The sequence below is a fragment of the Ochlerotatus camptorhynchus genome, unplaced genomic scaffold, assembly GCF_037179485.1.
Source record: "Ochlerotatus camptorhynchus isolate MF236.1 unplaced genomic scaffold, CSIRO-AGI_Acam_v1.1 ptg000142l, whole genome shotgun sequence".
In the NCBI taxonomy this organism is placed as follows: domain Eukaryota; kingdom Metazoa; phylum Arthropoda; class Insecta; order Diptera; family Culicidae; genus Ochlerotatus; species Ochlerotatus camptorhynchus.
Window position 1 is genome coordinate 447703 of NW_027040632.1, and position 144179 is coordinate 591881.

The 144179-nt window shown below is 41.3% G+C and overlaps 1 protein-coding gene across 3 annotated transcripts; it reads right to left on the reverse strand.

Moving 5' to 3' along the window:
• Positions 1-8042: 8042 nt before the first annotated feature.
• Positions 8043-100497, reverse strand: Nt5b (5' nucleotidase B). Of its 3 annotated transcripts, XM_065221458.1 has the most exons (7): positions 100150-100497; positions 93011-93287; positions 15477-15764; positions 15137-15410; positions 14367-15068; positions 14077-14307; positions 8043-9212 (listed from the first exon to the last, which is right to left on the reverse strand). In XM_065221458.1, exons 2-7 carry the CDS (start codon positions 93118-93120, stop codon positions 9015-9017), a joined length of 1803 nt encoding a protein of 600 aa, XP_065077530.1. In that variant the 5' UTR covers positions 93121-93287; positions 100150-100497; the 3' UTR covers positions 8043-9014. The 3 variants fall into 3 exon arrangements, with proteins under 3 accessions (XP_065077530.1, XP_065077528.1, XP_065077529.1); XM_065221456.1 differs by lacking the exons at positions 93011-93287; positions 100150-100497 and adding an exon at positions 68091-68845; XM_065221457.1 differs by lacking the exons at positions 93011-93287; positions 100150-100497 and adding an exon at positions 34136-35114.
• Positions 100498-144179: the final 43682 nt, after the last annotated feature.

A 144179-nucleotide genomic window follows, 5' to 3' on the forward strand; every position in this document is an offset into this window, starting at 1 on the left:
TTGAGTTTGGTAATGTACTGGTGTTTTATATTTTTCCTGTATAGTAGACACCCACAACTACAAAAGCTGAGCACGTTCCTTAGAGACCTTCTCGTTTTAGAGTTACCTCTATGGCCCTAGAGCTGTGCACGTTGGCCCCCCGGTCTGACAAGGAGTTGCAACGATTGGAAACTCGGATCATGGAACTGCAAATCGCTCGGCTTCCCGGACTGCGATAGGTTAATCTATGACGAACTTCAACTACGCAACTTCGAAGTCGTAGCACTGCAGGAATTTTGCTGGACGGGACAAAAGGTATGGAAAAGCGGGCATCTTTCTACCAGAGCTGTGGCACCACCAACGAGCTGGGAACCGGCTTTGTAGTGCTGGATAAGATGCGTCAACGCGTGATTGGTTGGCTGCCGATCAACGCAAGGATGTGCAAGTTGAGAATTAAAGGCCGTTTCTTCAACTACAGCATCATCAACGTGCACTGCCCACACGAAGGGAAACCCGACGACGAAAAAGAAGCGTTTTATGCGCAGCTGGAGCAGGTGTACGGCGGCTGTTCGCAACGGGACGTCAAAATCGTTATCGGCGACATGAACGCTCAGGTAGGACGGGAGGCAATGTATAGACCGGCAATCGGGCCAAACAGCCTGCATGCCGTATTGTAGTCCGAAGTACCTTTTTCCCCCGCAAGGATATCCACAAAGCCACCTGGAGATCACCTGGCCAACACACAGAAAACCAAATCGATCACGTTCTAATCGACGGGAAATTCTTCTCCGACATTATCAACGTCCGCACGTACCGCAGTGGGAACATAGATTCGGACCACTATTTAGTTGCAGTATGCATGCGCTCAAACCTTGAATAACACCCGTCGAAGTCGAACGCCGCGACCCAACATTGAGCAATTACGGGACGCCGGAGTTGCCCGGGATTACGCGCAGCAGCTGGAAGTTGCACTACCCACTGAAGAGCAGTTTGGCGTAGCTACTCTTGAAGATGGCGTTCTGCCATAGGTAGTACTGCTGCAGCGGCACTAGGTACTGCGATCCCGGACCGAACTAATGACTGGTTTGACGGCGAATGCAGCACGGGCGTGAATGCTGCAACACCGCACGAGTTTGAATGTGGAACGATACAGACAAGCGCGGAACAGACAAAACAACTCAGAGATCGCGAGGCGATGGAAAATCTGTACCGTGTAAACGACACACGGAAGTTTTACGAGAAGCTAAATAGTCCGCGCAATGACTACGTGCCGCAAGGCGATATGTTCCAAGGATTTGGACGGTAACCTTCTCACGAACGAGTGTGAGGTGATTGAGAGGTGGAAGCAGTACTATGACGAGCCCCTCAACGGTGAAACAGCAGAAAACGAAGGTGGCATGGCAATAGACCTTGGAGCACGCGCAGAAGACGACAGGCTACCGGCCCCTGATCTTCAAGAAGTTGAGGAGGAGATCGGTGGACTGAAGATTTGATCAACTACCAAGTGAGCTATTAGAATAAGGTGGTGAAGCACAGGCTAGAGCACTGCAATAGATAATTGCCAAGATTTGGGAGGAGGAGATATTACCGGAGGAATGGATGGAAGATGTCGTATGGCCAATCTACAAAAAGGGGGACAAGTTGGATGGCGGCAACTACCGCGCGATCACACTGCAGAGCGCCGCCTACAAAGTACTCTCCCAAATTCTATGCCGCCGCCTGTCACTCCATTTGCAAGAGCGTTCGTGGGACAATAACAGGCGGGATTCATGGGTGCTTGTGCACGGACCAAATTTTCGCGATTCGGCAGGTTCTGCAGAAATGCCGCGGATACAAATCCGCATACGACACAATCGATCGAGATCAGCTATGGGAGATTATGCACGAGTACGGGTTTCCGGATAAACTGACGCGATTGGTCAAGGCAACGATGGATCGAGTGATGTGCGTTGCTCGAGTGTCGGGGTCACTCTCGAATCCATTTGAATCTCGAAGGGGGTTACGCCAAGGTCATGGACTTTCGTGTCTGCTATTCAACATCGCGTTAGAAGGTGTGATCAGAAGAGCTGGGAAAGACACGAGTGGCACGATCTTCAGAAAGTTCATCCAGCTTCCTGGCTTCACCGATGACATTGACATCATGGCACGGAACTTTGAGACGATGGCGGAAACGTACATCAGACTGAAGGCTGAGGCTAGGCGGATTGGATTTACGATTGACGGTGACGAAATCGAAGCGGTCGACGAGTTCGAGTGATGTGGTGACCGCCGAAAATGATACCAGCAGAGAAATTCAAAGACGCATTATGGCAGGGAATCGTGCCTACTTTGGACCCCGGAGGACGCTCCGTTCGAATACAATTCACCGCCGCACGAAGTTGACTATCTACATCTATCTCGTAGAGGACCAACGCGCCCTTTGTGTTTTCGAACAGAAGGTGTTGCGTATCATCTACGGTGGATGACGGAACGTGGAGGAGGCGAATGAACCACGAACTGTACCAGCTGCTGGGAGAACCATCCATTGCAAAAATTGGGCGACTACGGTGGGCTGGACACGTCGTAAGAATGCCGCACAACGACCCAGTGAAAATGGTTCTCGAAAGCGACCCAACAAGACCCGGGTAAGCTGGATCGACCTGCGGACCCTTAGCAGACTACGAGGCTGGCGAAGTGTGGCCATAGATCGAGTAGAGTAGAGACGACTTCTTCGGACAGCAGAGGACAACAAGGCCTTAGCTTGATTGGTAAGGTAAGTATCATGAATAACCATTGAAAATTAAACATTGAAGATCAAATAAAATTATTAGCAAATGATAGTTTTGTTATTCAATTTTCACGGGACAAGATGGCACCCCCTTCGGGGCAAGATAGCCCTAGAACATAATCTGATTAATAATGTGTTTCGTTAAACAAAAAAAATACTTTTTCAGAAAATAATGGATTAGAATGAAAGTTAGAAAAGTTTTTATTTATATTTTGAATGATTTTTTTTAAATTTTGACAATCTTAATGCTACAACGAAATGAGCAGATAGGATCAGTCATGATCGCATGACGAACATCACCTTCTCTACATTCAGAGGAACTGAAACAACGCAAAGTGAATCTTCGGTCTCTGGAAGGCATAGGTTAGAATGTCTTTGCTGGCCTGTGCAGCTTTCAGAGTGCAGCAATATGTTTCTCCGGTCAACTCTGTAGCCTTCTCCTTCCGGCGCTTCGATATTTGCCTGTATTTTACACCTTCGGTAAAGTTTGGAGATCGCAGTAGGCTGCGGTTGAAAATAGACGTTTTAATTTTTCCTGTATGTTTGCTCTCCTCTAACTTAACGTTTTCCATAAAAGTGCTTTTAATAGTGTGTTGAACCTGAGTTCTAAATTGTGCACGAAGTTTGGAGTTGAGTTACGGAGGTCAAGAACAAGGAAACTGCTTTCAGGTTTCACAATGAATTCCCGTTTGCTGACCGAGCGGAACGAGCTACTGTAAATTGGCTACCGTGGCAGATGGACAAGCTTGTAAAAGAGAGCACGAATGCTACAAACAACCAGTACACTGCAGTGCTCAAGAACCCGAATTTCTCGCTTCTGAATCGCCACTAAAATCGAATTTCCAGAATGGTCCATTGAAACCGTGTAAGGCTGGTACTATTACTTAAAGAAGATTTGACGATGATTTGAGGACAGTATATGAAAACACTGCGAGGCAGGTACGTCATTATCAGCCTTAGTTTACCAAAACGATACCTGCTGCAAACCTTTCCCCACATCCAACATCCCAGTGATACTTTAACTATATGTTTTAAATTGTTGAAGATGCTTATTTCAAACAACAGACTAGAGTGTAATTTTTGACGTAGGACTACGTCTTTAATTTCTATACTGGGGTACACATTGTGAAAACCGAAAATGGAACATGAAACAAAATTATGAAAGATTTTGAACATTAATAGCTCAGCTGCCCCTGGATCAATTTCAATAATTTTATCACCAATCGATCAGAAAAATGTATACGCAATGCTTCCAATTGATCATTTCCAACAAGAAACTATTGAAAAAGTGGTAATGTCAAGCATTATCCAAAGTACAAATAAAAAGTGATAATTTGTTCACTGTTTTCATGAAATAAACGTTGTTCCCAAACGCAGTCGTCATAATCAAGCTGTCTAGCCTCAACTCATTTTCGCTTCGGACGCCGTGGTGAGCAGACAGCAGAAGCAGCAAAAGCAGTCGTCTGGCTCGCCATGAAGGTGTCAAACGTGTCTTCGGTCTGATCTACGAGGTGTGCTGAAGGTGTTCTTGGAAAATGAGATCCGTGATGCTGCCACCTACACTGAACACGCCAAGCGTAAGTGGCCATGGATGTGTCGTCTACGCTTTGAAGCGACAGACGAACTCTGTACAGTTTCGGAGGTTAAATCCTCACCAACTTTGGCAACAAAACGGTCCCTTTCTGGGCTTATAGAATTTATCTGCCAGTTGGTCCATATTCAGAACCACATACCCCCAACGACCACACAAAATGCTCTCCAGAGTAGTAATCTTGTAACCAAACTTGGAAGCAGGGGTGCAAGTGATTTTGATCGATTCTCTTCATCAAATTTCTCTTTGAAAAAAAAAAAATATTACAAATTTGGCACGCCTACAAATCAAAAACGGAAAGAGTTAAGATAATATATGATCGATCAATTAAAAGAACTAAATTTTCTTCACATTTGTTCCGTGCCCTAGCGGTCCTACGTCAAGCTCCCATTCGTGCCCATAGGCACAGACACAGACCCTTCTACTTTTATACGATAGATGAGGGGATGAATGTATAGAGTTGATAGTTCCTGTAGAGTACGGCAGTGTGTAAATTGTATTTAGAGAGTGGAAAGCGAGCAAGGACAACTTTTTAGGAAGGTACAAATCGGTTTGATCATCTCTCTTTACCAAACTCCCCCGTTGAAGAGGGATGGTGAGGGGTATTACCCCCCGCAACCACTGACAAAAAGAGATGATCACCGACACGCTCAAGTACCGACGATGTGTTTGGAACAGTTCTACCGATTTTTACCGCACTCAAGTTGTTATCTGAAGGAAGGCATCCAGTCGTAGGTTTGGAAATTGCAGCTATCGTTAGCTCTACCACGGTATGTGCTCCTGTCATCATCGACTCTCTATATAAACAATTTCACACTGCTGTACTCTAACGGAACTATCAACTAAAGGGTGTCCACGATGAAATTGCCACACACAAAATTGATTCGCAAAATTCGAGTTTTCATCCGATTGCCATCAAATTTTCAGGGATTGAGAAATAACTATTAAACTTCATTTTACCATTTTACTCGTATTTTATTTACAGTCCATACGCAAATGCCCGCACCTTGGCCTTAACCCCGGCCATAAGATTCTGCACAACCTGTGAATCAACCGTTTTTTGCATGTAAACCCATACTTTCTTCAGTTCCTCGACTGTCTTCACTACCTTAGGTCGTTTAAGAAGGTGCTGCTTCATAATCGCCCAGTACTTCTCGATGGGGCGGAGCTCCGGAGTGTTGGGAGGGTTGAACATTTTCGGCACGAAATTGACCTTATTGTCCGCATACCACTTCAGCACGTCCTTGGAGTAGTGGCATGAGGCCAAATCCGGCCAGAAGATTGTTGGGACGTTGTGGGCCTTCAGGAGAGGAAGCAGCCGCTTCTGGAGGCACTCTTTTATGTACACCTGTCCGTTCATCGTGTCCTGGGTCACGAAAGGTGCACTCCGCTTCCCGCACGTGCAGATGGCTTGCCAAACCAGGAATTTCTTCGCAAATTTGGACATCTTCTGAGTGCGGACATGCTCCGGAACGCTGAACTTATCCTTGGCCGTGAAAAACAGGTTGCCGGGGATCTGTTTGAAGTCGGCCTTCACATATGTTTCGTCGTCCATGATGCAGCATTCAACTTTCGTCAGCATGTTGAGGTACAACTTCCTGGCACGGGTTTTGGCGGACTTGTTCTGCTTCTCGTCGTGATTAGGGGCCTTTTGTACCTTGAACGTTCGAAGCCCAGCCTTAGTTTTGGCCTTCTGGACAAAACTTCGGCTTAGGTGCAGCTTCTTAGCCACATCCCTAACGGAGGCGTTCGGATTTCGGTTGAAGGCCCCAACTACGCGGTTGTGATTTTTGGTGTTGTACGGAATACTTTTTCCTTCACTTCTGAGCTTCCGATCGGTGGTCAACCGTTCCTCGAACCGCTTAATCACTCGCGACACCGTGGAATTCGCGATTCCCAACGTTTTAGCGATGGAACGATGCGAGAGATCCTTGTTCTCGTGATGAATGCGCAAGATTTTATCACGCACGAGCTGTTCTTTCGACTCCATTTCCGCGAGTTTTGATCACAGGACTTTAAAACTTGCAGGATGTAAATAATGCACTATGAACTAAATCCACCCAAATTTTCATTAAATTCTACCCAACGGTTAAAAAGTTAGAGCAATTTCATAGTGTGGCAATTTCATCGTGGACACCCTTTAATACTTTCGTCTCCTCATCTATCGTAAAAACTACCACTCTAGTAGTCTGTTATTTGAAATTAGTATCTTCAACTATCCCAGTGATATCTCGGGGAAGTGCAGAGGACTTCTCGGTTTCCTTCACAGCGAGTATTACGTCAACACATTCCTTCTTATTCACTATTTGACCTGCATTCGGACACGGCCCATGCTGGTATCGATGTGCGGTAAAAGAGGTGAGGAGAAAGGAAACTAGTGGACTCTTTCGTTCTCGCGTCTTCTTATGCAGCAACAGACGTGACGTCACGTCTGCTGTTGCATAAGAACACCGTCAGAATGAAAGAGTCCACTAGTTTCCTTTCTCCTCACCTCTTATACCCCACATCGTGCTGGTATTGCTAGATATTAGATCTCCACAATGAGGATGAATGTTAGTCCCAAACATCATCTGTTGGTTCTCTGTGATCAGGGGGCTGTCAAATGTCATTTTCAATGAAAGATCTCACGCGATATTTACAGAGATACTTCTGTCACTATCATTGAATGAGAAAACGATGAAAGAGATTTTCTTCAAAATCTCATCGAATTTTTTGTCATGACAGAACGTGACAGTGTGGTGATCATCGTAATTACTAGCTCATTTAATGCTATTAAAGTTACTTGTGATATTTACCAGCTCTGTCTGTGATGATGAGCTAATTGTAGCTTATCTGGCAATAACAGAGCAGCAACCGTGGGCGGTCAGACATGCTCATGCTCATGGTAAAGGTTGGATCATGGTAGGTGTGACCTTGAAGTCTTTCAGGGTGTTTTGCTTCTCTGAGCAAACCGGCTCCTCCCGCGAGGAACCAGACGAGTTGCGGCAGAACTGAGTATCTGGGGGCACCTCAACCTTCCACTTATCCGTAAGTCTCGCACAAGGGAAGATCAGCATCGGCGGAAAGTAGTATCCTGTTGCGGACATACAAATGCACGGTGTCGAAAGACACCACACTCTGCGGATGTTATGCATCCAACTTATCGCCTTCCCTATAGTGCCAAAACTTTTGATCTTTTGTTTGAACCTATACGGAATGAATAAGTTAATACTAAATAATAGCAATATTATATTTTCATATACCGTCATAACAGAAGAACTTGCCCTTCTCCATCACATCCTGCATAGTATCAAAATAACCATATACTGCAACTTGATTAGAGCCTTGGGCACGTGCTTCTGGGGATCGCAAGGATAGCTCCGGATGACGTTTCATAAATCCATAGAACCAGTCGTGCCCAGCTAATTTAGATTCCTTGTCGACTTGATGTTCTACCCCATTCGTTGGAATGCCAAGCTCCGGATCTCTCTCCGTAACTCCGTAGAACATTTTTTCAAATGTCAATTGTCACCTTACCGGTGAGAGAGAGAGTCACTTGACTCACAGAATAGGGGAGATTGATACTATGCGTACCGCATTCTCATACTAGAATCTGTGTTAGTCTATGGTGCTACTAAATCTGTCCCTTGGATTCTCAGTCTTTACATTGTATTTTTTTTAAATTTAACGAACCAACTAATAGGAAATTCTTTCGTTCTACTTCAAACAAAAAATGATCTACCTGCATAATATGCTCTAGTAGCGCTCTATTTACCGTACATTTCCGTCACTCTACGTATTTTTCGACTTCTGCTGAATTGAACTCAAATTATTTCGCTACCGCCGCATTGTTCAATTGTTTTCCTGTTCCACTACAATAATTGTGATTTTCTTTTCTCATTAAAGGCAATTCTTTTTCAATGTATCAACGTGTTTCTAGGTTATGTGTGGCAATTGTGTAGTGAGTTTCGTGTGTATGTGTTATTTTGGGTGACTATCATTCGCATAATGCAAGTTTGGCTTCCCGACTAACTAGTTCTTTCGTTCAGCGAAAAATAACATATCTTACATAGGTAAAATCTCATGCCACGACCAATTCTTACCAATAGCATTTTACTTTCTACGTATTAGTATAACTTTTACGGAAACACAACAAAAGCAGCCATTTCTATCAAACTAGCGAGCCTCACTATTCGTTATGCGTTTCCGCTACCAGCTTCGTGAGTTTCCTTAAATGACTCTGACGTTTGTACGCTCTTCCTGTTTATGTTTTTAGTAAAGTTCCAACTAATCTCTTATACAACTTATATAATTGATTTCAACGCCTATAACACACTCTCGCTCTTTCGAAAAAAAAAAATTCTGCTGATTTCTGAGGGGTTAAAAGCATAATCGGTTAAATAACTAGCAACAGGTGTATGTGGGTACTTGGGAAGGACTCTGCTTATTGCTTTCGGGAAGGTTTACACAATGTTAGGAAAAGTGGATTGCAAATTTGAGCAGTTATTTTTTGTGTATCTACAAATATAAAGAAAGCTCGCTTGTCCATGCAACCAAGCAGCAGCAATCTACCAAACTTACCTTAAATTCGTTTCGAAAGAGGGAATTTCAGAACCTAACCTATCCCACATGAACATGACAACACAGTTAGTATCTAGCAAGGGACAGCTGAAGAAAGCGTGTGTTTGCAAGAAAACTCTACTTTTGATCGGCTTCCTTGTCCGAACTGGCGGAGGCCCTAGCGGCCTGCTTCTTCTGATCGTCGCTGTCCTCGTCCGAGTAGTCCTCATCGTGCGTGTGTGTCACGGAACGGGGCGTCTCCGGGCGGGTATGCGGTACGGAAACGTTGCCAGTACCACTGATCGATAGCAGAATCAGTTCCTTTTCGGTGATGGCCTGCAAGCAGAAAAGAAAAAGACGAGCGGAAAAAAACGTGTTGAATTATCCGGATTTTCTTTTTTCGGTCGTACTCTGTCTAAACGGAACATCTGTAATGAGAGAAAAAGAGAGTAAGAAAGAAATAAAAGAAAAGAGAAAAGTGAGTAGTTTTGCTCCCATTCCTACTACTATTCCACTTAACCTAGGCAGATACGCACATTTAACGTCTGGGGAAAGGAGAATCTGCAATTCTTTCAGACAAAATCCACGTATCTGTCAATGGGTTAATACAATACAATAGAGGAACTGAAAGGTAATTACTCACTCCTCTGATTAAAGCTAATTTAGTGTGTTTATTCCAACTCGAACGTAGACCTGTAACGTTTTTTCAATGGCTAAAAATTGTTACATCATTTTCAAGCGAAAAAAAGGTAATGCTATTTTAGGATTAGGGTTAAAAATCACACCATACTGATAACTTCCAATTTAGAGTATAGCTGTCAAATTTAGCACGATAAAGAAAGGGCAAAAAGTTGATTGTGGAAAATTTCAGATGTTTCCAAAAACAATTTAAAAGTCCTTTAACACAAACTCTAAACGTTCAACGAAATATTCTCTTATTTATGTTTTCCACTATAGAATTTGTTATTTATTCCTCACTTAACATCATTCACTGCCAGACTGTTGAGTCGTTCGTTCGATTGCGTTGTTCCGTGTATTCTCGCGTTGAATAGAGACGCTCTCGCTGACCCAGCCATGGGTAAAAAATCGCGCGATGGCGAAAGGGGCGGCAATCCCAGGAAACGGTCTAGGTCTGAAGACAACAGTGACAGTGCCGCCCTTCTACGTGAAGGGCTTCCCTCCCGGACTACGGGAAAAAAATAACTTCTTCATCACGCAGGGCGTCCGGTGCACCATCCAGCTGTGCACGGAAGGATACGAACTGATGGTTCCGGCGTTCAAATATTACAAGGCGGTACAGACCATACTGGTCCAAGCACAGGTGGAGTACTTCTCCCACGGCATCGAGGCTGTTAAGCCGTTGAAGGTGGTCCTGCGCGGACTATACGGCATGGACACAGGCGTTCTCCTGGAAGAGCTGGTGGCTAATGGACTGAAGCCGGTCCAAATTCACAAGATGGCCCGCTACAACAAGGCCGTCAAGTACCGCGACCAGCTATTCCTGGTTCACCTTGAGAAGAACTCAACAACATTGATGGACCTCCAGGGCATCCGCGTCCTGTTCAACATAGTGGTGAAGTGGGAGCGGTACAAGCCGGTCAGCCGTGGAGTCACCCAATGCTCGAACTGCCTGCTGTTCGGGCATGGAACAAAGAATTGCCATATGGTCAGCCGCTGCATCAAGTGTGACAAACAACATCAAACGGTGCTGCTCACGAAGCTACAAGCAAGACCTGTCCGAAGCGCGCCGAGTACATCGAGATCCAGAAGAAAACATCGACGAGAAACCAGCCCGGCCGCAAGAAGGTGCCAGAAATTAATGATCAGAACTCAATCAACGATTGGCTGCTGCTCGTACCGCTGCTACTGCTACTCAAGCTCAAACTGCCGGAGCCCCCGCAAACTCAGGTCAACAGATGACTGTTGCTCCACAGCCGTAGGATCTCCCAACAGCCTCTAGGCTAAACTGGCGTCAGGATGGACCGTCCCTAGCGCAGCCTGAAATCAACGATGGTTCTTGGTTCACCGCAGCGGAACTAATGATCATCTTCCTTAAGATGCACGACATTGCCAACACCATCAAGAACGAACCCGACCAGCTCCAAGCTGTGGCTACCTTCATGCTCAGTTATGGATCGTGAGCTCATCAAAATCGCAAACTGGAACGCTTGCTAGCTCAAGAGTAAAATTATCGAGTTCATTGACTTCCTCAACGAACTAGCATCGACATCGCTATCATCACCGAAACTCACATGAAACCGGATATGAACTTATTTATTCCTGGATTCCGGCCCGTGAGGCTGGATCGGACAAGCTCTGGTGGTGGTGGAGTGGCCATCGCTACCAGGAACAACATCTGCTGCCGGCTGCTACCCAGTTTCCAGCTGAAAATGGTTGCAGCATGGGGAGTGGAAGTCTTCACGCCCGTCGGCCCCGTCATGATCATTGCGGCCTACTGCCCGAAACAAACAAACGCCAGGGCCATCCGCGGCAGAGGGATATTGTCAAGATAACACGACGCCGTACAAAATTCATCATCGCTGGCGACCTGAACGCCAAACATCTAGCTTGCTGCCCACCAGGAGCTGAGTTCTGACCACTATCCGGTTGTGGCCGAAGTGGGCTCATCCGTAAACCGATTCCAAGCTTCCCGGCGCAACTATCATCGTATCAGCTGGGATCAGTTCCAACACTGTGTCGACTTCACTGTCGATTACGGTGTCCTTCCGGAGACACCCGAAGACGTCCATCGAGGAGGCGATATCCCGGGCTAGGGAACAACACGTGCCAGTATCCACACAGCTGAGCAACACTCTGACCCATGACAGATCTACCAAAGACCTTATAGACTCCGTAACACCATTCGAAGGCAGTACCAACGCTCTGGTCTGCCTGTCCTTAAGACCCACTGTAATCGCCTAAAAAAAACCATCCAAGCCAGGATGGTGGACTATTGCATCACTAACCCCACTGGATCGTTACGGCGACCCAGTGGTTCATCTGATAACTCCTGAAGAGAAGGCTGCCGCGATAGGTCAACACTTCGTCAGCTCCCATAATTTCGGACAAAACATCGTCAGCCCTCACGAAGCTGAGGTTGCTGAAAACGCACCCAACCTCCATCAGATTCCTATTATTTTTTTCCGAGGAATTAGAGATTACGGCTGACGAACTGTTGGCCTATATTAAATCATCTAAAAACATGAAGGCCCCAGGTTTCGACAACATCCTGAATCTGGAACTCAAACACTTGAGTTCCAGATTCTACAACCATCTGGCACTGATTTTTAATCTGTGCCTCCGAATTGGCTACTTCCTCTCGTGCTGGAAGTCAGCTAAAGTCATACCTATCTGGAAACCTGGGAAGGATCCGTCCTCTCCTTCAAGTTATCGACCAGTCAGCCTTCTCTCAGGGTTATCAAAACTGTTCCAAAGAGCAGTCTACCACCGGCTCCTAACAGCTGCCTGTTTTCTCGAGGAACAGTTTGGTTTTCGGAAAGGTCGTTCGACCAGCTGACTCGAGTAACAAACATTCTCAGACGGAACTCTGTTTCGAAAACATCTGTTGGACGTTGAAAAAGCGTTCGACAATGTCTGGCATGATGGCCTGGTGTTCAAATAGCAGCAGTACGGTCTTCCACAATCTTCATAGTGAAGATAACAAATAACTATCTATGGGACAGGACGTTCCGAGTCTCTCTGGCATCACATCGGATGCTTTCAACATCGGTGCCGGGGTTCCACAAGGAAGCATCCTTGGAAGCTCTCCCTGATGGTGGATCGTTGTCTATGTTCGCAGATGACACATCCATCGTCTACAAGGGGAGGGTCATCGGAGCTCTGACTGCCAAACTTCAGAAAGACCTGGACGCCTTGTCTGAATATTTCAACAGCTGGAAGATCCGTATCAATGCGGCAAAGACCCAGGTCATCATCTTTCCACACTCTAAATCTCCCAGACTTGTTTCGTCGGTGAATAATAAGATGGTGGATTGATCGAAAGAGGTAGTCTACCTCGGTTTAACACTAGACAGCAAGCTGATTTGCAGGGAGCACGTTGACAAAACCAAAACCAAGTGTAACATCTTGATAAGATCACTGTATCCACTCATCAACAGGAGGTCTACTCTATCGCTCGAAAAAAAAACTTTCTGTCTACAAACAAATCATCCTTCCCGTAATCGACTACGGTATGCCAATCTGGGAGAGTTGCGCCAAATGCCATCACCTTACACTCCAAAGAATCCAGAACAAGGTCATTAGGATGGTCCTAAAATGTCCCCCGCGGACTAGAAATTCTGAGATCCACCTCCTGGCTGGAATTCAGACATTAGAAGAACGGTTCAGAGACACCTGTCTGAGATCAAATCATCAGATCATACGTGATCTAGCACGTTAGGTTAAGTTATACTCGTAGTTAGATAGGTTTTCACTTTATTTCAATTCAAACAAAACACACCCCCCAATAGGGGTATTCTGTAAACTAGTTTAAAAACGCAAATATTAAATTAGAATATCAAATTAAACAAAGATGAAGAGCCAGGTAGACTAACCAATTAAAATGTTAAATCAATGTACTATCATAATCAACAGAAATAAACATAATTTTTCTAACTAATACGCACTTAACACCTTACTGGACTCCGTACTTTGGTCTTCTGAAGAACCATCTCGTGGTTTCCAAAGTCCACATTCCGGTTCCAGATTCAAATTTAGTCAATCACCACAACAAGTGCTAGAATAAGTGTCATGAATTGACCATTTTTACGGATGTTCCGGATCATCCGGAGGACCACCCCAAGTCCACCAAATTCCGGTCCCAGATTAGAAATTCGTTCATATATCACCATCACATGTGATCTCAAATGAAATCGCGGAGCGCTAGGACGAGTTTCATGAATCGACCACTTTTGCGAATATTCCGGATCTTCCGAAGGACTGCCTTTTGGCTTATGGCTTGTCAACCAAAATTTGTCATTACAGATTTAATCGTATATGATGCCAAACCCAATCGTTCATGATGAAAATGTATGGCCTATATGACCTTCGCTTTTGAATTTTGCCTTGCCTAGACGTTGATGGTACCTCCTAGAAGGGACGAAGCAAGTTAGAACTCACAAGCTTACGTAGCTCGTTAGACTGCGGTACAGTCTCAAAACGACACACGCCGTGTAATCAATCCCAAGTGGTAAATACTTACACTAACTTCCTTGGAAACATCCTCGTTCGCGGCATTCTGCTCGGCGTTGGGTGTTCCTGGATTTCGGGACCGTGTCCTCTGGATCATCGGCGCGTCCAGTGTGAATCGCTGCTCGTGGGCAACGGTTGACTCGTGCGGCAGCAACATGGCCGGCGCTCGGAACATATACGAGAAGGGATAGTACATCAGGTTCAGGATGGTGGCCGCGTACAGATCGGCGTATCTGACGACCTGCAAGCAGAATTAATCGGTAAGGTTGAAGTATGAAAATGTTCGAGTCCCCAACAAACCTGACTGGAGAAGAACGTCTGCCGCGAGCCGGATCGGAACAGCGAACCCATCATACCGTAGGCCAGATCCATCTTGTGTGTCACGTCCCGAATGGCCGTCCGTACTGAAGAAATGTCCGGCTTCTCCTTGGCGCTGGAGTCCAAATTTTTGTACAAATCTCCTAGCTTCACGTCCAGTCGCTGCAGCTCGGCAAACAGCTGACACTTGTCGGTCCACACATGCAACTCCTGAACCAGCTCCGGAATGATCAGGAACGTACGCCAGCCGCGAATTTTCTTACTCTTCAGGATATCGCCGAAGATGTGATCTCCCACGTACAGGACGTCCTTTCCTTTGGCTCCGATCAGTTTGGTGAAGACATCGCAGGACCCACCGGAGTAGACCTGATTCACCTGCAGTGGTCCCATGTGAGTTCCGACGCGCAACGCACCGGTCGTGGTGTCCACCTGGCGCAGGATGGTTCCCTCACCGAAGAACAGGGGCTTCCGGGCATCCACCACAATCGTGTCGAAGTAGGTCTTCCAGTCCCGATGAGGTTCCTCCGGTTTCGCTCCGTGTGGGAAGTCGAACAGGAAGGTCATGATGCGGTCGGTGAATTTGTAGTCGCTGTTGGTCAGCAGGAATAGCTTCGCTCCCGATTCACGAATGCGGGACAGCACCATCGGTAGCCGTTCGTCCTTTTTGACGTATTCGTCGAGATTCTGGTCAAAAGATACAAGCAGTTTTTTGTTTGACGAAACATTGAGGTTATGACAGAGTTCAAACTAACCTCCAAAGTATTCTTCTTGAGGTCACCATAGATGTGTACCCAATCGACGGCTCCTCGCACGTCCTGGAAGATCGACCGGAAGGACATGAACAGTTCACCGTACTTGACTCCAGTGCGGTCCACCTGTTCGGCGTACTGCGGCGAGTTGGTGAAGAAATCCACCAAACAGGCCAACAGGTACGTCTCCGGCAGGTTGAACAACGTGTTCAGCACATACACGCGGCTCTCGTCCAGCTGGAGGAACTTGTTCGGGTACAGTTCGTACACCTGGGAACTGAAATCGATGGAAATGGAATATTTTCATGATATTGGGTTCATTCAAGACTCAAGAGGTACTGACTGTTTCAAGAACTCGAATCCATGCACGCAAACCAGGATGTTACCGTAGGCGTCCACCTTCAGCAGGTTTCCGTAGAGGCTGTCGAACCAGAGGCCGCGCACCGGGAACGATGGATCGTACTCGAACTGGAGGATTTCCACCGGGTAGCCCAGCGTCACCAGGCGTTCCTTGACCAGATTGAAGCCCAGCTGCTCGTACTGCGGCGATTTGTACTCGGCAATGGTGTAGTCCATGTCGAAGCCATAGAATTTGATGTTTTCCAAGTGGAGCGAACGGTTGACGAAGATTCTGTAAGCAGAGAAAAGGAAGTTTCGTTTTAGTCGCTATCGGTGGGATGTGGGATCTACGAATGCTACGAAGGATAACAAAACAAATGTTTTCTGTGCTAATCGTAGAATGATTTCTCCAGTTGATCGAATGTATACAAAATGAGTGCCCTACTGTAAGTTGACTGTCAATATAGTAAAATAACGTATTCAGATTCAATCAACATTCGATACTAAATAATTCACGCAAAAAAGCAAACAATAGAAGCTTTATTCTTGGAATGAGTTGCCTTTGAACTCAATTCGATTATTTAAATTCCAAAAAAATAACTAACATCTACCCATTCCCCAATAGACGACCCCTTCCGTCATTACAACACCCTAAACAGGGAAAGGGAGCAATTCTCCACCCTATCATTCAATCCCGAAATTGATTAGATCATCTTGGTACGCGCAGACGAGCTTCACTGTTGCCCCTGCCTCAACAAAACATAACGGAACGGAAGGGGACAAGTTGAACGGAGGGCAGATTGCCAAGATTCCATCACAAAAGAAGTGCCTCCGAGACATTGCTGTTCGTTAATATTGCATCGTAGCGAAGACGGCCTATCAAAGAAGATTGGCCACATAATCGCACCATCTACCGTTCAAAGGTAAAAGCTCCGAGTAAATTTGATAGCGAAGATTCCAAGCTCGAAAACCTTTCCACCACTCACAGAACTTCAGAATTTACTATGGAAAATTGATAAAATTTTCCAATATTAGGAAAGACTTGATTTAGCCAAATTTGAGTTTGGTCAGATTTTATACGAATTGGCATGAATATGTTTCTTGAATACTGACACAGTTGTCAGTCTTCTTGATATGCTGTCTTCGATCACAGTGTAGCATGCAACTTCTTTTTTATTCAGGAACCTAAACGGACGGACAACAATTTCATTCAATTTCGGCACACACGTGCTTTCGACAGTTTCATTGCCAACAACAACAAAAGACAGATTCCTCTTAAAATCAAAGGTATATATACTTGTAAGAATGTACCCGTACCAAAGATCCCTTTCTCTTCCGGCGGCTGCTGTGACGTGAGATAAGCTTTTCTCGTTTGACGCTTGACGAAAGAATTTTCCAATAATCTCTTAATCCGAAGGGGGAAAATGGTAAATGAACCTTTTTGAACGCCAAATGACCAATTAGAAAAATTCGACCTGCTCTAAATTGCATGAAACTTTCCATAATTGTTTGTTATAGGCAATCATTCACATTTTTGCTAAAATTCGGCCACTTTGGATGTTGTACAATTTTCAAAAAGGGCGTATTTGATTTTTTTGTTACGAAAGATTACGTCTTTCGGCAACATATTGGGGGTGCAATTTAAAAAAAAATCCAAAATCAACCGCCTTACGAAAAGTGGTTAGGTTTTGACCACTTATAACTCTGTCAATATTGGATGGATTTGAATTCTAAACAAGCCAATCGATTGGAAATTTTTCTAGGAATCTGATAAAATGAACATTTGATCAATTTTCAATAGGTCACTATTGAAAATTACACAAATGTCCAACTGTTGCATTTGTGATCAAAATTATCACCGATTGCCTACCGGAGATGAACTAGCCATAGACTAAAAATCTCCTTAATAAAGAATTAAAAAAAAACGATTGCCTGCAAAAAGCGCTCTCCCAAACACAGATTTTAAAATCGAATTCCATCCGGTCTGGCCGAACGGTGCTTATTCATGGTGGTGTTCGGTCGGTCGACATCAGAAAACGAGGCGAAAAAGTGCTTTCCCTAACACAGTCGCCGAATATTGATACCGAGCACGTAATTCTACGTCAAATCTACGGTCGTGTCTTGGATATAACCTCTTACTTTTTCAAAACATTGTAGCATGGAAGCGGCATTTCTGATCGACATTTTAAATAAAATTTTGCAATATCCAAAATGGCCGAATTTTAGCAAAAATCTGAATCATTGCCCACGAACAATTACGTTTCATACAAATCAGAGAAGGTTGATTCAAAACTGCTCAAAATCAGCTATCTTTCAAGATCAATATCACCTAAAATCACAGGCACCAATATCACAAGTTATCATCACCACGACCCGTAATTTTTGACCAGTATCAGCTGTGATTTTCGATTCCCAAAATCAACCAGCATGAATATCAACCACGATCTGTCTGTCTGTCTGTCTGTCTGTCTGTCTGTCTGTCTGTCTGTCTGTCTGTCTGTCTGTCTGTCTGTCTGTCTGTCTGTCTGTCTGTCTGTCTGTCTGTCTGTCTGTCTGTCTGTCTGTCTGTCTGTCTGTCTGTCTGTCTGTCTGTCTGTCTGTCTGTCTGTCTGTCTGTCTGTCTGTCTGTCTGTCTGTCTGTCTGTCTGTCTGTCTGTCTGTCTGTCTGTCTGTCTGTCTGTCTGTCTGTCTGTCTGTCTGTCTGTCTGTCTGTCTGTCTGTCTGTCTGTCTGTCTGTCTGTCTGTCTGTCTGTCTGTCTGTCTGTCTGTCTGTCTGTCTGTCTGTCTGTCTGTCTGTCTGTCTGTCTGTCTGTCTGTCTGTCTGTCTGTCTGTCTGTCTGTCTGTCTGTCTGTCTGTCTGTCTGTCTGTCTGTCTGTCTGTCTGTCTGTCTGTCTGTCTGTCTGTCTGTCTGTCTGTCTGTCTGTCTGTCTGTCTGTCTGTCTGTCTGTCTGTCTGTCTGTCTGTCTGTCTGTCTGTCTGTCTGTCTGTCTGTCTGTCTGTCTGTCTGTCTGTCTGTCTGTCTGTCTGTCTGTCTGTCTGTCTGTCTGTCTGTCTGTCTGTCTGTCTGTCTGTCTGTCTGTCTGTCTGTCTGTCTGTCTGTCTGTCTGTCTGTCTGTCTGTCTGTCTGTCTGTCTGTCTGTCTGTCTGTCTGTCTGTCTGTCTGTCTGTCTGTCTGTCTGTCTGTCTGTCTGTCTGTCTGTCTGTCTGTCTGTCTGTCTGTCTGTCTGTCTGTCTGTCTGTCTGTCTGTCTGTCTGTCTGTCTGTCTGTCTGTCTGTCTGTCTGTCTGTCTGTCTGTCTGTCTGTCTGTCTGTCTGTCTGTCTGTCTGTCTGTCTGTCTGTCTGTCTGTCTGTCTGTCTGTCTGTCTGTCTGTCTGTCTGTCTGTCTGTCTGTCTGTCTGTCTGTCTGTCTGTCTGTCTGTCTGTCTGTCTGTCTGTCTGTCTGTCTGTCTGTCTGTCTGTCTGTCTGTCTGTCTGTCTGTCTGTCTGTCTGTCTGTCTGTCTGTCTGTCTGTCTGTCTGTCTGTCTGTCTGTCTGTCTGTCTGTCTGTCTGTCTGTCTGTCTGTCTGTCTGTCTGTCTGTCTGTCTGTCTGTCTGTCTGTCTGTCTGTCTGTCTGTCTGTCTGTCTGTCTGTCTGTCTGTCTGTCTGTCTGTCTGTCTGTCTGTCTGTCTGTCTGTCTGTCTGTCTGTCTGTCTGTCTGACCCTAATATCTTGAAAACGCTAAAAATAGCATTGAATTTCCCTAGAAAGCCATAATAGCCAGCGTGCTGTTGTTATGGGTAGTCGCGTGTGGGACATTCAGAAATTCAAGTCAGCATTCCAGATGAAATTTATGTGATAGATTTCAACCCAAGATGGTTTCCACAAATCGAAGATGGCGGCCCAAAATCCAATATGGCGGCCTTCAAACAGCGTATATGCATCCAAACCCATGCAATATGGGTATCTACCGAATGGGCTGTGAAATCTACGAAAGAAGAAATAAATTTTCTATTTTAGTGTGTAAAATCTTATTTGCAGTACACTTTTTTTCTAGATAGTCCTTTCAAATACCTTCCATCTGCAGGAGAAAGATCGAAAATAGTTTGAATTGTTTCAAAATGGCGACGGATGTTGATTTTCCACTTCTACTCATCGAGCCCATTCCATAGATACTTATTTTGCATAGATTTAGATGCATATTCGCTGTCCGGAGGCCGACATATTGGATTCCAAAATGGCGGCGGATGTCGGTGTCGTGATTGGACCGAGGTTTCCAGCCTTAGTCACGGTTCCACGAATCCGCCGCTTCCTCTGTTGGTCCGCTAGTGCCGCTATCCCTTCTGCTGGTGGTCCTTTACGGGTCGTCCGCTCTCTCCACAATTCGTCACAAGACTGCCGTCAACGAGCTTAGGCACCTCATATTTAGACCTCTAGCTGTATCAAAATTCTCGACCTAATCAGATTCCGTATACATACGATCTATCATGCTTCACGCTCACTCGATTCTACTCATTTCTATTCCACGCTAACTCTATCTACTACATTCTTCTACTCTCCTTAATTGAGGATTTCTCCTACCCTCTCCGAGGAATTTCTTCTACCTTCTCGGAGGAATGTCTTCTACCCTCTCAGAGGAATTTCTTCTACCTTCTCGGAGGAATTTCTTCTACCCTCTCGGAGGAATATCTTCTACCCTCTCGGAGGAATGTCTTCTACCCTCTCATAAGTATTTCTTCTACCTTCTCGGAGGAATATCTTCTACCCTCTCGGGGAAATTTCTTCTACCCTCGGAGGAATTTCTTCTACCCTCTCAGAGGAATGTCTTCTACCCTCTCAGAGGAATTTCTTCTACCTTCTCGGAGGAATTTCTTCTACCCTCTCGGAGGAATGTCTTCTACCCTCTCAGAAGAATTTCTCCTACCTTCTCGGAGGAATGTCTTCTACCTTCTCAGCGGAATTTCTTCTATCCTCTCGGAGGAACGTCTTCTACCCTCTCAGAGGAATTTGTTCTACCTTGTCGGAGGAACTTCTTCTACCCTCTCAGAAGAATTTCTACTACCTTTTCGGAGGAATATCTTCTACCCTCTCGGGGAAATTTCTTCTACCCTCGGAGGAATTTCTTCTACCTTCTCAGCGGAATTTCTTCTATCCTCTCGGAGGAACGTCTTCTACCCTCTCAGAGGAATTTGTTCTACCTTGTCGGAGGAACTTCTTCTACCCTCTCAGAAGAATTTCTACTACCTTTTCGGAGGAATATCTTCTACCCTCTCGGGGAAATTTCTTCTACCCTCGGAGGAATTTCTTCTACCCTCTCAGAGGAATTTCTTCTACCTTGTCGGAGGAATTTCTTCTACCTTCTCTCGGAGGAATTTCTTCTACCATCTCTGAGAAATTTCTTCTACCCTCTCGGGGAAATTTCATCTACCCTCTCGGGGGGGGGGGGGATTTGAACTGCCCTCTCGGGGAGCGTCAGTAGCATCCTCGCAAGAAAGAGGATGGTTCTTACTTACAGAGTTGTGCCATTGTCGTGACTGGACCGAGGTTTCCAGCCTCGGTCACGTTTCCACAAATCTACCGCTCAGCTGGTGGTCCGATGTAGTAACCGGACCGAGGTTTCCAGCCTTAGTCACGGTTCCACGAATCTGCCGCTTCCTCTGTTGGTCCGCTAGTGCCGCTATCCCTTCTGCTGGTGGTTCTTTGCTGGTCGTCCGCTCTCTTCACAATTCGTCATAAGAATGCCGTCAACGAGCTTAGGCACCTCATATTTAGACCTTTAGCTTTATCAAAATTCTCGAACTAATCAGATTCACTTCAAATTCACAGGTACACTCAAACAAATTATCACATATCTAATGGATGAAATCCATGTTAATTTCTCATAGCTTGTGATCACAATCAGCAAATCCCACCACAAAATTCCATGAATATTATGAGGCCGATGAAATTCATTTGCAAAAGCACACAAATTTAATGGGATCGCATAAATCTTATGTGAAATTCAGATGAATTCCATTATTTTGATTATGGATGAAAATCATGTGCGTTTCGAATGGAAGCTACATGCAAACTGTTTTTCGGTGTAGCATTTCATCGTTTTCAATGTGCAAAACCATAGCTACCATCCGAAAGTTGTCGTCGTCATCGTCTTCTCTCTGCCAGGTTGCTTTTGAAAGCTTTTTAGGAATCATTTCACAAATAAAAGCTAAATCCCACCGCTCCTTGCCAGCAACAGAAAAGTCGCTCCAAACTGCTTGCTGTGCCGTGTTGACGTCGCGTGTATTAATCGCTTTAATTGGAGATCAGTGGATTTGGAGCGACTTGGCAGAGTGAGTGGAATGCTCGCTCTTATCTGCTGGATCAATATAGACTATATTTAAGCTAAAAAGGTTGATTACCCCAAGCCGAATAGAAATGGACTAGATATTTGGTTTCTGTTGAAAACGGGCCAACGGAGGAGGAGCTTTTAAAGTATGCTATAAGATAAGATCCTAATAATTTAAAACCCAATGTTTGGATACTTTTTAGTCCCTGAGATTAAGTTAGTAGAGCGATTCCACGCCAAATGACGAATCGGAAAAACTCGGCCTTCTACGATTTGCATGAAGCTTTGCATAATTGTTTGTTATGGACAATCATTCTCATTGTTGCTAAAATTTTGCTATTTATTTATTTTTTGATTTGTTTTGTTTTCCGTCGATCTTGTTTTCTGTGCTGAACATCAATGCTACCGACGCCAGGGAGGCAGCTCCCACACCTGGACCCTACCTATCGACCCACCAATCTGATAGCTGATAATCTTTACACTTTTTTTTCAAAATGAAGCACCCTAGTGTTTAGTACACTTGAGTGCAGATGGATGACAGAACGTGGAGGAGGCAAATGAGCCACGAATTGCATCAGCTGCTTGGAGAACCATCCGGCGTCCACACTGCAAAATTTGAGCTACTACGGTGGGCTGGGCACGTCGTAAGAATGCCGGACGACGACACAACATTAACAAGAAAAAGAGGTGCGCAGCGGGCAAGGAGGATCTACCAAGTAGAAGGCGACCTGCGGACCCCTTCGCAGACTACGAGGCTGGCGACATGTGGCCATGGATCGAGTAGAGTGGAGACGACTTCTTCGGACAGCAGAGGACAACAAGGCCTTAGCCTGATTGGTAGGGTAATTGTTTAGTACATTGAAGCAAATTTTTCATAGTTTCTACTATGAAGAAAACCGATAGCATTTTTCCAATTTTTAACTGATTATCGTTAGAATTAACTGATTATCGTTGGAATTGGTGAATGTTCGTCAGACGAAACTTCCTGATCAAGTCTAGAAAAACCGGAATTAACTTCCAGGAGAAGTTGCAGGACTCTTCCGGTGGAAAGACATGCTAATAAATGAATAAAGGAAATCAGAAGAAACTTCTGAAGAAAGTCAGAAGAAATCGGGGATATTAAAAAAAGTGGAGAAGTCAAATGACACTTCCTGGAGTAGTTAGATTTTACATCTGGGACAAGTTTACTTCCAGAGAAGTCGGAAGAAGCTTTTGGGAAGAATTCAATAGGTCTCCCAGGGTAAATCAAAATATTAAAATAAAATTGGGGTGCTTGTTATAACGAATTAAATACATAAAAATTTGAATTCAAAAATCTCCAAAATTCAAAAGCAAACACTTTTCTCTGCATTTTGATACTTCAACACAAAATTTTTTCATTGAGGATCATCGCTAAAATCGCTAAAATTGATTCCCATTATTTTGACGTAGGATTACGTCTTTCGGCAATATATTGGGGGTGCAATTTCAAAAACGCCAAAATCGACCGCGTTACGAAAAGTGGTCAGGATTTGAGCACTTATAACTCTGTCAATAGCGGATGGATATTAATTCTAAGCAAGGCAATCGATTGGAATGTCATCTACAAATAATTTAAAATTAAGACTTAATCAATTTTCAAAAGGTCACTATTGAAAATTGCAAGAATGTGCTACTGTTGCTATGATAATCGAAATTATCACCTATTGCCTGCGAAAAGCGCTTTCTCTAACACAGATTTCATAATTGAATTCCATCCGGTCTCACAAAACGGTGTTCATTCAATCACCGCCTGTGGTGAGTGATGGTGTTCTCCAGTACACAACGAAAGGCTCCCCGCAAGCAGCTAGCTAGCTTTGATAATGTACCCAGCAACAAACGGTCAAATGCGTCAAGTATTGAAGTGGTACATACAAATTCTCGCAATGACCGAATACCACAAGACCATGCCAATTGGCCAGAAACACTTAAAATTAAGGTAAGGTTTTCTCTAGGACCATAGAAAAATCAAAAAAACCTCGAATTTTCATCTATTAAATAAACTAAAAATTCAGAAAAAGAGACGTTTCCGTGATGGGAAAAGTGGTTTCCCTAACACAGTCGCCGAATATTGATACCGAGAACTGAGCATGCCAGATGGTACCTATCAGGTACTGGCTTCCAAGCTTCCAACCCATCGTTCTTTTCAGGACCACAAAAGACTGAAAAAAGAGTTCAAGTAAGAGCTTGTATCCAAGACATATCGTCCAGGACACCGACAACAGAACTCTCAAATTGCTTCCGAATTTCAACGTATCGAACTTTTTCACTGATAACGAGTTAAGAAATCAATTTATTATTTACTATACTTTTGCTGTGACATCAAAACTACCTTTCGTAATCCTACGTCGAATCTACGGTCGTGTCTTGGATACAACCTCTTACTTTTTTTGTCCATTAATTTATTTGATAAGGCTCAACCGAATTAACTTTAAAGAACCGAGGATTCTTGTTCACTATACAAAACATCTTAAAGCTATAGTCAAAAGGTAAAACACAATAAACACTGTATCTTCCGCTATCCAAAAAGCCTTCTCCATCAGAACGTGAGCCGCTTCCAGTGGTTTCATTGTATGGTAGATTCGCCAACGGGGAGCAGAGCGCTACCATTGCAGCAATGGACGCAAAACGTGGTCAGCACTCACACACTCATCACGAAACGGTTGCTTTCAAAAGTCGACGACGCATCGACCGAAAGAACTGCTGATGAAGACAATGAGGAGGACCACACAATAATGGTTGCTGCCGAGTGAACAGGCGATCGCTTAACATACATCGAGAGTGGCCTGCTTATGGCGACAGCCGAGTGAACACTGATTCCCATTCTGTGTATATGAAAAAGAGTAAAAGTTTAACCCCATTTTGTATAGAAAATACCATTTTATATTCACTTCAAGGCTCTGGGTTGAACCTTAACCCCCACTCCTTTGCTGCGCTAGTGGATCACATGAATGCTATGTGAAATTCACAAGGATATTTTCTACTAGTTGAGTGATCCACGCATTTGAAAATATTTATGGCAATAGTACTCCAGTTTTTGGCCCTAGAGCCTAAATCAAATTTGAAATATATTGTCTCGTCTTTACTTCCGTAGATATATGCCAAAATATATGTTCTAACTTTGTATTGAAATCAATTTTGTAAAGAACTGAGAAATTTAAGCCAACTAGGGCCAAAAATTGGCACCCTAAGGTACAATTAAAAATCCATCCCCATGAATACAAATTACAGGGTGAAAGGTAATTCCTAACAGTGTTTTGACGTAGGACTACGTCTGTCGGGAAGATACACTCTATGAAAACCGACAGATGAAATTATGAAAGATTTTGAACATTAATAACTCAGCTGCCCCTGGACCAATTTCAAAATTGTTTATCACCAATCGATCAGAAACATTTCTACGCATCGATAACAATGCTTTTGACTGTTGATTTTCAAATTGAAACTATTGAAAAAGTGGTAAATTTCAAGCATTGTCCAAAAGCTTCAAAATAACTAAAAATCCACCAATTACGTACATGCATATGCTGCTTCCCCAACACAGTCATCAGAGAATGGTTCCTAGATGAAACAAGTCAAAGTGACATTCGTCTCCGATCTTAGGGCGTGTTAGGGAGGATGCAATTGCGGAACATTTTGCTGCCAATTCAGAACCACACGCCCCCAACGACCACACAAAATGCTCTCCGTTTTTTCCTTGGATTTGTTTTCCGTGCTGAGCACCAATGCTACCCACATCTGAACCCTACCTATCGCCCCTTCAACTCATGAACCGGGGAGCAACGGCTCTGAGCGGCCTTCCCGAAGGAAGGCGTGATCAGAGATGTTATGCCTCAGAACATCCCAGTGGCGCCGCTTACGCTTACCTGAGTGAGGTAATTACGCTTACCACTACACCACCGGTGCCGCTGCTCTCTAGAGTTGTATTCCTGTAACCAAACTTGGAAGCAGGGGATACTCTATACAAATTCTATTCTAACTCTTTTTTGAAATGACTTTTAACTTTTCAGTGCCATGTTACGTTGGTGATAAGTTTTAACCTCCGAAACCATACAGAGTGCGTCCCTGTCGCTTCAGAGCGTAGACGACATCCATGGCCTTGACGGTTTTACGCTTGGCGTGTTCAGTACAGGTGACGGCATCACGGATCATAATTTCTAGGAACACCTTCAACACACCTCGGGTTTCAACGTAGATCAGACCAGAGATACGCTTGACACCACCACGTCGAGCCAGACGACGGATGGCAGGCCCTGGATGTTATCACGCCGAATTTCCCTATATCGACAAAGCTGCATCATCATGACTGTATGTAGCCAATGGGAAGCGAGAAAATATGGTACCAGCAGAGCTGGTTGTCTATATAACAGGTTGCTAACTGCGCTTTTGGCTTAGTTTCGATTCACCCGTTCAACGACAAACATCAAGCAACAATGACTGGTCGTGGCAAGGGAGACAAAGCTCTTGGAAAAGAAGGCGCCAAGCGTCATCGGAAGGTTCTGCGTGTTAACATCTAGGGTATTACCAAGCCTGCCATCCGTCGTCTGGCTCGACATGGTGGTGTCAAGCGTATTTCCGGTTACATCTTCGAAGAAACCTGAGGCGTACTTAAGGTGTTTCTAGAAAAATCCGTGATGCCGTCACGGCCATGGATGTCGTCTACACTCTGAAGCGAATGAACGCACTCTGTACGGTTTCGGGGGTTAAAACTTATCACCAACGTAACAAAACAAACCAAGTTCATTTCAGAAAAGAGATAGAATAGAATTTTTGACGTAGGACTACGTCTTTGATTTCTATATGGGGGTACACTTTGTGAAAACCGAAAATGGAACATGTAACAAATTAAGAAAGATTTTGAACGTTAATCACTCAGCTGCCCCTGGTCCAATTTCAATCATTTTATCACCAATCGATCAGAAATATAGCTACGTATCAATAACAATGCTTCCGAATGTTGATTTTCATCAAGAAACTATTGAAAAACTGGTAAATGTCCAGCATTGTCCAAAAGCGTTGAACTAACTAACAAATCCACCAATTACCTACATGCATATGCTGCTTCCCCAGCACAGTCGTCAGAGAGTAGTAAGTAGACGAAACAAGTCGAAGGGGCATTCGCCTCCGATCCTTGGGCGCCTTCGAATAGGAAGGATGGAATTGCGTAATATTTTGCACACTCATCGCCATACTCAGAACCACACGCTCCCAACGACCACACCACTGTGTGGTGGTGTTCGGTCGTCGAAATCAGTAGCAGCAGTGTAGCAGTGCTTTCGGCGTGTGGCGTTGAAAATTGTTCTCCAGTAACAACGAAAGGCTGCCTGCAAGCAGCGAGCTGCAGAGCCCTTATAAGCAACCATCAAAGGAGGAAAAAGCTGCACCGCTATGCTATGGATCGGAGTCAGTAGCTCTTCGTGAGTCGCTGCGGATCGGTCATCTATGCCAAGCGTGTCACCCTCGCTCCAAACGACATACAGCTCGACAGCCTCATCCGTGTTGAACACCCAGCTCAGAATTACTCAACCACCACTACAAAACGGTCCTTTTCAGGGCCACCTAAAATTTGTTAAAGAGTATTATTTGGACATTGGTCAAGGTCATCAGTTCCCGTAAGCAGCTAGCTATCAAGGATCAATCTGTCTATAAAAGGTGTGAAGTTGTAGGCCAGAATATATTGGTGCAATTAGTTTTTCCTCGGCTTTCAGTCCACACGATTCGTTTCTTTCGTTTAATCAATCGCCCTTGTAGTGACGTCGAAAAGATTGTTTCAATCGGCGCTTACATATGAAATTTGATGTGGATTGTAGAATTTTTTGTATGTTACCAAAATTTATGAATGGTTTGCCACTAAATGTTGAGATAATTTATCGATTATTGAATTATCACACTGTATACCATGAAAAAGCAGCCTGTTTGTGAGTTTTTGCCTTTTTTCAAGTAAGGAGTTATATAAAATACAAATTGCCAGCTGGTATTTCCCGGCGACTTAACAAATAAATAAAATCAAACAAAATCATCATGCAGAACTAGCTAGGATTTGTTTTAATTCATATTTCAAAAAATTGCTTTCGAGTGTTAAGACATCGTCTCCCGCAAAGTTTACATTTTTCCCTCTATTAACACATACATCAGGGCTAGATAGATCTCCACAAGATCTATAGAATCCACGCAATTTCAAAAAACCAAAATGCACAGCATTACGAAAAGAGGTCAGGTTTCGACCAATAGCAGATAAATTTTAATTCTAAACAAACCAAACAATTGGAAATTTATCTACCAATCTGCTAAAATGAACACTTAGTTAATTTTCAATAGGTCACTATTGAAAAATACCAAATGTCCAACTGTTGCAATGGTGATCAAAATTATCACCGAATGTCTGAAAACAGCGCATTCCCAAACACAGACTTAAAAATCGAATTCGATGCGGTCCCACTGAACAATGCTCATTCAATCACCGTAAGTGATGGTGTCCAGTCCAGCAGCAGCAGTAGTAGCAGCAGCAGCAGCAGTAGTAGTAGCAGCAGCAGCAGCAGCAGGAGTGCTTTCAACAACAACAACAACAATAACAACGAAAGGCTGCCTGCAAGCAGCGAGCTGCAGAGCTCATATGAGCAACCATAGGGAAGGAGGAAGAAGTCCCACCGCCCGCTAGGCTAGGATCGGAATCAGTAGCTCGTCGTGCTCAGCTCAGCATTACTCAACCATCACTACAAAACGGTCCTTTTCAGGACCACCATACATTTGTTAAGAGTATTATTACGACATTTGTCAAGGTCATCAGTTCCCGCAAGCAGCTAGCTATCAAGGCTCAACCTGGTCTCTATAGAAGTTGTGGAATTGTAGGCCCGAATGTATTGGTGAGATAATTCATCGTCCGACCATTTTCCAGAACACGCTGGTAGGAAGTGTTAAAAATCCATATAGAATTTGAGAGAATATTTTAAATAAATATATTATTTAATTCGCTTTGGGTGTATATTCAGTCCCCAGAAAGCCAATAAAATCAAATTTGTGAGAAAATTAGCTCTCACGAGTGCAATCTCTCGAAGTCCCTCCTTTTTTACATATTCTGCACAAACGATACTTTCCGTCCCGCCCCATTCATATAATTCGGAAGGAAATCCTGTGAGGGGTGAATTGAATACACTTTAATACCAAAATGCACAAAACTTAAAAATTCATAAATAACAAAAAAATCAAAATACACATTTTAAAGCGAGGGGGGCGACACATCTAAATCTCAAGTTTAGATGCTCAACAAATCTCACACTAGCGAATCAATCTTCGAAAAATCTTCTTTCATTTGTCGCATCAACTTGCATCGCTCATCATATTTTTGCAGGAAATCTTCAGAATCGTCATCAATCTTCTTTCTATCTACTCAGCGTGCGCGCAGCTAGCCACAGCAAAACACAATCTTTTTTGCATCGTAGATAGAGTCGTCCCCCTCGTTTTAAAGTAGGGCAGATGAATCGAAAATACTCAAGTTGACAGTCCCTTGGATTCTCTTCATCAACTTTCTCTTTGAAATAAATACTACAAATTTGATACGCTTACAAATAAAAAACGGAAAGAGTTAAGATAATTGATGATTGATCAATTAAAAGAACTAAATGTTCACATCCTACGTCAAGCTTCCGTTCGTGCCCCTAGGCACAGACCCTTCTACTTTTATATATAGTAACCAATGATTCACCCAGTTAATTTGCCACTAAATACATCAAAATGATACAAAAATCAAATAATTTGTTAGGGAAATAAATTATGTTCTGTTGTAGTCTTATCGGTGGGTTAAATTTATTCCGTTTCACTTTCATAAACTGAGAAACCCTCATCGTTGCATTCGCCTGCTGCGCGACATCTTCGAAATCGTCCGAACCATAATACATAGAGTATAGACTTAAGTACAGTGAGTACAAAAGAAGAGGAGCCAGTGTCGCTACTTGATAGCAAACTACTCATGATGGGAGGAGTCTGTGTACTTTACCGGCGTGTTCAAAAAGAAAGGCAATCAAAATTTCATTTGTCACATGCATGAGGCATGTAACAAAAAGTGTGTTGGTGAGTTCTTTGGCGGGAATGTTCCCGAAAGGTTCAGTATTTTGCCATAAGCAAATGCAAAACAAACAAATTTATTGACAGATTTGGGCAAATTTTCACCTGTTTCATACTACTGGTATGCTGGTCACAAATGCCGTGCCAAACTGATTTGCTGCGCAAGTGATATGTATAAACGCGAATAACCACGAGGTCCAGTGATTATAGCAAAGCTTGCCATAAAGAAACCATCACAGTTCAGGGCCACCACAACTTTCTACAAAAGAGTTGAATAATGAAATTCAATTAATTCCAAAATAATATCCGAAACAACAAACTAGAAAATCGAACAAAAATTTCGTAGTCCTACGTCAACAATGCGGTCGTGTCTTGTACACCACCCTCCAACTTTTTTTTTTAAGCAGTTGTAGTATCAAATGGGTTAATCACATACATGTCTGCATATTTTTCTTTTAGAGTGTGTTGAAATGTCAATACGGCATGCAAGTTTGTTTTGAATTTTCATTCATTTGATACTCGTGATAATCAGGGTTACTTCCACTCACTTGCTATAAAAAAATGATTTTCTGAATTTTGAAATCATTAGATGTTATCAGGGTTGCTTCCACTCACTTGCTATAAAACAATGTTTTTCGGAATTATGAAATCATTAGATGATATAATTATATGATGTACTTGTAAGTAACAAGAAGAGGTTGAAAGGCAAGTGTTTGACTCATAAAACCTGTCAATTTCGCTTTCAGAGCGCCACAATCAGCAATCTTATGATTGGCGAGCGTTCAATCTGAGTGAGCGCTCACGAATCGTTAATTCGCTGATTGTGACGCACTGAAAGCAATATTGACAGGTTTTATGTGTCAACCACATACTTCAAGACCTTTTCTTGTAACTTACAAGAACTAATTCTCATTGTAACCAGGGTTGCTTCCACTCACTTGCTATAAAAAAATATTTTTCGGAGTTATGCAATCATTAGATGTTATAATGATATGTTGTACTAGTAAGTAACAAGAAGAGGGTGTAAGGTATGTGTTCGACTCATAAAACCTGTCAATTTCGCTTTCAGAGCGTCACAATAAGCGATCTTATGATTCGTGAGCATTCACTCAGAGTGAGCGCTCACGAGTCGTAAAATCGCTGATTGTGACGCACTGAAAGCAATATTGACAGATTTAATGTGTCAAACATATACTTCATGACCTCTTCTTGTAACTTACAAGTACTAATTAGCATTATACTATTTCATGATTTCATAATTCCGAAAAACATTTTTTTATAGCAAGTGAGTGGAAGTAACCCTGATTGTAACATCTAATGTTTTCATATTTCGGTAAAACAATTTTTTATAGCAAGTGAGTGGAAGTAACCCTGGATGTTATAATGATATTTTGTACTTGTTAGATACAAGAAGATGTAGAAAGGCAAGTGTTTGACTCATAAAACCTGTCAAACTCGCTTTCAGATAGTCACAATCAGCGAATTTGACAGGTTTTATGTGTCAAACACTTGCCTTTCAACCTCTTCTTGTATCTAACAAGTACAAAATATCATTCAAACATCTAATGATTTTAAAATTCAGAAAATCATTTTTTTATAGCAAGTGAGTGGAAGTAACCCTGGATGTTATAATGATATTTTGCACTTGTTAGATACAAAAAGATGTAGAAATGCAAGTATTTGACACATAAAACCTGTCAAAGTCACAATCAGCGAATTTGACAGGTTTTATGTGTCAAACACTTGCCTTTCAACCTCTTCTTGTATGTAACAAGTACAAAATATCATTCAAACATCTAATGATTTCAAAATTCAGAAAATCATTTTTTTATAGCAAGTGAGTGGAAGCAAGCCTGGTGATAATCATGGACGCGAAAAGGGAACTCGTGATAAGCCGGTTTTTGAAGCATGATAGACCGTGTTCTATTTTGAAGACGCTGAATCCACTCGGAATAAACGAAAGATTCATCCGGTACAAGGAAACCGGTTCGTGGAAAATCCTTCCCAGACCAGGCCGAAAACGCAGTGTCAGGACTCCGGAAGTTATCAAACGGCGGAATTTTTGTAAGTCTGGGCGTAAGATGGCCAAAGAACTCGGAATGTCGCAGCCAACGATCAGGAGTATTTTGAAAGATGATCTCGGATTGAATGCTTACTAAAAACAGCGGGTGCAAAAGATAGCTAGAGTCGAAAGATGTCGGAAACTGCTCAAACGGCACGGTGATTGCGAAATTCTGTTTTCGGATGAGAAAATGTTCCTGCTACAGAATCACCACAACATTGTCTTGCTGATATTCCTCGTTCGTGACAAACTGGCTGTTCAAAGGTTCCAGAATGTTTCCAGGGTGATGGTTTGGGGATGGTTCTCCAAAACATTGAATGTTCCATTGCTGTTCATTGAACCTGGTGTTAAAATCAACAGTAAATATTACATCGATAATGCTTCCCTTAGTCCAAAAACATTAGAAGAATGCACCATACTGCTTCCAACAAGACTCTGCACCGTCCCATCAGGCAAAAGTTACACAGGCTTGGTGCGAGGCCAATTTCCCGGATTTCATTTCGTCGAAAGAGTGGCCTGCCTCCTCACCCGATTTGAATCCTCTCGACTTCTTGCATGGGGCTACATATTAGGCTAACTAGGGAATACCAAGGGACTAACCGTGGATAATTTTAAGCAACGTTTGGTGAAAATATGGGACGAAATGCCTCAAGATATCGTGCGTGCCAGCTGTAACGATTTTCAAAAACGGATGCGGCTCGTAATTAAAGGAAAGGGAGAAAGATTTGAATTGGACTAAGTTCAGACAAATGTTATAGATACACGAAACAGGAAATACACTGAACATTAAATTTCCCATCATCTTCTCATTTTTATGACCATATACTTTACTGACAGGAATAACCTTTCACCCTGTACAATAGAGTGATGCAAAATTTGAAATTTTCGCTCCACAATACTTAAACGATTCCAAATCGGATCCTGACTAACATCTCAAAATTTGAACCCATTTGGTGAGAAACTGAGATGGCACAAACCATTTGAAGTTTGTATGGGAATTACTATGGTAAAACCAAGATTTTTGTACATGTCTATCTAATAATTCACCATATCGATTTCCTTCAAAAGCTTTCAACTGTACTTGTAGTAAATTTTCCCTTTTTGATTAAATGCAAGGATCGAAAGTTATCAATGGTTCAATGCGCTGATGTCTTATGATCTTGCTCAAGCAACTGCTCAGCAGGCAACATTGGTGTTTCTGGGGCGTTGAATAGGACACAAAAATCATGGCTACTATGTCACACTGCAAAATACAGTGTTGCCTACAGAGCATCTGCTTGATAATGTCATAAGTTTACCAATCTCTTAAATAATTAATAACTTTTTCCTGTCTCGTTTAACATAGAAACGATCTTGAGCAAAGTTGTAGCTGAGAAAATTTTCTATAAGAATGGCTATCGAACTGTTTCGCAGCTCTATAAGGAAAAAGAATAGAAGGCAATGAACAAAAAGTCGAGATTTCCCATAGTAATTTACATGTAAATTTTAAATGGTTTGTGCGAAGTCTGTTTCTAACCAAATGAGTTGTAACTTTGGGAGGCTAATCAGGACCTGATTTGAAACTATTTAAGCACTGTGGAGCGAAAAAGTCAAATTTTGCATCAGTCTACTGTACAATGATAAGATTTTTAATAATCGTGCCAAAACATCGATGGCAAATAATCGTGATTAATCGAATGAAAATCGGACATCACTACTCGGATACTGGACGTTCAGCTTCTATATGACTTTGTTTTTCTATTCAACGAGCCATGGGATCTGCTTTATGGAGGAAAACGAATTCAAAGTGGCTGGATCTTACGACACATAAAATCGCATTTCTTGTGTAAAGATACGATCGATGGGTACAATTCCGAGCTATCCAAAGGGATTAACAAAATCCGTTTCAATAGCGAAAGAATTCCGTCGAGACGAGATCCATATAAGTGTTTACGAGCTGAATTGCATAGCGGATGAATAAAAGTCGCACTGAGCTACATTTTCTGAATCATTCATCGCATAAACCACAAAAAATCAATCCCCTCAATCTAACAATCTAAATTTTTACAGCCGCGCGACAGACAATCGAAGCATGCCACGGCAAGTCGGACGCGGGCAAACCGATAGATAATAAAGTTCCCATAAAATCCCAACCGAGCGCGGAGCAACAGCACACTTCGAACCGGAATCGGACAATGATGGTGAAGTAAAACGAACCGATTTTACGAGCTACACTTACTCGTGCGGTGCCGGAAGCCGATTGTGCAAGTACAGTGCGTCACCCTCGAAGCTGGAACAGGACGACGACGAGGACGAGCAGGACACTTCTGACAGTCCTCGCTTCTGGCGGGATGATTGCCCAAGTGGTGGTGGTGATCCATCGTTTGTCGCCGGCATCGTCACTTACTGCGATACTACTGGCTCGTTGATTGGTTTGTTTATTTATCGAGATTTGAATTCTTATCACTTTGTGCGGCGGCTACTTGGTTGCCGTTTATCACCGTTGTTGTTTGGATTCGCTAGTTTGATATGATGCGTCAGAATTTCTATTTTACATTGTCTGAAGCGAATTGAGAACTTCTTTTTTCAAGTGATATGAAATTCCAACCTGTGCTGTGCACAGGTTGCACAACTAAACCGTTCAAAAGCAATCCACGTGATGTTCTGATTCGCCTCCTCGCAAGTTTTACCGAACAAATCTCGAACGGATCGATATCAGACTCCCCGTGCTTTTGCTACACCAATTGCCTACATCCCCTATTCCCTGGAGCTCCGCCGCATAGTGCAGAAGAAATCCAATTCAAGTTATGCAATCATCACAACTCTTCCTTCCAACATCGAGGAAAATTCCCAACCATAAATTTCACGCCCTTTCACTTTCCTCTTCCGAGAAGCACTTAAAAACGCACAATCACACACAACAATCGAGCTTCCAACTCTGGCGGGGCTAGCTGACGTTCTCAGCACCAGGTCGATAGAGCGATGGGGTGGGCTGGGAAAAACCTTGACCTTAGCACAACAAGGAACGGCGGAGCGTAGTGGTTGGTCGGTGATGCACTTGACACAAACTCGCAGCAGCTACTCTCGGACAGAACAGCTGTTTGCCCTTCGCACGAACAAACGACAATAACATAGTCGGCGGCGGCCAACCCGACGGTTATCAATCTAAGCAGGCACTGACTGCAATGACTGGGATGTGATTTATATCCCCATAGAGCGCTCGCGTCTAGTTGGCACTGTCGCCGGAGGTAAACTGTCGGGTCCGTGTGCACTGGTGCCGTTTACCGCCCGAGATGGGCATCATCAACATCGTCAAATGGGGGAGAAAAAACGGTCATGTATGCAAAATATGTAGCTCCATGTTCGGCGGACGAGTTATGAATGGAGGCCACTCAGTGAATCGCATTATGTATTAATAATAATAAAAATAATGAACAGGAAAATTAGATTAATGATGGCACTGGAAGAAATTGGCGAGCGCAAAACCTAGCCACTTGAACGTTGTCGGGTTATTTTTCATCCGACGATTGGCGGAAAGTCTCTATAATAAAGAAATCAAATCAGTGCGGGATCTGTTTTTTCAACTATTTTACAGATAAACAAACATTTCTGTTGAAATGCAAATGAACATTAAAGAATAACTTCATTCATCCCAACGTGCTAGTAGCGAGGTCCGGTTGTCTGTGGAGTCATAATTTTCGGTTTCTGCTCTGGCAAAAATAAATCTCGGTTGTTATTGTACCTATACCTACCTAACATCAAAAAGGTTGGATGCAAATTGGACAGAAATTAATTGAGGCAATTAGCTATGTGTATCAAGCAGAAAAATTTCGATTTTAGGTGGTGATTCAGTTTCAACTGAACTGCAACAGCAGAGCGATTGAAAACTGATTACTGCTACTTCAAGCAGGAGGACGTTCTAAGTGAATATTGATCTCTTTTGTAAATTTTCTAATCTAACACCAACAAAGCCAGTTCATGAAAGCACCCTGGAAAACGATAGATATAGGGTAGAGAACTACTTCGGCCTAAGCGCCCATATTGGGCCTATCAAGCAGAAAACATCAAATAAATCCATGATTTAGGCGCTAACAGGTAAATTATGCTTTAGGTACGATACTTCAGTTCTAATCGAAGACAACAGACCAAGAAGACTGGCAACTCTTCCATTTTCTCATACGAACGCTATGAGACAGGTACAATCGCGTCATCTGCCGCTCAAAGGTAAATGCTTCGAACGAATTTGGTAGCAAAGATTACATCCTCAGAAGAATGGTTTGTGTGTTTGCTCATTTTTCTATGCATTGCGGCCACCTTTACTCAAGCGCAGCGCTATTGTATCTGTTGCTTGGATTCTGGCAAAGTTGCCAGTTTTCTTGATATGATGTCTTCGTTCAAATGCTACCGAACGAAGTCAGTAAGAACGCGTGATAAGAATGCTTTCTCAAAAACAAATGTAGGCCGAGTTAGGCGCCAAGAAGCAGTGGTATACTTTTAACAATATCTCAACAACTTGTTTCTCTTTATCAAATCTTACGGTACGTACGGAAAGGTAAATAAATTTAGAAACCATCAGTAATAATAACATTCCGGTTGGAGCTAAACTACGGTAGATTAAGAAAGACTAAGTGCGGTCGGAAATGGGGTACTTAACCCTACCTCCATCATTATCTATTTGGTATATGTTGCCCATCAGAAATGCGCAAAGTATGTCAAAACGGCCAGGCCTAATGTGCAGCATTTAAAGGGCAAGATGATTCAGAAAACATCGGGCCTGTTTAAATCGTGTACAGTATTTTTAGATTTTGAAGTAGCAGGAGAACGTTCTAACTGACTATTGACCTCCTTTGATAATTTTGGGAGGTTGAACTGCAACCATATCCAGCATTTTACGAGCGCTTATGGCCGCCACAATCTGGCTAAGTTTTTGGTACGGAACATATGATTTTACGTTTGGGTTGTGTCGTGTAAACGTTCAAATTTGATAATTTTTGGAGGTTGAACTGCAACCATATGTCATTTAAGGTGTCTTTTGAAATTTCCTGCTTTGAAATAGCAGGATGACTCTAGATCGCTTTACAACATTGTGGGAGTTTGAACTGCAACAGCAAGCCGTTTGAGGTGTCTATAGAAACTTGATGATTTTGGATGATTTTTTTTTGCGAAGGCTGCAAATATGTTGGAAGCATGCCAACGGCGCTAGAGAGTTTGGCCACGATACCGGGTTTGCTGCCCCACTGTGCAATGTGCATTAGACTGATGCAAAATTTGAAATTTTCGCTCCACAATTTTCAAACGGTTCCAAATTCGGTTCTGATTAGCATCCCAAAATTTGAACTCATTTAGTAAAATACTGACTTGGCACAAACCATTTGTAGTTTATATGCAAATTACTATGGGAAAACCAAGGAGCGGTCACTATACACACGTATTTTGCTACAACTTTTTTCTCAGTGTGCCTCACGTGTGCCGCAGCTGTGCCGGCAGTGCCGAGAGTATCATCAACATGATTTTTGACGTAGGATTACGTCTTTCGGCAACATATTGGGGGTGCAATTTCAAAAAAACCAATATGGACCGCGGGACGAAAATAGGTCAGGTTTTGACCACATATACCTCTGTCAATAGTAGATGAATTTTAATTCTAAACAAGCCAAAGAATTGGGAATTTATCTACCAATCTGCTAAATTGAACACTTTATTAATTTTCAATAGGTCACTATTGAAAAATACACAAATATCCAAATGTTGCAATGGTGATCAAAATTATCACCGAGTACTTGCAAACAGCGCATTCCCTAACACAGATTTAAAAATCGAATTTCATCCTGTCTCACTAAACGGTGCTCATTTAATCACCGTGTGTGGTGGTGTCTGGTCGACGGTGTTCGCAGCAGCAGCAGTAGTGCTTTCGGCGTGTGGCGTTGAACTTCGTTATCCAGTACACCACGAAAGGCATCCTGAAAGCAGCGAGCATCCATAGAAGGAAGAAGAAGCCGCACCGCGATCGAAATCAGTTTCCTCGTGAGAAGCTGTGGGTCATCAATGCCTAGCGCGTCAACCTTGCTCCAAACAATGAACAGATCACCACGGATGACGTTGAACACCTTAATAGCTCAGCATTACTCAACCATCACGACTAAACGGTCCTTTTCAGGACCACCACAAATTTGTTAAAGAGTATTATTTGGACATTTGTCAAGGTCATCAGTTCCCGCAACCAGCTAGCTATCAAGCTCAACCTGTTCATATAGATGGTGTGGAATTGTAGGCCTGATTGTATTGGTGAGATTAATCATATCGTCTGGCCATTTTCCAGAGACGGCGCTGTTCCGCTGGTAGGAAGTGATAAAAATCCACATATAGAATTTGAAAGAAGTGGGAATAATTCGCTTTAGGTGCATATTCAGGTAAAAAAGTGAACGACAAGTTAAATTAATTGGTCAGGGACAATCATTTGTTTTCCCGGAAAATACTTTTTAATATAAATGATTTTTCTTCATACAGTTTTACCTGCTTTACTACAAATCCCCAGAAAGCCAAAAAAAATTCAAATTTGTGAGAAAATTAGCTCTCACGAGCTCCATCTCTCAATTGCCATGTTTTTATGACACCCAATTTGTGATTTCCTTTCATAGATTACAAAATAGAGTGGGGTAGAGAACTACTTCGGTCTAATCGCCGATTTTGGGCCTATCGAGCAGAAAACTTCAAATAAATCCATGATTTCAGAGTTAACAAGTCAATTAGGCGTTTGGTACGATAATTTAGTTAATAAGCTACCGAATAAAGTCAATGAGAACGTGTGATATGAAGGTTTGCACCCATAATTCCCACAAACAAAAGAAGTTCTCCGAACGAATCATTTTTTTTCTTTATCCGATAGGCCGAAGTGAATTCATTGGCGTTTCAATGCGTAAGGCCGAGTTTAGAATCCGTAGGCCGAGTTTGGCGTCAAGAAGCAGTGTTAGACTTATAACAATATCTAAACAATTTGTTTCTCTATATCAAATCTTCAAATCATATAGGTAAATAAATTTGGAAGCCATCAGTAATAATAACATTCCGTTTGGTGCTAAACTGCGCTAGATTAAGAAAGATAAGGTTGTGCTTAAGAAGCCGGAAATGGGGTAGTTAACCCTATCTAACAGTACAAAACATGTCTGGTACCGCATTTAGGTTAACATTCTAAGTCCCTCCTTTTTTACATATTCTGCTCAAACGATACTTTCTGCCCCGCCCCATTCATACAATGCGGAAGGAAATCCTGTGAGGGGTGAGCTATTTTGAGTGCAGAATGTGTAAAGAAGGAGAGACTTCAGTTGTTAATCTAAATGCAGGTACCAGACATGTTTTGCACTGCACTGTTCTCTGTGAACAATTAACGGAAAACAAAATATGTGTAGTTTCCGATCGATGCCACCGCCAACAACAGCAGTGACATCTGATGGAACATGAAAGCAGAAGCTTGACAAAATAAGTAATCCGTTTTTCCCTCAGCTTTCATTCCGCTTTGCACGATTCGTTTTTTACTCAATCAACCTTGTAGTGACGTCAAAATGTTTGTTTCGATCGGAGCTTACATAGGATATTTAATATGGATTATAGAATTTTTTGTAGGGGAATTGGCTCTAATGTTGGCCTATGGATCTAAGATTGGGCCCATCGCTAAAAATCTGCTATTTATCAATTTTATTCAAATGAACGCGTCATTGGAACGGTACTAATGGATATTTTTGGTTGCTTTTGAAAATTTAGTCGCTTGCTGAATTTATGTATGAGCCAAAATTAGGGGCATAATTATTGAATTAGCACTCTTTATACCATGAAAAAGCAGCCTGTTTGTGATTTTTTGCCTGTTTTCAAGTAAGGAGTTATCATAAAAAAAAAAACAATTCGTGGGATGGTATTTCCCGGCGACTTTACAAATAAATAAATTTAAACAAAATCATCATGCAGAACTAGGATTTGTTTCACTTCATATTTCACAAAATTGCTTTCGAGTGTTATGACATCGTCTCCCGCAAAGCTTACATTTTGACATAGGATTACGTCTATCGGCAACATATTGAGGATGCAATTAAAAAAAAAACAATATCATCGACCATGTTACCAAAAGTGGTCAGGTTTTGACCACTTATAACTCTGTCAATAGTGGATGGATTTTAATACTAAACAAGCCAATCGATTGGTAATTTTTCTTCAAAGATGTTAAATTGAATACTTCATCAATTTTCAATAGGTCACTATTGAAAATTACACAAATGTCCAACTGTTGAAATGGTTATCAAAATTATCACCGATTGCCTGCAAAAAGTGGTTTCCCTAACATAGTCGCCAAATATTGATACCGAGCACGTAATCCTACGTCAAATCTACGGTCGAGTCTTGGATACAACCTCTTACTTTTTTTGTATAATGGTATGTTTGGCAACCCGGTTAATTTGACATTTCACAAGCAGTGGAATTCTATCCCAGATCCTAACTTTCGTGACTCTCGGTTCGTTGCTCCCAAATTCTATCGAAAAAGGACTACACTAAATAATAACCAACGGCCTCGACCACCGAATCGAAGCTTCGAGCTAGCACGTTCTCCAGGGGAGGCACTTCCAATTTCCGACAGGACAATAACTTCTACTGGATTGGAGTATAATGAGGACTCGGATGAACCACAAGTGACGGTGGTAAGTAGACGAAGCGAACGTGCATCATCAGACGAAACTGGTCCAGATGCTCTTCAGATTTTGATGAAGCCATCGACTCAGTCAAAGATGCGTCGCCAGCGTTCTAGTGGAAGTTTCAACCGGAATCAGACTTGGGTGGGGTTGATGATGTCTCTGGCGAAAAGCAGTGCCGGCCAGAGAACACTTGGAAAAGCTGATGCGCTGTCGATGGTAGGCAAGCAAACACCGATGAAGATTCTACCTCCGAACATGGTCCGAGTGATCATCGAAGGCAAATTCATCGAGGAACGAATCAAGGAAGTGCATGTCGGTTGGCTGGTCAACGAAGTGGTGAAGCGTTACGGAATCAAACATGGTAAACGACCACTGATAAAACTACTGGTGGCCTTTGTATGGACACCGATTCCCTTACGACCTTCTGTGCGACTCGAATTCCATAATCATTTCGTACCTCATAGAGTTCGAAACGCTGCGAAAAGTTGTTATTGCAAACATCGCGATATTGAAATGCTTACCGAACTGCTTCAAAACACCGGTCACGTTACACTTCGCCGGGACTTCTTCTCCACCAAGCCTATCATTATTCTATTTCAAGCGCTGGGTTACCAGGGTCGTGTCTGAAAGCTAAACCTATCATTCAACCAACTCACCGATGTCGACTTTCAGGAGCTCACCTTCAAGTCTCACAACTGACCAATCAACATCATACAATTCCACTTAACCTCCTTCGGCTGTGATTTCAGCTCCGTCCCGAAACGTCTTCAAACGTTCGCTTCACTTCCTCCTTCAGGGGCTCGCTCTACCCACTAACCAACTCACTAATCGCATTCCGAATCGGCATTATGACCAGTAGCAGTCCCTTCATAGTCATCTTTTCAATCAGCTTCCGGAACGATGCCACCGCCTTCCCTACTTCGATCAAACTGTTCTGAAACACCAAAGCCTTCCGCACCAGATCCTTGAACAGTTCGATCGTCTTGAGTGGAGGTTCTCCGATCTCGAAGTCTTCCGGTAGCGACTCCAGCACCAATCGGAAGAATTCCAGTATGACACTTAGATTACAGGAGTACTTGGAAACGGTCATCGCCTTGATGACCTCGCTCATCCTAGTGTTTTGAAAATATGTGCGCTGTGAGGAATCCATGGCAGAACTTCGCCGGGAATTCACGGTTGCAGTTATGAAATCAAAAATTGGATTGTGTCAAGAACAGTGATTAACATTTTGACACATGCGCAGAGCAGGCGCAGATATAGTACAGTGTTGCCAGTAACTTTAAATATCATGAAAATTTCTAATTATGGGTGCCAATGAAAGTGCCCAGGTGTGCCCATCTGTATTTTTGGCACACTGTGCGGAGTGACCAACCCCTTGGCTGAACCCGGGAATTGAGGGAAAAGAACTTAATTTTGGGTAGTTTTTCATCTCCGTGTAGAGTACAAGAATCATGGCTACTATGTCACACTGCAGAATACAGTGTTGCCGACAATACAGCTGCTTGATCATGCCATAAGATTATCAATCTGTTAAACGATTAATAACTATTTAATTTAACGTTTGGTTAAAAAGCGATCTTCTGCCAAGTTGAAGCTGAGAAAATTTCATAAAAGTAGCTATAGAACTATTTAACAGTACAATGTGTGGAAAAAGGCTAGAAGACAGTGAACAAAAAGTTTGGTTTTCCCACAGTAATTTCCATATGAACTTCAAATGGGTTGTGCCAAGTCAGTTTCTTACCAAATCAGTTTAAATTTTGGGAGACTAATTAGGACACGATTTGGAACCGTTTGAGCACTGGGGAGCGAAAAGGTCAAATTTTGCATCAGTCTAATATGCATGTTAGAGCAAATCATCAGTTTTCAATTAGGTTGTTCAGTTCTATCAATTCTGTTTCACATTTCTCGAAAAATGTGTGCAAGAGAGACGGGTAGAACTAAATACAGCCTACAATTTTACTGGAGACAGAAAGCCGGTATTCCATGCGGTATTGATACTTGTGCAACATTTCGGGATCCTTTTCATGATTTCAAGCTTCTCAAAATGTATGAGGCCCGAAAAAAGTCTTTACCACTCATTAAATTTCTATCAATGACCGATACTTACTGAATAAATACTTCTCAGTAGTTACTTCCACTTTCTATATTTATCCAACATTCACATGGTTTATAGTTTGAATGAATAAGCATTAGATTGAAGTAATCACATTTTATGAACGCATGAATAGAACTCAATATCAATCAGCAGAATCAAATGGAAAACTAGTCATACATGCTAGTTGAATAGCGTAGGTTCTGGGTGACAATTTGCCCTACCATAAGTGGTAAATAATATAAATTATTTTCAGTTATCTCAATTGAATTCAATCTGATAATGAATAGGTGGTCATTATCCGTACAATTATCTGCATAATTGAACCTGTAACGTGTTTGAAATGCTGCCATTTGTAATTTAAAATCAATCATAGAAATTCTTTCGCCAATCAGGCAATTGTCCACCACTCTTGCCTGATGTAATCTTCCAAAAATAGTCTGGATTAAAACTGACGGCTCGTCACTACACCTAAATGGACACGTACCAACGTACATGGCCGTTATGGATAGTGTTATTTACGACGCGTGAAGGACGGATATCACCATCCGGAGAAGAAGCGATTCACTGCCACGGCCAAAGATTAATAAATCTCCACCGAAAGTGAAAGATGACCGTAGAATTTGGAAGTGCTTTTCAAAAGGGTGTTTAGTGGAATATGCTAGTTTGATAGATTCCTTTGAGTGCCTGCCATTGGCATTGGTTGGCAACAAGCTGGCTTTAGGCCAATTTTAATAAAAAGAGATGGCACAACGAGCGGAGAAAGCTGAGCCGATCCGCTTAATTGACAACTTTTTCACAACGCAAAATGAGACTTCCGCCGCCAGCCACTCACTCGTTTTACGGTGTTTTGATTTATTTTTAGGCGCAAGATGTTTAGAGATAGAGGTAGAGCGTGTGTTTTTCTATGTAAAAGGCAATCGTGTTCTACAACACGGCGTACCAGTGACCGTGAGAAAGTGATTGGAATCCATTGGTCGACCTGTGGAGGGTTGGTTTGGTTTATTTTCGAACAATAAAGACACTAAAGCAATACTACAGTGAACAGTGGATGACTGCTTAACAAGCTTTGTATGGACATATAAGGCTGATAAAATTCAAACAGGTGCTTTATTAGAGTAAATGTCGTTAAGGGCCAAATGAAGTACATGAGTGCTAAATTTTGGCTAAAGGATGCTCCGAAACATGATGTATCATCATGACCCACCCCTCTGATTGCGGTGAATAGTACTGTATGGGTAAACAGACGTCGCCAATCATAGAAAATCTAGATCAAAAGAATACGGAAGAATTAAAGTAGGGTGTGGCGAGCTAAAAGCAAATAGAAAAACTCTCCCGCTTTTTCAGGATTTCGAAAATTTCTCATTCTTGAATCATGACTAAGGGCCTGTCCAAAAACTACGTATAAAGTTTAGGGGATTGGGGATGGGGATGGTTGTCAAATCTCTACGATCCATAAAAATTTTCATGTTTTGTTTTGTTTGAACGACTGTCTACGGGGCGGGGGCTCATAACCTCTCAAAAGCTGGCTACGTAGTTTGAGGACAGTCCTTTAAATCCTCTTTTGATGTCTACATTTCGAAAAGTTTTCAAGTTCTGTAAAATTTGAAATTTTGTTGACTTTCAGAATCATAGAATGGTTGATCTAATCGAAATAACTTCCCAGACAAAGTTGTAGAAAATTGGATTGCCTTTTCAGAAAAAAAAAATACACACTGAAAAAAAAATCACACATGTTCGTGAAAAATGCAAAAAAAAATACTGTTAGAAACATCAATAACAAAAAAACTGATTTTTGAGATTTTTAAACTTATGTTTATTAGAAAGCTTACCAAAAATGATGTGTCTAGACATCGAAATGAAAACAGTTTCCTTAAAATATAATGAATTTTGTGAAGCACAAGTCAAGAAATGTGGTGTTCTTGATTCAACCGCGTTTTTAGTATTATATCTATGAAAGTCACTTCCTCTTTCAATTAGATTACACAAATATCGAGGCAGCAAACCTTAAACTATTTTAAAAATGAACATAATAGTCAAATATACAATTCTTTGCTCCACCGACAACCATTGTAAGGCGTCTAGCATCAAAGTTGAGGAAGTGAATCTATTACATATCAAAATCAAACGCATTATTTTACTCTGCAAGCGCTGTAATCTCGATATTTGTAATTACATTGGCCAGAAATAAAATGAAAGGGCAAAAGTCTAGATGAGGAGAGATGATTGATTTGTATAGCTGTATTTTACTTGTTGCCGATGCAACTAAGGTTAGAATAAAAAACACTCCTTTTTAGCGTAGATTTCACTCGCTTTAAGCTGCAAATATTTATTATTTTAAGTAGATTTTAAGTAGGAATATCTATATTTAACTTACGTTTAGTGTTTAAGCAAATTTTAATAGTTTAAAGCAAGAAAATATAATAGTTTTATCGAATACAATGCAATTGAGATCCACGTTTCACAAAATATTTTCACCTTTTGATTTCATGTAATCTTCGACGAATGACAGTTGCGCTGACGGCTGTAGCGATGACAAGCAGCGGTAGGGCTACCAGATTCCTCGCTCGTCCGTCCGTTACGAGTTCAAGGGGACTGCGGATGGCTCGTAGCAGTACCAACATTCCCCGGCTCGTAAGGTTGAGTTTGGTCCTGTCCACTAGCTTCGACCTTACCATCTTCAGCTACCTCGATGACGGCGAGCTTCACTGCCGGACGTCGGATGACTCCCGCTTGCGTACGAACCAGGGCCTGTCTGGTAACACCATCTTTTCCACGAATAACCTCGACGATCTGACCTCGAATCCAGGTATTTCTCTTGTTCTCGTTGGCAACGAAAACCAAGTCACCCACTTCAATTGGTTTAGTGTCTGGGAACCATTTGGTTCGCCTGGCAATCGTTGGAAGGTATTCGCGCAACCATCTTTTCCAAAATCCTTCCAGAATGTGTTGTGCCAGGTTCCAGCTGCTGCGTAGACAATCGGTGGCCTTCGTAGGTTCCTTAGGCAGTTGCTTAACTCCATTTGAGCTACCCAAAAGAAAATCATTGGGTGTCAGCGCTTCTTGTCCGGCGTTGTCCAGCGAGATGTATGTCAAAGGTCTTGAGTTGATCATACTCTCGGCCTCTAGGATGATTGTCTCGAAGGTTTCATCGTCGGGTACTCTTGGTGCGGAGGCCATTGTTTCTATAGCGACCTTGACCGATCACACAAGTCGTTCCCACACCCCACCCATGTGGGGTGCGGCTGGAGGATTAAAATACCATTTGGTCGTGGTATTGGTGAAGGTTTCGGCGCACTGCTGGATTTGGTTTTGTAGCTCATTCGCGGCACCGCGGAAGTTGGTGCCGTTATCAGAGTATATCTCGGATGGGGCACCTCTTCTAGCAATGAATCTACGGATGCACATCTTGCAAGACATCGAAGACAAGCTATGTGCCACCTCCAAATGTATCGCTCGAGTTGTCAGGCACGTGAACAAGGCAACCCATCTCTTAGCGTGTTTGCGACCAACTTTGACTGTCACTGGCCCGAAGTAGTCCAGCCCGGTGTAGGTGAACGGACGAAGAAATGCTTCCAGCCTGGCCCACGGTAGTGGGCCCATCTTCGGCGAACCCAGCGCTGCATTGTAAACCTTGCACATCTGACATCTAGCGGCGACTTTGCGGACCAGGTTTCGTAGACCTGGAATGTAGACCAGTTGACGAAGCTCATTGACTACCGTCTCCTGGTTACGGTGGTGACATCGACGGTGGTAGAAATCTACGAAGAGAAAGGTTACTGGATGGTTCGGAGCTAGTATAACGGGATACTTAGCTTCGATCGGCAGGTTGGGGGCGGCGCCGATACGACCATCCATTCGCACCAATCCCTCTTCATCGATGAAAGCTGACAATTTATACAACGGGCTCGATACCGGCACCGCCCCCGAAGGCTTTGTAGAATGTCGACTCTGCAACACAGCTAACTCCTTAGGAAACGTCTCCAGCTGAACCATCTTCCACAGCTTCACTTCCGCTTTGCACAGAAGTTCTGAATTTATCGGTGTTTCCAACGACGTATCTTCGCTCATCACTCCTCCGAATTTGAGAACGTACGCTACAGTTTTCTGCAGCTTTTCCCATCTCGAAAAACGTTTCACATCGATCACAGGCTCTATTTTCACTCGTCGGTTAATGAGTACCGGGCGAAGTTCTTCTGCTGCATCTGTTCCTTTCCAATTTTGTTCTGGCCAAAACTCCTCTGGACCCCATAGGAACTGTGGTCCTCGATACCATGGATCTTCAGGATCAAAGCACGGCCCGTTGCCCCACTTCGTTGCCTTATCCGCTACATTCTGCATCGTTGGTACTTTCTTCCATTCGCTTGGGTTGGTCGATGTCAAAATCTCTCCAATTCTGCAAGCAACGTACGGTCGATACCTGCGGGAATCGGAGTTGATCCAATGAAGGACCGTCGATGAATCGGTCCAGTAGAACCGTTGATGAATAGGAAGCTGATGATTCTCCAAAATCGACTGTGCTAGCCGGGTTCCCAAGATGGCAGCTTGCAATTCGAGCCTTGGGATTGATAGTGTTTTGATTGGAGCGACCTTGGCTTTCGCTCCTATCAGTGCACAATGCGGCTGACCAGCATAGATAAAGCAAATATACACTACGCAGGCGTATGCAGTGCTGCTTCCGTCGACGAACGTGTGAAGTTGCAGTGGCTGGCAGTCTTCTGGAACAGCGTCTCCAAAATACGACCTTGGAATACGGACATCGTTCAGCTTTGGCAACAAGTTTATCCAACACTTCCAATCTCTGAAAATCCCGTCATCTATCAAGTCATCCCAGTCACAGTTGGCTCGCCACAAGTCTTGAATGATGATTTTCTCTTGAATCACGTACGTGGCGAGAAATCCAAGTGGGTCGTACAGACTCATAACCGTCTTCAAGATCTGGCGCTTCGTAGGACGAACTGAACCGTCTAACAAACCCTCCTCTGTACCAGGCATGTACGCGGAGAAGGTCAGTTCATCTGATTGTGGTAACCAGCGGATACCCAGGACAGATTCTGCAACGTTAGACTCCTCTGAATTCCACATCTTCTCCTTCGCAGCATTTCTTTCTCCAAGTCCTTCCAGTACTTCTCGGCAATTTGACATGAAGTTTCGAATTTCAAATCCCCCTTGGCCATGGACGTATCTGACTTCCTCGGCCAAACGAATGACCTTCTCCACGGTATCTCCGCTGTCCAGAAAATCGTCCACATAGTGGCTATTGATGATAGCTTCAGCAGCGTTCGGGAACTCTAGTGCATGCTCTTTCGCATTTAGATTTTTAATGTATTGGGCTGAGCATGGGGAACAGGCTGCTCCAAAAATCCCCACATTCATAACGTAAATGACGGGCTCTTCGGATGAGTCTTTTCTATACAGGAACATCTGCGACTTCTGGTCTCTCAACGCGATCTTGAACTGGTGATACATTTCTCGTATATCCCCCGTGACCGCGACGCGTCTCTGCCGGAATCGATACTGCACACTCGTTAGTGGCGTCAGCAAATCGGGACCCTTCAGCATCATTGAGTTAAACGATGTACCTTTGACTTGAGCGGCAGCATCCCATATCAACCGCAGCTTCTGTGGTTTCTTAGGATTAATTACCACTCCCAGCGGCAAGAACCATATTCGATCTTGATCATCGGAACACAGATCATCCTCCGTTGCAATACGCGCGTAGCCCTTTTCCAAATAGGCGTCCACCTGATCGTGGACTCGCTTAGCCAGTTCTGGAACCTTTTGAGTCTTCCGCTCCAAACTCTTCAGTCTGCTTACAGCCATAGGATAGCTGTTGGGGAAGTGGACCTCATCACATCTCCAAAGCAGGCCAGTTTCAAATCCACCTGGTACACGTCGAGTTGTTGATTCGAGAATTTGCCTGGCCCTTTTGTCTTCTGCCGATTCAAGCTCAGTAGTCAATGGAGTGACACCGAGACTGTCCGTCAGGAAGTACTGCTTTACCAAGTCATGCAACTGACGATCTTCAGTCATACGGCTGACGTGGAAAACTCCTCGGAAATCGTCTGGTTTGGTAGATGCTCCTCCGTAGACGCACCACCCTAATCTTGTCTTAGTGGCGATTGGTTGACCCCGTGCTCCTTCACGAATCTTCAGCGGAGTGGACAAGTAGAGGTTTTCCAGGCCGATCAGTAGCTGCGGACGAGCTTCATCGTATCCATCAATATTCAAACCTTTGAGGTACGGAAAGTTATTGATTAGTTCATCCGGGTTTTAATTTTTTTAAATGTGACCCCCAGTATAGAAATAAAAGACGTAGTTCTACGTCAAAAACGTTTACATAGTTAATGAACAGCCCCTAACTCTTTGCTGTTGTTTTGATGCTGCTCAATCTTCATTTGAACTTATTCACAACGAATTTTCTTTATCGGTTGTGAATACTTATTACGCGCGATTGTGTACCTATTCTAATGATTGCCATCATTTGATCTACAAACTTTGTGTACCAATTGTCCCTGTTCCATTTAAGACGCAAAAGATCCTTATTGTACCAGCTGTTCGAGTTTTTCAAAAAAAACAAAGTTTTGCTCAACTAGTTGATTAGTACACGTTTTCAAAGCGTTATTAAGAACAGCTGTAGATTCATCTAAGTTACCGGCCGCGAATGGAAAATCCACGCTCCGCTCAACAAGCTTCGAAACAGCTTGCTTGGAATATTTCCTCCAGCACTAATTTTACAAAATTATCGTTTTCGCTAAAATGGTTTAAGACATTAATCACTAACGTCTCATGATCGGTTATTTTCAAATCAGTATCCGTAACTGAACAAATGGCCCTCCCCTTGGCTAGTTTTTGCACCTTGCTGTTGGTGGGCGGGCTTAATTTCATGCTTTATAGCGGAGTGTTGGAGACGGTAGGTTTATGGTCGGCGTTGCTGGCTCATGCCGCGATAGAATGGCGACATGGGCAGGTGATGGGGATTACTAAGCTTCCCCTCTCTGATAAACCGCTGCATGAGAGAACCAAAGATCTAGTCTAGCAGTGATAGTATCACACTTGTTACTCCTTTTATTGAGAGCCGCGTCGTAGTACGCTTACGTATAGGCACTGACGTTGGGTGTGATACTGGCGGGTTTTGCCGCAAATCACTCTTATTTTATTTATTTTTTACGCAGATAGATTTATTTGGGTTTGCAAGGGAATTATACTATTGAAATATTTCAGAAAGTGCCCAACAGTGCTCCTTCTATTTGCGTGACAAGCTTTCATTGTTGTTTTCATTGAAGTATTACTCAGAAAACAATGTTAAACATCATTTTTGTACATGTTATTGTAACTAATCTTATATGTGCTTCATTTTGATTTGGGATAAGTGTTTGAACTATGGCTCGGGATTTCCACTGCGGTGTGCTTCTATTGTGACATACCCATATGTATTTTTGTGGGGCCACATAGTGGAAACGTGAGAGCGTAGTTGGAACATTTACCCTATACAATATACAATTTAAAATTAGCTTGGAAACTAACTTCAAAGTGAAGCATTTTAGTCACTTGAAGGTGTCATCTGGGACGAACAAAGATATAAGATAAGATATGTAAAAGCCAGAAGTACTTGAAACACGTTAAATTGTAATTTAAAAGCATGGGTTATGTAGGTAGATTAGAGATTTCAGTTATTTATTAAATAAACTTCAATTATAGAATTCAGAAAGTTAATTAACATAAGAGATAGGACGCGGGGGGTCCGCTTAGGGAGGCGACTAGCCTATGAAGTTGTATAATAAATCTTCCTATTTAGTGTATTTGTTAATTACAGACAATGTCAATAGCGAAAGTCATATCTTCAACCAGGCGCTTACGAACAAGTGAAATTTTAGGAAAGATGTGTTAAATATGTTGATAGGTTTGAAATAAGAATTAGGATTGTTGTGCTTTAGTTTTCGGTAAGGTATGATGTGTCAACAAAGCCCTTTTGAGCAAATTTTCAAACATCAAATTGATTGAGTGATTTATTGAAAGACATTGCGTTGCGAAAATTGACAAGTCATACACACTTAATTTTTTTCGCCGAGATTCCAACAGCCGAGTAGTTCTGCAATTTATATTGCTGAGACTCAGTAAAACAATTGCCGAGACTCAGCTAACAAATAACATTTTGCTGAGATATCAGCTAGCAAACAGATATTTTGCAGAGATATCAGCAAAAGTAAATGCCGAGGTAATCGGCTGTTGGAGATTTTACCGAGCTAGATTAAGTGTGTACATCTAACATAGTAGGAGTAGCAATGTCGCATAATCTTATCACAATTGCTGCAAATAGTGCTTGAGGGGCCAGCAGGGCTGAATACGGATCAAAACTAAGTCATCTATGCTTTTTTCTATTGTTTGGATCAAGTACAACTAATACTAATCTACCTTTATGTATGTTTTACTCCCTTTTAACCCATTATCTTTATGAATGGCGAATCATATGACGTGAGACACGTACAAGCTGGAACTCAAAGAATTACTTCGAACAGGATGTCAAACAAATTCAGGACCAATCCAAATGAGACCAGAAACCAACAAAGCATCGGGGAGTTATATATTCTGGGAGAGGTATTTGATAAATAATCAAAAAGTGGTAAGTTAAAATCAGAGCCAAGGATCATGAGAGGTAATTGTCAATAATTCATTAATTAGTAGAAATCTCGATAACTTTTGCAAGGGAGCGTATCGGCTTTTGTAGGCGGTGCGTTTGGTCGTCGATTTGGCTTAACTGGCACTATCATCAGATAGGGGAAATTTTCCTCTACCTGCTGGTGGCGTTGATAAGCGTGTGCGAGCTGCCGGTTGCGCCGGATCGACGATCGGATGCATTGTTTGCAGGAGCTGGTGCTTCCCTTTGAAAAAGTAATCGAGAAATAACCATATTATCCTGTAATTGATATTACTATTTTTATATATCAATGAAATTAGTCATGACAGAGTAACAGATGGGGAAGGACAATAGACACAAGTTGACACAATAAACAAGACAAGTGGGGGTTAATACACAAGACAAAATGACAAAATAAGTGACGACAGAAGACAAGACTGGGACAAAATCAACATTAAAAAAAAAAAAAAGAATGCGCAATTATATTATCAAAACTATTTGGATCAGCACAAAAACAACAGTGACCAAATGGGCACCATAGCCTAGGAACGTCTGTGTGTTGATTTAAAATAGAGGCTCATAGAAGCAAAATTTATCAATAAAAGGGGTCCAGTGTAGAGTTTTAGCAAGTTGCTGCCACTGGATCACTACAAAAAAAAAAAAAAAAAAAAGTATCCGTAACTGAACAAATGGAATCAAAATTGGAATAAACGTTATTATCACGCCAATTAATATTAAAATCACCAGCCAATATTATTTAATTTACTAGAATCAAGGAATGTCTCGAGCCAGTTCTCTAAAACTGCAACAAAACGCTGGTCACTAGAACTATGAGAATGATACAAAACACCATAATTACCAATCTTCATGCAACGTACAACTGTAACGCCCAAGAACCAGTTGCCATCCATAACTATACTGATCAAAAGCTTCAGTTTCTGCAATATGAGTTTCAGATAATAAAACTAAAAGAGGACGTTTTTCTTCAACAATCTGACGTAATGCTACGTAGTTTGTTGACAACCCCGCAATATTAAAATACAAAAAATTGAATTGATTAACATTCCTGGAACTTGGCTGCTATTTATTGAAACGCAAGCTGCTTTTCTTCTGATCAAAAAGTCTTTTATAGAGTAAACATTCCGAGCTAAATGCGGCATGGTTGACGGTCAAGTCCATTTTTCGTTCTTTATTCATTTTCAAACAATTTATACATTTGAATACAGTTGACTTACACTACGACGTTTTGTGTTGCACCTAGAGCATCTCTCAAAATTTTTGCAATCCATGCTCTTGTGCCCAAATTCTCCACATTTGAAGCATCTGAACACATTAATCGAGGGAACTATCGAGCATCGATCAAACCCTACATTTACTTTTTTCGCACATAACAAACATTTATACGTATCGACATCGACTTCAATTACAGCACTAAACTTGTTATAAGTGAAGCGTGGATTTTCAAACATGTTCATCTACTTTTACATCATTTATAGCGATGTCTTCATTTTGACTTTTTAAGTTGTCAATGAAGACATCGGAGGAATACTGATCGTTCATGCCCACTATTTCCAATCTTGGCACCGAAGTGGCAACAACAGCACTATATTTTCACCCAGATTGCTTTCAATACCACTTTTTACATCATTTAGATTAGCTCCTGTTGTACACTCAACAATAATAGAGCCATCTTTACCATTCCTAAAATGATTGATTTTGTGTGTTTTTTGATCTAACTGTGTTTTCAAAAACCTACGAGTATCTTCACAAGCTTGTTTGGACTCTTCTGGATTAATCACAATGACAGGACGGGTCTTACGATTACTCTGTTTGATTGATTGAAAAACATTATCATCATTATCACTATTACTAATTACTAATTGACGGTTTTTTGCGTCCGGTATTTTGGTCCGATTCCGACTGAATCGTCCTATTTGTTACAGGTAATTGTTTTTCCGCAGTAATTTGAAAAAAAAAATGAGTTTTTCATATTGTCCAATTTCTCACAAATTCAATTTTCAATACCATTTACATTTCGGCTAATGTCTACCCTTTCGCTCTTGAACGCGATGTCTATCTGAGCAGCAATGTGATCTCGCATGTCAGTGATCGAGTTCGAGAGTTGAAATACATTCTTCCTATCTTCCTCATCCTTTTGATGCGCGAGATCAGATTATTCTGCTCGTCGCAACTCTGATCTGATAGACAATTATCACACTTGAACAGAATCTTTTTTCTTTCCTGAAAAGAAAATCCAGTTTTCTACAATTTTTTTCTGAGACGTCATTTGATTAGATCAGCCGTTTTCGTGTTATGATTTATGGAAAAATATAGAATACGCCATTTTGAAAAATTCACGCCTAATCAAAATGACTGATTTTCAGCACAAACTTGGTTCATTGCCCCTAGCGAAGAACTATTCCAAGTTTCATGGAATTCCTAGGGGTAAAATATAAATCTCGTAATATTGCTATTTGACCTGGAACTGCTCAACTAGTTTGCCAAAAACCAACCACTTCAAAATTTCTGTGTGACCTTTTCCGACTAAGACTACGATTCACATGAACGTACCGGATTTACCTTCCCAACCCCGATGCGCTAACGACGTCGAGACATGCATACCTTCGTCAGGGCGTGGAACTGTTTCCTATAAAGACAAGCAGGCAGGGATTACATCAAAGCCCCTGGAAAGGAGTGAAATTTTCCACTTGAAGAAAGAGAAGAAATTTTCACCAACATGCTGCTACCCGTGTTAGTTACGGTGCAAACTTTGCGTGTTAATGCAAATGAGACACTAATCGTAAACTGCTTACCATTTAGACACGACACGATTAGATTCTTAGAAAGTTTCGTGCACCATCCTTGGATTAAGAGGAACTTGAGTTAAAATGTGTCAGTTAGCGTGAACAAAAAAAGGAACTAAGAAGGTGCCACGTGCCACCCTTTTGCTAGGTATAAATGTAATTAATCCCAATTGTGGAGCCGGCAACTAACTCTTCATTATTGTTCCCGTCGCCGTCACGCCAGATGCAGGCAGTAAAGTAGCCTCTGTAGCTACCTTGCCGTCCATAATCAAGTGAATCAACAGACGATAATTGGCAAGGGCATCTAGTTGGCCGGTTGTCGTTGACAGGTTGACGAAGCGCCGGCCTACGGCATCCTACGATCCCACGGTAAACAATACCGAAGTGCTAAGTACACATCGATGGCTGGCGATGGTGGCACGGCAAAAAAGGCGACACTCGGTTATTGATGGGAAGTGGATTAATGGACTGTTTAAAGCTACCGACTTTTGGGGAGTTGAAACGGATGAATTGCGATGTGCAGGCTCTGTTGCGATCCGCCGGGAAACCCCTGGGAGCGGCAGCGGCAAATTAATTTCGCCTGGCTGGTGTATCGGACCAGGCATGCTGTGATAGTATTTTTTTTTGGTGCGCAATCAATTTATTTTAAATTCATGCAAAATGAGCCAACAGTGTGCAAAATTATTGTAGGACTGGGGTAATCTAGCGGTTAGTGCTCGATTTCAGCTAAAACGAGTTATTCGCTGAACTGTCGTTATTCCAGCCACAACACAAACGATTGCAAAATTATATAATCTCACACGGACTGGTATGTGACACCATCAAGTTTACACCCACTGTTTTTACGCGGATACTTTTTTTTTCAAATTTTCATTTTCTGTAGTAAAGTTGGAAAACTTTTCGATTTGCTTGATTTTTTTTTTGATTTATTGACACCAGTTGCATCATGCTTGGTTTCATTTGAGTATCGGAAAAAAGTGAAATACGACCGCATAAAAAAGGGTTGATTGTAAAATTGTTTCCACTATCCCACCACATGCATGCAATTTTTGGTTCATGGGCCGCTGCGCGCACCGGAATAAAATAAAAAAGGAACGTGACCATGATGGATTTTTCCCCCTCAACTCCCACGCTGTTTCAGTAAGCGGGCAAGCAGCGTGTGTCGCTTGAACACGGAGCAATTAAAGTTTTTTTTTAGAAAAAAAATAAAAGTGCATGAACTATATTTGATGACACTGGGAAGATATTAGATGATGTAACGAATATTGTTGCCTTGTTATCGAGATAATGAAAATTCCATCGATAGGCTAAATTTATTTAGTTTATTTTTCGATATAGGGGAATGACTCTAATGTTGGCCTATTGATCTAAATCTCCTGTTCTACAATTTTTCGTAGAATAATGCGTCATCTGGACAATACAAATGGATATTTTTGGTTGCTAGTGAAACATTGGCAAAGTATGCTTTCCTTAGAAATTTTAGACATTAATAATTTAAAACATAATTTATCCATCGATGCAGCATGTCATGACATACATGTCAACTCTCTGCATTGTGTCATTTCTGCTTCACTTTTTCCCAATATGAATTTGACAGATAGGGGTGCTATGTTCACGAAAAAAGCGTAATCAACCTACCCAAATCGCACCAATGGAATCCACCGAAATTAACCCGTCAGAATATTCAAGCTGCCGGCTGATCAGATTTCATCTACGAATCTGACAGTCGTCGCCGTGACCAGCTGATTGATAAGAAACAAACAGCGCCCGCTCGAAAATGGTGTAGGTAAGCCAAAAATACGTTTTCCAAAATGGATTTTCAACTCTTGGCGAGCACCACAATCAATGAACGACGTAGGTGCCCGTATGAATTGGACATGACACGAGCAGAATCAGGCTTCAAAGGGTAAGAACAAATCTGAAGGCCGCCGAATCGGATCGGACAGGCGAAAAGCAACAGAACAATCGTTCTCGGCATGCCTCCGAGCGCTTATCATCCCACCGTCGTCCTCCGGTGAACGCTTGATTGAACTCGGTTATCAAGCCCAGTTGTAGCGGTGAACTTTGCCACGCACGTTCCAAAGCCAACTGAGATGCTATTGATGCTATGCTACTATGGTGACCGATAAGGACACGTAAACCACAAGGCAAGGCCTACTAACTATAAGACTGTAGGAGCGGAGCTTCTCGTTCCTTCAGATTAGAAGCAGCGTCAAACTGTCAAACAAAAATGAATGAGTATGTAATGTTACACGACGGGAACTAGACCAAGGTCGCCCCATGGGGAGCCGGCCGTCATGGAAATCTAATCCCAAACCGCAAAGCCACAAACATGCAACTTGATATGTATTTATTTAGCTACGTGCACTCATGGTTTGTTTGTTAGAGTTTGTGGACAGCGGAGCCATTTGTTGGCGTCCTTGGCAGTCTGCAAAGCTTTCGTAAAATTTTGGTTAATGGTCTACTATAGCTACAATGCTAACTTGAAAGTACCCATTAATGGGTCAAAAAGTGACTCAACTCATTATTGGGTTAAATTTATACCCATTTAATGAGTATCTGTTACCTATTAAATGCCAATAATGGGTAACAGTTACTCATTAAATGGGTATACATTTAAAAACCAATTAAGCAACTTTTCTTCAAAATGGGTATTTTTTACCCATTAATTTGAACTTTCAAGTTTTCGTGCAGTATTGGCACGTATTAATTGTAATTACGTATGAGAGTGGAGGTGTGTAATCGATAGCGCTGGCTGCTACACATTAAACAGCGGAAAGCGAAATATTTTCACCACCATCGTCCGTAAGTAACGGTATTGACTCTGCTGCTGACGGTTGCAGTTTTCAGTGTTTCTTTTAAAGGTGCCGAAAGGTGGTGATATCATTCGAAAACGTAGTTTTTGACCCAAGGCTTTGGAAAAATCTCTGCGGACCGATTTTAGTTCTGTTGATTTTTTTTTTAAATAATTGAGTGCTTTTGTAAATTAAATATTGTTTCAGCAAAAATACAATAATATTTTGAGATTGCAGAGGAATTTGTTGTGTTGATATGGTCAAATCAGCAAGATCACACTATCCTTCCAGACAAAAGGCGAAAAAGAAATTTTTTGACGTAGGATTACGTCTTTCGGCAACATATTGGGGGTGAAATTTAAAAAAAAAAACCAAAATCGAACGCGTTACGAAAAGTGGTCAGGTTTTAACCACTTATAACTCTGTTAATAGCGGATGGATTTTAATTCTAAACACGCCAATCGATTGGAAATTTTTCTACGAATCTTCCAAAAATTAACATTTTGTCAATTTTAAATAGGTCACTATTGAAAATTACACAAATGTCGAACTGTTGCAATGGTGATCAAAATTATGACCGATTGCCTGCAAAACAAGTGATTTCCCTAACACAGTCGCCGAATATTGATACCGAGCACGAATTCCAACGTCCAAGCTACGGTCGTGTCTTGGATACAACCTCTTACTTTTTTTTTGGATCGACCTTCTCCGATTTGTATGAAATTTTGCGTTATTATATAGTTGAAGATGCTAATTTCAAACAACAGACTAAAGTGATAATTTTTATACGATAGATGAGGAGATGAAAGTATAGAGTTGATAGTTCCGTTAGAGTACGGCAGTGTGAAAAATGCATATAGAGCGTAGAAAGGGAGCTAGGACAACTTTTAGGAAGGTACAAATCGGTTTGATCATCTCTCTTTACCAAACTTCCCCTTTGGAGAGGGATGGTGAGGGGTGTTCCCCCCCCCCCCCCCCGGTCCGCCACCACTGGCAAAAAGAGATGATTTCCGACTCGCTCAAGTACCGACGATTTTTACCGCACTCCAGTTGTTATTTGAAGGAAGGCATCCAGTCGTAGGTTTGCAAATTGCAGCTATTGTTACCACGGTATGTGCCCCTCACTCTAAACGGAACTATCAATTCTATACTTTCATCTCCTCATCTATCGTATAAAAATTACCAATTTAGTCTGTTATTTGAAATTAGCATCTTCAACTATATAAATCGTTGACTTCACCCAGAAGTAATACTAAACATGTAGTCAAAGTTTGTGTAATTGTTTGCTATGGGCAATGATTCACATTTTAGCAAAAAAAATCGACCATTTTGGTTCCTAATAAATTTTTAAAATAACAAATTTTTCAAAAAAATTATAGCACGGAAACTTGACTTGACAATGACTTGACTATCGCTTATTTCGTTCGTCAAATGCATCAGTCCATTTCATTTGAAGCAAAAACTTGTTTCAATTGATGTAATGAATGACTCGAAAAGTGCTTCCTTCATTTATTCCACTTTCACTTCAATTCGGGGCTCACTCACTTGACACGCGTCGAGTCGTAAGGCATCTACATTATCGCTATCCATTATCCGTTATTCAATCTATCATTGGATGTTATCCATATTCATATCCGGATAATTTTTTAACGGATAATATCCAAGTAAGATTTATCCTGATAGAATCCGTTTTAAAATTATCAGGTAGAAAAAATTGGATAGGGATAACATCCAGTATTTTTTACGGGGGCGACCCCGGCTTAGTAGTTATCATCCATACCTCTCACGCCTAAGTCACGAATGACCCCAGAGCGTTAAAGTGACTAAAATTTAAAAAAATATATTTTTCCATCCGGACGATGCGTAGATGCCGAAAATAAATATCCGACGCTATTTTTGAATCCAATATGGCGGCCATCAGGGTTCAGAAAAGTGTCAAATACCCTAAAATATGTGCATTTTCTGAACGGGGACGATGCGTAATCGATATCCGACGCCATTTTGGAATCCAATATGATGGCCATCAGGATTCAGAAAAAAAGTGTCGAGTACCCAAGATCTGGATATTTTCGGAACGGAGATGACACGTACATGCTGAAACTCGATATTCGACGCCATTTGTATGTAATTGACACTTCTTCTGAAATCGGAAACCACCATCTTGAATTTCAAGATGGCATCGGATATCGATTTCCAGACTCTAGATGTCACCCCGATGCAAAAAAATTCCCACACTGATCGGAATTTGATAGAATTTCACACATTTTCTGAACCAAAGCCACCATCTTAGATTTTAAAATGGCTTCGGACATCGATTTCGGGCCTCTTAGTAACGTATACTGATATTTCAAAAATACCCATATTGATGGGTCTTTGACAGTATTTCCCGCTTTTATGAAACCAGAAGTCACCATCTAGGATTTAAAGATGGCGTCTGGCATCGATTTTTGGTATCGAAGTGTCATCCCCGTTCCGAAAATACCCATATTTTATGGTATTTGACACTTTTCTGAAATCTTGGATTTAAAAATACCATCGGATATCGATTTACGCCTTCGAAGGTCACCTCGATTCCAAAAATACCCCTTATTGATGGGTATTTGACAGTATTTCCCACTTTTTCCTAAACCGGAAGCCACCATCTTTGGTTTTAAATGGCGTCGCTTATCGATTTTCGATGTCTATACGTTCTGAAGCTTCGATTCAATGCGAAAGTAAGTTCATTTGACAATGAAAGACGAAATTAACACGAGTCAAGCCAAAACAAATAGCATGAAAACTGATCGAAACTGGTTCTGTTGATGTTGAAGTGGATATGCGCGAAGAAAAGACAAAATGAATTTCAATCGACCACTTTGTCAAGCAGTTTTGGCGTGACTTTCTACCAGCGGTTTCACAAAACTGGACCAACTAATTTCTATTTTTTTTATGAAACGCACAAATGTTGGCTACTTTTCTCTTGGTTCTATAAGAAAAAATCTTAAAATAATGTTTTATTTCAAAGTTCGAGTGGTAGTAAACGTCATTTTAACTGCTCGAATGAAGTGTTTAATTGAAAGTGATGGTTGACAACTTGTCGTCGCTTGACGATTTTCGATTGAAAGCGACTTTGTTGGGCCCTGAGTAGAATGATTTATAGCGACTGTAACATGGTCACGACGCATGGTAGTCTAGTCGCATAGGAGTATTGAGCAAAAACCCAAAACATGTTGACTTCAAAAAAATATAACTCAAAATAAATATAACTTTTTATATGATGTGTAAAAAGCCAAAATTTTAAAGGAAAATATAAAACATATTGCGCCCTCTGTCTACAAACTATAAAAAACCATGAAAAAAAAAAACAAATACAATCATCGTGTTTCGATGCAAAATCCCGGTTTTTTAATACCATTATAAATTTCCTAAATTTTTAATTAGCTTTCATTTGAAAGTTTGCTCTTTGAAATCGGCTTTGGTTAAAAGTTATGAATTTTTGAAAAAAAATATTTTAGAAAAAAAAAATAGTTTTTTGGACCACCCAAACATGGAAATGGTCACCCTAATGACAAAAAAAAATGCGGGTCTAATATTATATTATGAAATTCTGAGAACCACTATATCGTTTTGCTATGGAATGGCTGCATATCTACATGTACACTACCAGTCATAAGGTGGAATCGCTTAGAAAAGTATTGCAACACTCATTTGAACATTGCATCACCCCCCCCCCCTCAAAGTTGAGCATCTGATTATCTGCAAAGATGCTGTCTTGAGCAAAGTTGTTCAGAAGGCCAAGGGCATCCGGAAGGTGGACAGTTTGGTTTGGAATTCTGACACTACGTGGCGCTAGTGCGCATGTAAAATTGAGTATTTTTGAAACTATTTTATCTCGTGATTCCGACCTGATAGAAAGTTCGAGTCTTGAGCAAAGATGTTAAGAAGACCAAGAGCGTCCGGAAGATGGTTATTATTGTTCGCAATTCTGTCACTATGTGTCGCTAGTGTGTAGGTAAAATTGAGCATTTTTGTATTTATTTTATCTCGTGATCCCGACCACCTAGAAAAATCGAGTCTTAAGCAAAGTTGTTCCGAAGACCATGACCGAGCGGATAGTGCTTAGTTCGTTTTGGACATATGTCACTACGTGGCGTTGGTGTGCATGCAAAAATGAAAAATGTACAGATCTGAGAAGTTTAAAATCACTTGATTTTTTTTCTTTAATAAAGAGACTTTCAGCCTTGGGCTGGTTCGTCTCAGTATCGCTTGAATATTAAATGAATCAGTCTTGAAAATTTTGAGATCACTTGAAAATAAAGTGAATCATACCTGAAAATTTTGGAAACCCTTAAATATGAAAGGAATCAGGCCTGAAAAGTATGCAATCACTTGAATATGAAGTGAACCAGGCATTAAAAGTTTGGAATCACTTGAAAACACAGTATTGCAATACTCAGTTGAATATTGTATCACCTTAAAAAGTTTAGCATGATGTTTGTGTAATTATACACCGTAAAATAAATGTGTCAAAGTGTTTGAAATTACGTCGGAAAGCACTGAATCACTTCACAAAAGTTCGAAATCACTTCGGAAAGTACTGAATCACGTCAAAGGTGCTCGGGATTATTTTATAAAATACTGAATAGCTCCAGGAAAGTAATGAATTATTTAAAAAAAAACTTGGAATCACTCAAGGCAAGTACTGAACCACTCCATGATAGTTTGGAACAACTTCATTAAGTACTGAATTACATTATAAATGTTTTCAATCATATCGGAACGTACTGATTCACTTCAGAAGAGCTTTGAATCACTTCGGAAAGTAATGAAACGATTCAACAAAGTTTTGAATCACTTCAGAAAGTACTGAATCTGTTTAAAAACGTTCGGAGTCACTTCGGAAAGTACTGGACAACTGCGGGAAAGATTGGAATTACTTCAGAATGATTCACATCGTCAAAAAATGGCCGCCACGTAGGCTATACATGCACTTCCACTTCGAATTTCCAATTACACTAATCTCGGAAATCGGTGCCCCATTTCACCAGAAATTGCTACTTCATGTATGCTGCAGTGCAGCAAACGTGGAGTAACAATTTGAACGTTGAACGTGTCGTAGAAGCTGATATTTGTGCACTTAATGTTTCAAAGTGGTTCCGAGAATAACGATGTCACAGCGATTCACCTTAAGAAAAGTTTGGAATCACTTCGGAATGTACGGAAATTCTTCAGAATTTTTGGAATCACTTTGGAAAGTATTTAATCATTCCATAAAATTTTGCTATCACTTCTTCCGCAAGTGAATCATTTAAGAAAATTTTGGAATCACTTCAGATAGTAAATGAATAATTTCAGAAAAGTCACTTCTTCCGCAAGTACTGAATAGGAAAGTACTGAATTACTTCAGAAAATTTGGAATCACTCCAGGAAAGTACTGAATCACTTCAGGATAGTTTGGAATAACTTCACAAAGTACTGAATCACTTTAGAAATGTTTTCAATCATTTTGGAAAGCACTGATTCACTTCAGAAGAGTATTGAATCACTTCGGAAAGTGTTGAATCTATTCAGAAAGTACTGAATGTCTTTAGAAATGTTCGGAGTCACTTCGGAAAGTACTGAACCACTTCGTGAAGGATTGGAATTACTTCAGAATTTACTGAAGTCACTTCCACAAGTACTGATTCACTTCGAATAGAAATGAATCACTTAAGAACAGTTTGGAATCACTTCTGAAAGTACTGAATTACTTTGTTATCACTTCCGCAAATACTGCATCACTTTTGAAAGAACTGAATCGTTTAAGAAGAGTTTGGAATTGCTTCAGAAAAGAACTGAATAACTTCATAAAAGTTCGGAATCACTTCGGAATGTACTGAATCACTTCAGCGAATTTTCGTAATTACTTTGGAAAGTATTTAATCAATTCATAAAAGTTTAAAATCACTTGTGCAAGTACTGAATCACTTTAGAACGTACTGAATCACTTTAGAAAAATTTGGAATAATTTCAGTGCCAACATTTCAAAGGGGCGTAATTGCATCTGTAAACAATGGATTTAGCCGACGATTTCTCGCGAATAAAAGTTCACTCATGAAAAATAATGACACCAATAGGTAGAGGAATATTTCTCTAGCATTGTTATTTTGAAGGAGTAAGCTTTAAGATGCGAGAAATCGACAGCTAAAGCCATTATTTACAAAAGCAATTACGCCCCTTTGAAATGTTGGCACTGATTTCAGAAAATCCTGAATCACTTTTGAAATTATTTTCTGAAGTGATTCCAAACGTGTACTTCAGAAAAGTTCGAAATTACTTCGGAAAGCACTGAATTTCTTCAGAAATATTGGAATCCCTTTGGAAAGTATTGAATCATTCCATAAAAGCACAGGCAAACAGACGTAGCACTTCATTTTGTATTAATTCATCACGCATTTAACGGTTGATTTGAATATTATCAGTTCCACGAGCTACTCGCCGCAGCGCTGGCATCGGATCACTTTGACGTTTCTATATATTCTATAGAACTTTTATGCAATATTGCTTGCGAGTTAGCGAGCAAGCTTGTTTTTCGCGAGAAGGCCGAGAGATGTCATTACTGAGGTCTTATGTTTTGAAATACTATGTTTTCAAGAAAAACTTTTTCAAAGTGTTACGTCTGTTTGCCTTGCCATCACTTCTGCAAGTATTGAATCATTTCGGAAAGAACTGAATCATTTAAGAAAAGTTTGGAATCACGTCAGATAGTAAGTGAATAATTTTAGAAAAGTTCGGAACTGCTGCGGAAAGTACTGATTCGATTAGTAAAAGTTTGAAATCACTTCCGCAAGTACTGAAGAACTTCGGAAAGTATTGAAACATTTCAGAAAATTTTGAATCAATTATACGCCTGCCTGCATAGGCGACACGTAGTGACAGAACTCCGAACCAATGCCCACTTCCGAAAGCCCTTGGTCTTCCAAACTACTTTGGTGAAGACTAGAACTTCCAAGGTGGTCGGGATCACAAAATAAAACAAATCCAAAAATGATAAATTTGTCATGCAAACTAGTGCCACGTAGCGACAGAATTCCGAACCAAACTGTCTCCCTTGGTCTTCTGAACAACTTTGCTGAAGACATCGCCTTTGCAAATAATCAGGATTTCGAGATTCAAATGAGTGTTGCAAGCGAGCGAGTCTGACTGGTAGTGTACATACAATTTAGTTCCCTCAAACTGACACTGAGATGTAGGTAAAACTTGTCTGCATTCAGCTCGCTTTAAAACTATCCGAGACGTAGTTCTCGGAACTGTGCTGAAGTGAACGTAACTACCTTAGAAATCTGTAAAACTTTGTGAATTTCTCTAGACTTTCTCGAAGTGCTAAGGATTCCGTTACATTCTCTGGACTTCATTGAAGTTCACTGGAAGTCCTTAGAATTTCTTGAAAGCTACACAATTTTCCTGAAGTTAACGGAACTGCCTTGAAGTTCTTCCGAAGTTTTCGAAAAAAAAACTCTAATGCTCACTGCCCAAGTAACAATTTGGGTTTTATGAGGGTTCTGTAGACCATGATTTAGACTTGTAGAATGCTATAAAACCACGATAAAACTTGCAATGTTGCTTGGGTGTGCTTCCCTTGAAATCTTTGACCTTCCCTGAACTTCTGTGGACTTCCCTAAAGTTCTCTCAATTTCTCTAACGATCATGAATCACCTTCAAAGTTCCCCCAATTTTTTTTCCGGTATTCTAGGAACGTCCTGAAGTCCTAAGAAGTTCCATGAATTTATCGAAACTTTTTTATTTTTTTTATGATTTCCCTGAAAATAATGGAACTGTCCTAAGGTTCTCTCATATTTCCTGAATTTCTCGGCTCTTCTCGTTCTTCTGAGTTCTCAAAAAAAATTCTCAAGTTTTTTAAACATCTCTGAAATTCTCTGGACTTTTTGAAAGTCTCGGAACTTCTACTTCGCATTTTTTCTGAAATTATTAGATTTCCAATGATCTTCTGTGACGTTAGCAAAATTCTCGAAACAGCCCTCCCTAATAAAAATAACCATGAGAAAGAGCTAAACGACGTGTTCGGGGTATCATCCAAACTATTTGTGGGATAGTTCGGCCATACGGATTACCGTTCGTTTATGGTATTTGTTTATTAGGGCTGAAGCTAACGCAATGTTTTTGCATTTTCCTGATGTTTCACAGAATTTCTCTGAAGTTTTATGATCTTTTCTGACGTTCTCTGGAATTCTATAAAGTTCCCGCAGTTTTCCCTGAAATGTCTTAACTTCCCTTGAGTTCTTTAAAATTTCCTGAAATTTTTGTAATTTCTTTAAGTCTCTGCACTTTTTCTTCTTCTTCTTCTTCGCATTTCAAGCTTTTTTTTTTTTTTCCTCTGTTCGGGACATAACACCACTGCGACCAGTAATTTGATCTATTGTAGTATATCCCGTGTCCTTAGTTTAGTGCATGTCGTATTACTCCATCACTATTGAGAAATGATGAAGTATTCGGTTTTGATACAGTTGTCATTCTTGCCTTCATCGCAAGGAATCGATTCTAACTGAAAGGTTCCGCTATTTATACCATTCGGAGTTGGAACACCCTCCAAAGGCGCGCCCCTTTGTCAGTCAAAATTGGATTCCTTAACAACAAAAACAAGCTATGACACCGATAATGACCATGCATCAGAACCCTAGTCTTAACCACTTCAAACTAGGGAACAACGATTAGAAGATTAGGAATCACATAGATGAAGACTAACTAACTCATTTTTTTCCATTGTTTCAAGATCATCCTCGGTCCAGGCAACCCGAGGACTTATCACTATCAACAAGGCATAAAAAGTAACAAGGACTAAGATGTGTTCCTTTGATTACTGAAAAATCCTGTTCCCCTAGTTTGAAGAAGTTAGGACTAGGAATCGGTGGTAGATCTTACATCCCGTAACGTACCACGAAAAGGTGATCTACCCACGTTATGGGGCATTTCAAGCTTATTGCTTATCGCATATTAACTTATTGCGTGCTTTCAAATTAGTATTCTAGATGCACTTCCACAGTTGTGAATTGAGAGCTATCGATGACTACTGTATCATTTTTGCATTAGTATAATTGTGTGGCAAGTACAATCATAATCTATGCCCAGGGAAGTCGAGAAATTTTACAACTCGAAAAATTCCTAGACCGAACCGGGAATCGAACCCAGCCACCTCCAGCATGGTCTTGCTTTGTAGCTCCGCCTTTACCGACTGAGCTCAGTCTCTGAAATTTACCTGAAACTAGAACGAAATAATAAATGTCGTTCTAAGATTATCACTTAACTTCTCAAAATGTTTCTGAACGCCCTAAAATTATGGAAACACATTCTTCATCATTTTAAAATTTCTTCAGTAGTTTTTTTTTTTCTTTATTAAAGAGATTTTTAGCCATAGGCTAGTTCATGTCTTCTTCTTCAGTAGTGATTTTCCTGATGTTTAACTGTATTCCTTATGTTTATTACCAGGAAGATATCTGAACTTCTCTTAATTAATCAAAATACTTAAAAAGTGCCCGTAATTTTACTGAAGTTAATCTAATTGCCTCCTCCTCTTTGTTCCTGTAATACTCCTTACGTTTTCAAAACTTCTTAAAACATCACGGAACTTCGACTAAGAATTTTAATTTTTCCTGAAGTTTCATAAATTTTCGGAATGTTTCATAATTTCTAGGAACTCCATGAAACTCACTGAAATTTTCCTTGAGCTAACGGAACTGCTCTGAAGACCTCTGATCGTCCTTGAAGTACTCGAAACTTCCCTGAATATAATGGAACATCCTAAAAATCTTCAAACTTCTCAGAACTTCACTGATCACCTGGATAAAAATCACGGAATTCCCTTAAGGTGATTCCTTGTAGAATCCACTAATGGTCGCCACGTAGGCCATACATGCCCTTCCACTTCGAATCTTCAGTTACACAAATCTCGGAAATTAGTGCCCCATTTAACCTGAAATTGCTACTTCATGTATGCTGCAGTGCAGCAAACGTGGAGTAACAGTTTCATTATGGTACGTGTCGTGAAAGCTGATATTTGTGCACTTGAAGTTGCGAAGTGGTTGCGAGAATACGGATCTCACAGCGAAACACCTTAAAATTTGCTCACAATTTTCTGAAGTTCATGTTATTTCCAAAATTGCAATGAAGCTCTCAGAACTTCATACATTCCCTGAGCTGCCCGTAACCTTTTTTAAAGTTGCTGCAATTTCATTTAAATTTATTATACGCCCTTATAGGTTATTTGATTTGTCTTAATGATTTCGGAGCATCCCTAAAGTTCTTTGAATTCTCCTGAAATTCTTGGTACTGCCCTGAAATAAATGGAACTGTCCTAAACATTATTTAAACTTTCCCGATGTTCTCTGAGCTTCTTTGAAATTCCCGTGTTTTCAATGAAGTTTTCTGAAGTTCCCTGGAGATATCTGGACTACTTTGAAATTCTCGGAACCTTTTGGAAACCATGGAATGGAAATGTTTTTAAATTATCGGATCTTACGCTTACAGAATTTACGCTTACGCTTAAAATCGAAAGTCTGGATTTTCCAGCAGTACTCGGAACTGCCCATAAGATCTATGTAATTCCCCAAAGATCACTAGACCTTGCTTCTCTGAGGTACAAGGAATCCACAATTTTCTTCAACTTCTATCTGCATCTCTGAGAACATTAGAAAAAAAATCAAAATGGGGAATGGCAAAATCGGGTCATTACTGTATCACAAAACAGCTTTGGTATAGGCTAATTTTCCAATTTGATCTAATTTCCATCCTACTAAGACAGTGATGGCCAAAGTGATCGCTATGATGCAACAATGTCAGCTTGAATTTATTTTTGCATTACGAATGTATGGTCGAAATGATTGGAAAATACACAAAATTCAGCTTAACATATGGTCATCGGACAAAGATACAGCTGTTGAAAATGGGCATGAACACCACTATACGCAAGACACCAATTGAGAAGAGTAGCTCATTTTTTTAAAGGATAAATAACTTTTAAGAAGACATCAGTTTCAAGAGTAAAAAGTTAGATTTTGGCACCAACTAATCGAATATACCAAGCCTCGGAAATGCTTCGTTTAAGAGAAATTGGGTTTATCGTCCAAATTGCACTTCTGGAAAGAAGCAACGAGAAATTCTCACGTTGCCCAATTCGCAAAGATAACATCACATTAGCGTTACACGAGAACTGACCTGTGACTAATCTCCCGCTTGTAACCGTGGACAAAGCTGTCGTACTGATGCAATTGCTTCTGCGTCGATTTTAAATCCTCCTGGAACGTGACACTGCTCTTGCGAGGTCCGCGCGAACCAGAACTTCCACTAGTAGCAGTAGCTACTGCCTTGCCTTCCTCCTTGCCATAGGCGTCCTTCAGTGAGTTCAACCTCTTACGAGACGCTTCCAGGGCAGATGCCCCACCGGAGTTGGCCCGCTGCCGTAGCTCCTCGACCGTAGCCGGAGGTATGTGCGGCAGCTTGGCTTCAAACTGATCCTGCGAAATTTCTGGCATTTTTCAAACACGACGACGACGATATCGATGACGGACGGAATGCAGTTTTTCAACACTTAGTGTAAACAAAGCCCCCCCTCACTTCTTCTGATCATACACGACGTTTCTTGTTTTGGTATGTGACCCAAAGCATGCACTATTAACCTAATTTTCCTACTGCTGTTTTGAAATGCACAAGCGCGCTCGAGCACACTGCACCGATTTGAGCACGGCGACGGCGACGAATCAGTAGGCCGCGCTTGGCGTCTACGTGGAAACAAAACACGAAATTACGCGTCTCACCCTTCGTTGTTACTACGCGATCAGCTTGCGATTCGAGTGAATGAATCTTAAACAACAACAACAAAACAACAACACATACAGTTTTACAGTATTTTTTTTTTGTTCAATGAGTCGCGCACACGATTTCCCCGTTGCTTACTTCTCCGCGGTTTGTGAGTTACTGAGACTCCAAGCTCTTCAGTCCTAACTGTACACTCGGTTGACTCAGCGTCAGCGAGCAAAGCCACTACTCTAGGTAGGCAGTGTGTGGTGTAGTCAGGTCAGTGGCGTCGTCGTGGCAACTTGCACGAGTGAATCCTAATCTCAAGTAAGTTACGGGATGCATTTATTCACTCTTGTTCTCTTTCTCTTTGAGTGCGCTCAGCTGTTTGATGGCAATCGCCTTGCGAAGAGGTGAGCGACGCTTGAGACGTACCTACTTTGGCTTGAGCATGAGCAGAGTTTTGCGACCCATGCTGTCAGTCAGCCAGTCAGTTCCCCCCATTCTCTTATCAACGGAAAGTTCAAGAAAATTCATTTGTTGTAATTTCATTGTTATAAAGCCGTTTCCATAGCCAATGAATCGATATTATGATTCACAGCGAAATTTCAGCATACGAGTTTTGCAATAAACACACACCTACCTATTGCCATATGAGCATGTGCGTGCCTTCTTGACAAAGAAGGTCAACCGTTGCCGGAAAAGCACGAAGGGCGAACGGTGGCAAATAGTAAACAAAGGAAACTGCGTCGTCCCTCTTTTGGGTTGCTGCGATTCGGTTGGTTGCGATGGAACGCAGAAAGGGGAATAAGAGTGCACATGTGTGTGGAAGAATTGTTGATTGCTTGCTGATCGGCAAATTCCTCCCCATAATGTAGTAAAATGTTTGAAGTGTTGTTGCGTGATGGCCAAAGAACGCAATTGTCAAACGAATTCTTTGACTTTCATTTCAAGTTCCCAGTACTAACTATCGGAACGATTCATAAACAACCTTAATATTCTGAAATTCTTGGAGAGTCTTCGAAACTCCCAAAACAATCCTTATTGTTTTTAAACATTTCTTGAGTTTCTGAAACTTTTCACAGCTTTAAGGGTATAGAGCATTTCCACGACAAATATCATATTGGTTGGACATGACTCTTCGATTTGAATGAAACTTTATACATGCACTACCCGCCGTAAGTATGGACTCGCATAGAAAAGTATTGCAACACTCATATGAATATTGCATCATCCCCCAAAATGTTGATAAAGCTGAAAAACGTGCTGAATACGTGCTTGGGGAAGATAGAATTTGCGTCTTTGGAACATGAAAAAAAGTACTGATTCACTTCAGAACAGTTCGAAATCACTTCGGAAAGTACTGAAGCACTAGAAATGATCGGAATCACCACTTTAGAAATATTCAGAATTACTTCCAAAATGTTCTGAATCACTTCATAAAAAATCGGATTCACTTCTAAAATAACTGAGTCATCCTAGATACGTTCCGGATCACTTCAAAAAGTACTGATTAACTTCAGAAAAGTTCTAAAGCACTGAATGTAATGACTTAATTTTGAAAAATTCCGAATCACTTCAGAAATGTTCGGAATCACTTCGAAAAGTACAGATGAAATTCAGAAAAGGTTCAAACCACTTCGGAAAGTAATAATTACTTTGAAAAAAATCGGAATCACTTCGGAAAGTACTAAATCGCTTAAGAAACGTTCCGTAATTGGAAACATTTTTGAAGTGATTCAGTGCATTCCTAAGTGATACAATTCTTTTCAAAGTGATTTAGTTCTTGCGGAAGGGGCCTCCCTTAGCTCAGTCGGTAAAGGCGCAGCTACAGAGCAAGACCATGCCGGAGGTAGCTGGGTTCGATTTTCGGTCCAGTCTAGGATTTTTTCGTGTTGTAAATTTCTCGACTTCCCTGGGCATCAGAGTATGATTGTAATAATGCAAAAATGGTACAGAAAGCCAAATTAATAATTGTGGAAGTGCATCTAGAACACTAAGTACTTTCCGGAGTGATTCAAACATTTACTGAAGTTTTTTGTTTTTTTTTTTTTTTGCTTTATTAGAGAGATTTTCAGCCTTAGGCTGGTTTATCTCTTAATATAATTTACTGAAGTGATGCAGTACTTTCGGAAGTGATTCCGAATTTTGTTGAACTGATTCAGTACTTTCTAAAATGATTCAGTATGGTCCGAAGTGATTATGAACTTTTCTGATGCGATTCCGAACATTCCTGTAGTCATTCAGTACTTCCGAAGTGATTCCGAACATTTCTGAAGTGATTTAGTGCATTCCTAAGTGATTCAATTTTTTTTCGAAGCTATTCAGTTCTTGTGGAAATGATTACAAACTTTCCACAACGATCCAGTACTTTTCCAAGTGATTCCGAGATTTTCTGAAGTTAATCAGTACTTTGTGAAGTGATTCCAAACTTTTCTAAAATGATTCAGTTCTTTGCGAAGTGATTCAGTACCTGCCGAAGTAATTTCAAACTTTTTCCGGAATGATTCGGTACTTTCTGAAACGATTCTAAACTCTTCTGATGTGATTCAGTAACTTCTGAAGTAATTACAAAGGGCCTCAGAGCGTTTGCAAGGCAACATTGTGCATTCATCGCCTAACGCTCGACAAAGAGTGTGTTGTTCTCCCATTTGCTGTGAAAGCGATCTACACAATGAGCAGTACACTCCGTGCGACGCAGTGAGCGAATATAATACAAGAAGCGCTAATGTCTTCTGTGAGTTTTTTGCAGACTTTGTTTAATACCACGACTGCATCCATAGGAGATGAAAAGAAGTGCATAACGAAGAAAAAATTCGTCATTTTGATGACCCTACACTGAGTGACGCTCTTTGCGTCGGAGCCGTCGGAACGATTGCTACACATTGAGTTTTCGTTATTTCCGGGTGTTTGTCTTTCTTCTCTTCTCCGCTGCTTTACACTTACGTAGGTGTTTGCTTGATTCTTACTTTGTGGATTTCAGAAAATCAGTACATTTCGTGCATTGAGTGATCAGATGACCGCGGTGGATGTTTTTAATCTATATCTATCTATCTATCTATATATTTATATAAATGAATTTTTGTCTGTCTGTCTGTCTGTCTGTCTGTCTGTCTGTCTGTCTGTCTGTCATGACTCTCACGTGACACTCGTCCACGCATCAACCGACTAACGTTACACTCGCTGCTGATGATGAAAAGCACAACGAAAACAGTGAAGACTTCTGCAGTACGATCATGAGAAAAAGCGAAACGACAGAAGAAAATGAAAACAATGCCTACGCATTCCTAGTTCTTCTCGACAGGCGCGATTGTGTGAGTTACAAACAAAGCAGGCAACATTATACGGAACCTGTTGGGCTCACTCACCAACACACTCACATTAGCAAGCAAAGCAGCAACTGCTTTAAAACGAGCACAGATGAGTGTCGTGATTGTTGGGAATGACCAGATCGGTGATGGATCACAACCGAAGACGACATTCACCAGTTGCTTTTTACTTCTTTCGTCAACTTGATGGATGGTCATGGAGAGAGCTTCGACGAGCACATCGATAGGAATGTACAAAGCGTTACTACCATCAGCTGTTTGGCGATCGTGATTGTGATAGGTCGCAACTCTGGTCTGTCTGACCCTTATAGACTCGGAAACTACTGAACCGATCGGCGTGAAAATTTGTATCCAGGGGTTTTTGGGGCCGGGAAAGGTTCCCTTTGTAGGGGGGCTCCCTTACAAATGAAACAGAAATTTCTGCATAACTGGAGAACTAATAAAGCAAATGGAACCAAATTTGGCATGTGGAGGTATAAGGAGATGGTCATAGGGGGTATCCCCTTATATAAGAGGGGGGGATACGTACAATATAGCATGTTTTTTTTTTAAATCGGCGCATAAACTCAAGCTAATATTGAATCCCGAGCAAGGCCGGGCACACTCAGCTAGTATGTAACATAGAATGACTCCTGTAAAAAGCGGATTTCAACAACGTGCTGATTTACAACTTTGTCGAACACTGTGCCGGTCTATCTCGAATAACTAAAATGTAGATATATAGAACTCATCAACCGTAATAGGGTGTCAACTCAATGAAGACAACAAAATTCAATGATATTCCATGATTTTCCAGCAATTTTCAAAAAAAATCCAGGTGCAGTTTTTGGGAGCCCTTTCCTCAGATATATATTAGTGCTTTCTGGACATTTCTGGCATTTGAATTTGGTTCTGCGACACGTTCGAAGTCTTCGCACAAAACTGTACAGGCTTTTATTTGATTAAGGGTTCTTTTCAGAATTCTTCTACAATAAATTTTGAATTCTCTCTAGAAAGTCCCTTGAAACAGTCCAGAAATTCTCTGTAGAACACTCCAAAAAATTCTTAAAGTTCGTCCTTAATTTCTCATGGAATTTTAAACTCAATCTAAGAATTCAATGGAGCTACATTTTTTTTATTTGCTTGAAATTCTCCTTAGAGTTCAGTCAGTCACATTACAATACAACACAACTTCACTGAGAAGCTAATTTTACGAGCTAACCATGTTTGAATACTCAAATAAGCCACTCTATGCTGTCACGGCAATGCTTATATACGTATATTTGAATCATTATTCAATCATAAAAGTGCTACTCCAAGCAATCCAAAAACATCCTCCCAAGCAAGACCATTATCCCAAATTCTCATTTAGCTAGTTCTCTGAGCTAATCAAGCTGTTAAGAACACATTTTTCAATTTGTTTGAACGTGTAAACCGTGACTTGGTCAACTCACTCGAATTAAAAAAAAATTAACCAGGCTCAACTCTTCAAGCCAATTTAATTCAACTGAGTTGATCAACGACTTGCCTTGTCTAAGCCCAGCTTAACTCTTTACCATTCTTGAATTTACTCAAAGGCGCTCCAATGGGCTCAAGGATTTTTAATGGACACAGCTGGATCGAGCAGATGCACCAATCTACTCGAAGGTTAAATTTTGTCGTACACAATTAGGAGTAACATCTTTTAAGAGACGCACATACCTATATGCGGCTTAAATTTTGCAACAGCTAACACCGTCTTAATTTAATTATTTATTAATTTCTTTATTTATTTATTTAGATATTTCTCAATCTCTTTACTTCATTTTAAGTATTTCTTAATTTATTGAGATTTTTTTTTAAATTTATACCTTTATTTCTTTCATTATTGTTTATATATTAATTTTGTGTGTTCTGTGTTTCTTAATTACTTTATTCATTTATTTGTTCCTTTATTTATTTATTTATTATTTATTTAGTTATTTGTTTATTCATTTATTTATTGATTTATTTATGTACTAGATGAGTGTGTCCAGCCTTGCTTGGGATTCAATATTAGCTTGAGTTTATGCGCCAATTAAAAAAAGCATGCTATATTGTAGTAGCCCCCCACCCCCTCTTATCTAAGGGGCCACCCCCTATGACCTTCACATGCCAAATTTGGTTCCATTTGCTTGATTAGTTCTCGAGTTATGCAGAAATTTCTGTTTCATTTGTATGGGAGCCCCCCCTTACATAAGGGGGAGGGGTCTCGAGCCATCATAAGAACCTTCCACGGCCCCAAAAACCCCTGTATACAAATTTTCGCCAATCGGTTCAGTAGTTTCCGAGTCTATAAGGGTCAGACAGACAGACAGACAGACAGAAATTCATTTTTATATATATAGATAGATTTATTAACGTTTTTATTTATTTATTCATTTGATTCTATTTTAATTTTTTTATTAATTATTTATTTACTTTTTGATTTAATTTGATATAAGTAGGATATTATTTCATTATTTATTTACTTATTTATTAAATTATTATTTACTTACTTCTTTATTTCTTTATTTAATTATTAATAAATTTATTTAGTTATTTTTTTTCTTAATTTATTATTCATTTATTTATTTAGTTTATTCTTAAACGATTACCTATTTTTTTATATTTTTCTTAATTCTTTATTTATTAATTGAGTTATTTTCAAAATTATTAATTTGTTTATTTCTTCATTTATTGGTTTAATTACTTCTTTCTTTATTACTTTTTTCATTTACTTTTTTCTTTATTTATTTATTTATTTATTTATTTATTTATTTATTATTTATTTACTTATCTTTTGCTTTTTTTGTTATTTATCTTTTGCTTTTTTCCTCAATTCATTAAACATTTTTAAATTTATTTATTTATTTATTTATTCAATTTATTTATTTATTTATTTATTTATTTATTTATAGGCAAAGGAATTTTGGAAACCCTTTACCGCATGAATTGAGCTCCGACAAAATTGATTTTTATCTCAGTTCAACTCAGTGGGGGCTGAAAATCATCGAATACCCTTTTATCTGAGGAACTTTTGCTCAACTTGCAAAAATGCAGCAACAAGCATTGAATAATCACACGTTCGCAACTCTATTTAAAATTTAAAATGAAAAACCATCCTCAAACATCACCGAGTAATTAAGTTGTTTGAAACTAGCGAAGTCAATCATACTTATTAATTCTTTCATCTTCATCATCATCAACACATCGTAAAGGTAGTATTTTTTCTCCATTAAAATTTAATTAGGGGTCGTTCATAAACTACGTACGGCCCATACAAATAAACTATTCACGACCCATACAAATTTTAAAAATTATGCATGGACAATTGTCTACGCAGGGGGAGGGGGGTCAAGAATCCAAAAAAAAACTGTCTACGTAGTTAATGAACAGGTGGGTAAAAACCTATACACCGACTACGAAGCCTCCGAAAAACGTGTAATGACGTGTAATACATAGCATAGCTTAGTATGTTCCGGAGGACGGTCGTATGGCCATCCGGGTCCATTTTTATATCATAACCACAAATCCATTCTCATATCAAAGTTATAGGTGTTTTCGAAAAAACGCGGAGCTCTAGGATCAGTTTCGTGAATTAACCACTTTTATGGATGTTCCGGATCTTTCAGAGCTCCGTTCCGTAGTCTCCAGGATCATGACTGTATTCTGGCTTGTTATGAATATTTGTGTTCATTAATCAAAGATCTTAAGTCACTTGCAAAACCCATAAGCACCCTAAAAAAACGTGCTCTTTTCGCTTTAAAAAAAAGTAGACTAGCCAAGGGGTGTTCAACTCTGCACATCTCAATCTGTGCCGAAAGCTAGGTCAAGTGTTATGCTGAACGTGCCGAAGTGTGGCAATCAAGTTATCAGTCTCAGTAACCCATAATTTTGGCAACACTGCACTTTTGACTTTTGAGATTGTGTTTACATTTTCAAGTCAAGGACGGAAAAAAGTCGTGATAATATTCAACGAGCTGGTTGCCGGTCATCCGCTTCAAGGAAGTGGCACTCGAAGATTAGCTCCTCCGTGAGAAGGGGAAAGGGTGACTGATGGCAGAAGATGTCCATCCAGGAGAAGACAGTTCTCTATCGTGCGTCATTCTGGCAGACGTTTGCCAAAACCAAGAATCTAACCGCCAAGTGGAACATGAATCTTGTCTGTAGTATCGTCATGCTACTCGGGCAATGCTACAATCTGAAAAATAGGAAGGACTCGACTTAAAATACCCACCGGCGGTAGTATTAGCAGCAATAGACCTGCAGTAGCTTCCCAGTGTCAGCAGTCGTGGTTAGGTACTAAATTCGTCTGACTCAAACTATCAAACGTCCATGGTTTATCCAAATGTCGGTCCAGAATCTCGATACTGGTTGCAGTCGTTTGATCATTGCCTTCTCCTTGTATCTGCCTATTGTTCCACAGTTGCGAAAGAGCGTAGAGAGACCTCCACAGTCAATCGAATCCGAGTTCAGTCCATAGAATGAACTGTACGGCTGACTGATTTGTGAACCATCAATCGTACAGGGGTGTAATGCGGGAGAAATTGCAATTGCAGATACATCTGAAGAATGGTAGGATCTTTCGGCACCGGGGTGTACATTATCGCTGCAATGCTCCTTACCCATACAACTGACTCTCGGTCTGGATCCTATGGCCATCGAGTTAATACTTTATTCTAGTTAATTCTGGCCTATTCTGCGGGGCGTGGTTCGTTTTGACTTCCCTGAAACTATGGACATCTCTCAAAAGCCATGTGGACTTTCTGTAGAGGTTCATCCCTCAGAAGGCATAAGGACAAAGAGATTCTCGTCAATTATACAATCTCTTATTATGATTGGGGACAATTTTGCTGGAAAATTGCACTAACAAAAAAATTCTTTCCCCCGTATTTTGAAGTAAACGAAGAAGTAAACATTAGCAACGATTGGCAACATGTCAACACAAAACAGTGATGCCATTTTATATTATATTTTGTGTCATACTTGTCATCGTGCAGAGTTGATTACCCCTAGAGACGGGCCTATTTTCAATATATTTTCAATCAAAATAATCTGCAGACCCTAGGAATTCTAGAGACACGACAATTTTTTAGATTCGTCAAGAAATGGCTAAGATATGTCATTGTAAACACACGTTACACGTTTGTCAGAGGCATCGTGTTCGGAGTGTTAAAAGTTTGCAGTCAAGAGGAGGAATCTGTGGATTACTTTTTGGAGCTGGAGAAAATTGGTTCTAATTAAAATTTAATTCAAATTCACCGAAATTTTACTAAAAACCAGCATTTCCTCAGAGCATCACAACTGAAAATGATTTCATATTACTAGTTTGAATGTTGTTCTGCAATGTTTCAAATTTCATGAGGCCAATTTCATCTGGAATCCGTCCGGCAAAAACAGTGTTACATGAGAAAGCTACTCACCGAGTGGCATGATTACAAAAACATTCTCGAGAATATCCATGAACCGAAAAACAAACCAATAAACCTACGAGAAGCGACCTTGACGAAGGAAAAAGTTGAACCATCCAACGCCTACTTGCTCATCGATAAAACTAGTCCAAGTCAGATGCACCTATTTTCATGCGAAGCGAACGTGGACCTCCCCTTAACGAGTAGGTGTGCAGCGCTTCGATAGAAAACGAAAAAAAATGCTGTCAGTTCGGTTTTTCGACTTACTGCCGCTGGATACTTCAGCACTGCCTACTAAGTTGAGCGAACAACATCATTATTTCAACTGCTGCAGCGTGGGAGCCTGCTATTACGTGCCAAAATGCACGTCGATGCAACAATTTGAATTCCCTTGTATTCACACAAATTTGAATTTGCATAGAATATGAATCGTTAAATCGCTCGGGAGACAGCATAATAACCGGGCTTCCGTCGTTATCAGTGAATAGAATAGTTTTGTCAGCAACAACTGATAAACCGATCGGTAAACACACGTCATCGGTTGGCCTATCAACATGCATGTTTATGCCCGGCGTCGCTGTTTTGGTTTTACTCTGTACCTACTTACTGCATGTACTAGCTTTGATCTTTGGTAAATAAATGTTGGATTGCAAAATTGATGACGCCAGTGAAGGGAAGGCTGTTGCTCAGCGTAGCAGAAAAACAATCATTGAGCAACAGTATGAACCTGTTGGTGTGTTTGGATTGCGTTGAAAAATGGACCACCGGTAATCTGAACGACTTCTAGTAACCATATGAGCATCAGAAAAGCCTGTTTCTGGTAGCCTTATTTGCTGTTTTGTATTGATTCTGCGTTCCGTTTCACTGTGTTCCATTTCAATTCACTCCATTCAATGAGCTTAATGACGTTAGTTTGTACAGCGTGCAGATTAGTGGGGTTCAAATTAAAAAGCGTTCAGATCAAAAACGGTCAGTTACCAGCATTGAGTTTTGGTGCCGGTAATCGATAGTTCTAACATTGGACATATCACAAATTTCGACCAACGAAAGCGATCTGTATTCACACTGGCAATCATAGAATGGCAAGGCAGTCAGAAATAAAATGAGATTATCTTGCATTTTACAATCAGCTAACAAATAATAACAAGTACCTTTCCGGCTGTCGAACGGGTGCGACACACACACACACACACACACACACAATGCTGATCTGCTCGAAAAACAACTCCGTGATTCACACGCCCGAAATGTTGGTGCTAATTGCCACCGGTGGTGGGTGGTTACGGTGCGAATCCGGAAAACGTCACCTGCTTGACCCGTCGTTGGATACACACCAATGAGAGTAACTCAGTAACTGAGTCGAATTCGACTCAAAAGTGCCAACAGTTGCGTTACTCAGTGAGTGAGTAAAATTTTCCTCGACGAACATTTTCCTCATATTCAAGTAGTTTTTCCGAGGAAAATTTAACTCACTCATTGAGTAACACCAATTTTTTAACATTTGAGTCGAATTCGACTCAGTCACTGAGTTACTCTTATTGGCCGTGTGCCGTGCCAATTTGATCGTTGAAAATCCAGTGCTAATAATGTCATGGCATAAAGTTTGTTGTTTGCCCGCAAGAGCCTGCTTTGTTAAGTCAATGCGGTCTCGTGTGTTTTCTATTTTTCCTTCTCCGCTCTCCGCTCGTTATGGATGAATCTAAAAATAAAGTAATCTTCCTGATAACGAATCGAATAGATCGGATGAAACACGTTTATTTGCAAACAGACAAAGATTGGAAGCCCCCCAAGGAAAATTTATTAAAATATTGCATGCTCGCATATTCCGTCTACCGAGTCGATTCCATCAACAACACAACTGATGCTAAATAATTCAATTCAAATGACCATTCTGACAAAATGCCTTCCGGGAACCTCCAACGCCAATAATTGACTTTCTGGCCCGATTGATGGTGGGTGCCGACGGCAAATTTAATCATGCAATCCCACAAGGTAAAACAAACCCAATTTGGAAGGCAAATTGGCACATACAAAAGCGGCAGATAGTTTTCCGCTCGTCACCCCCCCATCAATTGATCGCATATGTTAATTGTTTTCCACGTCATAATATTACCATTGTTATGGTAGCCATTGTGGCTGGTTCTGTATTCCAATTGGAATTAATTAGGATGTAAATTTTCAATGGCTTCGCATGAGCCCATTAATTTTGAAAACATATGAGCATTATGGTCTAGTGGGCGTAGAAAACGCAAGTGTCATTCTGTATCGTTAAGGTTATACTTTAAGGAAGACTTGGCGTGAAATCTCAAAATTAAAAAAAAATCAGCTTACATAAACCATACAAATGTGAAATTGCTACGGCTTTCTTGGCAACAAACAGAATTTATAGAATTCCAAGGCTAGGACCAGTGATGGCTAATCATTACCAAATTGCAAGGGGTAATCAACTCTGCACACCTGCACATCTGTGCCGAATGTTTTAGCTGTGCCAAAGTTTGCCAATCAAGTATCCCATGAGTTTGGCAACACTGAAGTTGTTATGACTTTTGCGATTGTCAACTGCTGCAGTATGGAAATTCTATCCGAATAAGAAAACTGGGCAAAGTAAACCAAATCTGTTTCAAGATTCGAACCGTTCATCACCAACAAAATACTGATTGTAGAGGAAGCCAGTTCCGAAGCCCAACTCCGGGGCGGATCCTCATAAATCCCGAAACGCTCATCAACCACGAGTACATCAAGCTGGACGCGTTCGTGGCGTTGATTAAGAAGCAACGATAGCAACTGCGAGGCGGCGGTGGAACTGTTCAATCAGCCGCAAGCGGAAGGCGGCTACTTGAAGATTAGTGGGGATTTTGCAAAAAACAAATTGCTCGATTCACTTCAACTTTGAGGTGCCGAATGCGGTTCTGTTGTATGCCAAGGGAAAAGTTTGAAGGGCTTAAGGATCGGGTTCAGTTGACAACTTGTACTTAATTTGTTTTACAGAAAGCCTATCTAATAAATTGTCTATGAATGTACAATTGGGTATCATAATATTTACTGAAATAATCCTGATTAAAGGGTGATACGGTCAAAATTTGGTCAAGGGAAAACGCGTGTAAATCGGTGAAATCGTTTATTTAAAAAAATCAAATTAAATTTCTTTTTCAAGTTCAATTAGTATAAAATTCAGGAAAAATATTCAGTTAGGCTTCCGCTTTTCCAAATCCGAATTGCCGGGCCTTACGCTTGACCCCTGCCATCAGATTTTGTACAGCCACCTTGTCCACCTTCTTCGCCGCAGAAAGCCAGTTTGCCTTGAACTGCTGCTCGCCCTTAGCAGTTTTTTTGGTCTTCTTTAGGTTCCGCTTGACAATAGCCCAGTATTTCTCAATTGGGCGGAGCTCTGGCGTGTTGGGAGGGTTCTTGTCCTTGGGAACCACCTGCACGTTGTTGGCGGCGTACCACTCCATGGCCTTTTTACCGTAATGGCAAGATGCCAAATCCGGCCAAAACAGTACGGAACAACCGTGTTTCTTCAGGAAAGGCAGCAGACGTTTATTCAAACACTCTTTCACGTAAATTTCTTGGTTGACAGTCCCGGAAGCTATGAAAATGCTGCTTTTCAAGCCACAGGTACAGATGGCTTGCCAAACCAGATATTTCTTTGCGAACTTTGACAGTTTCATGTGCTTGAAAACATCTGCTACCTTTCCCCTTCCTTTTGCCGTATAAAACTCCTGTCCCGGAAGCTGCTTGTAGTCGGCTTTGACGTAGGTTTCGTCGTCCATTACCACGCAGTCAAACTTCGTCAGCATCGTCGTGTACAGCCTCCGGGATCGCGCTTTGGCCGTCGTATTTTGTTTATCATCGCGATTTGGAGTCACTACCTTCTTGTAAGTCGATAGTCCGGCTCGTTTTTTGGCTCGATGCACGGTTGTAGACGATACACCCAGCTTATTTGCTGCATCTCGGAGAGAGAGGTTAGGGTTTCGCTTGAAACTACCGGCAACTCTCTTTGTCGTCTCAGCGGCTTCCGGTTTTCGATTTCCCCCCGATCCAGACTTCCTGGCTGTCGACAAACGTTCCCTAAACACTTTAATTACATTTGTAACGGTTGATTTGGCAACTTTTAGCGATTTTGCCAACTTTGCGTGCGAGTAGCTCGGATTTTCGCGATGCGCGAGCAAAATTTTGATACGCTGCTCTTCTTGCTTGGACGGCATTTTGACAACTGAAGAGTGAATTCCAAAATCAAAATAGGAGCAACATTCTACACACACACACCTTCAAAATGAGGGGTGTTCAGGTTTTTTAAATGCAAAATTGAAAGAAATACGTCAAGTTGATATTGACCAAATTTTGACCGTATCACCCTTTATGTGGTGCCGTAGATCGCTCATCCGGGAGGAAGGTGCCTGATTTGTATGACGCTATATATCTGGCAAGCCTGTGGCATTGACCCATGTGAACAGTGATTACCAATATTGGAAACTATACCGGAACCGCCAAGCAAGTGTTCGTTGCTAAAGTGGATGACCCTGAGAGTGACCTAGTTATTGCTATTGCAGGTGATGATCTTGGCGCTGGTATTTATTTATCACTCAAACTTTGACAACTCTTGCAGGGAATTGGACGAAGTACTGGCTGCAGGAGAGATCCGAGCTAAGTATATGTTTGTCTTCTAATCCGGAATCCGATCGTCTAGTCTGATGGATGTGTCAATTTCATCCTGAAGTGAAGATCGACATCCGATCGTCTAGTCTGATGGATGAGTCAATTTCATCCTGAAGTGAAGATCGACGACAGTCAGCAAAGTGCGAAACCGTAGCAACTATTGGAACAACATTAGCAAACAACAGTGATGCCGTTGCATATTATATTTTGTGTCATACTTGTCAAAGTGTGCCCTAACCGTATGCCGTGATGTATTTCGGCACAGTGTGCAGAGTTGATTACCCCTTGGCAAATTGGTATTTTTCCGCTCTCATACGCTCTCAATATTACGCGTGATATTGGAGCAAAATAGCATGCTTGATATTGATTTTACAATCTTCATTGATATTGCAAGACTATTCACCAGTGTCTGTTTTTATCATTTACCATCACACGCAAGGAGTAGCGCTTTAACATGGTGTAGATTAATTGCGTTTGTTTTGAAAATCTTTGCTGTCACGTACGAGCGAAATGAACTAATGTGTTCATTATGCATCAACGAGTGCGTTTGTTGATATTCACCAGTGCTTGATTATCCAACCCAAAATTATCAAAGTCAGAAGCGATCCTCAAAAAATTCATTTAGGGCAAAATTATTATTTTGAATAATGTCGAGCCCAGCACCTAAAACCTCGATATTATCATCAATTCAGCAAGAGGCAATAATTTTCTATCGATCGGTGTGTAAAATGAAAATAATCATTTTGCATTTGATCGAAGACAACAAATCAAGAAGACTGGCAACTCTTCCATTTTCTCATACGAACGCTATGAGAAAAGAACAATCGCGTCATCTGCCGGTAAATGCTTCGAACGAATTGGGTTCTTTAAGGGTATTGAGGTAAATACATATTCGTAATCTGCATTAAAAATGGAACCCAATCAATTTGGGTACACTGGAACTATTTTAAATAAGTTCGATTACATTTGCAAAAATCACCTTATTAGCACCCCCTCGGTGTTACTTTGTATGGGAGCGAGCTGTCAGTTTGTTAGTTTAGTGTCAAACAGTGAAGTTGTTATTTTGCTTTAAATCTTAATTTAAAAATCGAGATGAAAGTGTGTGGGTTCGAAAAAAATATTGCTGTTCTCAGAAAACGAAGCTCTATCGGATGATGTATGAAAAACAATACATTTTTCAAAATAAAAGAACCCAATTTGATAGCAAAGATTACATCCTCAGAAAAAGGGTTTGTGTATTTACTCATTTTTCTATGCGTTGCTTCCACCTTCACTCAAGCGCAGCGCTATTATATCTGTCGCTTGGATTCTGGCAAAGTTGCCAGTCTTCTTGATGTGATGTCTTCGATTTGATCTTCAAAATCATGTACAAATCATGCTGAACATTGCATTAGGTCCTAAGAGCAACCGTAACGGTCGTTGTCATTTGCGCGACTATTTTAACAGCGCACAGCGCTCTCATTTTAGTTTAGTCACTCTTCTCCACATCGGTCGCTGCTATCGTGGTTATCAATTTACTCGCCGTAGTCCGTACCGGTAGTGAGCATTTTGACATTTCTACGAATAGCAACCTTTCTCTCGCGCTGCTATCGCGCTGCTAAATTTGGTAACGCGCTTCTCACCGAGAAGCCGACTGCTATTTTAGTTACTCGTATGGCAACCCCCGATACGGTAGCTGCGCTATGATGAGGGCTGCTAAAATGAGTTTAGCAGCGTACCGTTACGGTTGCTCTAAGTAACATTAACAGATTCTCTTCGTCGACTTTTTCTTTACATCCACACGGTCAGGTAAAGTCATTTTCAGATATTTTCAGCAGACAGAGCGATAGAAGAAGCTTTTATGCAGCATCTAATACGACAAACACAACAAGAAACGGTTATGTGCTCAAGTTATTAACGAAAGAAAAAGTCGACGAAGAGAATCGATCAATGTTACTTAGGACCTAATGCAATGTTCAATGTTGAATTATTAATATTGACAACAGCACAGGCGATAATGAAAATCCAGCCGCGAATGAAGAAAAGCAAAGTTGTGCTCGATACTCAGAGGTTTCCTTGATCAAGAGAATTTTGTTATATCAAAATTCAAATTCATGCACGTAGTTGGTCTATCTGTTAAGGTTGTCTTCATTTTCAGCAAAGTTGAGTCCAGACAAAACATGATTTTTATCAGCACTGATATTCACAACGTGTAAAGTTGAAGCTGAGAGTTGAATCGACGCAAAAAAAAGATTCCGTTGCACTTCGTTTTCTTAGAAAGAGAAGGTATAATAACGCTATCTACTTTTTTTCACCGATGACAGACACGAAGCGACTGCTGCCAGCCGATTTGGAAGTTTTGGTTGCGTTCGGGAGTAAAGCAAAAGTCATGAAATGTCAACCACAGTTGTTTGCTTGTTGATTTTTTGTCAACGAAAATCAAGCGGGATCTTGATCTTTGGTGAAATTTAATTTTTTTTATATTTTCCCAACACTGGGAAGGAGTGAGATTCAAAAGGAAATCTGAGTTTCTTACTGAGGAAGATTCCGAGGAAATAATTCGGAGAATAGTCCCAACGAAATTTTGAAGAATATTTCAACGGAATTGCGAAAAGTCGACAGTGAGCGTGCATAAGGGCGTAAACGCGATGATTGATTCTCTTCGTCGATTTGCTCTTTTATTAAGGGGGAGTATACCTTGATTTTTCAAAAAAATGCATTTTTTTGGCTTAAAATGTACCTTGGGATGCATACTTTAATTTAGAAAAGACTCCAAGTCCTAAAACATGTACCGGCGCGCTGAGAGAGCATTTGAGCATTTATCGCGTTTATCTCGAAACGGGGTTTTTCAAACTGGCGTGGGAAATAACTCTAACCAGTTATCATCAAATTTGTATATCGCCTAGGTTTTCTTGTTCAGAATTAAATTCTGCTTAGAAATGCGTATCCACATTTTCGATTTTGTCAAAAATTTCCACGATTTTGTAAGCATTTTTAGGGTGAAAAAATGGACTTTTTTTTCCTAAGGCCACAACTTTTGAAAAAATTAATTTAAAAAAAAATCGGAATACGTATTTCTAACCCAAATTTCATTACTAATCAGGATTTTTGTTCGATTTATGTTCCAGGATCACATGGAAAGGAGTATTTTCCCACGCCGTTTTCCGACTTCCGCGCGACCTGGTGCACCGGCCACGGGGAGACGCCAATCGAGTTCAAAAAAATACAAATTGTAGTTCGAAGGATGACTAATAAATGGGTTATAACATATTTGCCCTCCCTGAGTGTTTTATTGCTTAAAAAAATTAACGAAAATGCCTTACTTTTTGGACGTTCAAAGTGTACTACCCCCTTAATAGCTCGCTTGGTTAAAATTTTTTCGGTGCGTTTGTTGTTGTTTTTGATAGCCAATACAACCTGTTGCCGCAGTGTATTGGACAAATTTCAGAAAATTGCTTCCCTTAGCTGTAGCAATTTAAAGAGAAAATCGATGAAGTTAGGCCCTTATGCATGCTCAGTGTCGAAGTATTCTAGGAATATTATGGTGATATTTTTTAGAGAATTCAGAGAAGCGTTCTAATTTAATTTCTAGCATAATTTCATGAGAGCTTCGATAGAATATCAGCGAATGCAAGTGCATTTTCATTAAAAATATCCATAGAATATGGAATGGACTATTGTAAGGTCTTTAGAACTACTAGAAATTTCCCGAAATTTTCACTGAAGTTAATGACACTGCCTGTAGTTTGTAGTTTGAGACACTAGCCTGATGCCTCACATCTTATAAAATTTTTTAAACTTCCTTGAACTTTTCGGACTTCCTAAAGTTTCTTAAATTTTCCAAACAATCATGGATCTTCTCTTAAGTTTCAAACATTTGGCTGAAGTTCTCGAAACTTCTTTAAACATTATGTAATTTCTCTAATGTTAACGGAACTGCTCCGAAGTGCCCTGTTCTTTTTCTGGAGTTCTTCACTGAAGTTTTTGCAGTTCTCATGCAGCTTGTTGTACTGCCCTGAAATTAATTTAACTGTCCTAAAAATGTGTTGGCTCAAACCGGTGCTTTTTCGGATGCAGAATTTGGTCAATCATGAATGCATATTTCCATATATTACTAAATACACGCCAGATTTCGAAACATCACATTTCGGAATCTGGAAGTGTGTTTGCAGTACCATTATTCATATGATAACGGTAGTGTTTACAAGCGGGGCTTATTGTATGTTAAAGTATGGACGTGAATTACCAGGCATTCTGAAATGGGTTGCTGAATCTGCAGTAGAGCTGTCGCTTTTTAACTCCCGGACTAAACTTGCTTTAAATTATAACATTATGGATTGTTGTAAGAAGATTTCTTCCATAATACCACTGCCGGCCAGTGGGGGTTAGATTGAATACACATACACAGTCTAGTGGCCATATGGCACTGTGATTATTGTTTTGAGTGCCATTGATTTTCTGGGGGTCTTACTCTCGTACATCCTCATACCATACCATCAATCAGGCTAAGGCCTTGTTGTCCTCTGCTGTCCGAATAAGTCGTCTCCACTCTACTTGATCCATGGCCACAGTTCGCCAGCCTCGTAGTCTACGAAGGGTCCACAGGTCACCTTCTACTTGGTCGATCCACCCTACCCGCTGCGCGCCTCTTCTTCTTGTTCCTGTTGGTTCGCTTTCTAGAACCATTTTCACTGGGTCGTCGTGCGACATTCTTACGACGTGACCAGCCCACCGTAGTCGCCCAATTTTTGCAATGTGGACGATGGATGGTTCTCCCAGCAGCTGGTGCAATTTGTGGTTCATTCGCCTCCTCCACATTCTGTCATCCATCTGCACTCCACCGTAGAAGGTACGCAACACCTTCTGTTTGAAAACACCAAAGGCGCGTTGTTCCTCCACGAGCATAGTCCAGATCTCGTGGCCGTAGAGGACCACCGGTCTAATCAGCGTCTTGTAGACAGTCAACTTCGTGCGGCGGCGAATTTTGTTCGACCGGAGCGTCCTCTGGAGTCCAAAGTAGGCACGATTCCCTGCCATAATGCGTCTTTGAATTTCTCTGCTGGTATCATTTTCGGCGGTCACCAGTGAGACCAAATACACGAACTCATCGACCACTTCGAGTTCGTCACCGTCGTACATCCTCACCCACCCGGAAATTCGCAAAATTCTGAAAGAAAAAAAAACCCTCTTCGGAAGGATGGGATTTTGGGAAGGGTATTAGGAGAGATATAGGCAATACGCAAATTTTCATAACTGGACGTTTGAGTTCTCCTGTGGCTGTCTTCAGGGTCACGACTCTAACTACGTTGTCTTCACCCGGGTGTATAGCGACGATTCTTCTAATTTTTCAGCGGCGATGGCGCAATTTGTCCACAAACAAAAACGGTGATTGTCCTATTATTCACCGGACCGGTTGGCGATGGCGATCCTTCAAAGGAGCCTTGGATCCGCGATGGCGATGCGCCAATTGTGTCTTACCTCGCGATGGTGATTTCGCGGGGATACGATGGCGCTCACTTGGCACTGTTGGTTTCGGTGTGGCGCAATTCCGTCCAACTAGTCCCCGGGTTAGGTATCCGGTTCGAAGGACCAACATTTGGCCTGGTTGACGATGAAATTACGTGGATCTTCCAACGTTGTGCCTCACTCTCCGTCCATGGAAACTGACAGAAATCCTTCAAATACCCCTAGTATCCGAATTGACATCCTTAACATTCAAGTCCCAAAAGTCTGCTTCGTGCACACATGGAGCACAAAACATGGAACCGGCTCATGGTAACTCCAATACACATCTCGAGTACTGGATTCTGAGCTTGTGGCATTGGTTATATGATGATGGTGTTGATGATACCGATTTCCCCTTTGGCTTCATTTTCCTTGAAGATTGGTGTGTTAGTGCCGAAGTAGATCTAGCTCACCCACCGTATTACATCCGTAGTGTGGGTTTATTAATTCCCAGATTGCGATCAATCCAAACCAAGATCCATGCATCATGTTTTTCATTAGTGTGGGTGCAGAATCTCATGCCAGCTGTTCATGGGTGAATTGCCGTCATCCCGCATCACTGTTTCACGTCCGTTCACGAAAACAGGAGTAGATTACTTCGGCCCTGTCTACATCCGACCAGCCCCCAGACGAGCTGCAGTGAAGGCCTATGTGTGTTCATTTGCCTCTGTACCAAAGCGGTACATCTAGAATTGGTATCCGATCTTTCGACGGATCGCTTTCTGCAAGCCTTGCGAAGGTTCGTTTCACGGGGAGGAAAATGTTCGGACATTTATTCCGACAACGGTACGAACTTCGTTGGAGCACGGAATAAACTAGCATATCTCTACTGCTTGCTAAGAGATCGTACCCATCGTGACCGAATCACCAGCGAACTGGTTAAGGATGGAATTCAGTGGCAGAGGACTCTGGGAGGCTGCAGTTCGGTCGGCTAAGAACCATCTCATCAAGGTCGATGTCGGATGATCCGAACGATTTGGAACCATTTGTCACCAGCACACTTTTTAGTCGGTTCTTCTCTGCAGGCCCTCCCCGATCCTGAACTCACGACCATTCCACCGAATCGACTGAATCATTACCAGTTGATGCAGCAAAAATTACAGCATTTCTGGATTAGGTGGCGCCGAGCATACTTGAGTCAACTGCAAGCTAGGACCAAGCGATGGAAGCCGTCGTTATTAAAGATGCTAACCTTCCTCCCATGCGCTGGAAAATGGTAGTTTTTGTAGACTAGTGTTTGGCCAATCCGCGAGTGTCCTTTTGGTGTTGTTGGAAGAAGAATACTCCCTGTAATTCCGCACCCGTTTCTCCCCAAAGGAAACACTAACAACAACAGAGTCCCCAAACAGTGTTGGAGTCGGCACGGATGCTCCACTGCCACCTCGCATCGAAGGAGGTAAGCCGCCGGCTATTCAACATTTTGTTCGTCGTCCAACGAGAGGTCTTCGCAGAGGAATGGAAGGCTTTATCGAGGGGAGAGTTTGTATCGAGGAAGTCCCCGTTGAGGTGGTTTCACCCGTTCGTCTGCAAGGATGGACTAATCAGATATCTGGAACCGGTTCTACGGTGGTAATAAGGCTCGGTTATTAATTGTTAGAGCTATTGGTAATATTTAGTTGAGTAGATGTGATTGGACATGTCGCTTGATATGGTTAACATAAATAACAAATTTAACCATTGAGAACCATAATCCTAAATATATGTAACCTGTTCTACGGTGGCCATATGGGTCCATGGTTTTCGTTTTCAGAGCCGATTGTTAATATTTCGTCGAATATATGTGATTTGATATGTCGCTTAATACGGTTATCAGAGAAATCAAATTTTACCTTGATGACCCATAATCCGGAATTCCCGAAAGCGGTTCTATGGTGATGAAATGGCTCTATGTTTTTCTTTTGAGTGTCCTTGGTCATATTTCTTCGAGTAGATGTGATTTGATATGTCACTTGATATGGTTATGAGAGATCTCAAATTTGATCCTATGGAACCATAATCTGGAATATCCGGAACCGGTTCGACGGTCACCATATGGCTCCGTGGCTGATTTTTTGAGTGTCCTCAGTCATATTTCGTCGAGTAGATGTGATTTGATATGTCGCTTGATATGGTTATGAGAGATATCAAATTTGACCATGTGGAACCATGATCCGGAATATCCGAAACCCGTTCTACGGTCACCATATGGCTCTATGGTTATAATTTTGAGATCCATTGGTCATATTTCATCGATTAGGTGTGATTTGATATGTCGCATGATATGGATGAATGCACGGTTTGTTTTCCCACTAATCTGTTTCCCTCTTGCTCGCACTCGTTCGATTTAAATGGTGCAATAGTGTGCGCCGATTAAACGTCAAAAAGCTCCATACCCATCATTTTCCAGGATGCTTTGGTGTTAGATTAAATTAGATTAGATGTAAACAAGCTTTCTGGACGGTCAAATCTGTGTTGATGGCGTCATCGAGCGAGCTAAGAGTTTCGAAAAATTGACGTTTGAATCTTTGTTTACAAAAGCAGATGCGATGATGCGAATATTAATCTTGTACACGCTCCTTCAATGTTACTCAAAAGTGAGTAAAAATCTACTCTCTTTCGGTAAAAGTGAAACTACTCTAAAGTGAGTAAACCTATAGGTACTCAATTTTGAGTAATGCTAGCATTTGTCAAAATCAGAGTAACTTGTACTCAGTTCTGTCTTCTTTCTTCTTCTTCGCATTTCAAGCTTATTGCATATCGCATATTAGCTTATTGCGTGCTCTCAACTTAGTGTTCTTGATGCACTTCCACAGTTATTAATTAAGAGCTTTCGATGCCTGTACCATTTTTGCATTGATATGATTGGTGTGGCAAGTCTAATCATACTTCTATGCCCAGGGAAGTCGAGAAATTTTCCAACCCGAAAAATTCCTAGACCGGACCGGGAATCGAACCCAGCCACCTCCAGCATGGTCTTGCTTTGTAGCTGCGCCTTTACCGACTGAGCTAAGGGAGGCCCCCAGGGGTACTCAGTTCTGATATGCGGTAAAACAGCATATCTTAGTAAATGTTACTTAGTTCTTGTAAAATTGGCAGTTTTTCAAAATGAGTTGAGTAATAAATTGTAATTGATATTGATAAATATGAAAAATCAAAACGATAGAACAAACAATTTTATTAAAAGATAAAAGAATCTGCATTTCAATTATTTCCACACGTCCGATGTATCATCCTACATCAAAATTTTCTATCCAGCTTTCCATGCTCGTTAATGGCGGCCTGTTTGTATGAATAAATGTATCCTTCACTGTGATTTTTGACACTATTTGGATGTTCGGATTTTGATCCCTCCCTTTCTCTCTCCCAGGAACAGAAGAAAATGGAACAACATACGCCCTCCAGTTAGTGTCAAAAAGCACAGTGAAGCATACATTTATTCATACAAACAGGCCGCCATTACCGAGCATGGAAAGCTGGATAGATAACCCTCTTTCCGCTTCAATGTTTTGAACCGGGTGTGTAAACATCCACATTTGGAGTATTTGAACGGTAAATCAGCATTGCTGGTATTGAAATAATGATCATGTTGATTATGGGATTTTACTTCTGCTACATATCCTTGAACAAATCTTCGACACACGGGAAGATGGCAGCCAAAACCTTCTAAAAGAATTCAATTAGGTGCTTTAATTTTCAAGTGCCTTATTCTCTTTCCTTTTCAACTTACGAAACGAACTCTAACCTGCAGCCACTTGATCCATTCCTTTCTCCTAAATTTTCAAACATGAATGGGAAATCGGAAGTTCAATCATCGACCAGATTTTTCACTTTGCACATTGAGTAAAATTGTTGCAGGATTACTCAAAAGTGAGTTAACATTGTTTTTAAATAAACAGAGTAGTAGTTACTCACTTTGCTAAACCAATGTTACTCGGATTTTTACATTTTGTACAAAAATACCAAACTGAGTAGAAGTTGCTCACTTTTGAGTAACATTGAGCGAGCGTGTAAGGTTGTTTGTTGGCGTACACTGCACGGCCAATCATACCAACTCAGCGACTGAGATTAATTGACTCAGAGAATTTTCATTCCATACGAAATTTACTCAGATTTGGAATAAACTGTAGTTACTCACAAGCTATGAGTAACTGAAGTTTGTTCTAAATCTGAGTAAATTTCGTATGGAAAGAAAATTCTCTGAGTCAATTAATCTCAGTCGCTGAGTTGGTATGATTGGCCGTGTATATTGAAAGGATCATCGCATCGAGTTATTTTTTTAGAGATGTGAACGAATTAAAGAATCCCGTTTAAGGAAGAGGGTGCTATTGCGCATTAATAAGCTTAAACAAGTTGTACCATAACTTATGAAAAACAAACCGTGTAACAAATCTTCGAGAAAAACTCTACCCTGCAATGAAACGTTAAAGTTCAACCAGCTGAAAACCGGAGGGGCCCACTTCTATCATTTACAACATCAGGCACCCTCTTGACCGTGAAACAAGAAACTTTTTCCTGCTCAGCTTGGTTACAACCACGGACAATCTAAGACAGCAGCAAAGTTGCAAAGAGTTGTAGTTTTTGTAATGTAAAAATATAAGCATGAAAGGTACGTTAACCAGAGATCCCTAGGGGCGACACACGGCGGGTTTGCTAATTAATTCGTGCCTTCTTTGTGTCAGTCTGGGGTTGTTGCTTAATTTCGTTATTTTTCTAGCTCGTCGTCTTCGTCGGAACGAGGATGAAAGTAATCACTCACTGATGCTAGCAGCAAAAGGGATGCGATGGTAAGCCGAGCATCACGGTTTTCAACTTTGTTTGACATAAATTAATGCGTTAAACGTAAACTCATCCGGAAACGGAGTTTGACCTCAAAGTTCTGGACAATGGCGAAAACCATCCACGAACGCGGAAGCGAATCTTTTGCTCTGCGTCCAATTAGGCAACGTAAATATCCGACATCCACTGCGGACCCGACCAAAATGGAGCAGGAAACAAAAAGGACCGAAAAACTTTTTTCATCAGCATCCATCCTCCTGGGGACTGTGAATTTACGATTGGCGCGTTTTTCTCATTCGCACTACCACCGGCAGGGGGTAAGGATGGTTGAAATCGTCGCATTCATCACCCTACTACAGGACGAGATAAACAGTTTGATCTTTTGATAAGTTTAAAGTTATAAGTGGAATATTAAAAATAAAATTAATAAACAATTTGATAAACTGGCAACCCTCGATCAAATGTCATAAGTCATCAGTTTCTAAAAAAAAATCAAGCGGAGAAATTCGTATGAAACGCCGACAGTTGATGAATAAAGTAAGAATCATCCAAGTATGCCTGCTACGCAGTAATTTCCCTAGCAAGGACATCAACTTCTAATATTTAATTCAAGTTCCATAACAAACAATCAATGATGAACATCTGTTACAGTGCCTTCGAACGAATCTCATTTTAGCCTTGAACATTCCTGCTAATCACGCTCTATATCAAATCTCAGACTCACCTGTGCTCTGCCTTGCGGTAGTACTTCTTCACCTGATGCGGATCGACCAACGGATTGCCGGCCGGATCCACGGCCAGCGGGGACGGAAGTTCCACACCGTCAAAGAACATCCTAGCGGTGGTGGTGATTGATGGCAAAGACTTATTGAAAGCGGATGGCCTCCTTCGAGTGATCCAGCCCGGTAGCGGCCCTGCTGCTGCTGCTGCTGCTACGGCTGCTGGACGACCAACGGCGAAAAAGGTTCGACGGCTCTCGGCGACGCTGATTGATGATGGTGCTGGAACCGGTGGAAGAAGGGATAGAAAAGTGTGGACGTGATTTAGGGACGAATTTTGATTTGAATAAATGGCGGTAAATGGAAGGTATTTTGCATCGGGCGAGTTACTTTGGATGTTTAACAAATTGATCATCATTTTTGAATGATAAGGACAGTTCATCATGTTTCATGTTTTGAGTCTCGTTTTGTTATAAGGTTACGCAAGGTTTAAACTTCTTTGAGATCCAATTTCAAGCACGAGGTTATTCTCAAGACAATTAATCGTGAACCTATCAAAAATATGCCTAATTACGTAAGGATTTTTTTTAAGCCCGAACCCCACCTCCTCAAAATCTTAGTAACTATAATATGGTAACTGAAAATTTATCGCAAGATTAACGGACTTCCCAAATGTTTTTAAAATTCCTCTTAAGATTAACGGACTTCCCTGAAGTTATGCAAATTTTTATGAAACTCTACGAATTTTCTGGCAGTTCTGCGAAATTCTCTAAAAGTCTACGGATTTTCCTGTAGATCTTCACGAAGATTCACGGTACTCCCAAAATTTCTTTAAATTTCCTCGCGAACTTCTCTAACACTCTGCATATTTTTCTGAAGTTCAACCGTTCTACGAACTTGCATGGGTTAAATGTCGGCTTCGTCAACACCTTAAGCTATTATCGTCAGGGTGATAAACAAAGCCCTAGAGAGCCCATTTTTCGCATGAGGATAGACAGTGTTTCAAAGCATCGATTGGACAAATTTGAACGCTCAAGGACTTTGCTTACCCCCCTGACGGTAATAGGTTAAGGTATTGATGCAGCCGTCATTTACCATATAAACTCTTCTTAAGTTCTGCAATTGCAAATGCAACGTAAAGATTTCAGAACATCGCTGAAGTTCCTCAAATTCCTCTGAAGATTCACGGCATTTCTGAAGTTTTGCAAATTTATCTGCAGTTCTGTGGTTTTCTCTACTGCTAAGATAGAGAAGTAGAGTTCTTCGATAAACTACATTTTCAGTTCGTCAACATAATTTTCATTACTTTGATTACAATTTTAAAAGGCAGTGCTATTGCTTGCATTTTAAATCCGACGCACCGGTTCTGGGTACTGCGTGTTAAAATTCCGAAAACTGCTCGGAAGTCCCAAGATCTGCAAATTCGGCTAATTTTTCTGAAGATCTTCGAACTCTTCTTAAGTTCTGTTAATTTTTCTGAAAATCCTCGAACTCTGCTGAAGTTCTATAAATTTCTCTAAAGATCTACGAATTTCCCTGAAGTTCTGCAAATTTTTGTAAAGATCAACGGACTTCCCTGCAGATCATCGATTTACTATGAAGTTGCCGGAAGTTCTTAAAATTTATCTGATAGTCTCCGGACTTTTTTGAATTTCTGCAAATTTATCTGATTATCTGTGCACTTCTGTAAAATTTTGCAAATCTATCGGAACATCTACAAAATTCCCTGAAGTTCTGCAATTTTTTCGGAAAATTTACGAACTTCCATGAATTCTGCAACAGGCTTATACTGCCCGGTGGGTAAGGTGAGGTCATTTGCCAAGTGACAATTATCAGCTCGGGTGAGATGACCCTTCTTACACATCAAATGGAGAGTCATCCGAAGTGACAGATGTCACTTCATCATCACTTCACTGTCTCCTCACATCACACGTGACGTATCACAGAATAGGCAAATTTCTTTTAAGGTCTGCTACTTTCTCTGAATATCTACGAACTTTCCTGAAGTTCTGCAAATTTCGGACGATCGACGAAACCACGAACTTCCCTGATGTTCTTGAACTTACGTTTCTTCAATTTTACCAGAAGCACCCATGTTTTTTAACGGACTTCCCAAAAGATTTACTAACTTCCCAGAAGTTTTATGAATTTACCACAAGTTCTACTTTTTTTTTTATTAAACTTGATTAAGGAGATTGTTTAGCCGACTGCCTAGTTCATCTCCAAACACAAGTTTTACAAATTTCCTACGAATATCCCAGAAGTTCTACAATCTTCCCAAAAGTTCTACCAACTTCCCAGAAATTCTACAAATTTTCTGAAAGTTCTACGATTTTCTCAATAGCGATCTACGATCTTTCAAGAATTTCAACAGTTTTCGGAGCACGAATAATCCAGAACTTCCTAGAAGAACTACAAATTTGCCCAGAAGCTTTACGAGCTTCCCAGAACTTTTACAAACCTCCCACAAAATCTACGCTATTTCCTGAAGATCTACCAACTTCCCAGAAGTTCTTTGAATTAAATCGATGAAGTTTTATAAATCTTCGAAGTTCCCAGAGCTCTACGAACTTCCAAGAATTTCTTAGATTTTTCCAGCAGTTACAGAAGTTTTACCAACTTCCCAGAAATTTTATGAATTTTCTGGCAGTTCTACGATTTTTCCAGTAGCTCTACGCTCTTCCAAAAATTAAAAAAAAAATCAGAGCAGTTCTATAAATATTCCAGAAATTCTACGAACTTCCAAGGAGAACAACAGAAGATCCCAGAAGATTTACGAACTTCTACAAACTTCCCACAAAATCTACGCCATTTCCTGAAGATCTACCAAGTTCTTCGAACAGCGGCGCCGATGGTAAACGTGGCTGCCTTTCACTCCAAAGGACCTGGGTTCAATCGCAGTCGGCGCCGCCAGCATTTTCTGAGGCATGAAATATCTGATCACGCCTTCCTTCGGGAGGGAAGTAAATCCGTTGGTTCCCGGTCGATGAGTTGCTGGATAGATAGGTAGGGTCCAAGAGTGGGAGCTCCCTAGCGCCGGTAGCATTGGTACTCAGTACGGAAAACAAAATCGACGGAAAACGAATCAAGGAAAACAAATCAAGGAAACAAAAAATCGAATCACCGAAGTTCCAAAAAGTTCTTAGATTTTCCCAGTAGCTCTACGAACATCAAAGAATTTCTTAGATTTTCCCAGCAGTTACAACATTTTCTTTTAAGATCCATACCACCTTCACAGCAGTTCTACCAACTTCCCAGAAATTCTACAAGTTTCCTGAATGTTCTACGATTTTCGCAGTAGCCCTACGATCTTCAAGGAACTTAAAAAAATATGCAATTTCAGTTCTACGAATAACCCAGAAGCTCTACGAATATTTTAGACATTCTACAGGCTTCCTGAAAGTTTTACGATTTTCCCAGTAGCCCTACGATCTTCAGAAAATTAAAAAAAAATTCTGAGCAGTTCTACGAGTAATCCAGAAGTTCTACGAATATTCCAGAAATTCTACGAACTTCCAAGAAGAACAACAAATTTCCCAGAATTTCTACGATCTTCCTAGAATTTATACAAACGTCCCACAAAATCTACACCATTTCCTGAAGATCCACCAACTTCCAAGAAGTTCTTCGAACAACAACGGAGTGATAAGCGTGACTGCCTCTCACTCCAAAGGGCCTGAGTTCAATTCCAGACGGCGCCACCGGGATTTTCTGAGGCATAAAATCCCGTTAGTGCCCGGTCCAAGAGTTGATATGGATCGGATTGGTAGGGTCCAGGTGTGGGAGCTGCCTCGCTGACGTCGGTAGCATTTGTACTCTGTATCAAGGGAAAATAAATCAAGGAGAAAAAAGGTTCTTCGAATAAAATCGAAAGAAGTTCTATGAATCTACGCAGTTCCCAGAAGTTCTTCGATTTACGCAGTAGCTCTACGAACATCCAATAATTTCTTAAATTTTCCCAGCAGTTACAAAATTTTCTGTTAAGATCTATACCAATTTCACTTTGAAACTACCGGAAGTTCTACGTTTTCTCCCAAAAGTTCTAGGATTTCCTCTGAAGATCTACGAACATTCAAGAATTTCCCAAGCGTTCTAAAATTGCCCAGAAATTGTACGAATTGGCCGAACTTCTAAGAATTTCTGTATCCCAAGCAGTTGCTAAATGTTATCATAAGTTCATCGAATCACTCAGAAATTTTACAAATTTCCAAGAAGTTCAACGAATTTCCAAGAATGTCTGCTAACTTCTACTAATTCTAGGAGCTACTCATTTACCAGTAGTTTTACGAATTACCCAAATCTAGATAGAGCTGGAATTAGGGCGTAACAGCTTTTGTAAACAATGGCTGCTCGCGTTGATTTCTAGGAATTCATGGCACGCCTACACAAACCAACATATCCATCGGGTAGGGGAAGTCTTTCCCCACTCGATGGAGATGTCGATTTGCCAGGGTGAGCCATGACTTTCGAGAAATCATCGAGAGAAGTCATTGTTTACAAAAGCTCTTACGCCCTAATTCCAGCTCTATCTAGAAATGTTCTACGACTATTTCAGAAACTTCACAACAAGCATCCAACAGTTTTGTCTTGTCCCTTCGCCTAGATGAGTCTCATCGTCGCCCACTGGTCACCATAGCCGGTCGAACTCCAGTCGAATCTAGAATCGCTCTACCGTTCATACTGGCGACCACATTCTGACGAGACAACGAAACTCCACCCCAAGCTCCTCCCCTGATCCTATACTTCGACAATGTACCCCTTTAGCTTCGGGTAACCCGGCAGTATTCGACCCAACTTCTACTAGACATCGGCTCCGTAAAGCTATCGCGATTGAGCCTTCTAAATAAACGAACTAAAAAAAGCATCCAATGAAATTTTCCCAGAAATTCTACGAATTTTCTGGTAGTTTTACGATTTTACCAGAAGCTTCACAAACATCAACAACAATCTTCCACAAACTTCCCATCAGTTTTAAAAAGTTCTGCCAATTTCCCAGAAGTTGTAAGATATCTCAGAAGGTCTATGAATAACCCAGAAGTTCTAAGGCTGTGTTAAATTTGGTGAATTTTTACTTAAATTTGACACTGACCAAATGGAACACAGCCTGAGAGCTTCTAAAAAGATCTATCAACTTATCGAAAGTTTTCGCAATTTACCAAAAGTTCAATTAATTTCCTTTAAGTTCTATGAATTTCCTACGATATTACCCGAAGCTCTTAACCTTTCAAGAATTTGTATGAACTTCCCAGAAGTTTTCCAGTTTTCCTATATGTTCTACGAGCTTTCAAGAGCTCTAGAAGTTATTCAATGTTCTACACAAATACGAATTTTCCTGGGAGTTCTAGGAACTCCCGAGAATTTCCTAGAAGTTCTATGAATTTACAGGGTGAACTTCCAAGAATGTCAACGAATTTCCTAGCAGTTCATAAATTATATGATAAGTTCTATGAATTTTCAATAGGTTCTACGAACTTCCCAGAAGTTTTACCACCTATCCAGAAGTTTTAGGAACTTCCCAGAAGTTCTACGAATATTTAAGCAATTCTTAAATTTTCTCAGAAGTTTAACGAACTTCCAAAAAGATCTACCAACTACCCAGAAGTTTTACGAATTTCCTAAAAGTTATTTGAATTTTTCAGAAGTTCTACAAAAGTCTCAGAAGCTTAACGATTTTCCTTATAATATATAAAAGTCCACACGTCTGATCGAAGTGTTTAAACTTTTGTTCAACACAGAGCGGTTTAAAGTGTTTTGCATTTCAATGCGATGTGAATTGCTTGTTCAGCACATCGAAAACAAGAGTTGTGACTTCATTCCATCAACCAGCCTTATACATGAGAACAACCGTGGCCCAGAGTGATATCGAATCCCCAAATCACACCCATTAAAAAAGAATTCTCAGCTAAGGGCGAATCTGACTGACCGATATGTGATCTAAACGGTGTTTCCACATCGGCTATAAACACATCGGCTTGGAATGGTTCCTTCAGTCTAGTATGTAGAAGTTTGCAAGGTAGTGGAACTGAATGGTGTTTAATGTTGCTTCTAACAACACTCACCACCAGAGGGCGAACCGCCTTCGATACATACATATAGCAATAATGGTGCTATTTATACGTTACTACTTAATGTCACAATTACTAAAAAGAACAAAATGTAGAAATCTTCTCACCGCTAGAAGCAAGGTTTGAAGAGAAATCGACGATTTTTCCAAAATCTCCATACCGCAAAACTGATTCATCCACCACTGGTGGGGCGACATCTGTCGGAATATTAATATTCTTCGTAAACCTTTGGAAAACTTACGGCACAATTGCAAATCCCTTCTTCCAATTGGTTAGATAAGCGACGCAAAGAAGTACAACCCTGAACAGCTTGCGGTAAATCCCCACGACCATTCAACTTATCCACACGCCACAGCAATGCATTTAGATAAGATAACCGCGCAAGCAACGACGACAGGCTTGATTTATCTCCTGTTTAACTACCATCTGCTATGTAGGGTAAGATGGGGGCAAGATGGGTCATCTACTTGATTAATTTATATTTTTGCTTGTCAACATCAACAGGTTCAATGTGGCCCTAATGCTGATTTGAATAAGCAAATTGGGGTTGCATTGAACCTCGTGCCCCACCTTACCCTATGCCTTTTCGACACATTCCAGGTGAATCATAAGGTAGTGTACTTACTCAACTTTGATTTTCAAAACGGATTACACCCTGCTGAAAAGTAATTTTGAAGTGGCGCTTAGCCCCGCAAAAATAAAACAAAGTACGTACGCTACTCTGTGCGCACTCTTTATGAATAATGAGTATTTTTGGACTTGACAGACAGTGGCGTGTGGATTGGGAATAATTTTTCATCTTCACACCCGACACCGGATCCAACGACACGGAGAAGGGTTGGCCATTAGCAGCCCACCAACGACGTGAATGGAAGATTAACGTTCCCATGATCGCTTTGTTCAAGTTCCAATCTACCGGTGCTAAAGGAAAATGTGTTTATTTAAAACAACCAGCGACCATGACACACACACGCATTGTGTGCTGTTGTTGTTTTGATGCAAACATCCGGAAAAATCGATTTCTTCTCTACCTCTCTCTCTCTCACGCTTCTATAATCAGAGATCCTAATCCCACTAACCTAATCGATGAAGAGGATGATTTTCCGCTGCCAGCAGCTGCGACCGGACCGGAGAAGTGCGAATGAATCGGATATGGTTGGATGAAGATGAACGATGGAGGCAAATCCTCGGAAGAACGCGAATCGTCTCGAAGCCGATGCGGTTCCCCGGGCACACGGCACAAATTATTCACTCTATTCTAAAACGCACCCGCGGAAGGAATTGGGGATTTCAAGTTTATTGCTTCACATTTGTCACTGGTAAGAACGTTTAACAAACGGAACTCTTTTCACACGCAACGTAAAACGTCGAGAAATAGACCGAAGTTTGAGGAGGCAAAATGTTTTCCGACTGGTCAAACGATATTCCGCGACGACGGTGATGATGGTGGAAAATTTCGGTTGTTGTTGTTTTCCGTGTGACTTCTGTCAAAAAATGCGACGAGATCGAAGAGAAAGAAGGAACGATATGGCTGTGTGTGTGCAATCAAACCGGGCTAGCACCAGCGTTATCGAGTTTTCTCTCTCGACGGCTCTCTCATTACGCGATTGAAGGCGAAGGGTGCTGTGTCGAAATGTGGACACTAGGAAATTTTTAATGGCGTGATAATTAACAATTAAGTAATTAGCGAGCTTTTTTTCCCTGTAGCTGATGGTATTTAATTGCTTTTAGGATGTGGAAATTTGGCTCTGATATTCTGCTAATTTTTACGATTATCCAAATTAGGACAGTCGCGTTACCATTAGCCGATAAAGTAAACAAAGGGAGAGCCGATTCAGCTGCCGTTGCATCCAAACACAATGCAATGCATGCAACTGTGTGTGTGTGTGTGTGAATGAGAGCATATGCATGCCCAGTAAGAATTGTCGGTCCGACGCGACACCGATGAGAGACCGACGCGTCGGGCTATCGGCCTGATGTGAGCCTGATGAAACAGCCCGATTCGACACCTTGTATCGGGCTAATTTGCAACAAAAACGTCGGAATTGTAGACCTCGAGAAAGTGCTCTCGCTCGATGCGTAAGGCCGATGTGAGTCCGATGTGGAGCAAAATTTTGTATGGCGCATCGGGCTCGCATCGGGGTGCCGATTTTCGCTTTTGAGCGGTTTCCTTTCAGAATGACACTCCGACGCGAAGCCGATGCGGAACAAAATAATGTTCGTGGCATCGGGCTCGCGCCGGGGTATCATTCTGAAATGAATCCACTCAAAAGGAATTAGATTACCAATAATAAAATAAGCTTAATAAATATAAGAATATGCATGATTATAATAGGAATCAGAAAAATAATACCGTAATACGAAAACGACTAATCAACATAAAATAACCTCTTTTTACGCGAATAGGAGAATTTTCGATTAATTTTGGAAACATTGGACTTGTGACCAGAAAATGGACCGTGGTGGATACGGGGTGCCCTCCCGGAAGATCCGAAACAACCGTAAAAGTGGCCAATTCATGAAATCGGCTCAAGAGCTCTGCGGTTTTTCCTAAAGATAAAATTTGGACTTATGACCAGATACATGGACCCTGGTGGCCACGGGGTGCCCTTCCGGATGATCCAGAGCAACCGTCAATGAATTGTGCTGAATGTGGTAAATTTAAGAAATTGGTTCTAGTGCTCTGCGGTTTTTCTAAAGCACTTCTACAGGACTCATTAGATAGCATTTGGACTTGTGACAAGAAAATGGACATGGGTGGCCACGGGGTGCCCTTCCGGAAGATCCGGAACAACCACAAATGTGGTAAATTCATGAAATCAGTCCTAGAACTCTGCAGCTTTTTCAAAAACACGTCTACAGGACTCATTATTGCACTTATACAGGACTCAATAGATAGCATTTGGACTTGTGACCAGTAAATGGACTCTGGTGGCGACGAGTTGCTCTTCCGGAAGATCCGGAACAACCGTAAAAGTGGCCAATTCGTTAAATCGGTCCTAGAGCTCTGCGGTTTTTTCTAAAGCACTTTTACAGGACTCATTATTGCATTTATACAGCACTCATTAGATATAATTTGGACTTGTGACCAGAAAATGGACCCTAGCGGCCATTGGGTGTCCATCCAGAAGATCCGGAACAATAGAAAAAGTGGCAAATTCATAAAATTGGTCCTACAGCTCTGCGTTTTTTTCTAACGCACTTCTACAGGACTCATAAGATAGAATTTGGACTTGTTTCCAGAAAATGGACCCTGGTGGCCATCGGTTGCCCTTCCGGAAGATCCGAAACAACTGTAAAAGAAGCCAATTCATGCTATTAGTCCTAGAGCTCATGTGGTTTTTCCTAAACACTTCTTCAGGACTTATTGAATATGGACTTGTGACCAGAAAATGGACCCTGGTGGTCACGGGGTGCGCGTCCGGAAGATCCGGAACAACCGTTAAAATTCGTAAATTGGTAATCGGTCCTAGAGCTCTGTAGTTTTTTTTTTAAGCACTTCTACAGGACTTAACAGAAAGAATATGGACTTGGACCAGAAAATGGACCTTGATGGCCATGGGGTGTCCTTCCGGAAGATCTGAAACAAACTTCAATGTGGCCAATTCATGAAATCAGTCCTAGCACTCTGCGGTTTTTTCTTAAACACTTCTACAGGACTCATTAGATAGAATTTGGATTTGTGACCAAAAAATGGACTCTGGTGGCGACGGGGTGCCTTCCGGAAGATCCGAAACAACCGTAAAAGTGGCCAATTCATGAAATCGGTCCTAGAACTCTGTGGTTTTTTTTAAAGCACTTCTACATGACTCATTATATAGAATTTGAACTTGTGACCAGAAAATGGACCCTAGCGGCCATCGGTTCTCCTTCCGGAAGATCCGGAAAAACCGTTAGAGAAGCCAAATCATGATATTAGTCCTAGAGCTCATGTAGTTTTTTTTTTCTAAACACTTCTTCAGGACTCATTACATAGAATTTGGACTTTTGACCAGAAAATGTACCCTGGTGGCCACGGGGTGCCCTTCCGGAAGATCCGGAACAAACATTCAAATAACCAATTTATGAAATTGGTCCTAGAGCTCTGCAGTTTTGTTCTTAAGCACTTCTACAGGACTCAACAGAAAGAATATGGACTTGGACCAGAAAATGGACCTTGTTGGCCATGGGGTGCCGTTCCGGAAGATCCGAAACAGCCGTTAAAAAGGCCATTCATGAAATCCGCCCTAGAGCACTGTGGTTTTTTCAAAAGCACTCCTTCAGGGCTTATAAGATAAAATTTGGACTTGTGACCAGAAAATGGACCCTGGTGGCCAAAGGGTGTCCTTCCGGAAGATCTGGAACAAACGTAAAAGTGGCCAATTTATGAAATTGGTACTAGAGCTCCACGGTTTTTTTTCTAAAGCACTTCCACAGGACTCATTATATAGAATTAAGACTTGTGACCAGAAAATGGACCCTGGTGGCCAAAGGGTGTCCTTCCGGAAGATCTGGAACAAACGTAAAAGTGGCCAATTTATGAAATTGGTACTAGAGCTCCACGGTTTTTTTTTTCTAAAGCACTTCCACAGGACTCATTATATAGAATTAAGACTTGTGACCAAAAAATAGATCCTGGTGGCCATCAGCTACCATTCCGAAAGATCCGGAACAATCTTAAAAATGGTCAATTCATCACTTCTACAGGACTCATCAGATAGAATTTGGACTTGTGACCAGAAAATGGTCCCTTGTGCCCACGGGGTGCACGGGGAAGATCCGGAACAACAGTTGAAGTGGCCAATTCATTAAATCGATCGTATGGCTCTGCGGTTTTTTCTCAAGCACTTCTACAGGACTCATTACATAGAATTTGGACTTGTGACCAGAAAATGAACCCTGGTGGCTATCGGGTGCCCTTCTGGAAGATCCGGAACAACCGTATATGCGGCCAATTCATGACAGCTTTGCGGTTTTTTCTTAAGCACTTCCACAGGCTTCATCAGATAGAATTTGGACTTGTGATCAGAAAATGGTCCATTGTGGCCAAAGAGACCCTTCCGGAAGATACGGAACAACCATGAATGTGGCTAATTCATGAAATCGGTCCTAGAACTCTGCCGTTTTTTTTTCTAAAGAACTTCTACAGGACTCATTAGATAGGCTTTATACTTGTGGCCAGAAAATGGACCCTGGTGACCATCGGGTGCGCTTCTGGAAGATCCGGAACAACCGTAAAAGTGGCCTATTCATGAAATTGGCCCTAGAGCTTTGCGGTTTTTTCTAAAGCACTTCTTCAGGACTTATCAGATAGAATTTGTTCTTGTGCTCAGAAAACTGTTCTTTGTGGCCACGGGGTGCCCTTCCGGAAGATCCGGAACAACTGTTTATGTGGCCAATTCATGAAACCAGTCTTAGAGCTCTACGGTTTTTTTTCTACAACACTTCAATAGGACTAATCAGATAGAATTTCAACTTGTGAAAAGAAAATGGACCCTAACGGCCATCGGGTAGCCTTCCGGAAGATCTAGAGCAACAGTTAAAGTAGTCTATTCATGAAATCGGTCCTAGAACTCTGCGGTTTTTTCTTTAACACTTCTACAGAACTCATTAGATAGAATTTGGACTTGTGACCAAAAAATGGACCCTGGTGGCCATGGGGTGCCCTTCTGGATGATCTGGAACAACCGTTAAAATGGCCAATTCATGAAATCGGTCCTTAAGCTCTGAGCATTGGGTGCCCTTCTGGAAGATCTGGAGCAACAGTAAAAGTGGTCAATTCATGAAATTGGTCCTAGAACTCTGCGGTTTTTTCTAAAACACTTCTACAGGACTTATTAGATAGAATTTGGACTAGTGATCAGAAAATTGACCCTCGTGGACACGGAGTGCCCTTTCGGAGGATCCGGAACAACAGTTGAAGTGGCCAATTAATGAAATCGGTCCTAGAGCTTTGCGTTTTTTTTTCTAAAACACTTCTGCAGGCTCATTAGCATTGGCGTAGCTAGCACCCCCACTAGGGGGTGCAAAGGCATCCCTAGTTTCAATGTATGCACCCCTTGGACCAATGTAGGCCGCCCAGATTATTTATTACAAGTTCTTATTTTCATTTCACATAGAAATAGTAAAATTGAGATTATGCCGTGAGAGAAAAAGAAATTCGAAAAAATGATAGTTTTCCTTAGTTACGCCAATGCTCATTAGATAGAATTTGAACTTGTGAACAGAAAAAGGACCATAGCGGCCATCGAGTACCCTTTCGGAAGATCTGGATGAACTGTAAAAGTGGCCAATTCATGAAATCGGTCCTAGAACTCTCCGGTTTTTTCGAAAACACTTCTACAGGACTCATTAGATAGAATTTGGACTTGTGACCAGAAATTGGACCCTGGTGGCCACGGGTGCCTTCCGGAAGATCCACGATGTCACGCACACCAACATATCGTCTGGCTCGGAAACCGCGTTTACCCGAAAACGTTTTTTTATTCAGGGTTCAGGTTGGCACTGAACCAGTTTCAAAAATAAATTCGCTATTAGTTCATAAGGAATAAGTCCGCCGAAGACACCCAGACGATACAACGTCAAATCGCACTTTTATAAGCGATTCCGCACTTTTGAGGAGTTCAGTTTCCAATGCAAAATACAATATTTAATGGTTTTTTTTACACGACTGTTTTTACGCGCTGAATTGGATGTAAGGTAAGCGAGCCTGTTTTGGCACTACTTAAAATTTGTACCAGTTTTGGCATTAGCCCGTGTAATTTATATGAAGCTGGGCCAAAATAGGAACCATTGCGTATATGGGATTGTGCCAAAACTGGAGCATATGCCAAAACTGGAACACTTACCCTAGCGAGATTTTTAAACGTGATCTACTAGTAAAATAATAAGAAGACTTATAATGAGTTTCCTGTTTTCTGCTGAAGTTCAGGGAAGCACTGTCGACATTCTGGGAAGTATAGTTGAGGTTCATGGAAATCCTGTGGAAGATCAGTGAAGTCCTGTCGCCATTCTGGGAAGAACTGTTGAAGTGCGTTGAAGTACTGCTGAAATTCTGGGAATTCCTGTTCACATTCTGGGAAGAACATTTGAAATTCAGAACATGCCTGCTGAAGTTCTGGGAATTCCTGTCGACATTCTGGGAAGAACTTTGAAGGTTCAGGGAAGTACTGCTGAAGTTCAGGGAAGTTCTGTCGACATTATTGGAAGTGCTGTTCAAGTTCAGGGAAGTCCTGTCGACATTCTAGGAGACACTGTTCAAGTTTAGGGAAGTTGTTCTGAGGTTCAGGGAAGTTCTGTCGAAGTTCAGGAAAGTCGTGCAGAAGTTCAAGGAAGTCCTATCGACATTCTGGGAAGTACTGCTCAAGTTCAGGGAAGTCCGGTGGAATATCAGGGAAGTCCTGTCGACATTCTGGGTAATACTGTTGAAGTTCGTGGAGGTACTGTTGAAGTTCTGGGAATTCCTATTGACTGGGAAGAACATTTGGAGCTCAGGGCATTCCTGCTGAAATTCTGGGAATTCCTGTCATCATTCTGGGAAAAACTTTTAAGGTGCAGGGAAGTCTGCTGAAGTTCTAGGAAGTCCTGTTGACATTCTGGGAAGAAATTTTGAAGTTCAGGGCAGTACTGCTGAAGTTCTGGGAAGTTCTGTCAACATTTTGGAATGTACTGTTGAAGCTCAGGGAAGTCCTGCTGAAGTTCAGGGAAGTTCTGTCGACATTCTGGGAAGAACTTTTGAAGTTCAGGGCAGTCCTTCTGAAGTTCTGGAAAGTACTGTTGAAGTTCTGGGAAGTCCTGTCCATATTCTGGAAAGTGCTGTTCAAGTTCAGGGAAGTCTTGTGAAAGTTCAGGAAAGTCCTGTCGACATTCTGGGAAGCACTGTAGAAGTTCGTGGAAGTTCTGGGAAGTCCTGTCGACATTCTGGGAAGAACATTTGAAGTTCAGGGCATTCTTGCTGAAGTTCTGGGAATTCCTGTCGACATTCTGGGAAGAACTGTTGAAGTTCTGGGAAGTTCGGTCGGCATTCTGGGAAGCACTGGGTACTGGAAGTTCAGGGTAATCCTGCTAGAGTCGAAGTTCAGGGAAGTTCTTATGAAGTTTAGGGAAGTACTTCTGAAGTTCAAAGAAGTTCAAGGAAAATAAGGGCATTCCTACTGAAGTACTGGGAAGTCCTGTCGACATTCTGAGAAGTATAGTTCAAGTTCAGGGAAGTCCTGCCGACATTCTGTGAGATACTGTTCAAGTTCAGAGAAGTTCTTCTGAAGTTCTGGGAAGAACATTTGAAGCTAAGGGCATTTCTGCTGAAGTTCTGGGAATTCCTGTCCACATTATGGGAAGAACTTTTGAAGTTCAGGGAAGTCCTGCTGAAGTTCAGGGAAGTCCTGTCGACATTCTGGGAAGTACAGCTGAAGTTTAGAGAAGTTCTGTCAACTTTCTGGAAAAAAAACTTTGGAAGTTCAGGGCAGTCCTGCTGAAGTTCAGGGAATCCTGTCGACATTCTGGGAAGTACTGTTGAAGTTCAGGGAAGTCCTGTCGACATTTTGGGAGGAACTGTTGAAGTTCAAGGCAGACCTGCTGAACTTCACGGAAGTCCAGTCGACATTCTGCGAAGTACTTCTGAAGTTCACGGAAGTCTTGTCGACATTCTGGGAAGTACTGTTGAAGTTCAGGGAAGTCCTGCTGAAGAAGTTCAGGGAAGTCCTGCCGACATTCTGGGAAGAACTGTTGAAGTTCAGCGAAGTCCTGCTGCAGTTCTGGGAAGTCCTGTCGACATTCTGCTAAGTACTGTTGAAGTTTAGGGAAGTCCTGCTGAAGTTCAGGGAAAACCTGTCGACATTCTGGAAAGTACTGCCAAAGTTCAGGGAAGTCCTGCTGAAGCTCGGGGAAGTCCTGCTGAAGTTCTGGGAAGTCCTGTCGACATTCTGGAAAGAATTGTTGAAGTTCGAGGCTGACCTGCTGAAATTGTGGGAAGTCCAGTCGACATTCTGCGAAGTATTTTTGAAGTTCACGGAAGTCCTGTCGACATACTGGGAATTTCTGTTGAAATTTAGGAAAGTCCTGCTGAAGAAGTCCAGGGAAGTCCTGCCGACATTCTGGGAAGTACTGTTGAAGTTCAGGGAAGTTCTGCTGAAATTCCGGGAAGTTCTGTCGACAATCTGCGAACTACTGTTGAAGTTCAGGGAAGTCCTGTCGAGATTCTGGGAGCTACTGTTCAAGTTTAGGGAAGTCCTGCTGAAGTTCGGGAAAGCCCTGTCGACATTCTGGGAAGTACTGATGAAAATCAGGGAAGTTATGTCGACATTCTGGGAAGTACTGTTGAAATCCAGGGAAGTCCTGCTGAAGTACAGGGAAGTCCTGTCGACATTCTGGGAAGTACTGTTGAAGTTCAGGGAAGTCCTGTCGACATTCTGGGAAGTACTGTTGAAGTTCAGGGATGTCCTGTTGAAGTTCTGTCAACATTCTGGGAAGTACTGTTGTGGTTCAGGGAAGTACTCTTGAAGTTCAAGGAGTCCTGCTGAAGTTCAGGGAAGTCCTGTTAATGTTCAGAGCAAGGGGGATCCGTGGCGTAGTGGCTACACGTTCGCTTCTCAAGCGGATGGTCATGTGTTCAATTACCAGCCCCCCCACTTTGGGCGCCGATGGTGAGTGGTAAGCGTGGTTGCCTCTCACCTCAGTATGGCCTGGGTTCAGTCCCAGTCAGCGCCCTGGGATTTTCTGAGGCATAGAATCCCTAAGCACGCCTTCCTTCGAATGGGAAGTAAAACCGTTGGTCCCGGTCCATAGTCATGGGTCGTTAGTTAGGGTCCAGGTGTGGAAGCTACCTCCCTGGCGTCGGGAGCATTGGTACTCTCAGTACGGAAAACAGTTCGACGGAAAACAAATCAAGAAAAAAAAAAATGTTCAGAGTAATTCTGCTGAAGTTCATAGGAAACCTGTCGCCATTCTTGGAAGAACTGCTGAAGTTCAGGGAAGTCCTGCCGAGATTCTGGGAAGTACTGCTGAAATTCAGGGAAGTCCTGCTAGAGCTCAATTAAGACTTGTCGACATTCTGGGAAGTACTGTTGAAGTTCCATGAACCTAATTAAGTTCTAGGAGGTTCTGTTGAAGTTCAGGGAAGTCCCATCGATATTAAGGGAAGTTCAGGGAAGCCCTCTCGACATTCTCGGAAGTACTGTTGAAGTTCAGGGAAGTCCTGCTGAAGCTCAGAGAAGTTCTGCTTAGGTTCAGGGAAGTCCTGTAGACATTCTGGAAAGAACTGTTGAACTTCAGGGAAGTGTTGATGAAATTCAGGGAAGTTCTGCTGAAGTTCAGGGAAGTCCTGTCGAGGTTCAGGAAAGTCCTGTTGAAGTTCAGGGAAGTCCTGTCGACATTCTTGGAAGAACTGTTGAAGTTCAGGGAAGTTTTGCTGTATTCCTGGGAAGTACTGTCGAAGTTCAGGGAAGTCCTTCTGAAGTTCTGGGAAGTCCAGTAGACATTTTGGGAAGTATTATTGAAGTTCAGGGAAGTTCTGCTGAAGTTCTGGGAAGTCCTGTCGACATTCTGGGAAGTACTTTTGAAGTTCATGGAAGTCCTGCTGAAGTGCAGGGAAGTCCTGTACACATTCTAGGAAGTACTTTTGAAGTTCAGGAAAGTCCTGCTGAAGTTCAGGGAAATCCTGCTGAAGTTCAGGGAAGTCCTCTCAATGCTCAGGGAAGTTCTGCTGAAGTTCAGGGAGGTCCTGTCGACATACTGGGAAGTACTGTTGAATTTTAGGGAAGTCCTGCTGAAGTTCTGGGAAATCCTGTCGACATAGGGGGAAGTACTACTGTTGTAGTTCAGGTAAGTCCTGCTGATGTTCAGGGAAGTCCTGTCGAAGTTTAGGGAAGACCTGTCAACATTTTGGGAAGACTTGTTAATGTTATGGGAAGTCCTGCTGAAATTCTGGGATTTCCTGTCCACATTTTGGCAATTACTGTTGAAGTTCAGGAAGTTCTGCTGAAGTTCAGGGAAGTCCTGTCGACATTCTGGGAAGAACTGTTGAAGTTCAGGGCATTCCTGCTGAAGCTCTGGGAATTGCTGTCGACATTCTGGGAAGAACATTTGAAGTTCAGAGAAGTTCTGCTGACGTTCAGGTAAGTCCTGTCGAAGCTTAGGGAAGTCCTGTCAAAGTTCAGTGAAGACCTGCCGAAGTTCAGATAAGTTCTGTCGACATTCTGTGAAGTACTGTTGAAGTTCAGGGAAGTCCTGCTGAAGTTCAGGGAAGTCTTGTGGACATTCTGGGAAGTACTGTTGAAGTTCAGGAAGTTCTGCTGCAGTTCTGGGAAGTCCTGTCGACATTCTGGGTAGTACTGTTGAAATTCAGGGAAGTCCTGCTGAAGTTCACGGAAATCCTGTCGACATTCTGGGAAGTACTGTTGAAGTTCAGTGAAGTCCTGTCGACCTTTTAAGAAGTACTGATTTAGTTCCGGGAAGTCCTGTTGACATACTGGGAAGAACTGTTTAAGTCAGAGAAGTCCTGCTGAAGTAATGGGAAGTCCTGTCGACATTCTGGGTAGTACTGTTCAAGTTCAGGGAAGTCCTGCTGAACTTCTGGGAATTTCTAGGAACTAGGTACTGTTCAAGTTCAAGGAAGTCCTGCTGAGGTTCTGAGAAGTCCTGTCGACATTCTGGGAAATACTTTTCAAGTTAAAGGAACTTTTGTCGACATTCTGGGAAGTACTGTTGAAGTTCATGGAAGTCCTGCTGAAGTTCAGGGAAGTTCTGTCGACATTCTGGGAAGAACTTTTGAAGTTCAGGAAGTCCTGCTGAAGTTCAAAGAAGTTAAGAAGAATTTCAGGGAAGTCCTGCTAATGTTCAGGCAAATTTAGCCGATATTCTCGGAAGTCTCACCGACTTTCATGGAAGCCCTGACTTGGATCAGGGAAGTGCTGTCTCAGTTCAATGAAGTTCTGTTGAAATTCAGGGAAGTCCTGCCGAGCTCCAAAGAATTCTTGCTGAAGTTATGCCTAAGTTCAGGAAAGTCCCGCTCGAGTTCAGTAAGTCCTACTGAAGTTCTGGGAAGTCCAGGATGTGTTCAGGGACATTTTTCTGAAGTTAGGATAGTCCTACCGAAATTCACGAATGTCTTGTCGGGCTTCAGGCAAGTCTATATTCATTAAATTTCTGTTGAACTTCAGGAAAGTCCTGCTGAACTTCATGGAAGTCCTTCTGAAATTCAGAGAAGTCCTTCCGACATTCAAGGTAGTCCGGTCAAAGTTCAGATAAGTTTTGCCGATGTTCAGGAAGTTCTACCAATGTTCAGGAAACTTCTGTCGACATTGGGAGAAGTACTGCCGTAATTAAGAGATATTAGATATTCTACCGAAGTTCAAATGAGTCCTGATGAACTTCAAGGAAGTCTCGCTGATGTTCAGAGAGGTCCTCCGGAACTTGGAGAAATTCCTGTTGAACTTGGGGAAGTCCTGCCTACAATCAGAGAATTATTGTTGAAGTTTAGGGAGGTCCCGCTTATCTTCCCGGAAGTTATGCCGAAGTTTAGGAGAGTCTTGCCGACAGGACGGCATTTTTCGTAAAAAAAATTGATTCCGTTTTTTAATTTCTCGCAAACAATTTTACACATTTTTACCCAATTTTTCCAGTTACAACTAGAATTAATGTGAAAATTTTGGATAAAGTTTAAAAAAAATAACATCAATTGAGTTTAAAGGTTATTAACACCAAATTTACTTTTTGAGGTCAAGAGCATATTACAGCGAAATAATAGTTGATTTTATGAAAATCAAAGTAAGTTTGTTTTCATATGTTCCTTTTTGAGCTTTAGGGGTGTAAGTGATTTTGATCGATTTTCTTCATCGACTTTCTCTTTCGTTAATAACTCAGATGTAAACACATTCCTTGATGCGTTTGCCGTTCTGGATGCTAGATGAGAGCCTCCTTTATCAAACTATCTGGCAGCAATAGCGCGAAATTTGTGTGTAAAGCCATGGTTATCAGAAGAGAAAGTCGATTAAGAGAATCGATCAAAGTCACTTACACCCCTTTCCTTCCAAGCCCCTCATTTGAAATGATGTTGTGAATTGATTTCAAATGTTGTCCAAACAATTGCATAAAAAAGGCTTCACTAGGATAACAGGTTTTTAAAAAAAAATGGTCGATGGGAACAAAAGATACAAAAAAATCGAAGTGCGCAGAATTTTCTTTTCTTCTCCTACCTTACCATCCAGCTCCGTGGGATATAAGGGGGCCGCGGTGAGTTGCTGGCAGGGATGTGGAGTCGGATCAAAATTCACCGACTCCGACTCCTCTGATTTGAAAATTACCGACTCCGACTCCTCGACTCCGACTCCGATTCAGACAAAATACAATAAAATTTGCGTCAAAAAAATTTGGTTGATTTAATTTGTATAACAAAGGGGTCATCCATAAATTATGTAAGGGAATAGGGGGGCAGGTAGGTCTTAACATTTCTTACGGTTTCTGGCAACGGGGGAGGGAGAGTTGACATTTTCTTACATACGGTTTAATAAGCGGGAAAAAAATTAGACGTTCAACGAGACGTTGTCTTGGACTTAAAGATGATTCCTAGGGGGTTCAAATCATTGGAAGCATAAAATAAATTTCAAAATATAACCGTTCGATTTTGGCACGGTTCGATTTTGGCAACACAAAATTTTCGGGCTTGTTGTCAAAATCGAACGGGTACTGTACCTGGGGTTTCTGCAACTGAAGGGGATTCGCCATACATCGATCAAGAAAGAGCTGCAGGAAAAGTTCTTGTATCGTATCAACCGTGTTCTGAGGTCGTTCCTCCCGGCCGGCACAAGATGAAGGCAATAAAAATGTTTGCCGTGCCCTTGTTGACCTACAGCTTCGGGGTGATAAAGTGGACCAACACTGACTTGGAGGCGATAGAACGAGCAGTACGAGTGGCGTTCACTAAACATCGCATGCATCACCCAAAGTCAGCCGTCGAGAGAGTCACCTTGCCAAGTATTAAAGAGGCGTCACCGATATTCAAGCGTGTTTCCCAGATCTAGCATTTGCGGAGATACTTCGTAGAAAGCCAGAGCCGTCACGAAGTCTACCGTGCTGTCTGTGAGGCAGACCCCGGGTTCAGTGCCCTGCATCTGGCGCATGAGGATTAACAGCTGAGCTGCGACTTGAAAACTGTCGAAGATAAAGTCGCATCGTGGAAGCTGAAGAAGCTGCATGGGACGCATCCCCATCAGTTGGAACAAGCGCATGTCGACAAAGTGGCTGGTGCGAGTTGTCTCCTCTTCCTCTTAGGTTGCTGCTGGATGTTAAGCATTGGCAGAAGCGGCATACCTCGTTTGGCACAAAGATGTCGCTAAGATTGTGCACCAACAACTTGCACTGAAGCGCAACTTAGTAAGTCCCTTGAGGAGTTGGAACTAAAAAGAGAACTGAACAGCATTCAGAAAGCAGTGATTCTTGGAACCTGTCCGGTGGTTCCATCATAACTGATCCAACCGAAGCACACAAATTACGATATAAATCAACCGACGAATGATATTCACAGAGCCTAACCCCCTTGGCATAAAGACAGCCAGAAATTTTCTAGCAATTTTGCTCAGAAGTGCCTAAACTCTATAATAATAATAATAATAATTTTCGATACACATATACATATTCTACACATACACATACACATATTCTACGCAATACACTATTTCTTCAGCACTAAGTCTACGTAGAGCCGCCACGCCAAAGGTTATCGCACTGCATGCACTGGTTGCACTTACCCGTACGATTAAAATCGATTCGCACGATGAAAAACAATCAAAACGCGAGACCACCAAAAGCGAAAACTACCGCACTGCCACGGACTGGAATGAAAACTAATTAGAATCGAGCCGAGCCGTCACTCTTCCTTTTTTTGCCTCGCTGGTCGCTGATGCGGAGCACGACTTACGAGCACGAGAGCTTATTCACGCATTTTTCTCTCTTTTCCGCTTCGTTCGAGCAAACTCTCGCGGGAACCAGCAAAAAGTTTCTCACTCAGCCCGACGGCAGCCCGTGAGCCCGATGCTCTTCTTAGTGGGTGGCTTCCACTCTCCGTGTTGTTTTTTTTCGCTTCTCTCATATTTGCCTCTCTCCCTTCGGATGGCGGGTGGTAACGCATCGATGGGTGGTGGGTGGTTGAAGAAAATGACAGAAATGCACTGCAAGAGCATCACTTCAAGGGGTGCACGAATGGAGATTTTGAAAGCACTTTTCATTTTTGTCATTGTTAATGGAAATTTTAAATTATTGGTAATAATGATGATGATGATGATATTAGCTTGCACTCATGAGATAGATAGAAATAATTTCATACAGTTCCGTATTGCGTTACACAATAAATTTTAACAAAATTAAATCAATTTGTTTTCATCGTTAAAATCCTGATTGCATCTTCCTATAGTAAGATGAATTTGACATTTTACCGAAATATTTTCAAAAGATATAAGGTACACCGGGGCAAGTGGGTCCTAAAAAATGTATAGTTCAGCTTTATGTGCTTGTGTAATATACAGTAAATATTATTATTGAATTCCCAAAAAATCGGAAAAACAAGGTGTTTATTGAAGCACGTCGCATACGCACGAAACAGATGATAATATGTAAACAGATCCAAATGGCCATGAGTCAAAGCACTGGATGAGAAGGGATAAGTAAGGGTTAACAAATCCAAACTTTAAGTGACGTAATTTATGGATAATGACGTTTACTTTACATATACATGGAAGTTGATTTGTGTTTTATTAATTTATTCAATCTTTCAAGAACCATCTTTCACTTTAGGCTAATTGTTCCACACGTACCTACAGCTCATATACATATACATATATCTAGATAGAGCTGAAATTAGGGCGTAAAACCTTTTGTAAACAATGACTTCTCTGTATGATTTCTCGGAAGCCATGGCTCTCCCTGGCAAATCGACATCACCATCAAGTAGAGGAAGACTTCTTCTAGCCGGTGGATACGTTGGTTTGTGTAGGCGTGCCTTGAATTCCATTGTTTACAAAGGTTGTTACGCCCTAATTCCAGCTCTATCTATGGGCCGTATGAATAAAAAGAGTTGACCTTACTTTCCCGTGCTTTTCTTACGGGAAAAGTAAAGTAAACGCTTTTATTAATACGACCTTATGTATGGTATGCGGAACAATAGGTCTAAATTAATATAATAGGGGAAGTGGCCATATGTTCCTATTTTGGCCACACCTAAGAAAACCGATTAAATTACAATATTCGTGCATTTTGTAGTCGAAATTTTTATGTACACCGATGGTTTGTACCAACAAACTGAACGCAACTGAACATCTCAAAATTGTAAACATGGTGCGTTTCCCCTAATAACTGTTTTCTCAGAAGTCTTATCGATTTGCAGTCTTTGACAAAGTTGGCTCTGCATAGTATTCCCAATACATTTCCGAGATTTGAATAAATTTGAGCAATATGTATTTGGATTTTGATAAGCAAATGAATAGGATCATTCCGTTTCCCATACATTTTCCCATACAAAATTTAAAATTCTCCCGCCTATCCAGAGCATAACCATTTTTTTTTTCAAATTTGGTGCCACACAATACACATTGAAAGAGCAGTAGGGAACAGGGGGTTGCGATCCACCAAACAAACTTGATTCCCCCTAGTGCTCATCCATCTTAATGAGTTCATCCTACCACGCAAACCAGTTATATTTAGTAAAAATTAATCCTTGCATTGCTCGAACCCCATGCCAATGATAATGTCCGTAATTGTCATGTGCCAACCCTGGTGGCTGTCTCATGAAGATTTCTTCTCGCAGTGTGCCGTATAAATAGGCCGTTTTGAAGTCCAGATGCTTGACGATCCAGCCACACTGACCTGCTACAGCCAGTAGTACGCGGAAAGTACACTGCTGTGCCACTGGAGCGAAGATCTCGTCGTAGTCCGAACCAAAGCGCTGGGAAAATCTCGGAGCGACGAGTCTTGCTGTAAATCTGTCAACGTTGCCTTCAGAGTCAAGCTTTCGCTTGTAAACACACTTGCTCCCTATGATGTTTCGTTTTCCTGGACGGTCTACAAGCTCCCAAGTATCTTTGGACATCAACCAACGATAGTCTGCCATCGCATTGATCCACTCCTGCTTATCAACACCACTGATCGCTTCCTTGAATGACGTCGGTTTGTCAGCACATAGTCACTGAACCTCGCTGGCAAAGTTCCACGGGATGCACGAGTTAAGGATTTCCGGTTAAGGAAGTCCAAAAAAATATAATCTTGGAGCTATGCTCCACTTTTATTCAATGATCGGTTAAGACTAAATTACAATTTCGACTTATGCTACGAAGTTAGTTCTGGGTTAGTATCGAGTGTGGGAACAATGCGGGTGTTTATTTGTTTCTGCAAACGCTGCTAATGCGTTCTGGTGATTCTCCTGCTGGGTGGTCTGGTGACATCATGCTTACGGTAATCGTCGTGATTCCAATGAAAGTGATCCAATCTAACTATCGTCTGGCTTGGTATACAATTAGCTGACTCGGCTAATCGATGAAAGTGTTTATTGTTTGGGATCTGGTGTGATGGTGGGAATCTGCTAAGTAATGAAGCGGGTCGCGTTGTTACTAACTCACGTACTGGCATTTGGCGTTGGTCCGGGCGATGAACGTCTCCTTGCTAGATATCAGCTTCTTCGTTTTCGCTATCTTCTTCACCGGCAGACTCATAACCTAGGAAATCTTCCTCGTTGTCTTCAGGCTTCTTGTCAACTTTCCGCATCGGCTCCAACTCAACCAACGAAATTTCCACTTCGGGTACCTACTCGGGATTGCCCGATGCCTGCTTCGCATCAAAATCCAGATCTTCCAAGAAACGAACGTCCCGGCTAATTGTAATCCGTCCGCTGTTTTTATCAAGAAAACGGTAAGCTTTCTGTTGATTGGAGTACCCGACGAAAACCATCTTGCGGGCTTTCACCTCCTTCTTCTTCCGCTTTTTCGCTGGAATCTGCACTCAGGCTTCACTTCCGAAGATTCGCAGGTGTTCGAACGAAGGCTTACGACCGTACCAACGTTCATAGGGACTCATACCAATCGATCGTGATGGCAATCGATTTTGAATATACGTGGCAGTCAACACTGCCTCGCCCCAGTATGTCGTCTCCAACCCGGCATCCAACAGCATGCACATTGTCATTTCCTTCAGATAACGGTTTCGTCTCTCCGCCACCCCATTCTGCTACGGGGAGTACGTAGCAGTCAACTGGCTGACTATCCCTTCGCTTCTCAAAAATCCCTGCAGTTCCTTCGCAACATATTCTCCACCACCGTCTGACTGCAGCGCACGAGGAGTTTTCCCGACTTGAGTTTTGCAGAAACGAAGGAAATCCTTCACCTTCGCAGCGACCTCTGATTTTATCCGCAATAAATACACGAAGGCCATATGCGAGAATAATCGTCGATGAAAGTCAGGAAATATTGATTGCCGCTAGGAGTGGCAGCCAACCGACCACTGACGTCACTATGGACGACATCCAAAATCTCCTTCGAACCTCGGTTGGCAGCCTTTGGAAACGAGGTCCGGGACGGTCACCATCGCTTGGTCAGAAACGCGTAACTTGTAGAGACTACCGCAACGATCAGCCACTACCGCAATTTCTCCACCGATTTTCTGGATTTGACAGCCATTTTCACCAAATAACACACAGAAGCCGCTTGCCAATTTCGGAACATACAATATTCACCGTCTACCTTGACTCCGGTTATCTTCCCGCTGCCTACATCTTCGACTACTGCCTTTTCACCGTTCGCCAGCATCACACCAGCATCAACCAACTCCCATTTTCTGCATTCCCAGCAATCCAAGCAAGCGGTCCGTCGAAAACATGTTGCACCTGCTTTGCCTTTGCTTCGTCTTCCTTTTTCGGCTGGCTCGCTGTTATTTCATCCTGCTTCTTCCCGGATGCTTTCTGCAGACTCCGACAGTTAAGCTTCAGATGACCAGGTTTCTTACAATGGAAGCAAACCCGTGTCTCTTGACTTCCACCAGCACCACTATCCCTTCGTTGTTGACGGGGCTGGTGACGATATTCCGCCTTCAACGCTTTTCCTCCGGCAGCAGCAGCTGATCCGGACCGTTCAAATCGTTTGTCGGCTTTGGAAAGTAGCTTGGGTTTCACCAATTCCAAAGTAAGCTCTACACTAGGACGCTGCTCCAGAGCCGTCACTAAAGCATCGAACAAATCTGGCAATGAACAAAGCAGCATCGCATCCTCCAACTTATCCGGCATGGGATATCCTACATCCGCAATTCGCTGCAACAGCTCGGTGAACTGCTGCAAGTGTTGTTACATGCAGGGCTGGAAAATGTCATTCACACGATATTTGGATATCATTGGATGAGAAAACGGTTATAGAGATTTTCTTCAAAATCTCATGTATTTTTTTGTCATGACAGAACGTAACAGTGTTATAGTCATCGTAATTACTAGCTCATTTAATGCTATTAAAGTTACTTGTTCCGAAGAAACTTTTACTCTACCGATCACACAAGGTTGTTTGCTTAAATTCATCTAAATGAGTTAGAAATGTTGATGTCAAAACAGCATAAGAATTATTCTCATGAGTGCTTGAGCATTGAAAAATGACAAGAAAGCTAATGGTAGGTAATTTTGTCTCGTGATAGTGAGAGGACCTGTTTTCTCATCGTCACATGACGGCCATGATATTTACCAGCTCTGGTTCCAGTCTCCATCTTCACTCAGCTCCAAATGCGTCAGCTTCTTGAGCAAGTACACCTCCGATCCCTTGTCGTGGTAATCCTTCAAGGCTTTCCATGCATCCTTGGCACTGGTACAACTTCTCACCAAACTTGTCTGGCTGTCATCAATGCACAGCCCAATCGTTGCGCGAGCCTTCAAATCCACCTTGGTCCAATCACTCTCGTCCGTAACAACAGCCAGCCTTGGCTTACTGATAACGTGCCATAAGTCCTTCCGAACCAACAACATCTCCATCCGGAACTTCCAGGATTGGTAGTTGTGGTTCGTTAGCTTCGGGAGCGGTTTCCTGTGGAAAACCTAAAAAATCTGCCGGAAAATGAGGAAATTGACGAAAATTTTATTCAGTCTCGAAGTAGTACCAATAGACTGAGTGAATCCAATTTTTACTTTTCTCAAATTCGGGAATTTTTCCCTGGAAAATCCTTGAAAAACCTGGGAAAACATGAGGCAAATTAACTCATCGCTGAGTTCCTGCACTTTTGGCGATTATGAGTGAACTGAACTCAAATTTGAGTCGTTCTCATTCGCCGTGCACGATTGCTACTGTCAAATCGACCAATCAGCACCCCAATAAAATTGTTATGGTTATTTTGCTTAACGACGTGTTCCGGGTATCATCCAAACCATATGTAGAATAGTTCAATCATTTGGGTTGTCATTCGGTTATGGTAATTTTTTATTAGGGCAACTGGCTCCGATTTGACAGCAAATTGGCTAGAAATCGCTACCCGATTGTCAAGTCCCGTCCTAGGTTTTTATTAGAGACAAATATTTGTCTTAATTTGACAGATATATTTGTTCAACCGTGTACTGTACAAATAAGTTTGACAATCAATAATTTCAGCAAATATTTGCAATTAAATATTTGTTGTTTGGCCAAACAGTGTACTGGCAAACCTGCCATGTTGTCAAATATTTGGACGTATTTGCCACTCTTTCTGATCTTAGAGTGACAAAGTGATGCAAATAAATTACTATCAGTCATTTTCAATTTAAAGTGTGTTCGGCGGTTTTTCACGTCAGAATTTTCTGCTGTTTTGTTTTGTTTGTGTTGAGTTGCTCTTTGAATATTGTGGCTGTTTGGAGTAATGGATTCCGAAAATATCAACTTCGGCGAAGAACCATGGCCTTCACAACCCTGTGCACAACCGAAACGATCTCAGAAGAGGGTCACGGCAGAGTGGTCCAAGGAAGATGTTTTCAAATTGATCGCAGCAGTTGAACCCAACGAGGCTTTGTGGAATCCTGTGATGAAGGAGTACCGGGATCGTTCGCTCCGCAACGCAGTGTGGAAAAATATTGCGATGGAGCAATTGAGCGGTGTTTTCACCCAAGATGAGGTGATGGTCAAATGGTCCAACCTGCGAGTGCAATTCAAGGCGTATGAGGCGAAGAAAAAGCAAACGAAATCGGGACAAGGTGTTGCTGATAACAAAGTTAACTGGCCATTCTTCAACAGCATGCTCTTTATCACCGCAGCAGGTTCACAGCAGTCTTCAGTCAGTCTTGTATTCTGATTGCCATGGTTTTTTTTAGCAAAATTGGTTTTATTGTCTTATTTGTATATACGAGAGAAGAGAAGTCTTAGTTTGAATCGAAATGGTTATTTTGTAAAATATCGTTAGAATCGAGTTTTTGCTCAAATTTCATCCACATGTTTATGCATTCAATAGAATTCAACACGAAATTTCACATTCTACTAGAAATCAGAAAGAATTAATGAAATTTTTGCCTTTTTAACTTAAATATTTTAAATGCAGCTGTATGCAGCTTGGAGCCTCTGATAGCACGAGAATAGGTTTAGTTTTCTGCTTGGTTGGTTGCCTATGCACGAAGTTTGATCGATTGAAGGAAAACTTCTTTTCCAAAATAACTAACATTTCTTGACTATGTAGTAACGTTGACGTATTTGTAAGTAACATCAAAGATCTTTTATATGCACTATATTTCACTGAAATCCGTTGACTACGAAAACAATCAAATTGAGCGTTTTACTTAAAGTGCTCAATCTTCTTACTTAGCTAATTAACCTCAAATCCAATATTAAAAATTTAGAAATATATGTAGCAACAGTGTATTGCCTTTTTTTTGAGTCACTGTACATAGTATCCTTTTAAAATTGTCCAAGTGCAAGTCTCCTCTAGCTCATATACAATGAAAGTGATAACTTGGCTCTGTAAAGTTTATTCGATTGAGCCTGTACAAATAAAGCAATTTACAAAAAAGTCTCCGCTAGCTAAACATAAAATGCTGTATGCTTCTTAGAATAGATCCAACTGAATTTCACAAGTTTGCATTATGAAGCTTAATTATGTTCATAAAAAAACGCATAATAAGTTGATTTAAAAAAAAACTTACAAAAGCAAGATAAAAAGTAAAGTAAATGCACAAGACTAAGGAATCATTTGGTCTGTACCTGCGGTTTTTTTGATTATTGGGAAATCGAATTCTTACTTATAAACAAGATTTAAGAAAATGTAAATGTAATAAATTCCACGGAATCCTTGACATGTACTTTGCACTTTTGATGGCTCCAATTAGCTGGAAGAACCGAAAGCCAATCAAGCGCAAGCAGTTTCCGAGGGACCCCTGGCGTGGATGGTGGGACACGCTGAGCCAACAAGCTGGTTCATCGACAGTGGTGCTTCTCAGCATATGACGGGACACGAAAAGTTTTTCACGGAGTTGAAGAAGACCGGCGGAACAACTGTGATGTTAGCCGACGGTGGGAGAGCTGAGGTAGCTGGAACTGGCCGTGGAATCATTGTCGGTGTGATCGATACAGTGGAACCGATAACCATCGAGTTGAGCGAGGTGTTGTATGTGCCGAAACTTAACCAGTGGACTGGTATCGGTGAATACCTTTGCGAAGAAGAGCGGTTCTCAGGAGACGTTGGACTGCGTACACGCCGATCTTAGTAAAGGGTGATACGGTCAAAATTTGGTCAATATCAACTTGACGTGTTTCTTTCAATTTTGCATTTAAAAAACCTGAACACCCCTCATTTTGAAGGTGTGTGTGTGTAGAATGTTGCTCCTATTTTGATTTTGGAATTCACTCTTCAGTTGTCAAAATGCCGTCCAAGCAAGAAGAGCAGCGTATCAAAATTTTGCTCGCGCATCGCGAAAATCCGAGCTACTCGCACGCAAAGTTGGCAAAATCGCTAAAAGTTGCCAAATCAACCGTTACAAATGTAATTAAAGTGTTTGGGGAACGTTTGTCGACAGCCAGGAAGTCTGAATCGGGGGGAAATCGAAAACCGGAAGCCGCTGAGACGACAAAGAGAGTTGCCGGTAGTTTCAAGCGAAACCCTAACCTCTCTCTCCGAGATGCCGCAAATAAGCTGGGTGTATCGTCTACAACCGTGCATCGAGCCAAAAAACGAGCCGGACTATCGACTTACAAGAAGGTAGTGACTCCAAATCGCGATGATAAACAAAATACGACGGCCAAAGCGCGATCCCGGAGGCTGTACACGACGATGCTGACGAAGTTTGACTGCGTGGTAATGGACGACGAAACCTACGTCAAAGCCGACTACAAGCAGCTTCCGGGACAGGAGTTTTATACGGCAAAAGGAAGGGGAAATGTAGCAGATGTTTTCAAGCACATGAAACTGTCAAAGTTCGCAAAGAAATATCTGGTTTGGCAAGCCATCTGTACCTGTGGCTTGAAAAGCAGCATTTTTATAGCTTCCGGGACTGTCAACCAAGAAATTTACGTGAAAGAGTGTTTGAATAAACGTCTGCTGCCTTTCCTGAAGAAACACGGTTGTTCCGTACTGTTTTGGCCGGATTTGGCATCTTGCCATTACGGTAAAAAGGCCATGGAGTGGTACGCCGCCAACAACGTGCAGGTGGTTCCCAAGGACAAGAACCCTCCCAACACGCCAGAGCTCCGCCCAATTGAGAAATACTGGGCTATTTGCAAGCGGAACCTAAAGAAGACCAAAAAAACTGCTTCAAGGCAAACTGGCTTTCTGCGGCGAAGAAGGTGGACAAGGTGGCTGTACAAAATCTGATGGCAGGGGTCAAGCGTAAGGCCCGGCAATTCGGATTTGGAAAAGCGGATGCCTAACTGAATATTTTTCCTGAATTTTATACTAATTGAACTTGAAAAAGAAATTTAATTTGATTTTTTAAATAAACGATTTCACCGATTTACACGCGTTTTCCCTTGACCAAATTTTGACCGTATCACCCTTTAGACTGATGAAATGCACGCCGAGTGGAAACCAGTATTTCCTTTGTTCTGTTGATGACCATACACGAATGGCTTTGTTGTACCTTTTGAGTAAGAAGTCGGATGCCGCGTCGAAGATCATGGACTTCATTTGTTTCTGCAGGACGCAGATCGGCAAGACGCCCCGAGTTTTGCAGTCTGATGGTGAAGGTGAGTTTATTAGCAAGGATTTGCAGGATTACCTCCGGGCAGAGGGTGTAGTCAGCCAGTTCAGGGCACCCTACTCGCCACAGCAAAATGGCGTGGTAGAAAGGCGGGACCGATACCTGAAAGAGTTGGCGCTCTGTATGTTGTTGGAGGCAAAGCTGGACCAGAAATACTGAGGGGAGGCGATTCTAACAGCGACCTACATTCAGAATCGGGTTCCTTCTAGGTCTATCGGAATGAACCCCTATGAGAAATGGTACGGAAGACTTCCGTCGTATGAGCACTTCCGGATCTTCGGCTGTGATGCGTGGGTGCACATTCCAGCTGAGGCGCGTAAGAAGATGAAGCCTAAAGCGCGAAAACTGGTGTTTGTAGGCTACTGTAACGAGCATAAGGCGGTGTCGATCGGAAGCTGGAAATTACTGAATCGACAGTCGAGTTGGAGCCACTACCGGTTCCGAGAAATCACGCGTGAAGTGGCACCTGTGTCTGAATCCGAAGAAGAACCTGAAGATGAAGAAGACTTTGATGGATATGAATATGGATATGAAGAACTGTATCACGGTGAAGATATTCCTCGTCGTTCCACCAGAGGAGTTTTACCAGCACGATTCGGCGATTATTTTGTTGGAATGCCAACGGTGGACCAGGATGAGCCGATTTTGTACGAGCAAGCTATCAGTTGTGCTGAGAAGAAGGGCTGGATTGATGCGATGGATCCTGAGTACGATTACTTTGTAAATGTAGGTCATGGGAGCTTGTGGACCAACATTGTCGGAAGCAAGTGGGTGTATAAGAAAAAGATGGACGCGGACGGTAAGGTGGAGCGACTGAAGGCCAGACTCGTAGCGCAAGGATGCAGTCAGCGTTTTGGGTCTGATTACGAGGACATATTTGCTCCTGTGGCGATGTGTTCTACCTTTTGTGTGCTGTTTACTGTTGCGGGCCATGGGCAGATGTACGTAAAACACATCTGCATACCTGTATGGAAAGCTGGACGAGTTAGTGTTCATGAGGCAATCTGCGGGTTACGTGGTGCCTGGATATGAGAAGAAAGTGTGCAGATTAAAGCGGAGCATTTACGGTTTGAAACAAGCTGCAAGAGTTTGGCACAAGACGCTTACGGATATACTGAAGTAGCTTGGGATTGAGCAGTACAGTTCCGATTCGTGCCTGTATCCACATAACATATGTGGAACTCGATCATCAAAAATCGACCCCATTTCAGTGATTTCAAGTGGTATAGAAGGACATCGATCTGTCAAATTTGATTATACCAGCTATAAAATGAGAAAGGGGATCAAGGGGCTTGTCAATTATTTTGAATGATTCTACCGTGGTTTATAATTCTATGTGTTCCTAGCACTCATGTCTTACTTTTTCCTTAACCATTTATGTGCTTTATTTATAATTATATAGCTAACTTTAACAAATTCATCACCTTGATTCACACAGCAAAACTGTGGTAAACTTAGAAGAAACATGTATGCAACATTGTTCAACACTTTCTTTTTTTTTTGGGATCGATTGCATCAAACTTTGATTTCATTAGGTTTCGTAGGAGGAAAAACATGACCGCGTAAATTTAGAATTAAGAGTTTACATTTTGAAGTCTAGAGAGAAGCAGCAATATTTGGAACAAGAGTCAGAAGTACCATTTGAAAAATATTCAGTGTTTTGAGCTGACTTTGCTGACGATAAATGAAATCGAGTGCTTATCGATACCTGCACTTACCCGACTTTTTCCCGCTTTTCCCTAATGGGTGATCACCATGCAACTGTAATAATGGTAATATTTCAGTGAGATTCAACTCTTTCTGAACATATTCAACTCACTCCCTTTCAACAATATTTTGCAAACTGTTTGAAGATTTTTCGCTTAAAATGAACTATCTTAACTAAGGATTAGATAACAACTATTTCACCACATTCTGTCACTTTCTGTGATGCTTCACTCAGCATAACTGGCTTCTCGTCAACTTCTCCCTTGAACTAACTTTCGCCGCACTTGTAAATTTTGCAAGAAACTAAGATATACTCTTACAAACAACTTCCAGCACAGCAGTAGAGCAGCCCAAAATGCAATTAACTCACTTTGTATATGTACTCAACTCTTCATGTCCCGCTATAATTTATGACCCAAAAGTTTCGCTCCCCGAGCTCTCTGATCGTCGCATACAGCAAGCGAGCGCCTCAAAGTAGACATTCATATACACATTTCGTAACGCTTTGAACTATGTGAGTATGGTGCTTTGACTCCGACACTTTTCAAACCATAACCGTCCGCGCCATGGCAACGAAGCACGTGTTTATGGGAAAAGTTTTCGTGTTTTGTAGTTGATGAGATCAGAAGGCATCCGTTTTGTTTAGCGCCTTTGCGAGGCGTGGCGTGGCAAATGGCTGTTTTCGAAAAGTGTTTTTCAAATGCGGGCATTAGACACTCCAATTGTGAAACTTGCACCGTCATTTACTTCGCGAATTGGGAAAATAACTTCTTTGCCACAGCGAACTAACTGCTTGTCAGAAATAACCACGCTCGGATAGCGGGGTAAATCAATTGCTAACACATTTTAAGCACAAATTAAAAAAAAAAAACGCCAAATGGTTCGGAATCTTAGGCTGTGTTCTAGTTGTTAAATATTGACTTAAATTTTAAAATATTCAAATAACCCCGTGCTGAGCAATTTTTGTTCTACGGAACTTTTGTTTTTAAATCCTAAGACAGAAAAATGAAAATATCATCAAATATATATAATAGGTATAATGCGAAATTTGTGTTTTACTCAAGTTTCGATGTGTTCGGATCATTGTGGATACAGACCTTATTTGTTTTTTTTTTTTAATTTGTTTATTTGTCAAGGTTCATGGGAAGTAGCTTCACGGGGCAAACATTCAATTTTTGTTTAATAAAATCACTTACAACTAAAGTTAGTAAAGCGGGGGCCGATTACTCGCGGCTTGCTCCAGGTAAGGGTTAAAAATTGATAAACAGGAGGATGGAGGGCTAAGGACTAAGGGTTGGACAAGTGCTTAGGATCTCAAATTAAGCGGCCTGACAAATATGTAAAGAAACACAAAAGACGACCTATGGTGGATCAAATTAGATCCACCTTAGACACACGTAAAATTCATAAATTCGAGATGCCGGGCCCTGAGAGTAAGTTGACCTCATTCGGCAGAATTGATACCCTATTTGTATTGTTCATCCTATTATTAAACGATGCATTCGAGTTCAAATCACACAATTAAACCGTAACCGATCCGATCCGCCTTCACTGCACCTGGGTAGAGAATGGAAATGTCACTTGCCCAACCGCCGCCGTTGAATTGCATTGAACACCAACTAAAACTAATTAGAATTAGATTTTATGCGCCTCGTTCATCAACCACAGAGAGCGAGGCACGACCGCCGCCATTGGCGTAGGAACCGTCGAACCGGCTAAACCAATGTATGGCAACCAGCAGCGTTGCACAGTGGGGTATTTCTTCTAATCTAGCTGGCCAAAAGTCGGTTTTCAAAATTAGCGAAAAGTAAATTTTAATTGTTGCATTGCATACCCTAAAGATAGGCGAACAATTCTCTAGGTTTAGGATGATTGCATGTAACAAATGTGCATTGAAGTATTTATTCCAAATGATATCAGTTGATTTAGCTAAATTGACAATTCGTTCAAATAGTTTGTCAATTTCAAAGTTTTTTTTTTCAATATAGTTGGGCGCTATTGAAAATTTAGTTGATTGCGGAATTTATGTATGAGCCCAAATTAGGGGCAATATGTTCGACATTACATCAATTTCCCCTATTATACACTGTTCTCAACACTTCGTCCTTTGACGGCAAATTAATCAGGAAATTACTTTTCAATTTGAAATTTTTCGAAAAAAATACTTCTTCAGAAATAGACCCTCCCTCCAAAAACATGACCAAACCTCAAATCATTATAACTAATATCCTAAATCAAGTGGGATGGTTCAATCTGTTTGGCCCCCTAGAATGGAAAAAAATACCCCACTGTGCGTCGCCTAATTGCAAAGCAGTAAGTCACACTCATTATACTGGCGATTGGCAACATTTCACGCCAACATTTATGCATCGATTTATTATATTATAATCGTCACCTCCATCACAACGATTCCACATTTTCCTGGGGCGGACTAATTTAGGAATTATGCGGCGCATGAGGCACCGCCAATCGCGGTCCTATACTGTGTGTTGCACACGTTTAGGTTATGTCGCCGATGGGTTTGCGTGCGCGTGGAACCGGTTCGGCATTGGATGCATCCGCTTTGGATGACGGACACCTGTGCATGCGACGGCAGTTCCTGTGGGCCATTATGCGGGATCAATTCAGGCTGATAAATTATGGAATGGATTACAAGTTTCAGAGGTAGTAGGTAAGGGAAATTGATGTAATGTCGGCCTAAATGCCACTAGTTTGGGCCCATACATAAATTCAGCAATCGACTAAATTTTCAATAGCGAGTTCATCTAGATAAAATTGATAAATATCAGATTTTTAACGATGGGCCCAATCTTAGAGCCATAGGCCAACCCTATGTGGTATAATAGTAGTTACTTTAGAGACTAAAATAACGAAAATAGTGACCAATAGTGACATTTATGATCGGAAAGATATAGATCCAACCTTCTGTTGATTGCGATTGTCACTTCTAGAAATTGTATAAAGTCACAAACCCATCATGCGCATGTTTCATGCTCCTTGAAAACAAAAGAAATGGTTTTTAAGGATCTCATAAATATGATCTCGAAACATAATTCTGAATTAAATAAACAAGACACCGGTCCAACTCTTACCACCGTTTCCTCACTCTGTACTCTTTTTTCCACTTCGATTTTTTGATTTTATGATAATAGATGCAGATCACGAATTGGTGATTCGATGGCCAAATTGAGGCAGACAGAAAAATGTTCAGTCACGGATTTAGACAATTTTTTATAACTTTAGGACAGTAAATTTAAAAATGTAGGATATACATAAAGCGATTCATCTAGCAACTTAAAGAGCTGCAGTCTGAAATTAAATTTAGATCTAAGATAGCCATCGTGGTCGTGTGTTTACTTTGTTTCATGTCTCCCAAGAATAGAATCATCTGTATCACCTAAAACATAGAAAAAAAATTCAACTTCTGACTCCCGATTACCGGATTAATCCGGAAAAAAATACAATACAATTTAATTTACTTTAAAAGGAACTCAAAATTCTGTGACATGATCTTTTTTGACGTAGGACTACGTCTGTGATTTCTATATGGGGGTACACTTTGTGAAAATCTAAAATGGAACATGTAACAAAATTATGAAAGATTTCGAACGTTAATAACTCAGCTGTCCCTGGATCAATTTCAATAATTTTATCACCAATCGATCAGCTATATTTCTACGCATCTGTTAAATTTAAGACTTTATCATTTTTCAAAATGTCACTATTGAAAATTGCACGAAGGTACAACTTTTGCTATGATAATTAAAATTATCACCGATTGCCTACGAAAAGCGATTTCCCTAACACAGATTTCAAAGTTGAATTCCATCCGGTCTCACCAAACGGTGTTTATTCAATCACCGCATGGTGAGTGGCGGTGTTCTCCAGTACACAACGAAAGGCTGCCTGCAAGCAGCGAGCTGCAGCCCACATGAGCATCCATAGGAAGAAGCCGGACCGCTATTGATCGGAATCAGTAGCTCTTCGTGAGTCGCTGTGGGCCATCTATGTCAAGCACGTCAAACTAAAGAGTATAAACAGAGAGAACCCCACTGCACATGGACTCATATTCTCACACAAAACACAAGCTCCTGCTGCAGTTATCGAATAAGATTTATTATAAAAGCCCACGCAGTTCTACCATAGAGGTAACTCTAAGACTAGAAGGTCCCGAAATAACGTGCTCAACTTTTTGGCTCAGCTCTGGTACTATCTTCGGTCCCAAGCTAATCGATTCACCCCTCGAAACATAGGAAAATCCACTAACCCCTCATTATATCTGTCAAACTTTCATAGCGAATCAAAACAAACATTGTGTAGTACTAGAATTTTGACTAGAATGGGGTACGTTAATCGTTTACTTGGGACCAATAGGCTAGTCAAGTAGTGAGCCAATTTGAAATCGTTAGTTTCGTATTGATTGTTGGTTCTACGTCACCGTTGCGTACAACCCCATAGGGCTGTCCGTTGTAGTTTTTCTCGATGTTTGGTCAAATACTAAAGCTAGTGGGTTGCAAAGATTTTTAAACTTTCTGGCCTTTGAAAAAATGTTGAGCGCTTGAACATTTTTCTAGACGACTTGTTGACATCATAGGCTTGGAAAATTATAAAGATCATAAAGTAAAATAGTCAGAATATTGGGTCTAAAATTTTCATTCGAAATCTCAGAAAATGTTTGATGGTGGACAATTTTGAGAACACACGAAAAGGAAAAAAATAGATTTTATAATCGGGAAAAACTTTGAAAATAACCAGTTTGAATTAGAGGGTCCAATTTCCCGGGTCTAAAAAAATCCCGGGAAATTTTGATATGCTTAAAAAAAAACATTATTTTCCAGAAATTAACGCTTTTATTCAACTTTAAAACTTAACAATGAGTAAATGAATGAATGAATATAGACTCCAACATGTTATAATCAGTTGCTCCTCTTGAAATAAGATTTCAAGAAGCAAAGTTCATGGATACATGCATCTGACAGTGATGATCTCCTTTTGGAACAGATGTTCGCCGAATCCGAAAAAGCTCTCTCGCTATCCGTTGAAGTTGGCTTGATGGATTTGAGAGCAGTCAACTCGTAAAGAGAAATCTCTTTATGAATGACCTTTTGAGCAATGTTTCCGCGATCGGATTTTTCTGTCGTTGGCATGCTACTAGATCCAGCATGCTGTTGGATAATGGTTTCCAACTCGTCCTTTAAAGATTGATGTTGGTTCTTACTCGTGTCATCCACCGTTGCTTCATGTTGGTCGTCGGAAGTACATGTGAAAAAACGAGTACATTCTTCTTTGACGAACTTGAACAGCTGGTTGCGTGAAATCACAGGTAACTCAACAGATGATGTTGAGGCAATGCTGTTCTGAAGAAATTTTAGAAGTGAAACCAATTTGATGTTTCGTCTCTCATTGATTCTCTTCAGAACCGCCTCGTAGAGTTTCGTTGAAATAGGGTTACCCATAATCTTAAGTTTTGATAACAAAAAGCTCAGACTACCTTCCGCCGTCAACAACGTAGCATCTCGACGTCCTAAGGCTTCCGAAACGAGCCGTATTGGCTGCAAAGCTTCAAAGAGGGATCTGACCGAAATCTACAAAGGAACTTTCTCCCAACTCTTCGAGTGCTTCCTCTACACAATGATGTAATTTGATATACCGCTCCAGCATTTTTCCGGTGCTATTCCATCTGGTTGTTACGTCCAGCAAAAGCTGGAGAGGTTTCTTGAATCTACCAACAACTTTATTTTGCAGCACCGAGTTTTTCACCGGTGAATGACGAAACATCCGAACTACATTTCGGATCTGCTTAAGAGTTTTTCCAAATGTTTTGGTATTGTAGCAATCTGAAAAATAAATGACAAGATAATGATAGAAAAATAGTAATATGAAAAACAAATAACAGAAGTTCATAGCGTACCGGATGAATAGAACTTTCCGTTATCAGAATAATCGTGTCGGTCTTCGTCATCAAAATCCTGAATTTCAGAAGAAGAATGTTCTTCACATGCCGTGGACTCGGATTCGTTGGAGTTCATTTGATTGGTGACGTCTTGGTAACGGACAACTTGGGCTGCTTCGCCGGTACCGGAGTTGGTTCTGCACTTGGCAAATTATGCTTATTTTTTAGATGCCGCCACAAACCACTAGTTGAAGCACCTTTGCATAACAGAATTTGCGGACACTTCAAACATTGGGCGCGCTCGTCGGGAAGTTTCTTAAAATGTTGCCACACGTCCGCCATAGCTTCTGCAATTAATTTAAGACAAATCGCGTAAGACCAACGCTTTGAGGATAATAAAAAACATTTATTTTACCTGCTTTGAGTGTAATTACGACGCGAATCAGTATTTGTACCGGAAATATGGAACGTTATGCTTGCGAATGCAGTGAATCCAGGAGCCTCCTTTGTTATTGTTGTGTTTTTTTTTTCATTCCTTTTGTTTTCAAGCCTGTCACACACCAATGATGCTTATATAAGGTCTGGTGGCAAGAACATTACGATGAAATCTCGACGAATATTGAAAATGGTCCTATCTGTTTATATCGATTCTTTTCACCTATTTTCTCTTTCACTAACCACAGATAAACACAATCTCGAATATTTTTGCATAAGAGATTGAAAAAGAAAAAAATCGGGAAATCCCGGGATTCGAGTAAAAATCCCGGGATTCGGGATTTAGGCTATCCCGGGAAATCTTGGGATTTTCATCCCGGGATTTCCCGAATTGGACCCTCTAGTTTGAATATCTATATTAAAAAAAATATATATATCAAAATATTAGTTACATTCAAAGTGTTTTTATGTTACTTCATACGCGAAGTTAACGATTTTCAGAGTTGGTTGGAAATGCTAACATGAAGCTTTAGTGTGATGATTTATTAGCTAGAGAATGATCTTTAGAAGAGGGTAGGTGGATAGTTCCGTTAGAGTACGGCAGTATAAAAATTGAATAGAAGTTGAAAATGAGCGAAGGGCCATTAATGCGACAGTTTTTAAAGTTAGACGCACATTTTTGCCTAACCCGTACGATGTACGCGGAGACTTGAAGTATGTCTCCAAGTCTACAGGCAAAAAACTGTCGCATTAATGGCCCTTCGCTCATTTTCAACTACCCTCTTCTAAAGATCATTCACTAGCTAATAAATCATCACACTAAAGCTTCATGTTAGCATTTCCAACCAACTCTGAAAATATTAGTGTTTCCGTCAACATCAATTGGGTTCTTCAATTCAGAAAAATATATCAGATATTATACATCAACTTTAGGGGAAGTTTACAACCTTGAAAGTATGTTTTTTCGGCTCGTTTTAATTTTTCTAAAAATGTTTGGAAAATTTATCAAAAATCTAAGAAAATCGTAACGTAATTATTTTTTTCGGTGCAGTGAACTTCCCCTTAAATGGTTTCGTTATCTGAGCACAACGATAACACAAAATAATCACTTCGCTTTTTGTATATATGCATGTATGCATTGCTTCCAGGCACAACCATTAGAAAGTGGATCGTCCTCCAAGTACGATTTGATCAAGTTTGACACCATGAATGGTTGAAAACGGAGGGGCGGACCCGTAAGTAGAGACAGTTATGTGCAATCTGCGGGATCAGTAGAACCTCCATCCAACGATAAAATCCTACAACCCGATGTAGAACAAGTCATCATACGAGGGGACGTTCCAGTGAATGAGGAGAACAACCCGCAGTCAATTCATGAAATGTTAATGACAGGGAGGTGGAAATTCCTCTCTCCCCATCCACATTTCATCGCTTTTAGACGCAAAACTAACAAATTGATGGCTCGCTTCCCTCCCATACAAAGTACCACCGAGGAGCGCTGAGATGCTAATGTAATCGCACTTAATTAAAATAGTTCCAGGGCTTCAAAATTGATGAAATTTTGGTTTTCGGATTGATTTATAATACGCTTTAGATTTTTTAATTCAAGAGTATTTAAAAATTATTTTAATTCATAATCACAATAAAAAATTTTGAAATTTACTTCAGAGGTCGAAACATTTTCTTGGCTCTGCAATTATTCAGCAATAAAGCTCATAAATCTCCTTTCTAATCTGTCGCAAGTGGTATCGAAATTTTGGAGAGAAATATTATAAGAACATTTAGAAATACTTCAGGACTTTGAAAAGTCTCGCTATTTCAAGATTTTGGGTACCGGTACAAGTTTCAAGGCTCTTGCTAGGGCCCTTGGATGATCTTACAGAAAGAACTTTTCAGGGAATTTTGAAATTAAGATAATTCCAACGGCATTATGTAGAGAATCATTCTTGGAGAACTCCTAGGTTATCTACGAAGAAAGCTTCAGGTGCATTTTATGGAGTTATGAGTAGGATTCTGCATTTTTCAAACGAAGGAAACAGAATGAACTCTCCGCAGAATTGTATTTTGAGCAATATAATTTTCGAAGTAAGTCTTTGCGTTTCTTGTTATCGAGTCACGATGAAGATTCCTTCTGTCAAACATGACTTGTTTCGGTCGTCAAGTACATCAGTTCATTGGATTTGAAGCAAAGCCTTGTTTCAATTGATGCAATGAATGACTCGAAAACTGCTTCAATTCGGGGATCATTCAACATGTCACCAGTGCTATTAATTTTCATATCAATCGATTGAAGATAAACCAATACAACCGTTCAATAAATTCTGTGAAAACGAATTCTCGCATGCCCATAATTTAAAGAGCCCCTTTCTCATTCGAAGCTCATCGTCACTTTCAATTGAGTCACTCACTACCATTTTACAGTGGAGCATGGAAGAAATCCAGCAAAATGGTCCCGAACAGACAAGTTGACACGATGTTGGATCAATATAATGCAAATTTAAGGTCGATGTCGAACCAATCTCGTGTTGTTTTAGGGTTGGGGTTTGGTAGAAGTCAGGTTGGTTTCGGGTTGGCTTAGGTTTTTCGCCGGAATGTCGACCAGAGCTCCGTTTATGTGTAGGTAACTCTCAATTGAATCTCGAATGAGAATGATCCATGCCTAAGCAACTGATATCACCCATTTGAAGGAGGTCCCCTTTGAAAGCGGATAGCTGCTTTTCTCATTTTCGTCAAAAACGTTCAATTGATTTTGAGAATTTACAGCACTGCTTGTCACGCGCCACGTCGTCAGGCATCAAACTGTAGTATCCGGATAGTATCCGCACAATATGCATCCGGATTATGTGTAGTAATAAAATGCTATTTTATATTTAAATTAATGACGCCATTCTGGAGTGCAAGGTGGCGGCCATCGGGCTCAGAAAAAGTGTCAAATACCCTTAGATATGTGTATTTTCGGAACGGAGACGACGAGCAGATACCGAAAATCGATATATCGTATATCGATTTTCATTCTCTAGACGTTATTCCGATTCCTAATATACCCATAATGATGGCTCGGTATAACTATCTCCCACTTTTCTGTTATGGGAAGCCGCCATCTTGAATTTTAAAATGTTGTCGGATATCGAATTCCGGCCTCTAGACGACATCCCGATTCCAAAAAATACCTATAATGATGTGTATTTGAAAGTACATATTCCGCTTTTTCTGAAATCGGAAGCCACCATCTTGGATTTCAAAATGGCGTCGAACATCGATTTCCCGTCTCTATACAACATCCCGATTAAAAAAATACCTATATTGATGGATATTTGACAGTATATCCCACTTTTTTTCTGAAATCGGAAGCCGCCATTTTGGATCTTAAAATGGCTTCGGATATCGATTTTCAGCTGTTAGACCTCATCCCGATGAAAAAATACCCCTATTAATGGGTATTTGACAGTCTTCTTCACTTTTTTTTAAACTGGAAGCCGCCATCTTAGATTATGAAATGGCATATTTGAACTTTGTACGCTGATTGTCATTTTCCATTCAAATCGTGCGCTGAATCCAGAAATGTAGCCAGAAAAATTTTTCACCTTTAATTTGGCGTTCAAATAATTGATATAGCTGCATTACAGCCGGATATATTTGTGTTTTAGTAAACAAACTTTTTTAAAGTGAAATTTCAGTTTTTCAGCTGTATCTAGTAAACTATCTTACTGAGATTTTTTCTGACTAGATTTTTGGATTCAGCGCACGATTTTACATAAGAATCAAACATTGAAATTATTTTTTTTTAACTTTTATTTGTAAACTAGTGTTTTCGGTCTTTAGACGTCACCCCGATTTAAAAATACCCATATTGATGAGTCGGCGTCACTATTTTTCACTTTTCTGAAATTGTATACCGCTATCTTGAATTTCAAAATGACGTCAGCCATCGATTTCCGGCCTCTAGACGTCACCCCGATTCCAAATATTCCAAATGATGGGTAAACAAACCACCCGACGACAATGATAAATTTGACAACCACGTGCACAGATCTATGCGCATACGCTTAAATAAACCGAGTGAGCAACCAACAAAAGTCAGAAAAACTGCGCGAATTTGGATCGAACAGCTTCGCTTCAATGCGAAAGTAGGTTCATTTGACACGAGTCAAGCCAAAACAAACAGCATGAACATTGATCGAAAGTGATTCTGTTGATGTTGAAGGGGATCTGCTCGAAGAGAAGACAGAATGACCTTCAATTGAAAGCGATGGTTGACAGTTTCGTCGTCGCTTGAAGATTTTCGATTGATCGGGCCTTGGTTAAGCAGAGAATTCCATAGAGATTGTAAAGAGAAGTCCATATCCGCATCGAACATTTCTATGGTGAATATCATGAAAATTCTAAGAACATTGAAAACGAATATTACTCAGAAAATGAGTCTCTTTTACTGATTCGTATGGAGATGTTTTTTTTTTAAATCATAGGTTACTCATGCGTTGAATGACCTACGCTTGAGGAAAAAAAATCACACGAATGAGTAAAAGTGACTCACAACTGAGTAAAAGTTATGCACACTCCGAGTTAGTTTCGTTTTCAGTGTACAACGCAACGAACACCTCTGTTCATCACTCTGCAGCCAAACGATGACTGCAATCAAACTTTCTACGTTTCGCTTACCTAATCATTTATTCATTTACCAGGAGGAGTGCCTACGGAAGAGACTACTGCATTTTCTGGAACAGCATGAGGTGGATTGACTATTCTGGCCGGACTTGGTAAGCTGCTACTACTCAAATTCCACCAAACGAGTGGGTCCAGCGCAAATGGCGTCACAGTGGTTCCCAAGGAGATGAATCCGGCCAATACTCCGTAACTAAGGTCAATTCTGTGGCAGGATTTTTTTCTCTCGATGTTTGGACAAATATTAAAGCTACCGGATTACAACATTTTTACTCAAAAGAGTGACGAAAAGTAGTACGTTTAGAAATTTTTAGTTTAGTAAGGAAAAGAAGGCCATTATATTATTCAAAACAGAGTCGAAAAGTGACATTATTCAGCACTGAGCGCCAAAAAGATTTGTTGTGCACTCATTGCTGAAAAGTGTCACATTTTGACATTGTTTTAAATAACATAATGGCCCACTTTTCATAACTAAACTAACAGTGCCGAAAAGTTTTACTTGTCCACACTCTTTTGCTTGGCAAGCCTAGTTGGATAAACTACGACTCGTGCTTGAAAAATCTTCTTTTTGGCACCTTGATGCATAAATTGCTATTAAATTGTCTGGTATTTGAAAAAATGTTGAGCGCTTGAAAATTTTCCTAGGAGATTTTTTGACATCACAGGCTTGGAAAACTATCAAGATCAGGAAGTACAATAGTCAGGGGGTATTCAACTCTGCAAACCTCAATCTGTACCGAGAACTTTATCTGTGCCGAAAGCTGAGGCAAGCGTTGGGCCGAGTGTGCCGAAGTGTGACAATCAAGCTGTCGATCTCAGTATCCCATCAGTTTGGCAACCCTGCAGTTATGACTTTTGAGATTGTTTGTTTACATTGCCAAGCTTTCATGGATGGTTAAACGAGCTATATCTGTGTATATTGTATAGTATATACGAGGGTCATCACTGTGCATGTCCTGTTAAAAAGTAAAACGTGCATCAAATAATACGAAGGTGAGTTTTTCTTTTTGTACAACATTCATTCCTCTTGCTTTAACGATGATAAGATTGGTAAGCGCGAGATCGTCGGCCACTGCTGGAACTGTTAGCCAGTATACGTTGACCGTTGCCAACAATTAAGTTCAACTCCTCCACGAGAAGGAGAAAGGTGAGTGACTCAGGACAAGAAATTTCTTTACCGTGTCTCATTCCAGTACACGTTCGCCGAAACCTGTACGTATGACCCACCCGGCAAGTGGAAAATGTACCTCTACCAAGGGGTAGATCACTCCGCACACCAATCTTGGGTCATCTTTATTGTCAGTGTGCTGCAGTTGTGCCGGTCATAGAGCAAGCTGCGATTATTTGTTAAATGCCCATCCCGGCAACCCGGTATTTCTGACACCATCAATGTTTTGGTTTGAAATCGCAAGAATAAATCGGATTGAGGATGACGCGGGAAGTGGTGGGTGTGCGAACTTTTAGTGAATTAAGGGTACTTATGGGGTCTGATGAACTGCCTCTTTCTCTTGAGCCTACATTTCGTATTTAGATCTATAAGTGAACTGCTGGTCTGAGTTTCTCTGGCATATTCAATTAGAGGATGTTCCTGAATATACAGTCAAACAGCGCGTAATGTTGTGAACAACTTCAATGACAGTTGTGCAGCAGTGCTCCAATCCTGATGAATGTGGGCGTCTTAGTGGAATACCTGTATAATGAGAGAGAAGGATTAGTAATTTCCATTTAATTCCACTACCTTATTTGCTTATCCTTGACAGATACGCGTATTACGTCTTCAGTGTCTTGTACTAATACTCGACTCCTACATGACACTGAAGAAGTCTGCACATTGTAGACGAAATACGCGTATCTGTCAAGGATAAGCAAATAAGGTAGTGGAATTAAATGGAAATTACTAATCCTTCTCTCTCTCATTATAGTGCTCCAATATTTACAACAATCCAATGCCTACGAGGTTGTGCCGAAGGTATGTCGAAGGTATGCTAAAGGTGTGCCGATTGATGAGCCCAAGCTGTGCCGATTCTAATTTCGGCACAATGTGCTGAGTGACTTACCCCTTGACCTCTACATTATCATCATGGTACTCGGACAATGCTACAACCTAGAAATCAAGAAGGATTCGACATAAAATTCCCACTGGCGATAGTAGAAGCAGCAATAGACGTTCAGTTGTTTCCTAGTGTTAGCCTTAACTTTTGGGTACTGAATTCATCTAAGTTTGCTAAACATGTTTTGGTGGGAGAGTCAATCGACTGCGTCCATGGTTTTAAACTTTTGAACACCTGACTGATGCCACCAGCCTCCACAGTCAACCGAATTTCCAAGATCGTTCAGTCCATATAATGGAGTGGTTCTGCGGGAGAAACTGCTGCGGTTACAGTTGCATCTGCAGAATGGCGGGATCGTTCTGTGCCGGGTTGTTGTTGACACCGTACATCAATGCTGCAATTGGAACTTGATTATGCAATTATCCTTGTTTATACCAATTGCTTTCAATCCGTATCCTTTTGCCACCTGGGGTTAATACGTAAGCAGGCCTATTCTGACTCAAAACATGAATCCTTCCGATTGTCAACCTTTTATTATGGTTGAGGATACTCTCGCTGGAAAATAAAAAAAAATCTGAAAAAAAACTTCCCCTTTACTTTGAAGTAAACAAACATTTACTACGTTAGCAACGCTTATCAAAATGTCAACTCAAAGCAGAGATGCTATTTTATATTATACTAGCTGAGTGTGCCCGGCCTTGCTCGGGATTCAATATTAGCTTGAGTTTATGCGCCAATTGAAAAAAAAAACTATATTGTACGCGCCCCCCCCCCCCCCCTCCCTTTTATCTAAGAAGCTACCCCCTATGACCTCCACATGCCAAATTTGGTTCCATTTGCTTGATTAGTTCTCGAGTTATGCAGAAATTTCTGTTTCATTTGTATGGGAGCCCCTCTTTACAGAAGGGGAGGGGTCTCGAACCATCATAAGAACCTTTCCCTGCCCCAAAAACCCCTGCATACAAATTTTCACGCCAATCGGTTCAGTAGTTTCCGAGTCTATAAGGTTCAGACAGACAGACAGAAAATCATTTTTATATATATAGATAGATAGACTAGCTGAGTGTGCCCGGTCTTGCTCGGGATTCAATATTAGCTTGAGTTTATGCGCCGATTTAAAAAAAGCATGCTATATTGTACGTAGCCCCCCCCCCAATTATCTAAGGGGCTACCCCCTATGATTATCTCCTTATACCCCCACACTCGCCCCCACATGCCTAATTTGGTTCCATTTGCTTGATTAGTTCTCGAGTTATGCAGAAATTTTTATTTCATTTGTATGGGAGCCCCCCTTCACAGAGGGGAGGGGTCTCGAACCATCATAAGAATCTTTCCCTGCTCCAAAAACCCCTGCATACAAATTTTCACGCCAATCGGTTCAGTAGTTTCCGAGTCTATAAGGTTCAGACAGACAGACAGAAATTCATTTATATATATATAGATTCTATCTCATACTTATCATCGAGTGCCCTAACGTGCCAATCAGTGTGCTACGATGTGCTTCGGCACAGTGTACAGAGTTGATTGCACCTTGAAAACAGTCAGAATATTGGGTCTAGAATTTTCCTTCGAAATCACAGAAAATGTTTGATAGCTCTATGACGATTTCATTACCGGGATAAACTTTGAAAATAATCGGTTTGAATATCTATATCAAAGAATTGAAAAAAATAATAATCAAAATATTAGTGATTCGTGCGTAAAACATACTATTAGTTGGACTATTAAAAATTACCATAAATCATTCCATAAAAAAATCGTTGAAGCATTAAGTTTCAAAATTTTACCAAAAGTTGTGGTTCAATTTTTTTTCCAAGTGTTCAACTAGAAAATTTCACATAAGATAAAACTTTTTTATATTTAATTTAAAAAAATATTAAATTGTTATTTAAGTTTTAAACACTTGTCTGGATTTGTTACCCAAAGTTATTGGAATCTTTAAAAGTGTATATTTTTCCGGAAAACAATTTTGTCTCAGACGTAATTTCGGTTAGAATTGACGTTTTCGAGTTATGAGATCCAAAATGACCAAATTTGAGCCCAAATGTGAATGATTGACCACAACAAACAATTATGCAAACTTTCACGCAAATCGGGGCAGTTGACAATAGCAAAAACTAAGATTTGATCCAGCCTAAAAGATTTTGAAATTATGCATTGAAATATCTCATAGACTTTATGTCTAATATAGAACACTTGAAATACTAAATCAGACATCACAATCACATCTCCTCGCCAGTATGCAGTAGGTACACATAAATTACTGAACTGAGCTTCGCATCGTATCGTAACTCAAGCACCAAGAATGATTTGTGACTGTGGGCAAATGCCACAAAATAGCAATCAATGCGCACTGTTCAAATCATAAACAGTTTAACCCCGCCGTGCGTTGCCGCCATTCCTGATCTGAGATAGGGCCAACACCGAACGAACACAAAGTACACAGCTTCATATTTGAATGTGAAGAATTGAAAGAAGTCAAGCAAACCAGTTTTCCAGCAGTTGAAAGTTTTCCTATGCTCAGCCCTGCACCAGATCGATGATAAAAAAAAGACTCAGAATAACTTAACCAAACCTTCTAGGTCGTCGTCGTCGTCGCCGGCTGATGTGTTTAGGTCAGCGACGACAATTACCGATGAAGTCTTTTGCAGCACCAAGCACCTTTCGCTTTGCCCGTTCCCACCCATAAGTCTCGATCCGCGCCCGCCAAGCCAAAAACCCGCGATCATGATTGTAACGGTACTGCAAAGGCCATTAGGAGAGGTGCCCACGGATTGGCATATTACATTGCACGAGTCGCGTTGGGGCATTTTACCAAGTTAACGCCTTCATTAGCATAGTTGTTTGCAAATTTTACCAATTAATCATTAATTTTCGAAGTTTTGATTGAGGAACATTAGTAAACCTGATGTTAACCAATCGACTGTTTTGTCCCCGGCAATAACAGCTGATTTCGTCCGTGTGTGCCTCAGAAAGGAATCCAGGTCATCTATACTGGTTCTGAAGTCACTGCCACTGCCAGGTCGTGTCCCTTCGGGTCTCGACATTTGCTTTGGCTTAGAAAAATAAGTGTAGGTATCTGCTGCAGTTGCAAACTGTGAAACGGAGAGGCACGCCCTACAAACGTCAAACGCACCCCTTTGGTGCTCTAGAGCTCTACTGGCTGTAGCCCCGTCTTTCCCCGTCTAACCATGTCGTCGTCACTCGCCTTGCACTTTCAATGAATTATTAATCGAGAAAATGGCAAACTAGACATAAAACAAAATCAAAATAAAAGAGTGCAGCCGTTGCTGCACCAGAGCAGTGCAGTGGCCCTTTGCATTCAACGGATGCAGTGCCACACGCTTGCTGCTGAAAGAACATTGCATAACACCCATAACACACAGCAGTTGAGATATACAAAAAAATGCAAAACAAAAATATAGAGTGCCATGCAGAATCGACCTCTAGCGTGCACCGGGGGAAATATCTCAGCAGGCGTACGCAAACTGTCAAAGCGAATTTTTCTCACAGTGCCATAGTCATTCAGACGGCTGCCGAGACAAAATGTGACCGCAGCCTTATCGCAGGCGACGGCTCCCATATTCACAAATGTGGTCACTATACAATGTGACCGGTTCCCGCACCGCCACCACAGCCAAAATGGTAAAAGCTGCCGGTTGAAATAAAATACGACGGGTGCTGTCGAAGCTGCGGCATGCGGTCGGTCGGGCTACCGAAAGCAGTGAATCGAAGGAATCACGTGGGTATGACGGAGATCCGTTTCGAAAATGGGTTCATTCCTTCGGGGCTTTTGGAAGAGCTGTATGGATAACAACACAAAGAATTGCTTTCGAGAGCTGATGGGGGTTTTCCGGGAAATATTTTATGTTTGATAGTGGTCGGATAAAAATACTTCTCAAGGGACCAATACTCCAATAACTCAGTGACTTTCTTTCGATTTTGTACTGTTGTTGTTCCAATGGATTTCAGTTTTAATCTCACGACTATTGATGGCATGGCAACACCTTCCAATGGGCAACAAATGCAAATGCTATGCAAAATTAGACGAATCATGCGTTGTATTCGGGGTACTCGTATCATATATTCGTTGTAAGTCAGGTAACACAGTAGGCTGGGTTTAATTGGCATTTATTTTAATGTGGCTGTCGTATCCTGGATCCAGACTAGGTGGTGATAAAAGACAACATCGGTGTAAACCATCGCCAGCAGGAATCGTTTTTTTGCAGAGCACTTTTTGAATGCATTCACCTGATCCTCGGTGGCACCACTAAAGCCAGTCTTAAGTAGCGGAACGCTTTCGTCGCATTCTTCAGTGTCACCGTCTTCAAATCCGCCGTTTAAGCAATATAGCCGCTTGATTACGTTTCTTTACAACCAGTTGATACATCACCTTAACCATCTCAAACCATGCATTCGTGTTCATGCGATTCTCTGCAGGTAGCCATCGTTCATCCCCGCAGCCGATTTTGATCCCCCCCTGGGCAAATCTTGTCACAGCGGCTGTAGGCTTCAGATGCGTTTCGATGTTGTCTTTGCTAGCAGCTGCAGCGGTCGGAGGAACTCGATCGCCTTCTCGGTGGGATCCTCCAGACGAGCAATTCCGGTATCAACTTGTCCTGCTGGGGTGCCTCTGGATCATCTCCTTGGTTCGGATTCCACTGCTTCATCGGATTCCTACAACTACCATAGAGGTAACTCTAAAGGCCGGCGCACAATGCATACGTTTTCGGGTTTTTTGACAAATAATGCATGGGCTAACTGTCAAAAAACCTGAAAATGTATCCATTGTGCGCCGGCCTTAGGACTAGTAGGTCCCGAAGAAACGTGCTCAACTTTTTGGCTCAGCTCTGGTACTCTCTTCGGTCCCAAGCTAATCGATTTACCCCTCGAAACATAGGAAAATCAACTAACCCCTCATTTTATCTGTCAAACTTTCATAGCGAATCAAAACAAACATAATGTAGTACTAGAATGTTGACTAGAATGGGGTACGTTAATCGTTTGCTTGTGACCAATAGTGTAGTCAAGTAGTGAGCCAATTTAAAATCGTTAGTTTCCACAGAGCTACTACTACTATAGAGGTAACTCTAAGACTAGAAGGTCCCGAAATAACGTGCTCAACTTTTTGGCTCAGCTCTGGTACCATAGAGGTAACTCTAAGACTAGAAGGTCCTGAAATAATGTGCTCAACTTTTTGGCTCAGCTCTGGTACACTCTTCGGTCCCAAGCTAATCGATTCACCCCTCGAAACATAGCAAAAAACCAATAACCCCTCATTTTATCTGTCAAACTTTCATTGCGGATCAAAACAAACATTGCGTAGTACTAGAATTTCGACTAGAATGGGGTACATTAATCATTTGCTTGGGACCAATAGGCTAGTCAAGTAGTGAGCCAATTTAAAATCGTTAGTATCGTATTGATTGTTGCTACTACTGTTCCTTTAAAACAAAACATTTTAACTGTCAAATTAGTCAGGTTGCCAAACATGTCATTGTTCAATTGCAAACAAAGTCAGTCCAAAGACAGCACTCTTGACCAGCGAATCCAAACACATAAAGCAACCAACGATACAGACAAAACGGTTGCTACGACAACCATGACAAACTCGCTCTGTAACAAAGCTCGATCCGAGTGGTAGAAGGATAATGATATATTGCTTGCCTGCTTTGTTGCAATATACACGGATAAGGACATAGCTTGATATGAATCAGGAAAAGACATAACAAAAAAATTCCCATTAACACACGTGTATCATCTTCGGCTTTACTTCGTGAAGCAGCTTGCCAACAATTTGCTCGTTTCCTTCTACCGTCCAGTGGACCCTACACGATTCCTTTTGTTGACAATAATGGTATTGTCAATACATTCTATATTGACGTCAATATATCGAGATTGACAATATTTCTGAATTCACATCATCAATATTATTGTCAATAATTCCCCTTCGCGTCAATACATTGATGCGTGTGGGGTTTGCTTCCCGAATGAGTTGTTTCGCACGGGCTGCTTGTCATGAAAAAATACAAAGAAGATTATATCATTATTGCTTTCCACTTCTGACATAGCGTTATTATTCGGTTCGTTAATCGTTTGTCATTTTTTCATTTGGAGATATTTTTGATTCCTTGCTCTTGACACTGCACGCGCGAGACACACTGAGAACCGACATGAATGACCATAGCAAAAACAATACATTTTCTGGCCAAAGCACACTACTGACAT

Excerpts from the sequence above, each read along its gene's own strand:
- Nt5b (XM_065221456.1), bottom strand. The coding sequence starts at position 68,407 with ATGCCAGAAATTTCGCAGGATCAGTTTGAAGCCAAGCTGCCGCACATA. Across the intron at positions 15,765-68,090 it reads AAGCGGGAGATTAGTCACAG|AATCTTCGTCAACCGTTCGC; the intron begins GTCAGTTCTCGT and ends CTCTGCTTACAG. Across the intron at positions 9,213-14,076 it reads ATGTTTCCAAGGAAGTTAGT|GCCATCACCGAAAAGGAACT; the intron begins GTAAGTATTTAC and ends TTCTGCTTGCAG.